Source organism: Lissotriton vulgaris, chromosome 1_1 (assembly GCF_964263255.1).
Source record: "Lissotriton vulgaris chromosome 1_1, aLisVul1.2, whole genome shotgun sequence".
Taxonomy (NCBI): Eukaryota; Metazoa; Chordata; class Amphibia; order Caudata; family Salamandridae; genus Lissotriton; species Lissotriton vulgaris.
This window is the reverse complement of record NC_141685.1, coordinates 418,064,049-418,208,227: the sequence shown is the minus strand read 5'-3', so window position 1 is coordinate 418,208,227 and position 144,179 is coordinate 418,064,049. Positions and strand designations below refer to the sequence as shown.

The window sequence follows — 144,179 nt, the reverse complement described above, 5'->3', positions numbered from 1 at the left end:
CCCATGAAATTCCTCCCTAATGCAAAGGAGTACAAAGTAGCACAATGCTCCTTGTTACTTTTTTTTTAAGTCACGCAAACACAATACAACATCTTTGTAAGTTTGGTCCATATTTATTTTAGTAAAATCAAAGGCCACACCTAACATTTAGCCCACATTTCAACATTGGGGCTGTTTCAATTTGGAAAAGACAAGCAGCATGGGTATTTGGCATGGTACAGAAGACTGCACACATTTGTGCTTGCTGGAAGCAATATTTGTGGTAATATCAGGCAAATAACCAATAAAAATGTCCCATTTTCATGAGCCTAAACACGCTCTCATGGTCCTGTGAATTAGAGCCATTTTTTCGTAGCCCACAGTTGCACCCCCCAAAGGAAAATATAGATGCTCATTAATATCCTCCAAGGGGGTTCAACTCGTATGACAGAAGGGCTGACCCCATACACTATTGTGCTTTTTTTGCAGTTTTTTGTGTGGTGCAAACTCGACCTGAATGTATTGGTACTCTTTACATCAGCACCAGTTACATTACACAAGCTCACAAAAACGATAATTTTTGGGGCCATTGACCTGTTTGTTTTCCCCTGGGAGGTGTGATCAGTTTTATGCATGTAGTGCAAACTGGACCCAAAGGCTTGGGTGCACTTGACCTGAACACCAATTACACTACAAAGGGTCACTTTCATTTTCTTAGCCATGGAGAATTATTTCCCCTGGGGAGTGATCACCCTCCCAGTGAAAATCAAACATTCCAATGGTCAAAGTATTACGTCATTAGAAAGACGGCCCAAATGCCAAAAGTGCCGACCCCCTCACAATCATAAGAATGGCATGTTTTCCCCTGGGTGGGTGATCGCGCCCTCCATGGGGGCGTGATCTTCTCTTCCAGGTGAATAGAAATCTGTACCAAAGTAAAGTATGCCTCCAAGGAGTTGGCCTTTGTACTGGGGGGGGGGACCCAAAACACTAAAATTCGCGGAATTTCTGCATGTGGATTATGGTGCATCCACAATACATGAGCAGAAATGTGATTGAGAACGGCATCACTGGAAAGAGGAAACTGCTCTTTTCAATGATGCTCCCCTCAAACTTGTGGAGGCATCCTGTACCCTGAAAAACCCACCAGTCACAGGAGCAGTGTACAGACCTGCTGTTCCTCCTCTTGGGTTGGGATTTGTGACATCAGTGCACCTTGAGGGCATGCAGATAGGTAGGGGTTGAAGTGGAAGAGATTCCACTTTGCCCCTACCCTGGAGAATTAAAAAAGGAAACCTCAGGTGCAAGCACTGGTGCTTTCATTTTAACGTTCTCAAGCGCCAGCCATCAGCCGCACTAGTGCAGGCATCTACCAGTAGCCCACGCCTGCACTCAATTGATTAAATATCTCACCTGACAGAATTTTAAGTCAATGGTTTTATTTCTATTGATTAGCCAATTATAAGGGATGCACTACAAGGCCCCATGTATGGACAATCCTCCGTATTGTGCAAAAATACCTTACAGATATTCTTGAAGTGAGCAGAATGGTATACACCATTTTATACCATGAACATATATATATTCCCTAAAAAAGCAAAGGTTAGAAAAAAGTTGGGCGTAGGTCTTGTAATAACATAAGACTAATGTGTTTTTTTAAAACCACTGAAATCACCAGTTAGACACAACTTAAGTATAACTTGCCCCCCCATAGATTTGAGATGTCATCAATGATGTTATCAATGATGTGATTTGATATTTTATGAGTGATGTCATATGTGAGGTCATAAGCTGTGCATCGTGAGGATGAATGCAAGCTATACTTTGGTTAGTTGCGTGTAACAGGTATTTTCAGTTTTTTAATATCACAAGAACTACTTATAACTTCACTTTAATCTTTTGGTTTTTTTCAGTTTATTGCTAAGTTATTTTTAATATAAGTTAAACTCTTAGGGCCTGATTAAAACCTTGGCGGTGCTGCGCCGGCTTTGCGTCCACCAGATCACAAGTTCGGCTTGTGTCTGTAGGGCTTTTTTTTCCGTTCCCATGGCGGTGCCCTGAAAATTGGCACCACAATGGGAATTCAAAAGCAGTTCCAGCACGGCAATGGACTGTGAAGTCCATGCTGTGCTGGAACTAGGGGTGCATGCAAACAGGGGGGCACATGTTGTGCCTCCCATAATTCATCCCCATAGCGGTGGAGGTGTGCGGGCCCTGTAGGGCCCCCTTTGTTTCTCCAACACCAGCCTTTTCATTGTGGGCTCACCTACTTCAATGACAGCACCAACACATCTACTAATCATTATACAAAATTTGACAAAAGAATTATTTAGAACAGTTACCACGTTCTCTAGCCTTAACCTTAGTAAGTCTATAACACCCAATTAATCCCTATATGACATATTAGCTGAATTATTTCAAGATGAAGTAGAGAAAGTGTACGGTGAATTTAACTCTAGCAATAATATCAATTCTGCTAGGCCAGGACCGAGCCTTTAAGCACCAGGAACAGTCAGTTTAGTGAGTTATCCCTCCTGAAGGAAGAAGAGGTGATTAAACTGATTGGAACCACAAAGTCAGCAACAACAACTGATCCTTGATCCCCCAAAATACAGGAGACAGCGTTTACAATGCTGGTAAAACCACACAGGTGAATAACAACGCGGACGTACATCGTACGCCTTGTTACCACGCATTGGATTACATCGCAAGTCGTTTAAACAACTTGCGCTAGGTGGCGTGCAAATCCAGGGAATGTGTTGGATTTTAAATCCAACACCTTCCCTGCTGTTGCGCTAACTGGTGTAGGAATAGTAATTTATACTATTCCTAAGTCTAGCGCGCCGTCTAGCACAAGTCGTTGGAATGACTTGCGATGTAATGCCATGCCTGGTAACAACGCTGACGATGTAACAACTGCGTTGTTACCTACTGCGTGGTAACACCACACGTTTTAACATGGCATATTCCCAAAATACCTCTCAAGATTGCAGGCACAGTATTAGTCCCTTTTACAAACTTACTAAATGGCATCATTCTTTCTAGACAATTTCCCAATAATTGCAAAAAGGCATCAATTCTTCCTCCTATATAAAAAACCCTCTCTCAATACCAATGAGGTATTAAGTTACAGTCCCGTCTTTTGTTTGCCTATGCTGGTGAAAATTCTAGAAAAACATCTCGATACTGAACTGTCAATCTTTTTAGATAAAACTGCAGTGCTGGAAGACACGCATTGTGGTTTTCGAAAAAACATAGAACGGAATCGGTATTGATCGCCACAAAACAATTAGATTGTTCGTTGACATAGGGGGGAAGGCTGCAGTGAGCCTTTTGGATCTATCTGCAGCCTTCGACACTGTGAGCCACACTGTTCTAAATAAGATTGGTATCGATGGGTCGACATTAGATCAGTTACGTTCCTTTCTTACAAATAGAGAACAGTCAGTCTCTCTTGGGGAATTTACATTCAAATCCTTTTCACTGCTCAGTGGTGTCCCTCAGACTTCCTCATTGAGCCCTATGCTCTTCAATGTTTATGTTGTTCCTCTAGCTAGGCTGATTAGCCCCTATTGTTTCTCGACAATTTCAGATGCAGATGACACACAGATTGTGGTGTTGATCTCAAGCGATGTTGATGACATTTCTAAATGTTTCAAAAGCTGCATGAGTGAAGTAGTAAAAAAGATCAGAGATAACTGTTTCAAATTTAGGGGGTCATTAGGATCGCGGACGGACTTGAGTCCGTCCGCGACCCCAGAGTAGGAGGGAATGTCCGCATGGGCTGTGGCGTTCCCTCCATGCAGATTAGAATGTGACCGCCAGGGTGGCAGTCACATCCTCTATGTTTAACATTGCGGCGGGTGCAGCTTCAAGCTGCACCCGCCGCAATGTTAAAAATGCATGCACCGCATTTACGTGCACAAAGCGGCAGGCACCGTGCGGTGCCTGCTGCTTTGTTCACGCAAATGCAGGGGGGTACCATAGGTACCCCCCATGTGCACCCCCCACCCACCCTTCACCCAGGGGGCCCGCAACGGGCCCCCGAAGTGAAGGTCCATATGCTTTTCCACGGCGGAAAAGCAGCCGCGGAAAAACATACATTTCACACCATCCTAATATGGCTGACAGTGTCTGATAGACACCGCCAGCCATGTTAAAGCTTTTCCAAAGGCTGCGGACGGATTTCAAGACCCACCGCCATCCTAATATGGCGGTGGGTCTTTCGAGGTTCGGCAGCGGTTTTCCCGCATCCTCCGGGCTGCCAGTGGCTTCCGCCGGCCCGGAGGTTGCGGGAAAACCGCTATCATAATCGGCCCCCAAATTCGGAGCAAAACCAAGGTTCTCCTGTTTGGGAAAGAGACCTCCTTCTAGAACACATCCTGGTGGCCCCAAAATCTGGCCCCCCTTCCATCTCTGGTTCTAAAAGTTAGGAACGTGGGAGTAACTTATGATACAAATCTCACATTTTCAGTTCAGATCAATAAGCTTATCTCCTCTTGCTTTCTCCTTTTAAGAACTCAAAGAAAGATCTCCCCATTCATTCCGTTCGAACATCACTAAATGGTTGTCACTGCACTGGTACCTTCCAGGTTAGATTACTGCTATGAAATTTATATGGGCATCCAACAACGATCCCTGAACAAACTACAAATCAGTCTTTCATACACTAGATGGGCTACATTGGCTTCCTGTCAGGAAGTGAGTAGCCTTCAAGGTACTCTGCATGGCTCACAAATCCATTCATAACACAGGTCCTGAGTACATTAGAAAGAAATTCAAATGGTACAAACTCAGGAGAGATCTTCGATCAGCTGCATACAGAACAGTGGTAATGCCCAAAATGAACAAAGCACTTTGGGGTGGCAGAAGCTTTGTTTCTTCTGCTGGTAAACACTGGATCAAACAACCCTGGTATCTCAAAACCCAGTCCAATCTTACAGGTTCCAGGAAAAAACTTAAAACTTGGCTCTTTTTCACCTTATTGCCCTATTAGTTTACAGCGGGATACTTTATCAGATGCTAGTGCCAAGATGCCTTTAAGCATTTGTGTGCTCTACCAACAATAGCAATAGCAATATCACACTCCTACAAGTGTGACAATTCAGACTATTCAAGGCCCACAAAGCTATAAGAATGGCTTGGGCAGCAGGTATTGGCCTAATCATTTTCAACATGTATTGAATTGATAAACAGCTGCTGTTCTGCTCATGTCTAAACTAGACAAGCAGTGCCACCATGTGGTGTACTGTCATAAGTGCTAGTGTTGAGAATTAAGTGCCGGTGTCGAGCACTAGAAACCACCGGCTCAGATTAAGCACTGTACACACAGCCCCAAAACCCAATAAAATACACAACCCAATCGGCATCTGTGATATATTTGTGCTTTGGTTTTAAGCGTTCAGTGGCTGAAATGCGTCAATCATTCATATCGCCTTGCATGTTTCTATGGAAGAACAGCCTCTAGAAGTGCAGAACATAATAGCCTATGGCATGAGGACAGTAAGTGTTTACATAGACCAGAGAGAACATATAGTTTGTGAGCTGTGAAAATATAGCAAGGCACTAAAGTACAGCTAACTGATATTTACAAAGTATTTAGATTTTTCAGTTACAGCATATAGATGGTAACTGCCATCTGGGGGGACAATTCACCCCAGAATTGTTCCTCTTCTTCCAAACAATCCCCACTCCTGTCCACCCTCCTTCCCATCATGTTTGTATGTCTAGAAACAAGAGGCTCCCTGATTTTTCTCTTGCAAACCTTTTTCTCAGAGGGTACACTGTTGGAAATCTGGAGTATTCCCCATCTGTTCCAGAGTTCTTTCGGTCTAGCCTGAGCCAATGCATGCGTTGCACTGCGAGACATTTAGTAGGGGCTTTCAAAAGTGGTACCACAAGCTGCTTTGGCTGGCTTAGCGCTTGCGTTCACGCGTGCAGCCGCCATATGGATTTCTGACTGTAGCAGGCCGTAGTGTGCGCGTGCACCTCTCGCGTACTTTTTTTTCAAGCATTAGCCATGAGTGCACACAACTCCAGCTTCTCCCCCTACCCCACCACATATCGTGGACCCTCACGCGCGCGGCCAATGCTTATTGTTTATTTAGAATTTTGGGTTCGAGTTTGTAGGAGGTAGCTTCATTTATATTTTGTAGGGTTTTTAGGTTTGAATGCTGAGAACGCAATGTTATTCTTAACAAGTTTCCGTTTTTCCTTGAAAGAAAACTAATTTAGCAGAGCGCAGGCTGCGAGTCCTGTCTCCATACCTTTCCCTTTCTAATCTGATCCAGGCATTCCATGAATACCTCCATTATGGAAGAAATGCAGACCGGCAAATTGCACCCAGACTAGTCAACTTGCTTTCCATTCTCAGGCATCTTTATTTTAAGAAGTCTAAACATCCTCACTGACCTCATTGGGCCCTTCCTTTACATCCCCTAGCAACACCACCACCACAAATCACCAAGGGGTATGTTTTTCTGTTACCTGTACCCTTTATGTGAGCAGAAATCAGCTGTGTAATGGCCATATGCGAAACATGTTTATATGTTTTAAGCTAGGCTGTCTCAACCCACTTTTTTTCACCTCAGCTCCCACCCCACTGCGTTTTTGCTTTCTCTTTCTCACTTGTTTACCAGCTCCTTTCGTCTCACTTTTTTTATTTATTCAAGACCTTGCACTGATAGATGCATAAATGATGCCAGGGAAACAACCAAAACAAGCTTTGGCATAGCCAATAGGTTTCGCCTTTGGGATCTTATAAGTGTTTAGCCATGCAACAGTTGATGTTGTTGCACCAAGGATATTGTGGTGCATAAGTAAATACTTATAAGGTCCCAAAAACGAGACCTATTGGCTGTGCCAATGATTGTTTCTAGAATGTTCTAAGCCCAAAAGCAGTGAATGTAACAAGGCTAACTATAGTTGCTTGCTAAATACTTCCTGGATTATCTTCTGCTGCTCTAGAAAGGGAAGCCAATATAGTATGCCTTGGACGACAGAGAAAAGCCTGTAATTTTCTTAAATTAAATTATTATTATTATTTGTATTATTTAACATTTTATAAAGCGCATAGCTGCCCCAGTGACGGGGCGTCCCAGCACTAACTAAGTAAGGGCTGAGAACACTCAAAGAAGAAAGAGCCTAAGCTGGAAAGAGCCAAGTCTTTAAAGCCTTTCGAAAAACCAGATGGTTCTGGAGTCCTCTAATGGGAGTTGGAAGAGAGTTCCAAAGGCGCTCCGCCTGAACTTTAAAGGAGCGACCGCCCGTTCTGGCTCTATGAAAACGGGGAGGACAAACCAAGCCCGCATTGGCCGATCGTAAAGGGCTGTTCGGTACATATTGAGCCAGCAGATCCACCAAAATCTGCGGTCCTTGACCAGTCAATATTTCATGGGCCACACATAAAGACTTAAACTGAATTATTTTCGCAATCGGTAGCCAGTGCAACTTAGGCAGAAGGTGTGTGACCGAACTAGATTTAGGCAGAGCAAACAGGGTGTTCGCTGCTGCATTCTGGATTCTCTGAAGGCGGACAATACAAGACTTGTTGGCGCCTAAATATAGGGAATTCCCATAGTCCAGCCTTGACAAAATTGTAGCCTGAAGAATGGTTTGGCGGACTTTTGGTGCAAAATAACCAAGTAGGGGCCTCATCCCTCTTAGGAGACCAAAACAAGATCCCGCCAGGACCTTAGTTTGCGCATCAAATGAAAGTTCACTGTCAATCCATAAGCCCAGATTTTTTACTGCCTTCTTTGGCTGGGGTGCGGGTTTAAGTTTGTCGGGCCAGCACTGTTTGGACCAAAGGGCACTATCTCTCCCCAGCACTAGAATTTCTGACTTGGCAGCATTCAGCTGTAAACAATTTGCTGCCATCCAGTCAGAGATAGCTATCAGGTCCTCTTTCAATTTAAAGAGACTGTCTTGGCAGTTCCTCGAGAACGCGATGACTAGCTGGGTGTCATCGGCATATGAAACCAATGACAACCCTCTGCCTTTTGCCAGCAAGGCTAGGGGCTGTACATAAATGTTAAAAAGTGCAGGGTTCAATATAGAGCCCTGGGGGACCCCATGTTTAATAGCATGTATCGGTGAATGATACGGTGGCACCACCACTTGAAAGGTTCTCCCTTCCAGGAAGAATTTAGACCGGGCCCAAGCCTGCTCCCGGACCCCCATTTCATATAGTCTGCCTAAAAAGATCTCATGGGAAACAGTGTCAAACGCTGCATTTAAATCCAAAAGAATTAAGGCCGGGGAGTTCCAAACATCTAGGACGCACAGAATGTTCTCAGTCACAGCTAACAACGCCAATTCGGTGCTGCGACGGGGGCGAAAGCCGTTTTGAGAGGGGTCGAGAGTTTTGGTGTGCTCTACAAATTCCGCCAGGACTGAGTTCACATATGCCTCAGTAACCTTAGCCAGAAAAGGAAGTTGGGAAATTGGATGGAAATTACTTGGGTCCGATGGCTCAAAGGAAGGCTTTTTTAGAAGTGGTATAACTTTTGCGTGCTTCCAAGTTGCCGTCAATAGTGCCGAAGACAGTGATAGATTCACCACATCCCTAATTACTGGGGAGATGGACTTGAGGACTTGTCGAAGCTGATCGGGTCTCAGAGGATCGGCTGGAGAACCCGATTTGATTTTGAGACATAAAGATTCAATTTCAGAGAGTGAAAGTGGGGGAAAAGAGCACAATGTTGGTTTAATGGGATTAGGTCTGTCAACCGGCAAGGACATTGGAGAGATATTCAAGAAGGCTTCGGGAGAGTTAATCTTAGGCAGGTTATCAAAGATAATCTCTACCTTACGCACAAAGAAATCTGCGAGTGCCTCACAATGAGTGTCAGAGGAGATCAGGGGTCAATTTTTTCGTTGGTGTGTTGCATGTTTTTAGCAGGGAAAAGATCATTTTAGGAGGGTTATTACTTTCCAGAATTTTAGTGGCAATATGATCCGCTCTAGCTTTCCGGATCAGTCTATGGTATGCATAAATAGATTTCCCATAGATGATTTTAGCATCAGTATCATAGTTACACCTCCATGATCATTCCTACTGTTTGCAGGCTTTCTTTGCTTCCACCAGAGATTCATTAAACCAAGGATTTGAAGGTCCAAGTATTTTCCGTGAACAACATTTCTCAGGGATAGAAATGTCTAAAGCCTGGGTCAGCCAGTCCTGAAAGAGAAAGTCAGCGGCCTTGATATTTGAGGTGAACACGAGTTTAGATTTTACCAACAGGTCAGAGAATTGACTAACGCCCCATTTGTGTAAAGGGCGCTTCATCACAGACGGTGACCGGTGAGGTACCAATTTCCCAGGCAGCTGAAGTGAGAAAGGGACTAGACAGTGGTCAGTCCAGGCCAGAGGTATCGAGGGTGAAACAGTTACAGCACCCAGGTTGGAAAAGATGGGATCCAACAAATGTCCTGCGGAGTACGTGCTCTCTGCCACATATTGCATGAGTTGGCAGGCCTCTAAAGTGACCAAAAAACCAGCAATCTCAGGCTTGTCACTCTCTTCTAAATGAAGGTTGAGATCGCCCAAAATAGTGAGGTTAGCAGCTTTACTCGCAAGTAGGGTAACTTTGTCCACTAAAGCTTCCCTCCATTTTTTGGGAGGTCGATATATAAGCAGCCCAGAGACCGTAAAGTTGTGATTAAGCCTGATTTGGAAAAAAGTGCTGTCAAACTCAGGGATCACCTCCTTCGCAAAACTACAGGAGAAAGACTCCTTCAAGATTAGCGCAATACCGCCACCTCGCTTAACGGGGCGGTTGATTTGATACATAATGTAACCTGGAGGAAGCGCCAACGAGGCCACTTCGCCTGAGTCCTAGTTTAATCAGGTCTCAGTTAAAAATAGGCCATCAGGTCGTTCCTCTGTTAACAGGTCACTGATCTCAGCATGATGTTTAGCAAGAGACCAGCAATTTAAACTGAGGAATCTAATATGGGTTGACTCTGAAGGTGGGGACCCACTTTTTTCCTCCTGGTAAACTAAGGAGCATTGGTCACACCAGAAAGATTTCACCTCAGGAGCCCAAAGATGCTTTGGACAGCTTAGGCAGTGAGTGTCCAAGGACAAAAGTTCAGAGCGAGTGTAAGACAATTTGTCCCCTAAATTTTGAGCAGACTGGCAGCAGCTGGCAGCTGCCCAGCACGGACAGGCGCAGACGCGCCCGGTGCATGAAATGCGGCTACCTGGATTTAACAAAAGCAAAGGTGCATCAATATTTAAAAAGCAAGTGTGCAGAATCCCTCATCAACAAGAAATCATTTAAAAGCAAGTTAAAGCAGGACTTTGAAAGCGCACAGCGCGAATGCTTAGCGGAGTGCGCATCCGCTCTCTGCTCGATTTTAAGTGACAGTAGGCAACAACTGACACCTCCTGCCACGTCTGATTGGCTTTTGGGCAGCCAATCAGCGCTCAACGCCGCTGAGACACGGAAATGTGGCTACCTCGATTTAAAAAAAGCAAATGTGCATCAATATTTAAAACGTAAGTGTGCAGAATCCCTCATCAACCAGACAATACAGAGGGACTGGTCACCAAAAACTACCTGGTGAAATGTCAACCCTCTTTGCGGCCTACTTCTCTTGGCCTGGACCCAGACCAGGAGCAATGGTTAAAAATTCTGAAGATTTTAATTGATTTGCATAGTAATTTGGTGCCACAGATTACTAAGGCATCCAGCTGTTGTGTTTGGCAATTGAAAATCCCTAGCAAAGTTCTGCTTTTCATTCCAGTGAATGTGGGCAAATAAGTGATTGCTACTCTTATGCAATCATGGTAAGATTACGCAAATTCCTGTTATCTGGGCTTACCTAAAAACAATTTAAAAAAGAAGTCCATTAGGAGATTACAACTGGTGCAAAATACCGCTGTATGTACTATTGCTGGTGCCTCCTCTAGGGAACATATCTCTCCAACCCCATCATGTGTTCACTGGCTGCCAACAAAGCAGAGGATTCTTTTCAGCTCCATGGTCATGGTCAATAGGTTGATCCATAATGACTCTGCTGCTCAGTACTTTACAACGAAACTTTTACAACGCAGTGCTTTTACAACGCAGGTTTTACAACGAAAACCATTACAACGCATTGCACTGAGGGCGCTCTAGGATAGGGAATAGTTTTAATTTACTATCCAACACCTTCCCTACTATCCACGGGTACTGGAGTTGGAATAGTAAATTAAACTATTCACTATCCAGCACATCAAAGCGCTATGCGTTGTAACAGCATGCGTTGTAAAAACTGCATTGTAACAGCATGCGTGGTAAAAGCATGCGTTGTAATGTCATACATCCGCTCCAGCATTTGTGCGCATTCTAAAACAAAATAAGATAATAATATCATGAAATATGATAGTCCTCATGCTTATCAAAGAATTCTTATGCCGCGTATTAACGTATGGTTTCTTGAAAGACCCGGACTATGGATTGATATTTAGATATAAATTAAAGAGCTGGACACATGGCAGCTGAGCTCTATCCCGAGAACAGCAGATTAATGATGGGCATTTGGAAGAGCTGGGGAATACAGATTAGTTAGCTCTGGTGCCTTAAAGTTTAGGAAAAAATAGAAACTTTTGGTCTAATGTCAGAAGTGCTTTTCTGCAGTAACCATATGTTCATGTCTACAAATGGCTGGATTTATGCTTGCTAGGTATTCATAAAAGGATACCTATTGGGTACAAATTACTTTACTTCAGCATATTTGTATGTTATGCCCAAAAACAACTGCATTGGAATTAATCCCACGCAAGAGTGGGGGGTGGCCCTATAAGGGTGTGGATTGCCTTGTGAGTTTAACTCGGACAAACTTGTGAGTTTGTGAGCATTCAATGTCTCTTTGCTGACCCTTTTGCACCTTGAAAATGATTGGAGATTTGCTTGTGCAAAGATCTTTAATATATTTACTTCTGTGGTGGTAGGAGGAAAAAAAATCCAAACCTCACAGCAGTTCAGGAGAATGGGTTTCTCTATATGAAACCAAATGTTCCCCATGGAGGAAAAAAGGAAAAGATTTGCAATTGCACATAGGCACTGACTTCCCAATTGTGAACATCTACTGTGTGTACAACTCCACATGTAGGAAAAGTGAAGTCCAGAAATGTCACGTTACAATCCCTGTAAAATTGCATTATATTGCTCTACAACATTTATATGCCGCTTAATACTCTTATGTGGGGCATTGAAGTGCTTGTATAAAAAGATAGCATGGTACACCGTGTAATGTGTGTGGTTGGTATTCTGTTGCTTTGTTGTGATCATATGTGAGAAGAGCTTACATGCCATGTGCGAGTACCACCAAGTTTCTGTTATTGTGTTATGGTTGCAGCAGTTAGCAGTATGATGGATGAAGAAGTGTGAGAGAGGGAGGTACACAGTTTATGGTTTTCAATAAGGTGCTGACTTTAAGAAGCTCTGCAGGTCCGTTGTGGTATTTTTATGACCACATTCCACTTAGCTGGATACAACTATGAGTTATCCATTCTGAGATACTTTGTTTTATGTTTATTGTGGCATGCATTGGAAAGAAACATGGTGGAAAGATAGCTGGCCAAGATTTTCTTGACATCATCCCATTTCGGATTGTCATTGTAAAATGTCAAGAAGCAGTCAGGGGGGAGATTTACTAAGCTTTTCCGCCATGCTTGCATCACAAATGTGACGTGCTTGCGTCACAAATGTGATGAAAAATGAGGCAAAATCTATTTTTTGTAATTTACTTTCCAGCACTAAACTGGAAATAATGTAAAAGTAAAGCGATGCTGCGCTTTGCTGTGCCTCGCGTTACTTTGCGCCATGGGGCGAACCAAGGGTGGTGCATGGGGGTTCCCATGCAACCACCCAAGGTTTCTCATGCTAAACCCAATTTACTAAAAACAGTAGATTGGGTTTAGCGTGAGGAAACTGTGCCCTTATCAAGTAAGTGCAAGGAAGGAGAAATGCTTTCAGTTCTCCTTCCTTTTCCGACTTTGCATGCGTGCTGCACTGTGCAGCACACATGCACAGTGGGAAAAGCTTTCCCTTGTGTCAAGCAAAGTATTTTGTACAGAAATGGCACCCTTCTTGTACAAAACCTATGCTGGATTCATACACACACCCTAGCGCTGTGGCGCTAAGGTGTGTGCATGGCGCACGGCAGCTGCAATCAGCACCGGCGCAAGGGAAAGGGGAGGAGAGAGCCATATCTTTGAAGATAAGGCGCTCCCCTGCTCCCTCCCTGTTGCACAACGCAGCGCAGCATCGCGGGGGGCTGTGCTGCGTGACTTTTTCGGACACCTCCCCCATAGCGTGTAGCTTGTCGGGACCTGCAATGGTGGACTAACTTAAAGTTCTCCGATTTCTGAAGTTATGTTCTGCATGTTCAGTTGGTGGAGGGAGGTTTATTGCTGTGGACTGGTACACTGCTGGGTGATGGACATAACCGATAGCAGTTTTGTCTTGTATGAGTATATGAGTGTTAGGTAGTATAAGGGACTTATTTTGCAACCTGTAAAAATGCCAATCGACTGGCCGGCCCCCTGCTGAGTGCTACGATAATAGTGAAGGCTAGGAGGATAATATATTGAATCGCAATGGCATTTATATAGCACTTACTACTCTATCAAGGTAATAAAGCACTTTACCTTGGGCTGCTTCGACACCCAAGGTTGGTGGGGTCTTTTCTACTGGTATTTAATGGCTTTTGGGATTAGCCTAGAGTTCTTTAGGAAACCATTCCATGCATGTGTTCCACTTTCCATGTGGTAGATTAAATGAATATGACTTAGGTGTGATCTTTTGAGGAGGAGGGGGTTGTAGGAATTCATGCAAATGTCTGACAGTATTAATAGGACATCGAGAGAGAAGGGGCGGGCTGACACAGCTGTCTTTGCATCCTATTGTGTAGTTTGGTGTAATATTAAAAAATTGTCTGCATCTGGTATTTCCACAGACAATAATTGGTGCATTGGACCCCTTCAGTTTTTGCGAAAATTAGAATGAAAACTAAGACAGAAAAGGAAGTTGTGCCTGTTAGGAACTTTTTATCCACTAGATGGGGCTGTTGATGCGTCAGAAAAAAATGTGCGAGACGCTTACAATTGAAGGACCGATGTGGCCAGGGCAGCTCTACGAAACATGGGTGCGGGTCAGAGCTTACTTTTTTACATTCTTTTTGGCTGATCTCTAATTGTTTGTGATTGGTTGATTCCTGGTGTGTTATCGAATGGTATACTGTGGTCTTCAGTCCACGTGCATTTAATCACACAGACAAACTGCACTATTAAACCGGTGTGAAATGTGAATATAATTATGACTTGGAGGTATAACGTTTATTCCTCCTGTAGAAATGTCCTAGCTACTCATTAAAGGTGGGTGAACCAACAAATTAACAGGGAGAGTCGAGCCAAGGGCCTGGCTCGGAACTTGGAGCCCTGAAAAGGTTTGCTATGTAAATCATACCAAACACATCAGTAAAATAGGATACAGTTTCTTCAAAACTCAACATTTCTTTAACATTTAGAATCGTTGACATTAAAACGTCATGTTATAATACTGCACTGAGAAGTACTTATTAAAAGTGATAGCTGCTAAACATGAATTATTAGTGAACCAGGAGGCAAGACAATTGTCGTGTAAAACCTGTACTTGCCCCAGATTATTACAGAGCATCATTATAGTCTATTAAAAAAACACAATAGGTTTCTGTACATCTGGTTTCTGAACTCACACTTTTGAAAAGTGCTTTCATGTGTGGTCATGAAGACACAAGTTATGTGGAAATAAAATGTTTGCCTAATATCGCATAAATTAAGCAGGGCAGGGAAGAAACGATTTATCCAGGTTTTCTGTTTTCACTTTGTGCAGATTACCTAGTAAATGGGCATCTATTTGTCTTTCCTTATGGTAAGGTTTTGCTTCTATCTCTATGCCTTTTTCTGCAGTATTGATAAAGCACAAATTACATTACACAAGCTCACATTCATTGTTTCCAGTCATGGGAGATATTTTTTGTTGTTGCAGATTTATATAGCACGAACTCGACCCGAGGGTATTGGAGCACTTTACATGAGCACCAGTTAGGTTACACAAGGACACTTTCATTTTTGGTAGGCACACGAAGATTAAGTGATTTGCCCACAATCACAGGATGCTGAGCCAACACCGAAGCTTGAACCTGGTTCCCCAGCACTAAAGTCAGCAGCTCTGGCCGTGAGGCCACATCCTCTCCCTTAAGATTAAGGACCATGTTTTATAAAAACTAATGCGGCGCAGCAAGTCACCTTGCTGCACTGAACTACAGGGAAAGGGCAGGAATGCACCGTATTATCACAATATGGCACATTTCTGCCTTTTCCCAGCCCTAGCACATAATGTGCTGCCTAGCGTCAATGCAGGCACCCTTGTACCATAGTGCAAGAGTGCCTGCGTTGCAAGCAGGATTGTTTTTGTGTAGGAAAGGGCACCTTCTGACACAAAAACAATCCCCTGTGGCATATTCCTCCTTCTATATGTGCTGCAGAAATACCGCAGACATAGAAAGAGGAAGTAACGAGGAGAAATGAAGGTATTTCTCCTCGTTACGCCTCACCTGGGAAGGCATAGCATTTTGATGCATTCCCAGGTCTACCAGTAATTGTAAATCTGGAAATATGTCAAAATCCATGGGGCAGAGTAACTCAATGAAGCGAGTTGCACAGCGTTGCGTTACTCAAGATTTATCAAGCCACTCTGGGCCAGGCAAGGAGGCCTAGAGTCGCTCGATAAATTGCATTTCAAGGGTTGATTCGCTTTTGCACCATGCAACATGGTGCAAAAGCAACGCAACCCTTGGTAAATATGGCCCATAGGGATTTACCCCGAATCCCAGGATGTTGAGTGGACTCTGAGACCCCAACTTGATTCTCCAATTCCAAAGTCAGCAGCTCTGCCCGTGAGACCACATTCTGAGTAAAGGGAGGCAGAAAGAAGCTACATGAAAGCTTGGCTCGATATTCGCTCGAGGTTCCAACAGGACCTTGAGTGGAGCCAGAGCCAGGCTACAAGCTCAGGCCTGGCTCGAGCTTTCAGTGGCTCGCCCACCGCTCCCACGCATCATGTCAAATTAATGTACTTTTTGGAGGTTATCAGTCCATATTAACACATTGTAACACAAACAGAATTTCCACACGGCTGCGAGCAGGGAATAACAAAAGCCACATTGTTTTATCAAGAAGAGCATTGAAGGGATCCCCATTGCAACTCATCTGCACGCGCTCTGGCCATGTGCTAATCATAGGAGGGTTTTGATGGGGTAACCTATTGCAGACCATCTGTGAATGTTTACCTTCCCTGTTAACGCAGGGCACATGTTCTCTTTACCAATGTGCTGCAGAGACATTTTCAATGCCCAATCTCTGAAGCCTCTGTCATTATAGTTGTAAATTGATGCCACCAGATGGACTTGACTTACCCCCAATCTGTGCACGTGACCTTGTGTTGACATTCCTCTGTTCTAACCTGCAGCTTGAGTATCACCAGAGGTACACTCGAGGAAAAGCCAATGAACTCAAAGTATCAAGGCAGACAACCCCTCAATCTGTTTTCTATGTTTTTTTTTTTTAAACATCTGTCATTGAAGATGCATCAGCAGTAGAGTCCGTGCAGTAGTTCTGTGCTGGATATATAAGTTTACAAGTAAAACCAACACGTTTTCGCTCACAGTTTGATGAATGGACCGTCAAAACACTTTTTTAGAAAAAGCACTTTGAATAGCACAAAGGAAGCAAGACATGCAAGACCACCCTACACACACATACACCCAAAACCTAAAATACACACCCCAATGGTCTATTTGTGCTTTCTGATTTGAAACATTTAGGGGCAAATTTAGCACTTTGTCACGCAGCACAGTGCAGCAGCTGGAAATACTGCGCTGCTTGAAAAGGAGAGATGAGGAGTGACACATTTACTGAAGTATGGCACTCTTCTCCCATTTACCCAGCTGAAATCAAATGAAAACATTTCTCCTTCCTTGCACCTACTTCAAAAGTTTGCAGTTTTCTGACGCTAAACCCTGTCTACTTTATTTAGTTAATGGGATTTAACATGAGAACCCTTGAGTGGTTGCATGGCAATGCCCATGCTCCAACCATGGTACGTCCCCTTGGCGCTAATAATGCCAAGCAGCGGTATGCGCTGCTTTGAGTTACTTTCACATTACTTGTTTAGCGCTGGAAAGTAAATGAGAAAAAAAGGTTTTGCTCCAATTTACAGCACTTTTGTGACGCAAACACAGTGAAAAATCTTGGTAAATCCCTCCCTCAGTGGCTGAACTATGGCGTTCTCTGGGCCATCCTCACAAAGTGCTGAGGAGAGGACCATGTGGGACAACACGGGTGGTTACACCCATATAAGATGATATATTGTTTGTGAGTGGTGAAAACAAAGCAGGGCCCAAGTTCATATGCACAAGCTATTTGGGGCATATTTGCGTACTTCCAAATTTTGTTTGCTTACGCTCTTGGGTCGGGGAATTCATTTGATTGCAAAGGAGGCCAGTGTTGTGAGTTAAGAGGGTGCCTATAACATACATGCCATTTTTGTAGAGCCGAAAAAGGGAGATTTTTAAAAAATCATCAGGGGATATAATTTTCACATTGACTTGTATTGAAGCGGGGACAATTTCAGATGGGAAGAAGCTAAATTAAAGCCAATTTTGGCATTAAGAATCTGTAATCTCCCACTAGAATCGGGTCCGTTTGCATGTACGGCATGATTGCTGACTTCAATAATCCAGCACTTTTCACTTACGCTGCGTGTTTTTCACAAGAACAGTCAGTTGCTGCTGGTACTCTGTTCAACGTTCCTGCAATGACTATGAGAAGAGCACATTAAAAACCCCATAAACATATGCTCTACAAAAATAGCTTAAGCATGGCTGGTCTCTTGCAGTGATAAAGCATTGCTAAATCCAAGCACCCAGACCCTTGTTGCGAATGTCTGTAGCTAGGCTTGATAGTTTCACCCCTTACCCTCCCCCTGAATTACTGTTATTGGAGGCAATGATTAATATGCAAAAGAGTGGGGTTTCCGTGTATTATGTGCTGAGGACTGAGGGTTCCCTTAGAAATGAGGAATTACCTGAAGATTCAATAATGGCGGTGTCAATTCTCCTGGTCACTCATCATGTTCCTCCCCCACCTCCTTTATTTCACCAAGAGACTGTACCTGCTTTTAGCAGATTGAGTCTGTTGGTGAATGACACTAGGAGCCCATTTTACTAACATTTTGCACAGCGTTTATGTCACAAAAGTGACAAAAACCAGGGCAAAATGCTTTTTAAGTAATTTACTTTCCAGTGCAATACTTGTTTTGCACTAGAAAGTAGTCTGAAAGTAATGCAAACCAGCACAAAGCATTGCTTTTTCATTATTTAGCATAAAGGGTGCATTCAATGTGTAATACAAGGGAGTTCTCGTGCATCCACTTATGGTTTTTGATGCAAATCCCTACCTGTCAAAAATCTGAGACAGGGTTTTGCATCAAAATATGATTCCACTTGTAACCAGGCATTAAAAGGAGAAATGTTTTCATTCCTCCTTTCCTTTACAACTGTGTTTGTGTGCTGCACTGTACAGCACACATACAAAGTAGGAAACGTTTTTTACATTGTCTATGCATAGTATTTTGTACTGGAAGGGAACCCTCTGCTTCTTTTTTCACACTTGCATAAAAATGTTGCAAATAGGCTGCAGCGTACCCAGAGCAGCAAAGACATTAAAACCGTAAAAAACGTGAGCAAAAGACCCGCCACTCTAAAAAAAAAAATACTTTTACAAACGTGTTAATTGCACCGTTAGACCTCAAGCGAAGTGTGACAAGAGTGTTAGTGGTGGAAAAAAAAACATATTATCCTGAGTAACATTTGGCAGGAAGTGCCTTGCATTTTTCTGATAAAGTTACTGCCTTCATTAGGACAACATTTTCTATTTCGCTTGCTTTCCCTGAGAACTGCTGTACAATCCAGTAATTTAAGCTGTCTGACTGCTGGTAGTTAAACTCTTAATCTCTAATAGTTGCTTGTTGTGCTGGCTGTTTGGTTCTGCCTGTTATCAACGAATGTATGATGTTACTACGCCATACATTACCATTCAGTAGGTTACAACGAGGACGATACATCGTCCGCATTGTTACCACGCATGGCTTTACATCGCAAGCCGTTTCTACGATTTGCACTAGATGGCGTGCTGGACTTAGGAATAGTATAAATTACTATTCCTACTCCAGTTATCCAAACCGCAGGGAATGTGTTGGATTTAAAATCCAGCACATTCCCTGATGTTGTGCGCCATCTATCATAAGTGGTAGAAAATACGTGCGATGTATCGCGTGCATGGTAACAACGCGGACGATGTAACGTCCGTGTTGTAACCTACCCGCGTGGTATTGACAGCCTTGTAAACGCTGTTTCCCGTTATGAACCGCTGTTTCTTACCAAATTGCAGACTCAAATGATCAGCAATAAAGTTTGTTTAGAAAAAAGAACAATGTCTTCCCAAGGCGTGGGAAGGGAGTAATAGTGCATGGGGGCATTATGCTCCTTCCTATGATACCTTCATGGCGCAACAATTTGTGATGTGACTTTGACTAGTCTTTTCTTTTTGAAAGCTGCTGCCAATGAGTAATAGAAGTCACAGATCTTCCTCCTGCTAATTGTGGTAGTATCCCAAACTTCCATGGCTCACGAATTACTAACATCTGTAAACATGTGTCTGTAGTATGCTATCCCGCCTCCAGAATGTGTGTGTATACTACAAATTGTATATGCCTAATGTTACACAACAGGTTTACTCCTCAATTTACTGATCTCAGAAAAGCTGTATCGGCTTTCATTTGTGACCCTAGGGTGGCATGCAACTCTGCAATGGATACCTAAACCAATCAAGATGTTTTAGCCACAGTCTTATCCTAGGTCTTGTTTTTGACACAGCCATATTTTGGTAAAGCTCAGGACCACTGTAAGTATGTGATGCTGCGGCCTTTTGCACATAATTGTGGATTTGCCTCATTTGCCACATAATCTGTGCCTAATTTGCAGATTTTACCAAAAACTAATTGTTTCTGGATCAAACAGTTCAAATGTTATAAAAACGTGGCAATGCTTGTTACTGTGAGGTGTAAGTCGCTTTGCAAACAACAACTATTTACCTTTCAGTGGCTTATTGCAGTTTGTGGATATTAAACTGGTACTAATGGGGTGAAAAATTAGCAAAGGCAATGCTGAAATTTGTAAAATTAAAAGAATGAAATGCTACTGGGTCAAATTGTGCCACATTATGCTGCATAATTTGCCTATTGTATGCATAATTTAGTTAACCGTGCCACATAATTTGGTCCTCAGTTGAATAATTCAAATGGCTCTGGTAAAGCTATATTGGGGATGCCACAACCAAGAGAATGCAATGTTTAATCCAAAAGGCAGCAAAGGTGGCCTGTTGCTGGATAGGAAGTTGGAAAGGTGTCTTTGTATGTGGCAGTAAAAGTATTTGCACCAATCTTGGTCTCTGCTTCATTGCTGTTGTGTTACAATCACTGATGTCAGTACAGAGGCCGCAAGTGCATTCCTCGCCAGCGCCTGGACGGGCCAACAAATCACCTCTGTTGCCGTAGAGATGAAAACCTCCAGCAGTTAAACCACAAAACAGGTGCCTGAACTTTGATCACTGTTCTGTGTGAAATGGATCCGGACTCCAAGCCAAGCGAAAGGGTTCAAAGGCGCAGCCTCTGTAACAAGACGAACAGGCCCATCAGACTGACAGCTATTTCCATACCCATGCACCGTGAACCAGGGCGCCCCTTGTAACCTTCTCCTGGGCTGTGTGATATGTTTGCCTGCATTAAATTCTGGCAGAATTGTGGTCACTCTGATCCACCTTGGGATTTGTGAAAATAAAAGGGCAGCAAGCTGTCCGCCAGGAGTAAAAACATTCCGCTGTTGATTCAAGTGCAGCGGCATTAAAAAGGCTAACATGAGCTGTTGAGTGAGATGTGGTTGCAGAGCGCGCTTTTGAAGCAAAGGTGTTCAGCAAACTCGGTGGGAGTTGCTGCAAAGGATTCCCAATCAGGCTGATCCCATAATTGGTAAGGTGATATCTTTCAAGACTACGCTTAAATGCTTAAAGAGCTCAAGCATGACCAGGCGTGTACGCTTAGGCGTTCACTGTTACCACTGGCATGCCCCATTCTTTCATATGTTACCATATCTTTGTCATATCAAAAAAACTTTAATGGGTGAAGGAGAAAAAGGAGGCTTTTAAAACATGTGCCAATAAATGAACAATGTGCAACATATCTTGGGTACAGTTTGCACATGTTAAGTTCCAGGGAGTTTTACATGTAAACGGAAGACAGAAAGCACAGCTTCTTTTTAAATACATACAAATACTTGTAAAAACAGAAGTTCAAAACAAACAAGTATCCGCTGGGCATTTTTATACTTTCCCTTACATCCCAAAGCATTCCTTCAATGTGTGTCCTGCTCTGTTACATGCTTGTAATGGTCCTTCTTACGCCCTTCACAAATGTTGATTTCTGTGCCTTTATTTGTGTGCCACCTTCTGGGAAGAGCTGGCCAGTTATTATTCAGTTCAAACGAACAGGGTAATTGATGTAGAACAGTTTCTTTCCACAGTGTTTGGAACCCAGGAGGGCTAGCACAGCCTTCCATCTTATGGCTGTTGACAGAACCCGTTATGTTATTCAATGATAATGGCGATTGATTACAGTTCTAATAACCTGGAACTATGTGGCAATATGTGGCAAAATGTATTATTAATCATATTCAAGATTGGGCCCACAAAATACGCTTCTGGTAAATAAATCTTGAAGATGACACGAGTAGGCAGGCTTTGTGGATTCTAGAAGGTCATATAATTGTTAGCATCCACTCTACAAATGAGCAGTGAAAAGCAACCCCCAGAGCTAGTTCGCCTCCTTATCAAAGATCTTACCCAGAATCAGTGCACAAGAGAAGGTGCGGTTAACCCATTACTCTCTGAGGTGATCCGCATTTTTTGTTTCACTAATTCCAGGGGAAAGCTCAGAATGATGTGATCACACGACAGAGATTGTGCCAGTCAAATGCTGGCATCTATGCCAAATGTTTACCAGTCACAGCGATGGTCTATTCTGTTTGAGCACCATCAGGGCAATCTATATCTCACAATCCAAAGATTAACCACAGAGGGTGAATTGAGAGTGTTTTACAATAGCATGGATCATGGAGAGATGTGTTGCTCGAGTTCTTCTTAAAATAAGGGCAACAGAAAAGCAAATTTTTAGCAGATTTAAAAAAAGGACTAACATTTTTTACTGACTTTCTTGGCTGATAGAACTCAAAAGAAAAAGGAAACTTCTCTTCTGTATCCTTAAGCATTGGCCTATGGGAGGGATGTATGACGTTACAACGCATGCTTTTACCAGGCATGCCTTTAAAACGCGGTTTTTACATCGCAAACCTTTACAACGCATAGCGCTTAGAGGTGCTGGATAGTGAAAAATTGTATTTTCTATTCCAACTCCAGTCCCCGTGGACACTAGGGAAGGTGTTGGATAGAAAATTAAACGTATTCCCTATCCTAGAGCGCCCCCCAGCGCAATGCATTGTAATGGTTTGCATTGTAATGCCTGCGTTGTAATGGTAGTGCGTTGTAAAAGTTTTGTTGTAAAGGTTGTTCACCCTATGGGAGTAACCTTGGACTGGACGCCATGCACACATAATCTGTGGTAACGTCACTGCAGCTCCAACAGAAGTATCTTCTTTGCTGCTCCGCTCAGGGCTTTAAGTGGGATGAAAAAACTGGGGGTCTCTCATAGGGGGGTGACCGGAGTAATTAAGGTGTGGCTTAAAAACACATAAGCTAAAAATCTGTGCTTAGCATAGGGCGCCGCTCAACTTGTATTTTACTGCTTGTGTCATTGTAACCAGATATATATTACAAAAAGTAACATTGCACCTACAACAGACTAGGACTATTGGTTTTTTCAATGATTGTGAGTTGCATAAGACAAATAAGCAACAACTGCAGCTTTGCTGTATATAACGTTGAAAATACTTCAGCTCTGAGATGGTGAGACTGTGAAAGAACTATAACGAGTCTCTTTGAAGTTACCTCAAAGGCAGTGAAGGGTGGCACTGCTGCAGAGGGAAGATTTATTTTTCACCCTGAGGGTGAGGGCAAAAACAGAGAGCTCGATGGGACCTGTCTCCCCGTCTGCTTTTTAGAACTGCTGGTGCTGAGCACCGACAAGACCCGGCCCACTTAAAGCCATGGCTCCCCTAGAGCTTATTTTTCCTGACACTAGAAGACAGCAGGGCCCCCTGACATAAGCAAGTTAAAGGACTGAAATGCTGGTGACACGCACTTTGCAAGTGAATTTAAATAATTTTTAATGTTATTTCAATGCCTTGTGGGTGGATTTTGATGTGTTTGTGTGCGCTTGTGTGCGCACGTGCATGTGTGTGTGTGTACGTGCATGTGTGTGTGTGTGCGTGTGTTTTAATGTCATTTCAATGCCTTGTGGGTGGATTTTGAAGTGTGTCTGTGCATGTGTGTGTGCATTGGTGTGTGTGTGTTCACGTGCATGCATGTGTGCACGTGTGTGTGTGTGGCGGGGGCATGCGTGTGTGTGTGTGCGTGCAAGCATGTGTGTGTGTGTGCGTCCATTTGCGTGGGTTGTATGTGTGTGTTATGATTTTTGTACAGTTTGGAATAGACATGCTCAGGCTTCCAACTCTGTAGAAAGCTTTTGCTTGATGCTGTAACAAGTCCTGATACTTTTGCAATAACAGCGGCACCAGTGCACCTCGATCAAGACCCATACTCAGGCCAAGGTGCATAGATGTGAGTGCACTTGGTGACGGACAGTGAAACTATTGACAGTTTCCACTTGGCTTGCACTAGTGTGTTCACATTTGCACATCGGTGCACACAGAGACTGAGGTATGCCCTCTACTGATGAGGGTTTAAGCACGAAAGGTCCTACTGGGTTGAAGGGCCTGCTAAGTGTCGAAGTTTTTCTTGCACAAACTTCCCGAAATGTATGCAGTCGTAACAGTTATTACCCATAGTTAACAAAGAATAGATTTCTGATATGGGATTGCATGTTAAAATTATGAATTTTGCATACTTTTATTGCTTTTTTGAGGAATGAAAGATTACTGTCGTCATTTCATTCCCAATATTGTCAAAATTAACTAAGGAGATGAGAGCACATCTATTTTCAGCAGCAACCTGCACCCACAAGAATGTATTTCGAGTTGCTTTTTAGAAATTAATCAAGGACAGAGACAAAGGGAAAGCGATACCCTGAAAATTATTGGTGGGCCAGTGATAGGGTTCTATGCGAGCAGGGTCATGGCGGCCCTGGGCAGGGAGCGTATGTAGGGGGCCCCGGAAGAGGGGGTCCGGGCGGGGTGGAGCGCGGAGGTCAGTGAAGAGGGGGGGTCAGGGTGTTTGGAAGTGGAACAGAGCCGGAGGCCGCCAAATCCCTGCCAGGGACCGCCACGCAAATATGTATCCATCCTCAGAGGATTATTATATTAAGGATATATATTGGCTTGGTGGCCCTGTGCAGGTGCACAGCTTGCACATACCTAAGGCCGCCCCTGATGCGAGCCTTTCTCTGTGTAATAATAAATAAACATTTGATATATATATTTAAGTCGTCCCTCACACACAGTCACATATGTGCGTCCCTTTTTGAGAAAGTATGTCAACTACCTTAAAGGAAAAAGAAGTCCAAAACAAGCTCTGGCGTGTCTGTGATTGTTGAACATCTTTGGGAAATGTCCACACATCACCATCTACTGGGGTGGAAGAGAACCAGAACAGAATACGTCTGCCTGCTCCTCTTCCAGTTTTATGAGGGGATATGCTGTTTTAACTTTGCCAATTTTTTTTGTACTGCAATGTTTGCATTACATTTTGGATGAAGAGTTTGTGCTTCTGTAACACTGAGGTGCAAATGTCAATTTCGAAATCGACTGTTTATTTCTTATAGACTTCCATTCTTGTCTGCAATGTAAGATGTTATCAAAAAGTTATATTAATGCCTCAACGCGCTGTTTCCTGTCACACTTACCTTTTGAGATACTTCATTAAATAACTGCCATGTATGTTATATAAAAATAGCTTTCCATTTGGATTACCGCAAAGCCTTGCAGTGCAACTTTCACTATTTGTATGAAAGTAATCTCTTTATCTTCTAAATGTTAAGCATTTATAAGTTTCGTTTCTTAAAAAATATGATTAATGGTCTGTCAAGCGCAGATTAACACGTTTCCTTGATGTTCCCTCCAAATATTCCTAGCTGGAATACGCAATTATTGTCAAAAACATTTTCAGAATTGTAACATGCCGTTCCTTTTCCACGTTTTAATTTTGGTCGAGGAAAGTAAATTATTCGGGGAAAACGAGAAAAGAAAAAAAAGTACAAATAACACTTAAAAATGTAAAGAACCGTTAGAAAAACACGAAGATGTAGCTCTGTAAAGTATTCACGTTAGAAGTTGAGCTCTCTCGACCCAACCCCCAGTGTAAAGACCGCGCACTCTCCCTTCGCCCTGGTCACTGCCCTCTGTCACCGCTAGGGGCGGCCTAACTCCGGAGCCAGCATTTCCCAAGTTTTGTAAAGAGGGACGAAATGTGGTCTTAATTATCATATGTAAAAGGCAGCCTCAGGAAGGGGGCTGGCTGTCCGCTGAAATCCCATCAGAGCCGAGTAACTTAAAGGGGGTGCAAGGAGTTTCCGAAATAAAAAGTGAAGCGTCCCGCTCGCTCGCGGAGTTTGTTGATGCCAGAGAGCGCCGGCGGGCAGGCTTTGTGCAGCAGAGAGCAGCGCTGCCACCCAGCCCACTCCACCCCCATTCATTTACCGACCAGCAGGGAAGGGGGCTGCAGACCCACACGCGCAGGACGCCCCCGGTTCGCACTTTGCACAACTTTTGCGGCTGCTTTCTCCGGTGCCAGAGACTTTGAAAGTTTGATCGGTGCCTCGCAGGCTCGCCCAGGGAGAGGGACTTTGTGCCCGGGACTGTTGTTACTTATAAACTCACCGCGTCCGAGGCCAAGGTCGGCGCCTCCAGGCGCGTGCACCGTGTGCGGGAGCGCATCCACCTACCTCCCGGCAACACCCCAACATGCAAAACTACAAGTACGACAAGGCGATGGTCCCCGACAGCAGGAACGGGGGCACCCCGGCGCTGAACAACAACAGCGGCAAGAAAAGCAGCAAGAAGGTGGTGCTCATCTGCCTGGACATCTTCTGCCTGATCATGGGTGAGTGAGTGCCGCTCCGGCCCCTCTTGCGCTTTGCAACTTTTCCCAGAGTTTTGCAGCTTCGCTCCTGCGCGCGCCCTCGCCTCCCAGAGGAACCCAACTAGTTGTTTCCCGGTGTGTTTTGTGCCACCGCCCCCATGCCCAGCCTAGCCTTGGAGGTGCATGCTTAGATGCAAGGCACCCCACTCTAGCCGCCTGTTGCTTTCGTGCACGTGCTGCCCCAGCCCCCAACATTAAATTGGACCTGTCAGAAACCCCCCCAAAACTCCCTTAGCCCTGTCAGAGACTACGCCCTGGAAGGCACTGTACACTGGTGTTATAATTCTGGTGGGCTTCGCCCGCGAGCGGCTGCTGGTAGTCGAGGGGCCGAGCCCCCGCAGCTGCCCCGCCGAGGATGCCGGGAGCGGGCGCTGCTGCTGCCGCCGCCGCTCCACAGAGGCGCTACAGTGAGCCCGGGCAGCACAGTGACGCTCTATCCGAGGCCGGCCGGCCGGCGGTCCCCGGTGGCCTGACATTCGGTGCCGGGCTCGGCTCTCCTCTCCTCTCCTCTCCCCTCACACACTGTAAACATAGTGTGCGAGGCGCTCCGTGCCTGTCCCTGCTGCCTGACAGGGCGTCGTGTAAAACAAACAGGGTTCACAGGGGGAACCAGCCCGTTTCAACCAGAAACAGATGTTCGAACGGGCCATCGCTAATTGGGTATTTTTCTGCTGTTTCTTTTAAGGAAGCTATGGCCCCACTAAATGCAGCGCGCATTTTTAATGCACCATGTTTTATTTACGAATAGTATAAAACTAATAAGCCGAGTTGTATATAATTGTGTGAGTGTGTTGGTATAATGCATACATGTACTGACACACATATTTATTTACACACACTCAGGCATTCAGTTGAAAAAAAGTCTTCTCAATGGGACGTGTCCAGAACAGAATAAAAAAAAGCTTTTTGTTTAATTACTGCCACTGAAAACATATTTGCAGTGTAAACGTCAGTGTTATGGAATACTTTCCCTGCATTGAAGGAACTGACAGTTTTTTCTAAGTGATTGTGATGCCAGGATCAGTGAGGCATCGGTAGGTCAGAAGTTGGTGTCTGCTAGGAGGGTACTACAAGTAGAAGGGGATATTAAGAGGTGACTAGAGTGGTTATGATGCGTAGGACCACAGACTGACTGCGAAAGAACATTTACTTAGAATCACTTTTATTAGATTCTTTTACTATTACATATGGTTCCAAAAATGGGTGCAGGAAATGGAGTTGTGCAAACATTTCCAAAGAGGATTTATTTTGTCCTGAAGAAGACTTGTGGTCCATACTCGTAGAGTATGCAGGTGCTGAAACAGGTCAACCTCTATCAACAGCATGAGTATAAAAAAGTGCATAGACGCGCAGAGTGCAGTTTGACACAATGTGCAACCCTCGCAGATAGAGTGCCGCCCCACACATGAAAAGTGCAGTCTCGCCCAGGCTAGCATCAGAGAAGCCCTGTGCTTCTGATGCTCCGAGTTTGAAGTGACAGGAACACGTTAAAGCTCTACAAAATAGCAAACATATTAATGCAGACACGGGCAGGGTGCGCCCTCGCACTCTTAAAGCACAGCCTTACACACGCAAAGTGCAGCCTCGCACAGGCTAGCATCAGAGGGGACTGACTGGTGGCTCAAACTCGCTGAGAATGAAATGGCCGGAACAGCGCCAATATAGAAAAATGCATAGGCGTGCAGAGTGCAGCTCCACACATCAAGTCCGCGCACGCAAAGTGCAGCCTCACACATGCAAAGTGCAGCCTCACACACGCAAAGTGCAGCCTCGCACAGGCTAGCATCAGAGGGGACTGCTGGCTCAAACTCACTGACAATGAAATGGCCGGAACAGCGCCAATATAGAAAAATGCATAGGCGTGCAGAGTGCAGCTTCACACATCAAGACCTCGCACGCAAAGTGCATCCTCACACATGCAAAGTGCATCCTCACACATGCAAAGTGCAGCCTCACACAGGTTAGCATCAGAGGGGACTGACTGGTGGCTCAAACTCACTGAGAATGAAATGGCCGGAACAGCGCCAATATAGAAAAATACATAGGCGTGCAGAGTGCAGCTTCACACATCAAGTCCTCGCATGCAAAGTGCATCCTCACACAGGTTAGCATCAGAGAGGACCGGCTGCTCAAACTCAGAGTATGAAATGGCTGGAACATGTCTGACTTCATAAAACAGCACAAATACAGAAATACATAGGCGACTTCAGCCTCACACGTGGAAAGTGCTGCTTCACACATGCAACGTGCAGCCTCACTCACATGCAAAGTGCAGCTTCACAAATGCAAAGTGCAGCCTCCCGCACACTAGCATTAGAGAGCTCCAGTGCCTCAGGGGAGTATTAAGTGAGTGGAACATATCTAGCCTTTTTTCAATAAAACAGAACAAATATGCAAATACATAGAAGTGCAGACTGCAGCCTCGCACATGCAAAGTACAGCCTCATACATGTAAAGTGCTGCCTCACACATGTAAAGTGCAGCCCCACACTTGATGGAAAGTGCAGCCCCACTCACGCAAAGGGCAGCACCCCTCACGCTGACTTTCGTGAGGGCTGCAGCTTCAGAAGCAGTTTGAAGTAGATAGACATATCAGACCTATTAAACAGCATACATATACCAATAAAAACACAGGCAGAGTGCAACACGCAGATCCCAGCCTCGCGCAGGCGAGCCTCAGAGGGGGCGGGCTGGACAGACTCTGAAGAGACTATTCTGTCAGGCCGCTACTAAACAGCACACACGTACTCATGCACGCACACAGAGAGTGGAACAGCTGGAAGGCATCGAGCATCTGTAAAACACCATAGATGGAGACGCACACAGACATGCAGAGTGCAGCCACACGCCCTTGCACCAGCCGACTGCACCCTGTGGGACGCAACGTGGGTGGCACGCAGCTAACAATTTGTCATTGAAGTCTTTATGCCGCAGTGTTTACATGGATAAGAGCAACAAAGATACCTCCTTGTGGGTTATATTTGAAGCAGAGCACATCTGCAGGCGGGGAGGTGGCGCGCGCTGACGCATGCACGTGTCTCCACAGGCCTCGCGCCTGGCCAGGCGTCCCCCGGGGGCACAGAGAGGGCCCGTGTTTACCCCGATTCACCGAGTATGTCAGACAGAGAGACACCTCTGATCGGCTTCACTGACAAGCAAACGTGTCAAGCCTTCTAAGGGCGCTGGCGTGCACTGCGGGCTGTGATAGGCGAAATGTGCGTGTGCATGAGATTGTGGCTAGGCGGAGTGTGCCTAGGAAAAGTGTGAGTGTCATCAAAATGTGTCCAGGCGAAGTGTGAGAGTGCATGAGACGGTGGGAGTGGGGGTGGTGGGGGTGCATGTGAGTGTGTCCAAGGGACGTGTCAGTGTGCATGAGATTGTGTCAGGAGAAGTGTGAGTGTGCCAAGGGGAAGAGTCAGTGTGCATAAGATTGTGTCTAGGCGGTATGTGCCTCAGAGAAGTGTGAGTGTACATCAAAATGTGTCCAGGCGACGTGTGAGAGTTCATGAGACTGTCTGGGTGGGGGGGGGGGGGGGGTGCACTGTGAGAGTGTCTAGGCGAAGTGTGAGTGCATGAGACTGTGAAGGTGGAGTGTGAGTGTGCACTGTGTGTAGGTGAAGTGTGCATCAGATTGTGTACAGACACAGTGTGAGTGTGCATTGTGTGTGTAGGTGAAGTGTGCATCAGATTGTGTACAGACACAGTGTGAGTGTGCATTGTGTGTGTAGGTGAAGTGTGCATCGGATTGTGTCTAGGCACAGTGTGAGTGTGCATTGTGTGTAGGTGAAGTGTGCATCAGATTGTGTACATATACAGCGTGAGTGTGCATTGTGTGTAGGTGAAGTGTGCATCAGATTGTGTTTAGGCACAGTGTGAGTGTGCATTGTGTGTAGGTGAAGTGTGCATCAGATTGTGTACATATACAGTGTGAGTGTGCATTGTGTGTGGGTGAAGTGTGCATCAGATTGTATCTAGGCACAGTGTGAGTGTGCATGCGAATGATTGTGTCTAGGCAGAGTATGAGTGCATCATCAGATTCTGTCCAGGAGGCGTGAGTGTGCGTGAGATTGTACCCAGGCGCCGTGTGAGTGCGCACGAGAGGCCCGCGCAGAGGTGCCCTGGAGACTGCTATCTGGAAGGAATGCAGCTGATTAAACCCAGGCTGTCCGGCCTCGCGGCGGAGCCGGGCCTGCTGCTGCGAGCGCCCCCCAACGCTGCAACCAAGGTGCACCCCTGCATCTGAAAGCGCCCTCGCGCTGAGAACAGCGTGCCCGCTTTGTTGTGATCGCGCATATGCACAGTGACCGGCACAAAAGCCCTGACGGGGGCTGATGTGCCAGTAGTCATCTTCCAACAGAATAGTGTGAAGCAGCCCTGGTGTGAAGGCGCGTGAAGAGAGGCGCCCCCACCCCCAACCCCACATTGTCAAGCATATCGACTCTTTCCACTTCAATTGTTTAGGGCCCATTGACTCGTTTTCTGAAACAAAGTTCATAGGTTTCGTAAAATGTGCAGATCAAACGTATACATCCGAAAACAGCCCCATGTGTGCCCATGTGTGAAAAGAGATATTGTCATGGACAGTACGGTTTCAAGTTTTGTGTGTAAACACGCCTGCTATTTAACCGACGCATCGGGGTTAGCATGGGCTGAAGGAAACATTCGCGCTCAAACAAATCGCATTTTCAGGAGCAGCAGGTGTTAAAGGACAGGCACCTCAAACACCGCGCGTTTGTTTAATTTGGATTTCCTTACAGTTTGTTGCGGTATGGAGTGAAATGGTGCTGCCACAATGTAGTCTGTTGCACGTAGTTGGGGGGCTGGGACCATAGAAATATCCAAGGAGGAATTATAAAAAAAATCCCTGGGATGCTTGCGAAGGCTCTCGAAACCCTCGGCCAGGAGTTTCTGTGCCGTTGCTGCCTGCCTGACCCTTGTATGGCGTCTCCCTGTTCAGCTTCTTGTTGTGTGCAGTCATTCAGTTTTCAAGATCTTCCATTGAGGCTTAATTGCGTTTTGGTCTTGGAAGCTGATACAGGATGGTATGGGGCTACGTTTCATGGTTCATAGGTTTATAGGGTGCCGGGTGCTAGACGAATGCACTAGTTTGCACATTGCACGTGCCAAGCTGTGCACGATATAGAAGGGCACAGCAGGTGAATGGAAGTTGGATTTACTGTGACCAAATTGGCAAAGGGGAGCCTTCAGGGAGGTGTGTGTGTGCATGCAGGTTCACATATGTGCTTCTCAGGGACTTTCGGTAGTACAGTAGTATGTTAGTGTGAGAAGATGTTTTGTGTGCATGTGTGCCCATCTTGCTTTGATACATATGCTGTGTATACATATGTAAGTATTTTTTTTGCAAATGTATTATTTTGTTGGTAATTGCATTCAGGTTCCCTTTTGAGGGTCCCTGCAGCAGATTCCAGCCAAAACAGGTGCATTGTGCATTGTTGGATGGAATACACATCCAGTTTGCTCTGTCACTTATTCCTTATGGTGCATTTTTGACTTTGGACTCATATGTGTCCCCTGTCATGTGACCATCAGTAAGGACAACAGAATATGCCGCCCATATTTCGACACGTTCGAAGGGTCAGTAATGTTGAAACCTTTCCTGCCAATGTTGGGCCTATCCCCCTTTATAAACTGAGCAAGAAGCATGCCAAGGGTGTGTCTTGCTGAGCTTCATAAGGGTCTTTTGCTGTTGGTCCAATCACTTTTTCTGTCCAGTGGCACTTGTATAGGATTAGTTTATTGTTAAGAGAGATCTTGCAAAAAGAATCTCACTCCCTTATGTTCCTGTGTTCAGATTTGTAAGAAGAATCAGAAATAAAGCTAGCCCATGTTATTAGCACGCCACAGCCAGCCATCATGTGATTAAACAGCAAAGAACATACTGAAACTTGAATGGCCACCCTTTCCATTTTAATGATAACTCTGAACATCCCAACATGTGTGCTACCCCGACAAACCAGGACATTTTGTAAATCCTACTCATGGCATAGAGGATAAAAAAGGTGAACGAAGAAAGGCAATGGTGGAGAATTCATTGGTTCTCCATTTCTACAGTGCCAGTAACAAGAATGTGAGTTCTTATTTACCCCCAGATTGTGAAATAAAACTTTATTTCCTGTTTGTTTTTATAACAAAAAGCTTATTCCACACATTCTCAAAGTTGAAGTAAGTTTTAAACGAAAAAGCATCTATTCTGGAGACTGCCTCTACAATAATCTGTAGCAGTCCTGCAATACCCTACAGCAATGCCTGAGGGATTTAACCACAGTATCAAGACACAAACACAAGTCGTGAGTGGGTGGATTTTCAGTGAGGTACTCCCCAATTTTAAGTAGAAGAGTTCAGACTAATCTCAACATATCTAAAGTCAGTATCCCTTCAAATGTGACTTTGTCAGCCAAAGTGCAGGTTAATCCCCATGCTGTACTTCATCATGATGAAATAGTGATACTTTGGCAGTAATGAGTTTAATTTTCATTATTTGGGTGCATCTCTCCTAAATGAATGCAAAGGAGCTGATTATAAATACAATCAGTATTAGGAAGACGACCTGAAATCCTGTCAAGGCATTAAATGTTTAAGTGTGGAAGCGAGGATATAGGGCCTTCAATGCCCATGCTTTAAAACTGTTGGTGCATCATAATTACACTTTGTTCTAATCATGTGGCCAGATTACTCATTTGCATCTAATTTCCACCATGTCCTTTCTTAATGCTGCACTTAATTGTCCCATCTGGAGACCAAATGGAACTTTAATACCACAGCAGGATATAAATTTAATTTAAAAATTCCAGAGTATCTAAGGCTATTGCAGAGGAGATTGGGAAACCACTCTGTAAGTCTGTTGCTTTTGTTCTGTTTTGATGCAGTCAATGTCTCATCTGGTCTCTATTACTGGGTTTAGAGACTTTAAGGGATTAAGGAAAGAGACATAATAATTTTCCAATCATTCTCATGTGGGAATGGGAGTAGCTCGGCTTTATTTTTCCTATCAAAGAGAGGCAGGTTTTGTATAATATTTAATAAATAAAATAGATGACGTTGGAAAAATTGGGCAACTCGTGAACTGTCAGCCATGCTTAATTTTAAATTACTACAACTCTAGTCATCAGTCTGCCTGGGGGCATCACATAGAGCATAACATGATGTCGAGGAGAAGTGATGAGGTAATGCAATGTATGCACAAATAGAAATTGCATCAGTAAGGCAAGTGCAGAATTAAAAATTCTGCTATTGAAGTTGTGAAATGTTCAAAACTATGTAACTTCCCACAACTGTGCCTCTTGCAAAAGTTACTGTGGGAGAGTCTTGCTTCCAAAATATTTTTATGTAGCACTTTCTCCCGCAAAATTGGCTTCTTTCATGATTGTTCATCAAACACTTAAAAAAGAAAAACCTGCCAAATATGTAAAGTTCCCCCCAAAATTGTCAGTTTCACTGAACCATAGTTGCAGTGCAGTTTCTTGAGGCCCTTGGGGAACTGTCTTAACTGCAGTGCCCAGGAGTGTGATATCAACAACTCAGGGAGAGAACAACAAACGAGTATGCGAATACACCAACACCTCATAGTCGGATCATGTGATGTTGTGATACTGAAGTGTTAAAAGACTGTACCTGAAGCTGGCTGAAGGTATTCATTTATTTAAATAATTGCACTTCGTCTTACACGTGCATATATTCTCCGTGTTGCATATGCCATGAAAGATCATATCAGGTGACTTGGCACACAATGCCCCACACTTTTCAGTGGTCTTCAGAGGCAGCAAAGGCAATCTTGGGCCGGATGAGATGTTTTTGAAATCAAGCCCATTGTATATTTGTGTTATATGTCAATGTAGCATACCACTATTTGTTGAGTGCCCCCTGCAACCTCAGGTTAGAAAGCTCTGAGCATAAACACGCTTTTATATTGCACGAGAGTGTGATTCAAGGAAGCATTTTGACTTGTAGTGATTCAGGGAGGGATTTTGATCTTTGATACAAGGAAGTATAGCTGGTCTGGGTCTATTTGATTCAGGGCCTTGTTTGACCTTCTGTGGTTCAAATGTGTACTTCGTGTATTTGCACGCAGACACACTGTTCTTGGTGCCATACAAAGCAACATTAAGGTAGTATCTTTGGCTGTCTAGTTGCCAGAGTCAGAAGGTATGAATTTTAGATGGCGCGCGCTATCTGCTCTGCAGAAGAAAACATGTGCCCCATGGAAAGATCAACACGTGGGGCTGATTGCTGGATTATCTGCAAATCCACCCCTTGCTGCATGCTCTCTTGAGCTCTTTGCTAATCTGAAGGGTTTCATTTCTGTCTGCCTTTGTGGTTGATGCCCGTTTGTGTCAGCTAATGGGAATGTAATCTGAAACGGAGATATGGGTCTTGGTGCAGAAACGCGTCAAGAGGAAGGTTCTTGTATCTTCAAATGCTGCTGTGCTTGAAGTGAGGGGCCTCAAACTTTTATGAAATGTGGCGACCGTAATCCAAGTAAATAGGACCTGCTTGGCCAATGAGCCAAGCCTACAGGATGCAGACTAAAACGTTTATAGTTTGACCTTTGAGGTGGCTAGAATCATACACACAGGACAGACTTTTCCATGCAATGCACCAAGGGTTGCGTCACACTATGGGTTATCACGTGAAGGCAATTGAGAAACCTAGCCACAAAAACGCCCAAATGTAGAAATGGCTGCTTTGGTAATCAGAAGCGCATTGTAAGTTGTGACGTCGTGCACGACGTGTGTCTGTCCTCATTGAAAAGATTCCCTTCATACTGTTGACGTTTATTCTTCCTGGGGGAACAAACGTGTACGGACGGGGGCAGAGAGTCGTTAAAAAGAAACTATTGTCTCCAGTGTTGTCACAGACAAGCTGCCTCTCTGTATCTACCTCCTGGCACAAAGCAGAGGTAATTGGAGAGTTCTGGGCCAGAGTTACTGTATCTCTCGTCTCTTGTGCGCGATAAAAGAGCGCCAAATCAAAGGCAGACAAATCCTTCGTCAGCAGGAGAATGTTTATCTTGTCAGAGGGGGGATGGGACTGGAGGGAGAGGAGCGTTCATCTGAAGAGCTTAGGCACTTTTCTGCTTTGTTTGGCCTTTGGGAATTAGCTGCTGCGTCCATTTTGTAATTGTGGAATTCTGTGGCATTGCAGCACTTCTGTGTGGGATTAAAACAGTTGTAATTCCGTGGAAGAATTAGTTCAAGGCACTAACCCTTTCTCTATTCTGAGCTTGGCCTACAGTGGGATGGGCAGAGGCACTCGCATGGGGAAATAGTATTGTCTGCCTATAGTCTGCGTTGTGCATGTGTAGGAAGAGAATGCACAAGCGGGGATCCCAGCATGCTTGCTCAACATTCCATGCAAGAAACAAGTTTTTTCCCTTTTGGAAATTCTGGATGTTCATTTTCTAATAGTTTCAACTAGATAAAGCTAGTAGCACCACTTTTATGATAGCTGGATCTTGAAAATTGCGGTCAATTTTGTGTAACATGTATTTGTTATGTTTAACTGATAGAACCCCCCTTGTTTTGTCGAGTAGACTTATGTACTGGGTTGTTCAAAAACTTACAAGGCACAGTTATTGAACTGGGATTTCCAATTGACATAATTTGTCCCACTTACCCATAAGGCACTAGTTGTGAGGGGAGGAACGCATCTTTCTTAATATCTTATATATACGCCCTGAATACATTCAGTGTATGGCCTATGACCACCTCAGTGAGGCCATTGGTATACATCAATCATCACGAAATAAACTCTGGTGTTCTGGTCTCTTGTACCATGTTGATGGTGGGGGTGGGATTGGCAGGGAAGAGAGCCTGGAAGCAATGTTGTCTTTTTTTGTTGATTCAAAGGATATTCTTTCTCTCACTCCTTGGAAATCATCCATGGTTACCCTGAACCATTCAGCCTTATCAGTAAAATGTCTTGATCACCTCTGTCCAAATACAGAAGGCATTGTGGTTGGCATCAAAGAGGCCCAGTACTTCATAAATGCAAACACAAACCTACATAAATCACCTTGAAATAGCCACTTCCACTCACCCCAGAGAAAAATTCCAGTGTTGATTATGCATTTCTTTAAGCGGTAATTATTTTATTTTTTAGTAGAGTTACCTAGAAAAAGGCTTTCTACTTATATTGTTTGTTACATTTCATTTTAAAAGCCATTTGTATCTCTACAGATACTCCAAAGTCATCTTGCCTTGGGCAGCACTTCAACATATACTTGGATCCTAAAAATTCCTTGAGTAAACACAGCTCAAGGTTTATTGACTATTGACGCGTCTTAAACGAAGCCCCAATCAATCCACATTTGTGTGTTATGTGCAGCACTCCTCTAATATGGGTAGAGGTCCACCTAGAGAACCCGGTGTGAAGCACAGACCTCTGTTCTTTTGGGGATAGGCTAAAGCTGAACAATGTGACATGTGGCTAATCAGTAGACTCTCCCAAACCACCTAGAGGACCTTCCTCTGTAGAAAAACGTGGCAAGTCACTGTGAGGTGAAATGCATCCGCAGATAGTTTATTATCCAAGACTCCGACATCGGTGGTCTTCCAGTACAAGATAGAGGCAAAAACTTCAACGAAAACCAAAAAATACACGGGACAGTCACTGGGAAATAATAGCAGTGGGATGTTTGTGGCAATGCAAAAAATCCTGTGGCTAAGCAGTGCCTGTGGTGGGCTAGTAAATCTAAGTATGGGTCTTGCACAGGCATCCCTTCTCTATAGTCAGATTCTATACTTGAAACTTAGTACAGTTTCTTCATAGGTTTAACATATGAAACAAATAGACTAATTTCACGATATAAACCAATCTCAAATATTCAGCTTATTTTGGTAAAAGATTGGATTAATGTGTCTGCCCGGTGAATAAAGTTAACACAAATGTTTGCTTTCCTGCTTTGCTGCAGCAAAGAACCTTTGAAAAACATCTGGACCTATTTTACAGGGTTACTGATGAGGGGGGAGACGGGCTGGAGGAACGGTGGGGATTAAAAGAAATACCTTGCCTCCTTATGATGCCAGACCAAATATAACTTTCAAACTTACCAGTATGCCAACCACCATGAAACTGCCGGTCATTTCTAAACTGACTTTCATCTTTCAAGTTAGTAGGCAGAGTCCTGTGTCTCTTTCCAGTTTTTGCCTCAAAATTTATCACTGTTTTTCCTTAATTTAGTGTTAACAAGTTGACATTAAACAGGAAACATACTGTATTGCGTTAGGTGTGATGCAGGCCTACTGGCAAAGATTAAGCACGGAATGCAAAACTAATAAAGTGTTACATTTTACCTTATGCTTTGACTGTATTATGTTGTGTTACTTATTTTGGTAAAGCGCATGCTCGTCAATTTCTTGGCCTCTTAGCACTTTAGGTCAGAGTATGTGTCTGCGGTTCTGCCTTTACTTTGCTAAGCTATAACAATATGCTAAAGATGAACAAAATCACAATTGATGTGTGGTTTTTGTCATGTGATAAAACAAAAATGTGCAGACTGGAAAAGGCTCTAAACTTTACAAATAATGGGATTCCTGTCCTTGTTAATAGCATTTCATTCTATCACTTTAAGCTTTTCCGGGCAATTGCAGAATGCATACACACTGATGCAAATCGGTCATGTGAGAGAATAGGCCAGCCCAAACTGCATCAACTGTTGAGAATTGTGAAGTTTATGAACTTCTAAAAACTGTGTGGTACTCTCTGAATTCTCTACACCATGGCCTCTTGTGTTTTCCATCTTGCTTTCAATTAAGCATTCCTATATTTGGAGCAGATTTCATTGGTTTTCGGAATCAACCTTCTATTGCTCAGATTATGTGTACAAATGTGCCACAGAAATGAACTACATGAAGAGGCAATCAGGTGTCATACTGTGTAATAAACTAACTCCTCACTGGGCTGACAATGTTTCCAGAGCATCCTCAGAAGACCTACATCAGTTGTCGGCAAAGATCGTCCCTTCCCTAAGCATTACCCAACCGCGGCTGGTGCAGGTAAGAGTGGTGGTGGGGGGATTCCACTGACGACCACGAGGGAAAATTAAATACATAAATAATTTTCCCTCGTCGTCATCTGTCGAAATCCTCCCCACCCGGCCTCACCACTCTTACCTGCATGGGCCGCAGCTGGCATTACCCATGGGCAGATTAAAAGTAATGGGTTCAGTGTCATGTATTTAGACAGTACCAAACGAGGAGATGTCTAGAAATCCTCAGATTAACCCCAGCCATTTATTGTTTTCAGAGAAAATTTAGTGTAGCTAAAGATTCTTGCACAGTCTCTAAGATGGACCTCAGCAATTCTTTGGAAATCCTCTTCGCATCTTCGCATCTCAAGATTGCTCCAAGCAGATTCAGGTCTCCTCCAGGGTAGCTCCCTGTAAATGGTGGTTGAGCACAATTCCAAGAAGCTTACTGTACTTACTCAATTAGTAGGATATCTGTGGTGTAATAGGCAGCTGTAGTCATTCAGCCATCTAAAAGATAGACAAGCATGTCAGTTTATTGCCTTTGAATTTCTGACGAAGATATAAGATGCACTTCTTTTAGACTTTTCTCTTTAATGCGTTTTTCTGCCAAATCTGATGGTGAAAAGATATGTGAATCTACATGGACCTTTAAAAGTTTTTGCATGTGATCTGAAACTTTTATTTGTCTGTTGGCTGTGTGGCCATATAGAAACATGACATAAACTATACTTGTTACTTTGGGCTTTTGAGCAAACACGAGCACTTAAAAGCTCTGAGAAATTAGGTACTGCTAGAAACATTCAAAATCTACTCATAATGTAAAAATAAATTTTAATTTCATTGTGACAAAGTCATCTTGTCATCTTTGATAATACAGAAAGCACATTTCCAAAAAGAAGTTGAGATCACTCAGCTCCGTTAGCATGGTACGTGCAGTCATACAAGCATATTATTTGTTGGATAGTGGATGTTTTTTTTAATTTTCGAGGTTAGTTCCCACTTAAGAAACTTGTATACTAGGCACGGATTTACATGGAAATAAACTATAAATGACTTTCACTTCATGATGCCTTACATACTCAAAATTCTTGTTTATGTTTCCCTCCAGCGTGGGCAGAACCACATACTTATGCCAAGAATGTTTTGTTGTTGTTGCTTGCATGATTCCAGGAGACTTATCTAAGCAACAATTCAATTTCAAACAACATGACATTTATCCCGGTGAATTCTGCATGAATAGGAATATACATGTGCTTTGCACGCTTAGATATCTAGCGTTTTTTATCTTTTCACATTTTCTTCATTACATATATTGTTCTTATTTTGGCACAGCTGATGAATAGTGGCCTGCCTACTTCAGGAGTCTTGTGTTCACGGTTCAAGCATAAGAGAACCTAGGAAATGAACGTGCTCGTGCTTTACATGACTGTAATGCATTAAGTGCCTGACGAAGGGAACACAAGCTTTGATAGGCACTATGCAACCTGAGCCATTTGTCCATCTGACTTCTCCATTCCATGATCTGTGTGTACCTCTTCCTGCTTCAACAAATCATCACTTCTTGTTCCCAGGGGAGTCCTGTGCATCTGGAATTGATGGAACAGCCCAGCAGGGTAGCTGTTCTTTGCCTTTGAGGATGGTGATGGAGTTCTGTGTAATCAGTTTTTTTGTGGTTAGGTGCACTAATTCCTTATGTCTTGTCCTCGGTAAAACTAGATGGCCTCATTATGAGGTTCTTGTTATCTCCCCAGCAACACTACCCCCTGGAGTTACCCGTATCGGGAGCATACTGCAGGTCTGTGGAGTTACCACAGGTCCTGTCATTCCTCTCTGGCTGGTAACGCCTGTACCTGGCCAAAACAGGATTACAACACCCCCCCCCCCAAATGAGGTGAAAAGTCTTGAAAACTGTCTTTGCCTTTGTGTGTTTGCATCATTCCACCATTGGTAAATCCGGCTGCACGCTAGCCACAACAGTATCTGGGAAGCAGATGGCAACAATGTGCCAGAAGGACACGTTTGTGTGGCCTATCATTGGACTAACATTCTGTTCTTCAAAGTGATATGGATGTGGTAGTGCTTTAACCGCATGCGCGCTAGCGGTTTTCCCGCTGAGCGCTGTGATTTTAAAAATCCCGCGTTACGTGACTAGGTCAACTCGTCACACGCACAGCGCAGGTAACGCCCATGACGAGCTGACCTTGTCACACGCATCTCATCGAAGGGGTTAAGAATGGTGTGTTATATACCTTGCAGAAAAGACTGTTGCATGTGTAATTCACAGATGTTTATGATCCTTCGGATGGTCTTTCAAACATGTCAACTGGCACATATCGTCCATTAGTTAATCATTGTTAAGGGAAAGAGATTTTGGATACTACGTATTGTCCCTGCTTATTGGCTTGTCAGGGGATGTATCAGGCTATTGTCAATGACCTCTCAACAGCAGCCAGACAGCACCACTGACTTCAGTTAATTTGTGTGTAACCTAAAGGGATAGTGAAAACAGCAGGGTGAAATCAGTTATGGGTGCTGATTTATCCTAAAAGACAGGTTGAGACAGATATCTTGATATCTAATCAGTCACTGAGTCTGTTGCTCTGCAACAATTAATCTATGCTTACTACTTAAACAAACCTTTGTACTCCAGAGGGTTTGCACCATGAATCATAAAACTGAACACTGATGCTTCTGCAACTCACAGAATGCCAACAGGCGCATCGCGGTAAATCATCAGCTTGATTATGAAATATTTGACCTCATGAAGATTGACACTTTAATAAGCTCTCTTTCGGAGACATTCAGTCTAGAGAATAGTGTAGCACTCCTCGATTGTACAGACATCAGTGATTGTCCCCCTGCTTAAAGGTGAAGTGAGGTACACCTTTGTTATGCAGATAAAGGCCTAATCAATATGGGCTCTTCCTGTTTCCTACATCTACTTCAGTTGCAGCTGGATGACAATACTTGCTTTCAGTGCCCTCAGGTAACGTTCGCCATCTAACCTCCTTTAGATCTCATATGCAATAGATAAACCACCATCCTTTTAGTCCATTGTCTTCTAAATGTTTTGAAGGGTTGCTTGGCTATTTGGCCGTTCAGTAGACACTTGGGAACTAGAGCGAATAGTCCCTTGATCATAGCAATAGACCCAGTTTTTCAATTTTCAAGGGTGCAGTGATTGGCCGTTGAAGGGTTTAAACACAGTTTGATCCACTGCCAATCTTATTTCAGCAAATTCTTTAAATCTGTTGGTCCTTCGTCGGTGTTAAACTCTCTTGATGTCTTTAACATTTCCAGACGCCCTCAGCTGGGAATTTAAGTTGTGTGTCGGATCACGGCGCCTTGCGTACATGGCAGAGGATCTCCTTTGATTCATGGTCAGAGTGAGTTTTTGCCTATTGCCATGTTGGAGTTTACAGTGGCTTTCATACCACAGAGAAAAGTTGAGAATGTGGCCACTGACTATTATTTGTCATTCTCATGGGGTGTGAGACCAGGGACACTACTTACTTCTTCCTGTTCAGCAGATTTTCACGGTCACGGTGGTACTGCAACTCAGTGTTTAATCTGAAGTGTAATCGCAGTATAATTGAGACACATTTGTGTCTTCTTTCAGGCACAGCTTGCATAGAATTCCTTATTTGGCTCAACTGAAATTCAAATAGTTGCACCGCCTTAGCAATAAATATTGCAATTTAGAGGCGCTTGAGCTTTGCCAAAGAAAAGCCTGTCCTTGTGCTGTAGCCAATGTCTGGAACATAAACTACATCTTTGCCAGAGTCTTAATATCTAATTGCCAATCACAGTGGATGGCCAAGGGCCAGTGGGCAATCTTGGCCCCTCATGATCTCAAGTCATTGTTTACCACTTTTGTCTTGGACTGTTCACACTACAGGAACACCCAATATGTAGAGCACCAACTTGGAATGGTGGGTAAACCACATGCAAGTTATGTCTACAGTCAGGCATTTCATGGGTTTCCACATTTTGTGCAGTGACTCCCATTGAGCGTCTGATTTCCATTAAAGTCAGTCTTAGTGGCTCAAAAACCTCTGCCTTGAAATAAACCTTGGTATACCCTGACTTCTTTCAATCTTTGTATGGATATGATGTCCTGTGGGTTCTTCATCCAGTCTTGGTCTCTTGGGCTTTCTCAAATACTTTTCCAAACTTTTTAACTTTCATCCTCTACAGATGATGGCTTCGACTGCATCCTGTACAGGGCTCACTTCTTCCTCTTCTGTTTTTTGTGATTGTTTTTTAAAAGTTGTACATAGTCATCAGTTGTCTTTTTAAGTATTTGATACGTTCTACAGTGGCATGACTATCACTCTTTAAAATACAGCTATGGAGATCATGCGCAGTAATACGAGTATTCATGTTTGAAATATTCAGTGTACCAAACTGGATTACTAGAGATGCCATGATGACCATTCAGCACTTCTGGATTTTTGGGCAATTTAGAAACAATCTATTGATTATTTGAATTTCTAATGTTTTGGGACTGCATTGGTTACTATAGCAATGGCAACATCAAGGTAAGGGTTATATTTGCTTAACTCCTTGGTGCCAAACTTAATGTACACGCTCACCTTCAAATTCATAAACTATGTATGTATTCTTTTCTTAGGAGGTAGTAAAATGTTTACAAAAATCAACAACTGTATTGATAACAGCATCACAGACAGTTAATTTGCACATCATATTGTTATGCAAAGCATAAGAAACTTCACTTTGAAACAAACTCTATGAGAAACGTAAGTGACGGTGGGAGGGGCAGATGTGGGGGGGGAAGCAGTGGAGCAAAGATGGAATTCAGGAGGCTAGATAATGGATTTCATTAGCAGGCAGACTGGCTTTATCAGTAATCTGAGATACAGAGCTGGGCTTTGTGGGGCTTTCCATCATAAGATCTTTCTCCAAAAGCCACTACTGTAACTCCATTTGAAATGAGACTCTGCTATCATTTCCTGTAGAGCTGGTGAAAGATCATCAGAAGGGCCAGAAAACTACGAAAATGTAATAGCAATGTGAATTACTACTGAAAATAGCAGGCCTTACTGATAATAAGTAACAATACAAAGTGTTCTTTTTTTCAAAGTCTTCAAAGATCTCATTCCTGTTTTACATCACAGAAAAATTGATCGAGGGCACATTTTTTTTGTTTTTACTAACGTTGTTTTTTTTCAAGATGTTGTTCAATTTGATGGGTCAACAACAGACGCCGTTTTTCATGCCTCCTTCGTGTATACCTCATCCAAAAAGCGGCAAGGAACAAAGTGGAATTTAAACAAAGTACAAAATATGCTGCTTACCCTTCTTGATCTAATTGGGCACAATTAGAAAAAAAGCACAGCGTACAATGCTGTGCATTTTAGCTCTTCTGTGAATGCCTGCTCCAAGGCCAATTCATGCCTTGCAGAAGCGACAACAGGAGCAAGTGCCAGTGGTTTTTTTTTTCCCACCACTGCTTTTCAAAAGTCTTCACAATAGTTTCTGAATGGGTGCTGTGTCCATGGCAACAGGACAAGAACCAAGAGGCATTCCTTCTAGAACAGATGGTCCAAACTGCACACTACTTTTAAGCAGTCACAAAGGAACCTGAATGCGATTTATTCCTTACAATTGATGGGCCGAAATGGACACCATGGTTCAAAATATAGAAAGCGATTTTCCGCATTTTCGTTTCTCACGATTGCCCACGAAGGCGGTTGGCAGATTCCGCCACCAAAAAGGATAGCTCCTCGCGTTGTTGTTTTTGTGTTGAAGTGAAACGCTACACTGGCCAAATGCCGTGCACAACTTTAAAAACAAGCCTGCACATGTGCTTTTCATTGACTCTACCTTAAAAATGCTGAAAAATGCAGTTTACTGTTGACGCGTCTTAGGCACCAAATGCGCGTCCTTGCTTGCTGCTCGTGTAAGCCACCCACAATTGAGTGGAAAACCAGGGTAACAGAACCCATTGAGAGGAGAGGGCATGCAATGTGAAAAGGGTTCAGTGCACCTCTCTCCTATTGTTCGCCCCCTATTCAGTGGGTAATTGAAGAGTCGGCTGATTAGCATGTTAGCAAGCTTCCCAAGCATGAGCCTGCATCTCAATTCCTTGGTTGTTTGTTTGGTTGGTAGGTCTCACATAGATCCAACTCCCCGCTTCTGTAAACCAAGCTGCCATTCGCCCAAGCTTTGCAGTTAGATTTACAGATGGGCTGTGCCGCGGTGTCAACTGACGTTTGGGGAGGGTCCCACTTGGCACAGCGCCCTCCGCCTGGTGTAAAGGAATGATTTTAAATTCCACCAGGCAATGCAGTCACTGGAATGTCTAAGCCTGCAGACAAAGGACCAGATGGTTGCAAGTACGCCTGGGCGCGTTTTGACCATCGTTATGTGTTGCCTGTGATCTCCGCTGGGCCTGTTTACTAGAGTTACCAGGTCAATTAGGATTAGAAGGTACTCAGAAAATCTGAGAACCCACCAGGGACCTCAGCTGTGAAAACTGCTGAAATCCATAGGTGGGACGTAGGCTTGGAATGGGTGCACCTAATTAAACACCCAGTTATTCTCCATTCCTATGTGGGTCTTAAAGGTCCAGCTTGTAATGTTTTGTTTTTTTTGGGACCGAGTGAGATACTGTGCCAGCCGGTAACAATATCTCCTGACCCATTAACTAGCCATTCGCAATAGAAGTCTTAATATTGCTTTATACCAAGATAAACCATCTTTTATAGTATTAGTAAGACAGTTCAGTCATGTGGAAAGCAATGTCACTTAAAAAACAAAGAATGGTGTGGTGGGGCTTGCCAGAGCACCCATTAGTACCTGCCAGGTTTGATGTAGTAGAAAGTTATTTTGGAAGTGGAGTCGAGGGAAGTCAAGCCCAGCCCTGGTTATTCGTGACTCGGTGGCTTGCATTGTGTGAGTTTGGTTTAGCTGTTTTTTGTGTATAATTTGGCATTTTAGAGCCACCGTTCACTTGGTCCCCTTAAAGATATGTGCAATCAGGTGAGTGTTTTAAAGTAGTCAGCAGAACTTCAGCAGTGCCCCCTTTTTGAATTTCTTGCCTAATCTAAATGGAAGCATCAATGGTGTTTGCGCTCTACGATTGAGTCCACGCCTAGAGTAGATTGTGCTTGGACATTGGATTTTACCCCATAAAATCCCTCCAGGAGCAACATGGAGGAATTTCTGCCAGGGGTTTACTCCTTGCTTTGACTTTCAAATATTGGTAGTGGGCAAAATTTCTGGCTTTTTTTTTGCGTGATTAAATTGCAACCATCAGTTATTTCCCATTCCGCACTGAAAAACTCAAAATTAGGTCGATACACAGTCTTGGGTGGAATAATGACTGTGCGAAACCTCTCAAAATGAGAACCAATGCAGTTTCCAGATCTGTTGCTGTAAAATGAATGACCTGCAAACGTGAAGTCGCGACAGTGAAGTGGCGGTGGGGCCACGGGCTATATACTACGGGCAAGGAAAATTGGCCCCAGCACCATGATTTGGTAATACCAAAAGACAGCATTATATGCTCTTTGCCCTGCTAGGCCTGGGTGCCACTGCACCTGATGCACTTTTGGCAGGTCCCTGGGCCAATGGAGTGTCTTTTCTGATAGAGAGAAGAGAAGCCTTTTGCACCTCTCTCTCAGCTTCTGCCAACTTCCCTAATGCCCTGCGTTTCCCAGGCTTTGCAGTGCAGGCCATGTACATCCCTCCGAGCTGATTGGCTGGACCGCTGTTAATCTTCGGTAGCCGCACAAACCAGCCCCTTCTGTGAGCATTTAATGAATGCGGGTCTCTTTGTAGCCTCTTGACAATGTCAACCCTTTCTTCTCCTCCTCGGCGCTTTTTGTCTTACTTGAAAAAGCGCTCGCTGCGGGTCTACGTGCCTCCGCACCACGGCTTTGTGGGCAGCTTGAGGCCACGAACCTGCTGGCGAGGCCCCGGCGCTGCCAAGGCACCAAGCGTGCACGCGCATCGGGGGTTCAAGTTCAGGATACCGGGATCTGGGCAGCGAGGCTGCGGTATAAACAAAGGGGCTTTTCAGCGTGGCTGCCCGGGCTCGGCTTTCGGCCGCCGGAGCGCTCTAGCGGAATGTGCAAGCACGCCATATTTATGGGAAGCGCAGAAAAGTGTAACTTGCATATTTTTGTTTGAAGCACCACGCAGCGTGGCCAGGGTAAGTTTTCTCTGCTAAGGAACTAATCGAAGCCGTCGGATTGGTCTAGCCTCCTGCGTGGTGTTTGAGTCAGACGCACAGCCCACATTGCATTTATCAGATGGTATGTATGCAGGGTGCGCACCTCTCACATCCAGGAGCAATTAGCCTGGACTTTTTATGGCTCCACAGACTGCATCTTTTTTTCCCCTGCGCAGGGTTGAATGTGTCCAAAGACCTGCAGGTGAACGAACTCGTTTTTTCCCCTGCCCACTCCCTGTGGAGTGGCACAACCCCCACACTTGTGTATCCACAATAGCACTCTGCACACACAATGCCACCGCGCGGTGGCAGCCACAGAACGCAAGGAGCACACATTTGGAGAAAGAAATGTTTGCGGAGCGTGCCTTTCTCTGCATTTTATAAACAATGTTGCTGGTAAGCACAAAACGGATTCGTGCCTGGACACGGCCTGCGCCCTTTCAAATGCATTGAAAAGTTGCTAAAACAGTAAACCGTGTAGGCCTGCTGACATCTGCAAACACCTCCATTGTAAACCGGGCAGTTAGGCCACAATGGCATTCAAGCTATGGATTCAAGTCCCAAACGGGAGTCTGATGGCAAACCCTACAGTTAGCACAAACCTCGACCATGCAGGTCATACATGAACGTAAACATGCAGTAATATGCTTGGACAGAGTCTGTCGGAAAGTCATCACACACCAGTCTAACGGTGGATGCTGGACTTGGCGATCCTCTGATTTAAGGCACAATATGACGGAAGCACTAACAGGCTTTAGACGGATCTGGCATTGCTGATGTGTGGGCTGTTTCTGTGGAAGTTCTTGAATTTGTAATTATATGCACTTTGTAAATTATACTCTTTCTAAACTTGAAAGATAAAGCAATATGGTAATTTTGTTAGAGGATGTGTTGATGAGTGGTATAATATGGTGGTGGGCTTGCTGTACATTCACCTGCATGCTTCATAATTTTCTTGAGAGGGGTGGTCTGAAAGCAGCAAAGTAGACTTCTTTGGAGATGACTACCTGTGAAAAGTGAATTCAATGAACAATCATAATTAGATTTTAGAGTCCCCAGAGTTTCAAAGCCTCAAAACAAGGACAATAATGGGCAACGTATGTTTCCCTTTTAAAAACAGAATTTGATAAGGTTTTTTAAATAAAAGCTGCAATTCTTAGTAAATTGTCTATGGGAGTTCAAATAAAAGCAATTCACCAATGATATCTGGATTGACCTAAAGGTCTTTTTGTAACAGACAGTTTGCTCAATAGACTAACAGTGTATGATGCAGCACACATTTACAAATGTAAATCACTGAAACAATACATATTTCATCTCCAGACAATCAGTAGGCTCATTATGTGCCGATATAAACTCAGTTTTGCCTGCTGTGATTAGATATAAGTTGTTGTCTAGATTGCCGTCGGGCATTTCCCTACACCTCCATATGTTTTCCCATGTGCACAGTGAATATGAGAAGCCACATACTTTGTGTTAGGGTTTCTGGCTTAGATGTATTGTGTTTGCTGCTGTGAGTGCTGCCTTGTTAGTGGATATTTTCTATGATTAATAAAGGATCAAGGTTTCAAGCTGGATCTCCTGCAGCACAGTGCTGTTTCCCCGCTTGCCTGTACAGTGTCTAAATTACAAATATCTTTTTTTTTTAGTTCAATATGTTTATTAAGATTTTAAAAGGATAAAAACAGTTATGTACAGTTCATAATGATACCGATAGGAAAAATAAGGAAAAAATCCACAGGTGCATCAGAGTATGTCATTAATAACAGAGAAATTGTCACAACTTATACTTCTTAAAAGTAAAATAAAAGTCAGGGAACAGAGTGGCAGTAGTGAATCAGAGGAACTCATAAATGGCATCATTATATACAAAATAGAAAAAGGAAGGAGACAGAGAAAAGGGAACAGAACAGGAGAAAGGAAAGAAAGAAGAAGAAAGAAGAAAGAGAATTACAAATATCTTTGAAACTTTTGGACATTAAGGTGCTATTTATATATTGGCTGTAGCTAGAGAGCCTGACAGCGATGTAATCAATAACCAGATAATGGCTTTATGTTGAATATGTAGCAGCATTTAAGCACACATCCTCACTACCCTCACTCTTCTTAGTGTCGGCGGACATTTAACAAAGGCATTCCGCTGGATCTTCTTCCCGTCAGCACTGGTTTCTGGAGACACTAATCAGTTTTAGATAGAGAGGGTTATCATTCTCCATTCTCTCCTCATATCTCTCTTGGGCTTCAGCTGATGGTTGGGATGCACATGTCCTCTTCGCAAGGAAGACAGCTACTAACACATGGATACAATGGCTGAACTTCTATAAAGGTTTTCAGATTAGGCCCAGGGAATAAGCCAGGGGAGACAATGGCAGCGCAACCTGTCAACACCCTGTTATCATGCGTTATAGCTACTAACATCTCTCCCTGCCGAGGTTCTCGTCTATAAATGATTACATGGTGCCAGTTCAAGTTGTTGTATAATAGCTAGGACCTTTAAGTGGTAGATCTATCTGTGTGTGTGTGTATATATGTATATATATATATATGTATATGTGTGTGTGTGTGTGTGTGTGTGTGTATATATATATTTAATCTGTGCAACTTCTATCGTTGGGACTTCAAGCTAGCTAATGGGCTTTTATGAGGCAAATCTTGACAAAAGATCATTCATAAACCGCATGGCGTGACGTGGGTAACAACAGTCATTACGCCTGAGTGCATTTCCAACTAGGAGTTTAGTTACAAAATTAATTTTACAGGCATAACATTGACCATAACATGATTTTAAATTTGAGGTATGGCTGGTAGTAATTTCCTTCATTTGCCAAGGAATTTTTCAGATAGAATTTTAAAATAAGGTAAAATACAACTATTTTGAAATACCTGTAACATAGAGTGAGCATTATTATCCTAACAGTTTAATCCTACAATTATTGATGTCTTGGCAGAAAGAACAAACTGAAAACTATGTTGTCCCTATTCATAGATGGGTGCCCTTGGGATCATGTTAAGATCTATTGGAGTTCGTAGTTACTGAGCTTTATTAAATTATGCTGACGCTTAGAGATGGAACTGGTATTATTCGGCTAGTGAAAAGACATGCCACCTCTTAAAATATACTCTTTTGCCAGTATCATTCAGTTTCACCTTTTCCACATTCTGGTCTGATAGGTTCTAGCTTGATTCACAAACATCTTTTGTTTGAATGTATCTTACTCTTGGTAACTCAGGAGTATGTCACACCTTAGCTGAGTTTAATACAGACCAACTCACAGGAAAAGCTTTTAGCTTTGAGCTCCCAGTGAGACATTTCTATAGATCCTAATATTGTTATAGATTCATCAGAAATATTGCAAAACAGAGCATGGGACCTCTGCATGAAGACTACAAATCTCTTCTTTTTGAAGCCACATTTCAATTATTCAGATGATCTTGATCAAAAAAGTATATTTCCAGTTACACTGGAAGTTTTTTTTGTGCTGGGCATATCTAGTTGTTTCAACTACTAACAACCCAGCAAGGCTTTTTATGTCTCCACAGTGAAAGAGCATGAACAAAATGATCCTGCTTTGAATCACGTGCCTACTTGCTAATTCCTAAAATCCACCTGCTTATTACTGTGCAGTAGGGACATGTAAAAAATAACACTCTTAAATAATTGAATGACTAAACCTTCCCGAGGTTAATAAAAGCCCATTAATATGCATTGTTTTTAATTAGCATCTCAAGATCTAATTATACCAGAGACTAGATTAAGCTGACACAATTTTAAGACAGAGTGGTGTGATAGCATCTACAACCTTAGTTACACAATCACTTAATTTAGTTTCTCCTTTCACATAACAAGAAGATGGCTGTTACTAATAGCCTATGCTTTGAGTTACTCTTTCTTTAGGAGACACGTTTGCTCAAAAAGGTTGGAAGCCATAAAACTCATAATTTCCCAGGTATATGCTGTTCCCACCATTATCCCTCCTTAGGATTACTCTCAGGAGCAGGGTCTGTGCATTTAGGGTTAGGTAAAATGTCAGTTCCACACATTTTTTGCTGAGTTCCCCAGGACCAATCTGGTTGTTTGGGGGCTTTTCACATCGTAAATGCACAGTTGATGCCACTTTTTCTGAACTTAATGTATGTTTAGTGTGGGAAATAATTGTGAATGTATGTTTTAACAGTTTCAAAATTACCTAAATACTCCTTCCATGGGAAAACTATTTACCACGTTTTTTGTAAAGCTTTACAAGCGTAAAATCCATTGATTTAGGAAATTTTCTACTATTGTGAGTGGAATGTATGGCTAGAAAATTCAGCAAACCCGTATGCTGTGAACACGATTTATAATTCAAAATTTAGATTCAACTTTTTCTTCGCATTGGTGAAGAATATGAAAAAAATCGTAATCTTACCAATAGATGTTACAATTATCCAAGAGCAATTAAAAAGTTTGTTTTCAGGCATACAATCAACTGACTCACTGCTAAGAAAGGACACCATTTGTTGTATATCTATAGGAGTACTTACCAATAGACAGTTACAGCACTACGTAGTCACTGCATTTAACACAGTGGATGTGGGCTTTAAGGCATGCCTCTATTCCTCTGTATTTACAACTGAATTCTGAACAAGTGTTACAACAGTTCTTTTCAGATTTACATTCCCCCAAAAAAAGTGTTCAGATAAATGTTGTCCAGTAAACCGAAAAATGTGGGAAAACTGAGAAGTAGTGACCGAAATTATGGACATCAACACCAGAAAGTTTGGCCAGCCAAACCAGGAAGTGTTGATGGCTGTACCAAGAAGAAAAGGAATTATGCATTGTATTTCCGGCGCAGAAAGCAGCCTCCTTTCGAACATTGAACTTTATTGAAGTTTTAAATAAACCCAGGAACTGATAAAGGAAAAGTAAATATAGAGCAGGTGCATAAAACAATGTGGAAAACGTATGAAAACAATTCACATGTTTCTTTATTTGCTCATGACTAAGCTCATCATTCCATTACAATCAAACATACTGCATCCACGATCTGGCAGTAAAAGTATTTTTACAATCCCTTAGTGTCAGTCAAATGGAATTTCAGATGTTACAGTACTGCTGTTTAATCTTCGAACATCTATTGAAAACACTGTCATGTCATACTGTCTAATGTGAATTCAAAAAAATTCTGTCTTACTGGTGATGTCCTGGACTGGACTGACACCTTTTCAGTATCACGGGCAACCATGGAATCCTCAACTGACCCGCATTGACCGTAGTTGAGGGAGATGGATCCTATTACTGTACATGTATGCAATTGGAACACTTCCCACACAATAATTTGTTGATCTCTAAGGGCTATTGAACAGTATACCGAGCTCAATAATTTTCACCTACAAAAATATCTCATCCACAACATTGTCTACTGCTGTTTTATACCAGGTGAAGTATATATTAATATTGTTACCTCCATATCTGATTGCAGTGTATGTACCTTGCAAGCTGCGGATTGGTTGATGTAGTGGATGCAATATTTTTGTATTGTGATATAACACGTGTGGTATTACACATCCGATGTAATAGGAGAGTAACAGCCTGAGGAGTCCGTGAGAGGTTAGCAAGTGTGTTGTTAACAATTCAGTCAGAGTTTTTCTGTGCTTCTTTAAGATGAGTTGACGTCCTCTGCTATAAATGCATTGGATGCTTGTTGTTGTGTCTGTTGCTTTTGGAAAACCTTAAAAACTCCAGACACTTCTACTTCTTCAACAGGAAACTGTAGTTCTAAGGTGGCTAACTTTCAAATGTACAGCAACAATAATGATAAAAACACAGGAGTCATTCCTCTCCTGTATAATTGTCTATTGTCTGTGAGCCCCGCCTGTTGTGGATATGACAGCACTTTCAATAGCTGTTCGAAGATTAAACATCAGTACTGTAACTTCTGAAATATGTAGACCAGCCTAGCCGGCTTTGTTCCTTCTTGTTCAGTCATGTTTCAGTGCCTTACCCTGCATTTAACACATGAATCTATGATTCAGTGGAACATCTGTATAACCATGCGGATCTTCCCTCGTCCATCGATGTTTAGTGATGCCATGCACCATTATGACTTTTTCTACAGTATAGCATATATTTCTAATTACCAATGAGGACCTACATTGTTATGACTCATTCATGTACCAACAGAGCGATGGGGTAGGAAGATGGATCCCGTAGAATTCCACATGAAACTCTTGACCTGTATACCTGTAACGTTCCACCTTCTCACTCGTATTTTCTTTTGCTATGTCAATGACTACATGCAGAAATTTCTAGACATCTCTGTAGAAGATCCAATACCAACAGAAGTGAGTGTGTCTAGGTTTAAGTTCGAGGTTCGGACGCTAGGATTCTCTACCAAGCATTCCAGTACACGCTTGAATTGTTCATCCAATCTTCTTGAAATACAGATATTCTTGAAAACAATTCCAGTTCCTAGACATTTTAGCACACCTATATATTTGGCAGAAAAGTGATAAATAATATAGACTAATCATCAGAACTAAACGTTTTGAAAACTCTGAGTACATGCTGCTATAAGTGCCTTATAAAGTCAAAGTCATTGTCCCTTACTGAGGTTTCATGTGGGAATACCTATCCAAAAGTTATGAACATCGATAAACTCCACCTAGAGAAACCAGACTGTTAGTATCAAAAACCAAGACAATCCACAAACATAGAAGTATGACAACAATTTTGCATCGGCCGAGGGGCACAGAACAACATGGTTGATAGCACTCCCCAACCAGAAAATGTAGACAGTGAGGCACTAAGAGTAACAAAATGCAACTTTTACTCACATTATACATTAGCATCGGTGCTACTTAAATTGCTATATAATAAGGACTGGTAACTTACCTTGCACTAGAATACATGAAAACTTGCCTTCCTCTGTGTTTTGTTGTACCTCTCTCTAAAAACGGGAGGTACGGTAAATGTATTGAAATTTACCATGACAGATGGTACAAGTCCACGACTAGACTAAAGGGAGGTCTAGTATACCTAACTCTACTGATAGCTTAATTTTCAAATTCTGTAATGACTTACATTTTAATCATATCTATGGTGATAGGATAGGTCTGCGTAGGCAAGAGACCACCACCACTAGTTTTAAAAAAAATGAAAATTTCAACTCTCTTAGTCAATTTTTCCAAAATGGAAAGAAGAACTACAATAAGCCATCTGACATTCCCAAAAATAGTATTTGTCTGAATTATTGATTCATTTCAGAACTCCAGCTGCTATGGAGCAAATCATCATGGTCATGGTGCCCAGATGTGCTTCAGTGTGTGGTGAGCCTCAGGCTTGCTCGCTCAGCATCTGTGACCTTTGAGGCATTAATGCCAGCTAAGAAATTAACCATGCCACAATGCCTGATTGAAATCTTTCCTGCCTGTCATATGCCAGCATTAGCACACAACTCATTATTTTTATAATAAATCATGCCTAGTATCCATTATGGTTCCACCCCTGCTTAGCAAAGCCCTCTCTGAAGTTACCCTAGCTGTGTTCATACCTTCAGCATTTCCAGATGGAGCTTGTTGAGAAATTCATAACAAGGAACAGGCGAGCAGCTCTGTGATTTATTTAGATCCATAATTGAGAAGCTAAGTAAGAGCTTTGGGGAAGATCAAACATTTAGTACACATGCTAAATAAAAAGAAATTTAGTAATAAAAAGGATCATGTTGATTTACCAGTGTGTACCTCTTGCCGACTGAATAAAAAGAAAATATGAATGTTGGCAAAGCCGCTTCTTTGATCTGTGTTTAAGTGAGTGGCCTGTATGTTTCATCCATTTGATCACAGCGCAACACGTGTTGCCACTTGGCAGCATGCATGGAGCAAGACTCAAACTTGAAAAAGTGTGAAAAAGCTTCATTCCCAGTTCCTCGCAAGAGTGCTGTAATGCCCCTTAATTCGGCAATCCTTCAAAAATGAGCAAGAAGTCTCATCAAAAGATTTAAAAAGGCAAGAAAAATACTCTAAAAAAAAACAGTGAACTTTGTATTTGGTCACTTTTCTGGGCTTCAGACTCGTGAATGGTTTCAGTGCTTGTATTTTGTTACAGAATTGCATGCTGGCCTTATTTTTGCAGGTGGCTGCTGGCAGTTCCAGGGCCAGGATCCATGTTTATAATGGGAATATTGTGAGGGCTAGCAAAAATGCAGGGGTGGAAACCTTTAAGTATTCTTAGTCCTAGGATATGGTAAAAAAAACAATTAAAGCAATCTTAGGTGAGAGCTAAGCGTGGTACAGAAGCTAAACACTATATTGCTTTTTACGTCTCCTGGCCCATGAAGATATTCTGCGATAGGAACTGGAAGGATAGTTTGGAGTATGTGAATGTCCACGAGGAATTTTGTGTTTCTAGTGTTTCATTACACACCCAAACAAACCACATATAGACTCAGGTTGCTCATGTGTATATATTTCATTAAATATATTGCACCATCCCAACTCCCCACCCACGAGTAAATGTAATTCTAACAAATGTTTTCGCCTTTAAAAACAACAAAAAAAATATGACTGACCTAAAGTAGCAGTTCAACCTCAAGGTGTGAATCATGGCTAGACTTTGACATTTGTTTTATGTGTTGTAAGAGAAACCAAGGGCAACCCAATAGCCAGTTACCTGGGTGCTATAGCAACAGGAGAGAATACAGTGGTTTCTTCATGGCCACTAACACTAAGGGGTCGATTACGATGCTGTCTGGAAAGGCTCTGTATGAGATTCGATATCTCAGAACCCAATTCGGAACCCTTGATTCTGATCGAATCATACACATTTCCCAACAACTGATTACGATGCCCAGAAACCATTCGGGCTGTCCAAATAGGTTCCGAACAGCAATTGGACAGACTGAGTCATCTGGAGCCAATACGTACAATCCTATGGACACGATTTTTGAACTACTGATTGCGATGAGCGATTTGGACAGCCGTTCCGATTCGGTTTGCCTGACACAAAACGGCTGTCGGAATCTGACTTCAGGGGCCTGTAGCAGGACCCCCTTCACCCTGAGGCCTCTGGTTAGGGCCTGTGAAGATACCCATGGTACCCCTCTTTGCAGCCATGCACAGTGTGACAGGCACCATGTGTGCCTGCCACAGGATGAAAGGTTTTCCCCACCCATCCCTTTTTTCATTGGGAGCCTGTGTTCTCGTTCGGAACACAGGCTCCCATTGAAGTCAATGCGAGTCTGAATGAATGATGTTGGGAAGCCTCATAATCAGTTGGTTGGACTTGCACAACCCGATTCGTTCGGAAACGCTAATATGTAAGGCTCTTGAAAATCCCTTCTTATTACTGAATATATAGGCATGGTTAAGTTCCTATTCATCAACAATCATTAATTTCGGGGCTTTCCCAAATTTTCATGACTGCGTGCCCATGATAATCATGGAATTCCTTTTAGCCAGTGCTAGACCAAATCACAACCCGAGTAAGGTGGAGAATGTAGATCATCCATCACATTCTCTACATTTTGTGCATTGCTCCTCCCAGCATGCACATAGGATGGGTTTAGGGAGGTGGCTAGGACGGTCTCCTAATGAACCCTTTTGGAAAGATCCGGTCGCAGACCCCCACCTCTTCCCCTGGGGACAGGAAGATGTCACCTCCCTCAGACTCCTTGGGCATACCCTTGCTCAGAACCAGGCAGCAGAACTTGCACCATGCAGCCTATCGTTGCTCCAGGGGCCTCTTCGCTCCACCCACAAGAAGGACCTGAATGTCCATACCTGGGTTAGTGCAGCCAGGGACTGCACTCAGCCTTGTGGGAACACTCAGGCCCCCATCAAGGACCGAGAGGGGCTCCAAGTCTATTAAGATGCTCAGGGATCAGATATGTGCATGCGCACACTCTAATGCCATGTACACCTGCACATCCCCCCGGAGCGGTGTATTTCATGCCGTCACCTGGGCATGTTTTGCAGCAACAACAATAACCTTCCATTTATCTTTGCACCAGGGCAGGGTTCTACTAGTGTGCGCGGCACAGACGATAAGTGTGTCCTGTTGTGAACATTTGTGTGTTCACGTTTACTACTCAAGTGCTGAGGGATGCGAACTGCCCCTGCGCCTCTGCATTCTTCCATGCTGGAGAAGCTTGCAACGACTTGCTTTGACAAATGGCTTCGTGGGTTACAGCAGACACCAGCCTCTCGGTGCTCTGAACACAACCACACACCAACAGGAAATCATTACACTCCGCCTCGGGGGGCAGCGCCTCCCCTTGGCCTGCGTCTGCCATGTAGTCATGCGGACGGGCAAATATTGACTTTTGCAATATCAGGTGGACGCTTCTAAGAACTTTCCGCATTAGACTGCAGCGGACGCTTTCCTGCCTGGAAGCTGTTCCTTCTCGGGAAATAAAGGCGCTGCCAATAAAAAACGCTTTCACTCCTGAGGTTTTCGTCTCTGGACCGCATTGTGAACTTTGTTCCCGGGCTTAAAACTGAAACTGTTATTGCGGTTTCAGAGCAGTGTAACAGAGTTGAAAGATACAGTTAAACTGTTTGTGTAAGGACACGAGGAATGTTTTGATGAAACTGAATGAGTGCCAACGTTTGGCTCTGTACACACTGCCCTACGTTTGTTGTGTTGCCGTTGAAAACTGCTGATGGTGCTTTTCTGAAGGGAGGGGTTTCCCATCTCTGCTTTATTCGCTCTGCTGTTCCAGCCTCTCCATAAATTCTCAACAGCAGCTTGGCGCCATCATTGCCTTGCTACACGCTCAACAATCTAGGAGCTGCTGCCATATTGACAACACCCTGGGTGTGCAACCTGCCAGATGTGAGGTGTGCCACCACCCCGCCCCCGGTTTATTCCACCACAAATCAATAAGGTATGCCATTCCATTATGAGTGTTGGACAATTCCAGAGGAATCTGATGTATGCCTTTCATCCGCACATGCTGGCGTAGGCGGAGTGGTACAGAGTGGGAAACATTGGCAGGGTGATTTATCTTTCATAGACAGCGCAAAACGTGATGGATTAAATGTGTACATAAATCTTAGCCACTGTTGCCACATTCCATTCCATTGTTTTAGGTAATCTGGTCCTTTACAAACAAGTACCAGATTTACTCAAATTAGCATTGGCCCCATTTGCTTTGGCACAATGAGTTTAGGACTTACCCCTCCTGCTTAGAGAGATTCTCATAACACAAAACGTGAAGGGTGGACTCTATACATATATCTTAGCCACTGTTAATACTCTGGGCCACATTCCATTCCATTGGTTTTGGGTAATTTATGCTTTACTCAAATTAGCATTGGCCCCACCACAGGGCTATGCTAATAACACAACAAATGATGGAGGGAATGACTGCGCTAATTACTCTGTGCTATATTTATTTCTATCCTTTTTAGCCCGTCAGTGCCATTGCAGGTAGGGATCAACCAAATGCAGTTCTCTTTCATTTGTTGTGTTGTATACATTACAATAAATACTAAAAGAAATGATTTAAGTGAGAAATATCCAAATGCACACATCAGCTGAACTCATTATGGATCATGGGGCTATATGTGGGCTGCCAGATTTGAATCCCTGGTATGGGCTGTTAAGTGCTGTGATTCAAGCTAAGGTGAACTTGACTCATACATTTAGGGCCTTATTTAGAGTTTGGGTGCTGGGATACTCCAAAGGTGTCAGATGTACCGCTCACCATATTACAAGAGCATTAGAGATTAATGCCTTTGTGATACAGAGAATATCTGCCATGCTTTAGTGGAGTTTCCCAAGTGCCAAACTCTAAATAAGGCCCTTGTCTTTAAAAGGATGAAGACCAACAGGGCATCGGTATCATGTGCATTGCTGCATGGCTGCAGAATACCTCCTCAATGGGATCCAATTGAAAGTGTTTCACAAATCAAGAACCCACTATAAAATAATTAACATCACTTATTCCGTTGTAGGGCATTTTAATTAGGTGTATGGCAAACATTAAGTATATGAGAGAAGGCTCCAAAAAATAGGCACAAGTGAAACAGAAAAAAAAGCCTTTGGGTGGAGAACAATCTCACCAACCCTTGAGAAAAGCGTAGCTGGCCCATCCTGTTCAATCAATCCTTAGATCTCTTATCTTCTTGCCAGGCGTATCTTTAATATGTGCTTGTGATCTTTCTCTTTATATAGTCTGTAGTAATACTGTCCATCTCTGGCACCCCTTTGTTCTGTAAATCACTGCACATTTTTAAATGAAGCTCAGTGTTCACAACTGATCTGTGTCATCTGTAGAGAGGACTAAGTGATTCTCAGATTCTGTACAAGTGACTTTACATTGTGTTCACAAAAAATAGGATTTTACAAGTTTGCCTGAAAAAGTACCCTAGCGTCTATACGGAGTTGAAGGAAGCCCGAAGGCATACACTGTTATTTTTTAGTTCCATTGTGAAGGAAGAGCTACCCTACCAACTGGGCTCCCAACCAAACAGATCCACTCCTGCACGTAGTCGTGAGTCCCTGGCTCCAGAGAATGTAGCACAAAACAGTATTTTCATTAAAACTCACTATACAGGGACGGGCTCTGTTCCTTCTTAGGCCTCATAAAGAGGTCCCCAGACATATTCCATGTATCTCCAAAGCTCTGCAATTGCCAATACCTCAGGCATCAGCGCCTCCATCCCGACAAGGTTATGTTTGAGACCTTACGTTTCAAATTAGGAACAGGGGATTAGCTTTACATTGGTAATTCTGATCTTGGGTCATATCCAGCACTTTACCTGCAGATCGGGGTAGACTACCCAGCTCCTCAGAGGTACTGCTGACTTTCTAGTCCTGATTCAGCAGGTAACTGGCCATATCCGGATTACCAGGGAACATGTTAAGCGACCCCATGAGCAGAGAACAGTCATGTCTTTGGAGTGGTGCTTGCTTTGCTCATTTTTCTAGCTCAAAGGCAGAGCTACACATTATTTCAATGATGTTTCATTTAAACACCATGTCTTAGCTGTAATGGAAAACTAAGTTAAGTGACGGATCCTCGAGTTTTCCAAGTAGGATCAGAACACATGTATTTTGTGGTTTAACCACTGCAAAGGGGGTGCATTGACCTGCGGCAAATAGTGAATCCCCTGGGTATAATGGCTTAGCGGGCTGTGTTACGAAGAAATTACTTCCTCGTCAGTGGCTTTAAGAGTGGGTGGCCAGGGCATTATTTCTTAAAGCCTAGTAAAGTATTCGCATCCTGACAAAGATTGAAAATCCCACATTCCTCGGTGTGTTTAACTTTGTTAACATGTAGATGTTTCAATTGAATAGAATTGGATACCTGAAAGAAAGACTGGTTTGTCTTTTATGTTCCACTTCTCCCCTTCCCAAGAAAATATCTACCTGTTCTAGTAAAAACAACATTTGTTTTCACAAAAGTGAGATATATTTTGGTGAGAGAAGGTCTAGATTCACACTCTTGTGTTCGGGAGAGTATTTTAACACTCAGATGTTCTCATTGCTTGTGATATTTTGCTGATTAACGACAGTCTCTCATCCATGTTTCTCTGCTACATTAATCCAGAGAGAGGTGATGGCAATGCACTAGCATCAAAACCTGAGCAGACCTTGGCGGTCAAAGGTGTGACTCCTTCTGGAGTAGACTCAGCTTTTCATCATTTCAAGTTTGTTAAACTCAGGACCTATTTGCAGCAGAAAATTATAGTGATAAAGATATGATATTGACATCTTTGGGTGAAAAACCATATAATAATGTGATCCTCGTGGAATTATATTCACTTTTATATGGAGAGTCCTTACGTTTCATTCTTAACATATATGCATTCTATCATTCCAAGCCATAGGGTTGGTGTAAATAGGGACTAGGAGATTTTTGAGTTTGGACAATGAATAGAGGAAGAATGTAAGATGTTATTCAGGTAAATATGTATCTACTGCAGTAAAGCCTCGATACTATGTGGTGGGTCAGAATAATGGTTCTTGCAGAAGATAGTCAAATTGCATTGATTTAAAGAAAATAGGGTTATCACCCTTGGGACCTGGCTAGGGCTCTCCCGTTGTCTAGCGTGGGGCAGATAATTTTACGCTTTTCCAGAGGGGGGCTGCATTTTCAGCTGCTGTCCTTCCTTAATCCCATCACTTGAGTCCCATCGGCCTGGGCGAGTTTATGGCTCACACAAGTTACAATGTCATCAGGCGGGCTGCAATGACATCATCATGGACGTGAAGAAGCATCCAATACAGCTCCCTTTGGGTTGGGTTTGTTTAGAGCAGGAACCATTCATATTCCATTAAATGACACACTCTTTCAAGCAACCAGGGAAATATACCATAATAATGTATTATTACCACCAGGGTAAAAATTATTGGCAATAAATACCATGAGAGAAAAAATATAGATTTATCTGTATACTCTTCAACATGTTCCTTTCACATTTAAAATAAATCATGCTTTAAGCGCATTTTCACAAGTTGTTAATACATACTGGCTGTATTCATGGAGAATCCTAGAATTTAGGAGAAAGCCTTAATTTAATGTTTGAGTAGTGACTACACATTTTTTATTATCTTGGCCTCGGCCTGGTATGTTCTGTAACCAGTTCAGTTTTTATATGTTTATGATACTTTGGCACCAAATGTCATTCCTAGGCCGCTCCAGAGAGCATTGGACAAGCGAGAGCGCGTGGTTTTTAAGCTGTGTGCTCGTTGCTAGGACTATATTTAGTTTCACATCATTCCCATGTCAAGGCAGAGAACCTGAGGTTATGGTTTCACTATAAAAAAGGCGCCATTGAATTGAAAATATCCTCTGCACACCACAAACCCAGGCTAGAGAAAACACAACCAAAACAAGCCCATCTGTGTGTGTTTACTGTTTTGTTTGCTTAAAAGAAAGGAAACCACACACAGTGCACGTATTATGACCATGGTGTTCTATTGTCTGGAAAACACTGAACATAACAAGTGATGTACATTCTCTTGCATCAAGTCAAAAAAGTGGAATCCTAATACTAAATGAAAAGAGCAGCATGTTCTCAGAGCATTCTTAGCTTGCAGCTGTATTAGATTATTTGAACGCCATGTGGCCTGCAGATATGTCATGCGAAAACTATTAGAAGAGCTAGAGAAATAGCAGTGGCCACGTAAGTGTACTCTGCATGGTCGCCGGGATGAGGTGGAATTTAGGGAATAAGTAGAGTGTGATGTGGGATCAAATCAGGCCCTATCGGCTTTGAGAAGAGATTCTATTACAGTACCAAGGGTTCTATCCCAAATATTGACATCAGAATCTAGCTGTCTCCCAGTAGAGTTTTTAAAGCCAAGAGTACAGGATTTAAAATTATATCAGTAGCGGAATATGGGTGAGAGGAATCCACTGGAAAAAAATTGTTTGTTGTGATGTGATTAAAAAAGATGATCATGCATTGACTTGTTTACTGCCATGCTATAAATGGAGTCTCTATTATGATTAAATTACATGAATCCCAAGAAGGGTTTCTCACTATCACTGCCAGTTTTATTCATCTGAAAACTTGTGAAGTCCTTCCTATGTTTTTCAAAGCAGAGCAGCTATAAAAGGTTTTTAATTGATAAATGAGGATTTTTCAGGCTGCAGGTGGACTCAAATTCCACCAATTAAAAAACATAAAGTTAATATGATCTTTTAGAAGAGAACAAGTGACCACGTTTGGTGACAACACTTAAAGCTATGGCAGTGGTAATAGAGGTAAAATACTAATTTTCATGATCAGAAAACATAGAGGGAATATTCCACTCTTATCTCGCCCATTGCTGCTTTTAGGAGCAATCCTATGCTCTCTGCTAGTTGCACCATACATACATTCTTGCATATTCCATGTCTTAGAACCACCACTGTTATTACTTAGTTCAACCATATGGAACCATGGATGTATACAATGAGAGCACATATATGTTAGCTATCCACGAGGGCATGCAGCTCTTTAACAAACAGATTTAAATTGGTAAGAAATAGAAAGAGGTATTGTTGGTCAATCCTGTTGAATCTTTAGTCATTCCTGTCAAAAAAGTTCTTTATAAAAGTTGGTCTGTGTAAAAAAATAAAGATGCTTGTACTCTACTAATGTAGGTGAATTAACACTATGTCTCAGTAATAAATTAAAGTTTTGGGGCAAGCGATTTTTGTTGAACTCACAACACATGGTCAGGAAGAAAAACTTCTCCCATCATTCCCGTAACCTATTTTCTGATGGAGAGTTGAAATTGGAAACAAGTCGGACAAGGAACATAGAAGAACGGTCTTAAAAGCCAATGCAATGTTTTAGAACCAAGATGCACAGAGTTCATATTTCTGCTTGCTTTATTGGTAATATTGCTTTTAAAATTATATTGTAAATAAATGTTTTCCCAAACCTATTTTCAGAATGTTTGAGCTGTACTCCATTGGTCACTGCTGGATCTGGAGGAATTGGGAAGTGACCAAAGTCCACATGCCCACACAAAACTCCCATTCCTCCTTCACAGGGAGGACATATTCACTAATCTGCCAGCCACCTAAAAACGGCCTCAGACACCACTGAAAAAGTCCTAAGATTCTGGTTTCATGGGTGGAAGAGGGCTTCCTGAGTGATGCCCCCACAGGCAATTCTTAAAATAATCTTTGCAGTATTGTTGGATGGGTGATGTGCCAACATGTCAGGTGGCAGGTAAGATGCAACGTAACATGGGTTATTTTTTTTCCCCTCAAGTACTCGATACAGGCTCAAAAGCAAATACACTTCTATAATAGTTGATGTCTTGAATCAATTGATACTTTTGCAAAAATACACTAAAAAATCAGTATACCATTTTAAAAAACAAAAACTGAACAGTCATTCTCAAAAGTAATTTTATTTGTTTAATAAAATATTACAGAGTGCAGTTTTAAAAATGTTGATGCACGCCTTGAGTGTTGAATGCAGTTGTCCAGTAGCCACCGGGCAGGCTCCATTTCCACACATGCTGTTGGCTTGAATTATGCCCACCAAATATTGCCTGGTTTCATCATGCAGGATAGTAACACTCATGCTCTGCACTTTGTTTACACAGTCACTCTCCCTGCAGCAGTGATGAACACCACTTCTTATGTCAAGCCCTACAAGCGGGGCTTTTACTGCAGTGATGAGTCCATCCAGTACCCCCTATTGAAAAGCACTGTACCTACCCCCGTGCTGTTTGCAGTAGGAGTTCTGCTGACGTTCATATCTGTAAGTTACCAATCTGTGGCACAGAAGACTATGCTGGGACCCTGCAAAACATACACAATGTTGCCTAAATTCATTGCTATCAATATGTTTTGCTCAATTCGCCTTTGATCAAACGATGAGCCAATGTGGGTATTAATATGACTGTAGAGCAAGACTTAAACAGACAACGACAGAAACTGTGTATGGGTATTGCATTGTCCCAGTGGGTCTGTGCTGCATGTCGTTCATGTGTGTCCATGTTACTGATGTGTTTTTGTGTCTCTCTTGCTCTTTCGCTAGCTGGCCTGCCCTTCCTGGTTATTGAGACTAGCACAATCCGGCCGTACAGACGGGGCTTTTACTGCAATGATGAAAGTATCAAGTACCCATCCAAACCAGGAGAGACCATTAATGATGCTGTGCTCTGTGCCGCTGGCATTCTCATTGCCATTCTTGCTGTAAGTCTGCGATCATACAATCCAAGTGCTCCATCCTTTCTTGCATCTTGCATCGCTTTCCTCTGGCGGGCGCTACATTCAGCACGTACAAACATGGCCGCTTGGCTAACCACTCACTGACTAGATCTGGAAATGAAAAAAAGCCGAATCTAGGAATCTCGGCTTCTTCTATTAAATAGTTATGCTGTAATCAGGCAAATTGGATTTAATTACCCCGTCTGCCATTGAAATGTGCAGACCATAAATATTATACTCCCAAGATTACATGTGGCAAGAAGAGTAGCATCCCAAACTCAGAAACCTGCAATCCTTTGGAGATTGTATACCCCACCATCATACACACCTCCATCAAATCTGGCTAAATACTGATGGCACACCTTCTAAGATAAGGTAAACATAGGAAAAAACAAAAAACAAAACCTAGCTTCCACTTTCTGAACCAGATATATTCTGGATCTGTCTTAATAAATAAAGGTTTGGCAGAAATTACATCTGCTTATTTCACATGGATTCGTGCTGGATGTAGTTGGTGCTCATTGTTCTTCCTTCTGTCTAAAAACTGTTAATTTGGGGCAAATTGGCTGGTGCTGCTTCGCATGCTTTTGCTGTCCGGTAGTCTGTTACTGTTGTCAAATGTTGCTTTCTTAATATATGCAAGTACAAATGCAAACAGAGTTTATAAACATGTTTTTTTATTATTTGTAATTAAATGTTGTGTTAACTGAATCAAGTATTCCAACGTTTGAGCAATGTAAGTTCTTATCTAATTAGCGGTCTTAATTAACTTTATTACAATTTGAAGAAAGCTAATCTAGCATGAAGAGAAACTGAGCTCTGTATGTCAAGTGGGACTTTACATATTAGCGTTTCACGTAGAAATTATATTTCACAAATATGCAGCTGCTTTATATTTATGAATGCTCGCAGTTTTACATGCAGGGGGTGTGCGATTTTCCCAATATCAAAGATCAAGTGCCAGAAGGGGGATTAGAACCCGGGTCCCCAGGTTGAAAGCTTCACCACGAGACTAATTGAGACGATAAGAGTTTAAAGAGAGTCATAAACACAGCCTCTTTCACATAATCTGCCCGCATATTCCCTTCACTCACAGTCTGCTTCTAATTACTGACAGTGATTGATAAACAGGAGTGTTGGGTTTCAATCAGGAAACACGTGGAGCAAAAACAACAATCAACCAAACGAGTTGATCAATCTGTTGTCAAACTAGAAACATTAGACTGATGTATTGTCTGGGTTCAGGGAGGGGCCCGATAAAGAGCTATCTGGGCGGTGTGTGGAATACCAGGGGGTTTCTAATACTGAAGGCAAACTGTAAAATATATATATATATATATGCTGGTGTGCAAACAAACTCCAGCGGCTGTGTGAAAATGATACCGCAGGCCAAAATATGTCTTTCTGACTGCTCCAATCCCTCATCTTTTAACACGTGACTGAACAAAGGTCAGGTGACCGGGAAAAGCAAGGTAATAGGACATCTTTTCATTTAATCACAGACGAAAATTCATCCCTGCGAAATGCTCAGAATGTGTTTTGAGTAAATGTATAGAAAAACATCATGTGTGAACTGAGGCAAAGAAACAGTGAGATCGCTCAGGTGTTAATAACTTTTCAATAATGTTAAGGGAATTGTTCTGAGGGACCTTTGCTTCAGAAGGATTTGACAAGTCATTATTCTAAAATACATGCAAAAATGAAGAAAAAAACAGACTCTGGTTTAATACACACTTCATTTTACAAGCAGTGTCATGTACCCTCTTGCAACCTTTGAATTATGCACCCCTTGGCCCTGTCATATCCGAGTTCAGTTGAGAAACAGCAGTGAGATGTAACCATACACATTATGTTGTCTGCATTCATTTCTATGTCCATTTTGTATTCCTTTGTGCATTCATAGAAACACTACAAAAAAAAGTAGGAACGCAGGGGCACCATAGGTCCAAATGCATGAAGCTGGCTGAATTTTCAAGGCGGGCGACTGACCACTTGGCCATTGACCTTCTTTCTGTAGTTTTCTTGCCTCTCTCCATCCCACAACTTTCAACTCTGACAGATTCAAACTCCACTGAAGCTGTAGGTTCTCACCAAAGTGTTTTACCACTGTGTAGGGTTCAAACAGTAACCTTATGAAATCACCAGTGTTCCGCCCATATATTGGACATATTGAATAGTCATCACTATTGCGTTCGTTGGATTGCTTGAACTCAAATTATGGTCGAAATAAGAGGCTCATTAGTTAATCCATCCTCTACTTTGAAATCCCTTAAATATTCACATTTTATTCCTATGCTGGATGGTTTGGGGCCAATTCACAAAGATGCATAAGAGTATACTACTGTACATATGCCAAAACGCCTTTGTGAATAGGCACCAATGTGCTTCAAATACCAAAAACATTTCAAGTTGTAAATTATAAATTCCGAAAACAAAGTTAAGTGTTAAGCATTAATCACAAACATTCTGGGCGCAGAAGCGTTGCAGATATCTCTGCAAAAGAACCCACATTTTAAAAACCATACCTCTACTGTGTGGCTATGTCCTGGGGTGTAGGTGAAAGTCTGGGCCAACTCTCCAGTTCTATTGCTCAAGGTTCTGATGGTAGAGTCAGTCCTGCACCCGAACAGTAAGGAGCCAAAGCTGAACCTCCAAAGCAGATAAATATGTAACAAGTTATGTGAGGCATCAATTCTTTAGATGCAATGTCTTAGTCACTTTCTGCATTTAATGACATAGCTCCACAGTGGATTTGAAATGATGCAGAGACATAGAGCAACGATTCCAAACTTGTAGAAATAAATACTGATGTAGCCCATCAGGAGAGCAACACCAAGAGGCTTTTATATCGAAGAGTTTCACTCATTCTGTGTCTATGTGTAAATACACTGATACATAAGGCTCCACATTCTCTCTATACTCCACAACCTCACCAGCTTGGCAACTTCACTACATCATCACGTCTCTATATCATATGAGCTATTAACTAATTGACCACTTACCATGCCATATCTACCTACTGGTGTGCTGATCCATTTTCAGTTAATGGCCCCCTTAGCATGGTACATAGTCCAGACTGTTGTCTCCTGAATGGGACATGGTGCCAAGCTCCATTTCTGTTTTGATATTAGGTAAACTTTTGTTTAGAAACGTCTCAAAATTGCACTAAAGACTATTCAACATGTAGAAGATTAATATGGAAAGAAGAAAGTAGATTTTAACCGAAATTGGTTTTGTTTATGAATCATCATGATATAATATCAGATGAAATCGACCATACTTGCGCGTGGTATATTGTGCTTACCTTTTTCATTTGTTGACTTTTCGTGTAAGTGACATACCTACAATTACCAGAAAGGCTTCTTTGTAAAGTTCACCTCATTGGAACATTGTTGATTCAAAAGTACCTTTGAATCTGGTTCCTCAATGGATTTATGGGTCTGCTTCTGTACACCTAACAATGGAAAATGAGGCAGCTGGTGGCAATAACTTAATGCTTCCCAGGTGGTCAACACCTCTCCTAATCATGAGGCAAGTGAAATGCAGGTGTGCACCCCTGCCCCATTTCCTCTACCACACATCTGGTTAAAGGGTTTACAGCAGAATAAGAGGTGTGGGTGGCACAGAGAGAATAATTGCAAGGCAGTGGCTGAGATTAAGATTCTTGTCACCAACAATTATTTCACCACCTGCTGCTACACAAACCCAACATGACACAAACTCCTCACTAAAGTTGCTGACTTCAAGCCTTTAGTGAAGCAAAAAGATGCCTAAAACGTTTGTCTACAATAAAAATATTCAGATTTAATGTGTTTCCTTCTTCACACACCTGGGTGTAGATTCATGGGTCTGGTTTACAAGTGAAATTGCCCTTAAAATGCAAATGATCCACAAAACCATGCCCTGTGCCTTAAAATCAGGTGCACGTGTCTAATAAGTGCAAAAAGCTCAACTTGCTGGTAGCCCACACTGCTGCAAGACAGCTGGCGCAGAACAGTGCCCTGGTCCTACCCGCCACAAAAACTTCATATATTCCTCCTAGACATTCACAATTAAACGGAGCTCTAAATCCTTTATGTGGCTCCTGAAAGGCTTTTATGTCACTTGTTAAATAATAACACCTTATAAACCGCCTCTTTGGGGTTCGCAAAGTGATAAAGCGTCCCTCCCCGCTAAGTCTAATTGCAAGATGTATTCCGTGTGGTACTTTCCATCTGCAGCTCCAAGTTGTGAAAGAAGGAGGGGGCAGTATGCTGCCTTCTAGCGTGGCTCATTGGGGCGTGTCACGATTTGAATGGAGTTTAACCATATGCAATAAAAAGGGGGTCTTTTTCCTTTTATTGCATGGGTACAAAAACATTTAGTTAATGAATAGAATCCGAAACCTGCAAGGCTATGGCCAAACGTGAGGTGACAACATCTGATTTAACCATCACCTCTTCTGCAGAGGTGAGACATTTGGACTTCATTCCATGCCCTGAACTTTATTGAAAGTTAAAATTCCGGGAACCTTTCTTATAACTAGAAGCTCAGCTCTCCCAAATTCAGCACTTGCCTTCAAGTGAAGAAAGAGGTCCATAGCTCCATCTCTGTATGTCACAAAAGTCAGATGCAATCCTTTGCTGAACTCGGTGTGGCCCATGCATAGGTGAAACTGAGTATTGCATAGATGCTTTATCAAATTGCCAAAAGTATTAGGACCTTTAGCAATGTTTCCACTTGTAATCCGGTTCTCAGCAAACGGCACAGGGCATACCAAAGCTTTCGTGGAGATTAACCAATCTTGAACACTGTGTCCTCTGGAGGGATGCACTGACCTCAGCAGAAACACTATCTGGGGCCAGATGTACAACACTTTTTTGCGGCTGCAAAACACTCGCAGTTTACCGCCTACTTCAAGTAGATGTTAAACCACTCGCACACAAGATGGGGTTCCCAGGGGACCCCTTCCCTTTTGTGAATGGGTGCGTAAATATTTTTTAAGGGCAGGCAGTGGTCCCAGAGACCACTGCCTGCCCTTAAAAAACGAAACTGAAAAGTTTCATATTTCTTTTTTAAATGAAGAAAAGCGGGCTGCATTTGAAAAAAAGAAAAACTGCTTTATTTAAAAGCTGTCACAGACATGATGGTCACTATCCCTAGGAGGTCTAGCCATTCCCAATGGGGTCGCAAATTGCGACATCCTCATTAATATTCATGAGGCATGCAATATGCCACACCATTGGGAATCGCAAACCGTGTCTGAAACACTGTTGTATATTAAGTTTTGTGAGTCACAATGTTGCGCAATTTGCGACTCACTAAACTTAAAGGTCGTACATCTGGCCCCTGGATTGCACCACTGTTCTGGCTCTCAAAAGGGATGGCCTATTCATAGTTTGCAGATATGCATCGGGTGTCTTGATACTTTACGGTATAAATAGTAGAGGATCACACACTTCTGCCGAATGATGGTTCTAAAGCAGGGAGCCATTAAATAAGCCTCATAAAATTCTGCCTCTAGCAGCTAAGCTGTCTGCCCATATAACTTAGCACCACCATGGGTGAAATCTGTGTGACTGCTCACCAGTAGGTTAATGCTTGTCAGATTGATGGCACTTACATCAGAAAATGCTAACCCTAATGCTTTAGCGTGAAAATTACCTTGCAAAGCCTGAGGCATCAGAGTCGCAAATCTTTTTGAATGCCACATTTGCCACTTGACTGAAGTGTGTGGTAATTGATAAGTCTCTGTATCCTCATGTGTCTTGATTCCCAAATCTATGGAAAACATTAAAGGAGTATAGATCCATTTAGTTTCTAGTTAAGTCATACTGCAACATGTATTCACCTTTATAAATGTCAGCACGAATCACACTTCCTCTGGTCACTACAATAAGGTATACAAATATCACCAGGCCAATTATTTGTACATAAAGTATTTTCTCTATACATTGTCTGCTATATAAAGCATTGTCGGAGTGTCCAGTGTTGGTCCACACATTCTGAGTTATTCTAGATATTAAGGATAACTTTTGTAAGTTCTCCCTTTTACTGTAGGTAAATGTATCCATTTTGATAGCCTTCCATACACTAACATTGACCTGGCCTTGTTTGTCGCCACGGGCAAGAAAAACCCAAGCGCTTTGGCTTTGGAAAGATTCCTTGGTTTATTTGAAAAATAATCTTAATGGGCGGGTAAAGAGAAAAGTGAGTAGATTAGCCTCATGTTATCATTTTCACCTTTGTGTCTGGTCTATGTAGCAGTAGATGCAGGAGGGCGGACATGTTTTCATTTATTATTCGCACGCTAGAGGAAATGAAGAAAGGACTGTGGTAAGCGGGTGCTTTGGGCCGCTGCTGTTGAGGTGCAGCTGTAATAATGGCATTTCCAGGTCTTGGTAATGGAGCCCACATAATTGGAACAGTAAGCGTTTTTGGGACACTGCTTTTTCCATTGAACACTTTGCACTAAGGGTCCCTTTTTTGTGAAACACTTAAATGGCTCTGCATAAATAAAACACTGGAAGCAATTATCTGACTCTGCTGCAGGCAATGCAGGAAGATATTGCTTCCTTATGTATCCACCAACTTTCAGAACCAGTGTCTGAAAACAATCTAGGTCATAATAAAAATTTACGTTTTCCATAAAATCATAGCATTTTACAAAATATTTAAATTCGCCATCATCAAGAATCTTTTTTCATGGGTGTAACCATTGCACTATCTAAAAACAACATTACGAACATACATTAATTTCAAAAATATAATTAAGATAGAATGAAATTGTCGCTGATGTATGATTAAAATTAATACAGATTACAAAATGGAGTAAAACTACTGCTACTGATATAATATTGTAGGTGCTTCCAAATTCTTGTCAACCAGCTATACACAAAAAACAGGCATTGCTACATTGGCAGTATTTATTTTAATTACCCTCAATAATAATAGCTCAACAATATTAGTAGAAAGAGGAATTACTACCCATCACAAATGTATGATCGAGTGGTACTTAAGTACCTTTACATTTGAACTTTTCCACACTTATGCCTCTATTAAGCCTGCAGGGGGAGCCGTGGTCTGTGCAGACAACAGCGGTGGGGCTACGTGAGGGGCTATTTCGAGGGACGATGCCAAGGGAAAATGAATTATTTATTTAATCCCCCCCCCCCCCGCATCGTCCTTCGAAATCCTCCCTCAAGCAGCCCCACCACCCTACCGCTGTTACCTGCACAGACTGCGGCGGCGCCGGGGCTAAGATTCTGGACAACAATGTATGATCCGGTGTATTTCTACCTGATATTTTCAGTTCCAGAGGCACCAGACCCAGTTTTACAAGGTGCAGCTCTACACCTGGAAAATACAAAGATGGAAAAAGGGCAGGGACTGAGGGTAGAGACGGAGCCTGACCCCACCCACACCTACAGCACTACGGACGAAGCAGAAACTGTCCCCGTAGAGAGGCCTCAACCTTTTCAGCCCCATGGCGCTCTGATCTCGGCTTTCTACCAACAGTCCCTGAATGGCATTGGGCCCTCCGGCCATATTTACTACCTGTAGAGAGCAGGTGGATAGCAGTGACTTGGCACATTACAATCGCACAAATGCCATCACAAGCTCACCGACATATATCATATTTTGTGCGTCTATAACAATTGCTGATTACAAATTTGTAAAGCTTAATATATTTCCATTCTAATGCAACCCTGTTTTTTTTAGGGTTCAAAAGATAAAAGACTTGTGGTCAAAGTTTTGTGCATGTGCTAGTGCAATACAGTAGTGGCAGTATAGTTGCCATTTTAATTGCCCAAATGTTCAATGCTAAATTCTGTTGCATCTCACAAGTGCCAGAGGGGACAGGTATCTAGCTAGATAAAGGGCTTTGCAAAGGAACAGACTATGTTATAGAGTGGTTGACCTTGGATTGGAACTTAGGGTCAGATGTACTAACATTAGGAATATCAATTTCTTAATTGCGATTATCTTTAAATTGCAATTAGTCAATCTCTCTTCCTAATGTTTGAAACTGTTCATTTTAAAAGAGCGATTCCTTGTGAATTTTAATGAGGTAGTACGCAATATGCAACCCGACGGGAATCGCAGCCATCACTGGATGGTGGCCTGCTGCAGTCAGCAGAGCACCTTGTCTGTGATTGCTTTTTAATAAATCCATCTTTTTTTTCATTTAAATGCAGCCCTTTTCCTTAAAGAAAAACAGGATGCATTTTTTTAAAAAACGTGAAACGTTTAAGTTTCTTTTAGTTACGTGTAGGAAGGGGTCCGTGGGACCACTGCTTGCAATCAAAAATATTTAGTTTAGCATTCTGAAAGGGGAAGGGGTACTTAGATGACCTCTTCCCATTTGTGAATGGGTACCCACTACAAGTTTGTAGTTGATAATAGAGTAAAGTTTTGTGATCAGAATTCGATCGCAAAACATTAATACATACTATTCCAATTCGCTATTTGAAAGGGAGGCCCCTTCCAAACCCCGAATCAGTATTTGGAAGCAAACGAAAATTGCAAATTGGTCGCAATTTGCCATTTGTACACTAGAAAAATCTTTTTTGCAGTTGCAAATGACCCAATTCTGTGAATGAGGCCACTCATAGCCTAAAAAAAAACTTTGTACCTATGCCCGTTGGTCCTCAAGTGTACGTTGGTAGCACTCCAGCCCTTAAACGGTATCTTCTTTCTGCTTGTTATATCCTCATCATGGTTTTGCGATAAATCTCTCCATAATGTATAAGATATTACAATTGAAGCTAAATATTATTTATTGGGAGGTTATTTGTGGGAAGGTGTTGTACTGTAGGCTGGACATGAGGATGGACTAATGCTATTGTGACTGTTTATGTGAACTACTGCTGTTGGTCATAGCACTTGTGTAAATATCACACTTTCTCTTTCGCTCAGATCATCACTGGTGAGTTCTACCGGATCCACTACTTGAAGGAGCGGACCCACTCCTTCATCCAGAATCCATACATCGCAGCTCTCTACAAGCAGGTTGGCTGCTTCATTTTTGGGTGCTCCATCAGCCAGTCCTTCACAGACATTGCCAAAGTGTCCGTCGGCCGCCTGCGCCCGCACTTCCTAGCGGTCTGTAATCCAGATTTCAATCAGATTAACTGCACTTTAGGATACATCGAGGACTATGAATGCAGAGAGATGGAAAGCAAAGTTATGGAAGCACGGTAAGAACAATTTCCCCAAGAGACAGCAAATTTTCATGCCACTCAGCAAATTAACTTACCGTGCACGCAACAGTGTTCAGTTAACTGGGTCTGTGATCCAGTAGACTTGGTCTTTCTCTAAGGGAATTCTTGAATCTTGCCAAGCACCGCTTTTTGTCCCCTCACCATAGTCTGGCATACAATCCCACCATTCACTGTTCATTGATATGTAAATTTAGTCAGAGGCACCCATCAATGGCTGTGTTTTTTTGTTAATGGAGCTGGACAGTTTCAGCCAAGAGGCTCATTAATATATGTGTTGCATAATTTCCAGACAAAGCTTCTCAAGAACACGCTGTCTTGTGTGCCCGCCAGGGAATCTAGGTCATTGGATGAATGTGGGCTAACGGTCCCTGTCTTTAAACGGGTACTGGGGAGGGCTTTGTGATTGCAGGATCAGATCAGTGTTATCCTTCTCCTAAGTAAATCTTCCTAAACCTTATCAGTAGGCAGCCCTGGGTGCAGGTTCTTTGTTTGATGCTACATTGCTGCATTTTCTTCTCTTATTAGGGGATTTTGCCTACAGCGATTAAAATAAGCATTTGCAAAGCCCGTAGGTGTTGCTTTAATGTACCAGTGCATGCGAACACATGCATCCACAAAGCGGGATATATGGGTTGCATTCACAATAGCTGTTGATCACTTTAAAGTCTGTCCGGTTGGTTTTTCCATTGTCGTGGGGAAAGAAAACAATGAAATGACTGCTTTCTGTTTAGAATACATACAGGAGATAAGAACTTGAATGTGACAAATAGTGTTACTATTGAATTTACTTTTTAGATAGATGTAAAATAGGCCCTCAGGCATTCCAATAGAAACTCTTCCAGAAAGGTGTAACAGCACAAAAATAGGCAATACCAGTAGGTAAGAGCGTAATACTGCTTTAACCCCGTCCATGCTGATGACGGCCCCAGCCGTCATGCATCACGGTGGGCGTGTGCTGATGACGGCTGGGGGCCGTCATGACCACGCCCGCGATCGGAATGTGCCGCACAGGTGCAGAATTCCAGCCGCGGCGGAGGGGTAAAGTCGAGACAAAAACCATGGATGCAATGTCAGAGCAGACCGAAAAATATATAGATTTCCTGTTTAGGATGAATTGACGGTCAGCACAAAACTTGATGGCAGCGCAAATGACATTCACTGAAAAGTAAACTGCGCTTCTGTATGTGCGAAGCACTATCACACATTTCAATCCACCAGGTCCTATTACACTATGGTTTGTGTGGCCTGGGGATGCAAAGGGGTTGAAAGCCTTGTACTGATCAACAGGCTCGTTTTTGCAATGTTAACAAGTAACCCGCGGCGGCCGGCACAGGTAAGCGTGGTGGGGTGGGTAAGTGTGGGAGGAGGGAAGTTGACTGACGATGAAATAGGTAAAATTAAATAAATAAAAAAAACAAATTTCTTCGTCAGTTGACTTCCTCCCCCGCCCCACTCCACTCCACCGTGCTTACCTGCACCGGCAGCGAATGCAAGTAACCAGATATAGTTCTTCACCAGTTACCAGTGTTGCATGCGGGTTCACAGAGCAGACATCCTAGAAGCACCACACTTTATGTAATGGCAATGCAAGGTATACAATTGAGGAGCACCCTGGCTCCCTGGATGCTGTTTCACTCGCCTCTTAGCCACTGGTCTCAATTAAAAGATAGTTCTTGCAAGACTCCCGGAGCTCCTTCAGTCTTTAAATTATTAAGTAAATAAGCTTTGCTCTGAAGGTTGCAGAATTGAGAACTCCTATCTGCCAGCCAGACCGATTTAAATCTTGAAAGCTGTTCACCACCTTCTTCCCAAGATCACTTTTAAAGGGTGATTTGTACTGGGCGCTCGCTTGGTGTATTTTCACAGTTGCTTATTGTGCTTTTCCGTGACAACACTTGTTGGTATTACAGCTATGTAGAAAGTACATGCTTTGATTTATGTCTTGTTGAGGCACATCTATCTTCATTACAGTAGACATTGTGTAGCCCTGAAAAGAGAAATTCTTATATTTAGCCAAATCATCAGTTATACGTCTGCAGTTTTTAGCTGTGCTTGTGCGCATCTGTGTAACGGTGGGTGGAGCAGGGTTAGCCATTGCGGGGACATGATAAAATGTGACTTCCGCTCATGATGATTCATCCGCTGGCACATCAGTAGCAGCCATGTTCTGCCACTGCACCTCCTGTTCAGGAGTGATTTCTAAGTGACTCTTGACCTCTGCTCCCAAGCCCAGATTCACTGTGACCTTGAGCCCTGTCCTTGACCTGTAGTCTTCCGGCTGATTTCCTCTTCCACATCCTCCATGACAGCATAGCTCATTGTTACACATGCAAACTTCCCTCCTCCCCCTTTGTATCTGTGGCTTGCATTCCTGCAGATGTGTTCTTTATGAAACTTCATCCTCGGCCATATCTTTCTGCTGTGACCCATCTTTTATTCATAAGGTCACCCTGTTCGTTGATCCACGACTTTCAGAAATATGATGTTCTCCACTCTTAGCACCTCCCTGTGTGAACATTGACAGATGTACTCAGAAGTTTTGTTTCAGGCCCCTTTTGGTGATACTATGTGGAGCTTTTTAGCTCGTTAATCAAACTCCGTGGGGCATATTATCAACGGCATGCGTTGAATATCGCAAATCGCGCTTAGCACAAATTTTATTATCGCCGCCTATCGCTGGTTTACATCGCCGTGTTAGTGGTGTATTAGCAATGCTTAGCTCACAGGCAATGTACAAACCAGCGATTGACGGCGATAATCATCATTAGGATGTGAAATCAAGCGATGATTTCACAGCGCTAATGAAAAGCTTGTTAATATGGGAGTGTGGACTTAACCTGTCAATCCACCTCCCATACTAAACATGCTTAAGTCAGTTTTTACCAGACGTTAGGATCCGGCGATAACCGCGGTTAGCGGGACTTTTAATATCGCTTTGCAAGACGGGGCCGCCTTGTTAATACAGCGCTGTTGTGGTAACGCCCTCTTTCATGTTGTATTTTTGAGGGAACGCCTACTTTGCATCTCATTAGCGATGTTTGTCGCTGGCATGAGATGCGTTACAAAATCGGCTGCTGACATTAAAAGGGCGATAAAAATATTTCTGCTTTAGCAGCAAAAAATGCCCCTAAAGCGGCAATACTTCCCTTGATAATATGCCCCCAAATTATTTCAACCCCCCTTTCAATGTCTGCATCCACAACGACTCACGCCACAAGCCACCCTTGAAGCATTGAAGATGATTCTATAGTATTAAATACCTTTTGAGCTTCCAGTTTGTACAATAGCAGAAGCTATCTCAGCCCAACTCAGGTTTACACAGTCACTCCTTGATCCTGCTGATATCGGAGCATGCAATCATCTGGTCATGCACATCAACAGGCGCATTAACTCTATAGCCTTTTACACAGCACCTCTTAGCATCTGTTGTGACTGTTAACCCACCTGAGCAGACGTGGCCCAGTAGTGCTGTCACTAAATTGAAAATTTTGCCTATGAGTGAAAGAGTAAAGAATAATGCCTAAAGTGCATTCAACTTATTTTTTATATATGGGAAGTGGTGATGGTACTTTGAAAAAAATTGCTGAAGCCAATTTTCTTTACAGAAAAATTGATGTCCATTTATTTTTTACCACTAAATCCAGGAAAACAGCAAAAATTCAACTTCTAGAAATTATTTCCAATTCTTTACTGAAAATAACTGGTATTCTCTAAATAACCACTCCCCCGTTTATTTGTAATTAACTGCTATATTATGCTGCCATTGTATCTTGTCTGTATAGCATAAGGACTAAAAGCAAAATATTGACAACCTGTGGTTTCTTCTTTTTGTCACAGAAAGTCCTTCTTTTCCGGACATGCATCCTTCTCCATGTACACCATGCTTTATTTGGTGGTAAGTGTTTTACTGTTTCACAAGTGATTCTCATTTGTCTGTAAATCACTGATTTTAGAATTTAAAAACAAATGATGTATTAATGGGGTTACTGGCCTGCTCCAAAGACCATAATGGGATCTCCATGTGAAGAGGTGGCCCAGTGTAAATCAATCTTACAGATTGCCCTGTTCGCATTGAGAAGGGAGGGGGTTGATGCCGCTTCGTTTAGATGTAGGGAGGATCTTACATTAATAGGGAGAGATGAGATTGGAGGAAAAGGTGAGGATAGAATAGAGACATTTTTGTATGCTAACAGGACATGAGGGAAATGCTGCGCCAAGTAATTCAGAAGTAAAAATACCACATGGAAGCAGGACTGTAGAAGGTAAAGAAGGGTATCCTGGCATTAGTGGTGATTCTGGAAGGTAGTGGCTTGGCAATAGTGGTGAAAAGGATGACACTGTACTCATTAAGAAGGAGGTAGGAGAAATGTGGAATTTCTGGATATTTTGAAAGGAATACCCTTGCAGCATAACTCAAAATATGGGACCCCCTACAGAATGTAATGAAGGGTCCCTGGCACTCCCATACCTCACAGATATTCATAGACTTTGGATTGAAAAGGGGCGGCCCACTGAAGGGTGGGGCAACCCCTGTGCCCAGGGACCTATGTTATGCCCCTGGAAGTACCCCACTGTTGATGACAAAAGTGTAAGGAGTACCCTGGCATTAATGTAGATCGTGGAGTGAATACTTGGACAGTGATAGGAATGCGGGAACACATAACCTGCCAATCATGGGAAAGGGTGGGGGGGAGTAACCCAGACATTAATGCAAATTGACTAAAAGGAGAAGGTAGAAGGAGAACCCCCTCATTAATGGAGGTGATGCATGCAGTGATCTGGCAATAATGCAGAAGCTAAAATTAGTATCCGGGCATTAACTGAAGAAGATGTTTGGAGTACACTAGAGTTAATGGAGGCTGTCACAGGAATACCCAGCGACTGTAAAAGGTGAAAGGCGTACTGTAGCATTAAAGGAGAATGTGGAAAGAGGTCACTTGTGCTCCTGGAGAAAAAAGGGAAAAAGAAAGAAAAACTGCAAATTTGGGAGAGTAGTTTGGTGGATTAGATAAAGGAACACGAACAGTGGCATTTTATCATGAAAATTCAGTTGCAATGAATGTGAAAGACATATATACAAAGTAACTTTACGCATTTGACAAACTTTCAGTGTTTGCAGAGTGGCTTAACCGGGCCGGAAGAATTGTAATAACATTTGTGCTGTTTCACTATCTAAATGCAGGTTGTGTGCTGTTCATTAACGAAAAACACTACTTCCCTTTCCTACAAGGGCTGTCCCCAAAGAGCACATAAAGGTTTTTCTATTTATAGATTCTTTGAGGCGGCAGCTTTAATTAAAACATCAAGGTTAACGATCCCTTTGGGAGTTAAACCATTCATTATGCCATAGCTGATTTTGTGAGGTTTCACAGAATTCAGGCCCTTAACAGATGATTTGCTAAACTTAAAGGAATAATGTTATTGTAAAGTTTTACTAATGATGCTTGTAAATCTGTTGCCCATGAGTGAAAGAGTTAAAGAATCTGCACTAGATCAAATGCTTTTTTTGCCCCGATAGACTTTTATGTAAGGTTTCAGGAAACCATGCAAACTTGTAGGTAGATTCAAACATGCAGCTGCTGCGGCAGCGCTCAGTGGAAGGGCGGGTCGTCTGAGCTCCCTTCACCTGCAAACGTCTTTTCAAACGCCCTTTGCACAGTGATCATTTTAGTTAAATTACCCCATATAAAAAATTCTTTAAACTATTTATGACTTCAAATATTTTTTATACAACTGGTAATCATCTAAGTTAAATAATACCCTTATAAAAAAAATGTTTGAAACAATTGCGACACAGGGCAATCATTCTTAGATCTATGATATTGAGGAGATATGGCTTTGTGATGAAGATGATGCAAATCACCTTTATGAAATATTGCAATTACACAAATGAATTATTTGTTCCATAGCGGTGGTGTTGAATGGTACCATATGTTTTTTCTTCCTCAGTTTTACACCACAAATTACAGTATACACACTAAGGCATTGTGTGTTAGTCTGTAACTGAATGCTGTTTGAGTGGTATCACTGGCTTTCCAAGTGACAATACCGCTTCAATGTGACCATAGAGGACCTCAATTCAGGGATTTGGGGTATTTCCGCGATCATTTCTACCCTGTTCCTCACCGCGCCTCTAGTTCCATCATTCAGCCTGGCTAGTTCCAGAGCAATACCTCTACAGGGATTGATCACGCTTCCACAAACTATGGATAGTCTGAGAGCCTTGGGCCTATAATGTGCACATGTCCCTGCATGATCATCACCTTTGTCTGTGTGACCAGTACATGGGTATGTGAGCCACTGCCTCCATCCTCTCTTACCTTCCCATGACACCACCCGCCCAACATGATCAACTTGTCCATGCTTTCTAGTCTTGATTGGGTAGGAAACTATCACAAATGGAGCAGTAAGTCCTCAGAACCCAGGGACGTATTTGAGGTGTTTTTCGATCCCTGAGAGGGCAATTGTATGACGTTTTGCAGCCCTACTAGATATCACTTCAAATATTCCCTGCTGCCTTCGATGAGAGAAATTAAACAGGATAATTGATAATCTGCCATCCTCAACATCATAACATATATGCTTCTCTGTCATAGGATATGCCTCACCTTTTAATAAAGTTTCCAAGGACAATGGGAACCAAATTACTAAATTATCCAACACTGAATACAGCTGAGGTCTTAGTCAGCCAATGGCAAACCTTTTGGTGGTTTATCCAGAGGTGGCATTTACGGCCCGCTGAGAGTCAGAAATGTGCCTAAGGCGTTAAGAATATCTGTTTTTGGAGTCTCTAGTCTCCTGTGGAGAATAGATACTGGGACATTTAGTGCAACGCCCCCTTCCACAGATAACAACAAGGAGCTGATGGGCAGGCTCCTGTGGCACTGTTCCCAGTGGAATCATTTAGGAGTCTCTGTACTTTAAAAATGAAACCTAGAAACACAGTGGTATATTGAGTGGACATCATATTACTAAAGGCAGTGACCTAAGCAAAATGAGAAGCACACAATTTTGTTGGCAGCAACCTGTAAAAGGTAAATTGCAACGTGAAATCTCTAGCACTTCTAAGTCATGTGAGAATTCCTGATCTTATTTTATGTTCTGGCACAGGGATTCTGATAAAGATATCCATCTTACTGGTATAGGACTTTAAGCCAGTATTATTTCACCTGCAATCGGTTTATGTTTTCTGTGGCACAAACGTGTTCCTGTTTTGTATTCAGTGCTTCTCCTGGGTACATTATTTTCTGACAAAGCACATACATGTATCTGCTGATGCCAATTGCATGTATTTTGGACACTGTAGCAAACCTTAATTAATTAATTTTTAAAGTACCTTTTTTTCTGAAACATATCTAAAACTAAAATGGAACTTAAAATGCTTCAAGTGGTTGTTTTCTGTCTGTGTTTTGATAGTGCAGCTATCAAACAGGCCTATTGCTTACAGTATACTTAAAATGTGCATTGGGTCTACCTCTTTGCACCTTTGCCCTTCTATTTCCAGCCTCTTACAGACACTGGCTGGAGACCATGTCCATTACATCTTGGCTCACCTCCGTGGAGTATTCCTCTCTCAAGCAATGCTATTGGCTGCTTGGGTGTATCCTTCTGATCCACTCGAATACTTTCATTGAACTGTATGAGGGACTACTTTACAACTTTAGCCATCTGTGCCCCCTCCTGCTGGCTCACTCTCATGTGTCTACCATCTTATGTGGTAATGTGACATATGTTAGATTACATTCAGACCTATTGGCTTCAACAATGTTTGTTTTACAAGTTGCATTGGTCCAACCCACTTCAATAACCGATTCCTCCCATCCTGGAAAAAGGTAAAGTTTGCTCTCTGCACTTCTTATGTTAGATGGCTTTTTGACTCTTTTTTTGATTTGAAGAAAATATGCCAGGGATATAAAATAGAGCATGAAATTCTGACTAGTGCAGAGAAGTCAACAGTCTAAGCAAACTGGTTTCTACTTCTATAGTCGTGGACTATTTAATGTTCAAGTGAATGGGGACTTTCACAAAAAATATTATGATGTTCAGTATTGAACGCAGTACTTTTAGTAAATCAGCCACATGTCAAAAAATTAAGCAAACATTTTATCTAACAAGGACAAGTCTGTATGTACTGCAGTCATGTGGAACAATCGTTATATGGAATGGATACATTTTTTTGCAAACAGGCCCTCCTTGACCTGCGTGGGAAATTGATGCTATCAAAAGGATGCCTTTCACATTAGTCATCACCTGTAAAATGACATGCTGAACAAAACTTAAAAAAGTACAAATGACTTACCTAGGCAGCAACCCCCCTTCTTTGAAAAGATTCAGATATATGTCAGCTAAAGAGGAGAGTGTGCAATTCTGCAGATTCTACGTTGAGTATTTGTGATAGATTGTAATTAAAGGCATGTTTCATCCTGCCTTTTTTAGTGCAGAGTAGGGCTAAACAGCTGGGTTTGGATTCGCCGGACCTGAGCGCTGCTCCTGGCTGCTGTATTTCACCATTCAGCATTGTGTGACCCCAGACAAATGACTTCATCTGTCTGTGCCTTGAGTCGTATAGGGGTCCACATGTAAATATGAGTTATGCAGGGGGGGAAGCAGCATTCTTCCTAGTCTTTCTTCCATGATTGAAAGCTTCCGCCCTCTCTTTCTTTCATGTTCTGCTTTCAGCAGTGGTTCTCAACCAGCCCCCATAGTGGTGTTCTGTGGACCACAACTAACATTTAAGATTCCCCCGCCACAATGAAAATGTCGTCTCTGTAGCTCCCCGTGATCCTAGGAGCTCTATCCCTGCTATATCAGCTTCCTAAAATAAAATAAATATGTCTGATTGAATGTGAGCTTAATGTTCGGTCTTCGGGAATTTTCCCACCCCTCTGCTGCTATCACTGGCACGGTTCAGTGTCTGAGGCCTGTCTGCCCTCCACCCACAACCAGCATTTTAAGGCCGCCTCTAAGTCGTTTTGGTTGGAGTTAATGCCTCTTGTGGTTGGCGCTCTGTATTTTCCTCCGTGATGGCAAAAAAGTCACTACTGGAACTTATACGTCTGAAATTGAAAAAAAATTGCTGCGCTAAGTTTAAATGCCCCAGAGCTCTGTTAAAATGTGGAGACCGTTTGCACTTTTGCTGGGAACGGCTGCCTACGTGATTGTGATGGTCACATGGGACGGGGCAAGAACTTCAGAAATTGGAGCTGCAATTTTTCTGTAAGTGCCAACAGATATGAAAATGGAGAACAGATGTAGCCCAGGACAGGAATTGGTTGCTGGGAGCATTGACCTTGTGTACATGCGCAAAGTTGTTGGGTGCGTTGCACATGTTCGTCTACTTGAAGTAAATATAAAGCCTGCTTCCCGAAATCCGCATCCAACACCATGTCATTACCAACACACTGCAGAGCTAAAATGTTATGTTTGTGGAGGTTCAGGCGACCATTTCTCAGACTTCAGGGCCTAAGATTCAGTAGGCGGCATGGTGCAAGGCATTTTTGCCACCTTAGGTTGTGATACTTTGACCTCATGTCTCTCCCCCGCCAGTAGGGTGTCCCCTCCAGCTAGGTCATTACTGAAACAATTTCCAGTCCATACATTTTTGGAGTTGAAATCTTGTTTTGCATCCATTACGCTAATTAGACTGACACCTGAAATCAATGATTTGTAGGCAAAAAGTTCAGGACTGGAAGCGGTGTCCTTGGCCTGGAGTGGGGTGGTCTCCCTACCAACCACCTCCAGTATGGGCATCACCTTTGATGCTAGCATCACAAAGCTGCCCCTCCCCTTGCCGTGCACTCCCTAGTTAGCTGCTTAGCCTTTCCTCACCCAAGGACCAGCCATAAATTACTGTTTTCTTTCCTAAAATGAGGGTAACAATAAACATAGTAACTAGCAATATCGACGTTTGTGCAAGGCAAAATGCAGTCTGAGTTAATTCGGTCGAGTTCAAACATAGATTCATGAATCAGAGAAATTTGACCTCTATCTTTGATTTGAAACCACAGCTGTAAATTCTTGTGTGTGAGACATCTTGTTCCATCAAGTCTTTTAGCCAGGTCAGTATAGGGGTCTATTTATTTCATGTTAGAGGCACGGCCACCTTCCTGAATTAACCTTCTCCACCAGGTCCACATTTTTGTTCCAGAGTGATTGGGTATTTTAGCTGGGAGAATGTAAAACAAGCATTGGCAAGACCAATAAACCTGGCATTAGCTGCCAACCTTTTGGCTTTGCTGATGCATATTTTAATTTGTAAGGGTTTTTGTAAAACTTTATTGGAGAAGGGGTTGCCACGCCCCTGCCCATATGTGTATGTAAAAAAGCAACCTAGCTGCAAGTAAAAATATCCTTTGTACTTAAAATCACACATTGCCAAAGTGCTCCTTTGCATTTAAGAAAACAACTTGGATGTTCTCCTTGTGAAAAGAAAGATTGCTGTCAGTTACAGAGAAGGTATTGGGCAGACTGAGTACCTCAAACTATCAACTGTAGTGGGTTGAAGAAATGTGTGAGTGACTCAACAACAGACCAAAGGTTGAAGAATGCTGATTATAAGTGATGTTTTAAGTATATAATTTTAGTAAAATGAAAAAGGTCTTGGCTAATGTCAGACCTAAAAGAGTGCTAACAAATATCAAGTTTTTAGCAAACAAAATTTGAAGTCCACATTTCTAATTAGTTACTGCATATATAGAAACTGGTAAGACAATTTTATCCTCATAATATGTCTTCGTCATGTGAATACTGAAACATCGAAGACAACATCTTAAATGGAGAATTGAAAACTGCAAGTGATTCAGGGTGGTCAAACTTGGCAGCATTTCTATGCAGGTTTCTTCTTAGTTCCAATAAGAGGAGAGCAGTCTTTACTTGTTTAGAGGCATTAACAAAGAAACAATCACTGTGATCTCCCTCATGCCCTCAGAGCTTTTTTATCAAGTGTTTTAACTCTGGGATGAAGGCACAAACAGCAGGTGAGGATTGCAAACCTTAAACGAAACGCCCACAGGCCTTTTGCTTCATTGGGTCTAAGCAAGGAAAGCTTCTTAGAATGCTAAATAAAAACTAAAAACATGTTTGGACAACGAACACCGATATAGTTGACTGACTTTACTTCAACTTATATTGTGTGAGGCTGACAACCTCCCTCACCTTTGAAAAGAGAACTAAATGTACACATTCCTAAAAATGATGTTGGTTGGCTATGAGTGAAATCTTTTTTAGTGTTAGTAGATTTGTAGTGGCTCCATCAAGATAAAAAGCTTTGCTCATTGCTCCTTTTTTGTAGTTTGGCAATTTCAGTTTTGAGTGCCATAAGGTAACATTAAAATTCCTTTTTCTTCTTTGTATTTTAACCACTTCTTAAATCGCTGGACTTCCATCAAGATAAAACGCCTATCCAATTGCCAATCACAGGAGCTTCCTGCTGCAACAGAGAGTAGCAGTGTGAACTAAGGGTTCAATCATTATGAAAAGGGCTTTGTCGTTCCCAACATTTTCATATATTTCTTGCACTTTTGGTGGCAACGTCATGTTTAAAAAGTTACACTACTTAGCTAATAGTTTGGCCTGGTCTGCTGTGCACAGAACACGGTGACCTGGTCTGCACAGGAAATTGTGACCTGGTCTGCTGTGCAATGGATACGGTGACCTGGTCTGCTGCGCACAGCATATGGTGATGGTAACCTGGTCTCCTCTGCACAGGATATGGTGACCTGGTGTATTGTACACAGGATAAGGTGATGGTGACCTGGTTTGCTGTGCACAGGATACGGTTCCGTGGTCTATCCTCTTCTATTCTGCCTGCGTGATACCTGTTTTTGTACATAAAAATTCCTAGTTTCTGCCGAGCTCTGCCCCACCCACATCTGCCCATCATCCCACTATACAGCCCCAACACGCACGCGCACACACACACTCACACACTCTCTCTCTCCTTGTGTGTGATGCTACGCGTGTCCCTACATCATTAATGAAAAATCTGCCTGTTTAACCCAGTTAATTAAAAACTCGTCAGTTGATCGGCGATGGCTCCCCTGTCTGCCTCTGGCCCTGTAGTCATTAACCATCTGCTAATACAATTTCCTCTCACACGAAAAGGGATCAGCGCGACTGTAACATGCTTTGGCATTCTCCAGCAGACCAGATTAGTTACGTGCCACGCTGGGCTGATTGCAATCTCAATTGTTCTGCGGTGGAGGCCTGCAGGACAGCCAGGCCTGCAGCCTTATCACCCGCCTAAACTCGGAGCTCATGTAAACAAGCTCGGAGACGGGCAGAAATCCGATGTTAGACCAGCTCTTTACTGAAATCCCAGTCAAATAGGACCTAAAAACGTGCTCAGCATCAAACATGAATTGTATAACAAACCACAGACGGTAAATGTTACACTTCACAGCTGTCGTTCCAGATACGCCAGCTTTTTTAATTTAACTTGAAAAATGAGTGCGTGACATGAGGAACCTGCTATTAAGGTGAATGCAGATTAGAAAAGAACTGGGCACCCTGGACGCCTGTGTGCTATCTGTGCAATCTATCTGATCAGCTAATCATCTTTTTAATACCATGCTATTTTATATCACAAATTGCAGAATGTGTATAATGTCTTTGAATAGCACTAATAATCTATAAATCACAGGAGTCACTACCAAGTAGATAATTTAAGAATACTTCTAGTTCCATAGATCATTTTGACTATTTTTAGGTTTGACACATAATGGTGCTTGCAGAAGTCTTAGCAAATGCTGTGTTTTATAAATGCTCTAAAGGGCTTTGGTCCAGTCTCCTTCAGAGATTAGATAGGTTGACTTAGGAACCTTCAGCCACTGGCTCGAGACATTGTCAATCTCAATTTAGATTAGCCCTTCTAAATAGTTTAGTATCACCTTCTTCAATTGGATGTTAGGTGAAAGCTTCCACCTCTTTTGAGGGACTATGCGAGGGACATCTTTTCTGAATTCCCATGGTGTGTATTATCCCACCATCTAGTGGTTGGGTTTTGCTGTTCCTATTGTTTTTTTCTTTTGGGCGTCAACCAGTAGGTGGACATAGTCATCCCCGTATGATATCAGACATATGTGCGCTGACAATGTCCCAGTGTCACCATCTGCAGATTCTTTTTTTCCACCTTTGGATTTGAAAGCATGTTTCAGAGCTCCAGGTCACAAGTCATCTTAAATTCGAGAACGATGCTAAAGAAGTGAGGAAAACACAAAAAAAATAACAAAAAAACTTTGAAGTCCAGAGTGGAATTCGAGAAGAACCAGAAAACACCAGGAAATATTGAAGTACAGGACAACAATACTGAAGCTTTTGACAAAAAGTAATAGGTTGATTGCTGCCCTTGTGGAAGCAATGCATGTCCGATAGGACAATCCATTCAATTCATGACAATACTTAAACTACAGTTGGTTGGCTTTGCTCATGATAAATCACCATCAATGCACATTATGAGGACATGAAAATCACACATCTTTACAACCACAATGCATTAGAAAGCTAGTAAGGTAAATCTGCCAGCAGAAATGTCTTCTGAACTCTTCAGAGACTGATCAAATGTGCACATTGAGTTGGGATTTAGTAACACCTGTGCATACAGCCCTGCAAATGTGCAAGACTATAACAACAATTGCCTTTATTATACATTATAGTAAGTGGGCGCAATAACTGCCTTTTGTAATTTATCAGAGAAAGTAGGACAACATTGTGATTTCTGCAGAAAATATGACCCTGGGCAATTAGGGGTGTCACAATTCACAGGTTTCAGACTTCCAGACTCCCACTCTAGATGTCAATGTAAAAAAACATTATAGCAAACCTGCACCCACCTGTGGATGAGGCCATGATTTACTCACAGTGATTGGACCTGCACTGCTTCATGTAGCCTCCCATCAAAAGGCAGGCGTAAAGTCGATCTACTCAGCCTTAGGTGTGTCCTTTGCATGGTGCATACCTGTGGCAAATGCAACCCCAGGGTCCTCCTTTAAGGAAGAGACATTCTTCCATCGTAGAGTCTCAGAGTCTCAATGCATAAAAACACCCTCACTCACAACTCTCAGAGGATGCTAGCAACCGACTAACCACCTCCTAATCTGTCCACCCTGGGGGTTTTCATAATGTATACCTCCTTCTGACTGGTCGACATATTCTTCTCTCCTGAGTTGTGATTTGATCTACTGCTTGATAATTGGTAAATACACAGGGGCTGATTCACAGAACTAACTCAAGACAAAATACTAAACTTACTACTTTTGGTATCCACAGAAGTTAGGATTCTGTCTTAAGACAGACTTAAGACAGAATCCTAACTTAAGTCTGTCTTAAGTCTGTCTTAAGACAAAATCCTAACTTCTGTGAATACCAAAAGTAGTAAGTTTAGGATTTTGTCTTAAGTTGGTTCTGTGAATCGGGCCCACGGTCCCAACAGAGTAGTCAGATCCCCAATTCAAACAGTCATCTCTCACATCAAAGTGATGCCTTTGCAAGGAAAATGGTGTGTGTGTGTGTATATTTATTTGCAAAGGAGACTGTTTCTTTTGGAATGTGACCGGCTGTGTGCTTGTGATATTGAAGACCGTACTGTCAGAAATCTACCCTCGGCCACAGTATACGCAGAACTTTGATTCACAGGGGTCTATTTGACCTCATATTGGGACAGTGTCTATTAATTGCATAACATGCTGAAGTAGACAAGCACTCCATGCACTAACCAATGCTTTTTTTCGGAGAGGGAGTGCTATTAAAATGATACCTGAATAACGTAAACAATGGCCTTTCTATATTGGCATTGCCAACGTACTAGACCACCTGGGAACTTGTACTATAGAGCTCTCGCAAGTCCAAAATGGGTTTGAAAAATATATATACCTGGGTTTTTGGGCACCACCATCTCCAATGCTGGGTAGACTTTATGTCTGTGGCTCCTCAGCTTAGATTACCAGCACCGTACCATCAAGCGTGAATCAGTGTGATAACATACTTTGCGCACACCATGAAATACCCTCTTACAATATGCTGCTGTAAAGTCACAGTGGCTGTGATGTCCCGGATGAACTCGCCGCACTGAGGCCATTTTGTTTAAGCATAGCTGCGGATCTTAGACTTGGGTCCAGAAAGCCGGCTACTGAAAGTCATGGGCTCTTAAAATGGCGGTCTACGCGAGCTCGTATGGTTCTTTTGAAACACACTTTTAAATCTGTCAAGGGCTTTAAAAGAAGGACGCATGGATGTTACTTTTAATTAATGGTTTTACAAAATGTGATGTGTGCGAGGGTTCCAGATAGGAAGATGTGTGCGTCTTATTCCATTGTGTTTCTTATTTCAGGCCTCATGTTCAGCTGCTCACCCCCAGGTCATCAGAAGAGTAGCTAATTCCTGTGCTGTGAATAGGGGAAACGTGTGCTTAATAGACTGATATCTTAAGGTTACTGTACATAAAAAGGTTATTTGGCAAGTGCGGTTCATTGTAAAAGACTCTGCGATCCGACTTTGTCTTTTTAGAGACATTCTGCCATTCCCATGAACAAAGCCTGCTATCCTTAGAGGCAGCAGGGACAGGAAGGAATGTCTGACCTATAGCCACGTCCCAGCCTGTCCGGACCTGCCCCACTTCCTTCCTCGCCCTCAGGAAGGTAGCTGTCTGCTCGGAGTGCACAGCCACACCCATGCGCGCTCCTGGGCTGCCGTCCTTCGACAGGCTTTGATTTGTGGGCAGAAGGCTTCAGTCTTCCTGCTGCCCCTTCCAGTCTGCCTCGCCGGTTCCCACAGGAATCCAGCAAGAGAGGGCGGTGCCGCAGCTACAGCGGAAGCAAGAAAGTGATAACTGCTAGTGGACAATGCGCCTTTGACGTCATTCACGAGCCTCCAATTCCTGAGCTGGGATTTATCGTTTCTCATGAGTGGCAGGTGTCAATCCTTTGCCCACCCCTTTCCTCAGTGATGTCACTGCAACCTATCTTTTTTCTAAAATCATCACTGCGGTTTTGTATTAATAGTGTGAAAATATATGGTTTATGAAATGGAACGCTTGCATTTTTAAGAAACGTCAGTGTGAAAGTACTGCCTTCTTCACAAGTAGTAACCAGGCATCTCTATTAATGTCTCTCACCTCCTCTTTCCACAGCTGTATCTGCAGGCCAGATTTACCTGGAGAGGTGCCCGCCTGCTGCGTCCTCTTCTGCAGTTTACCCTGCTGATGCTGGCATTTTACACAGGGCTGTCCCGTGTGTCCGACCACAAGCACCACCCCACCGATGTGCTCGCCGGATTCGTACAAGGAGCCATGGTGGCTTATTGCATAGTAAGTATCCGCTCACTTTTCTTTACCAATGTATTGGCTTCTGGAATTAGCATTTGGAGGAGTAACAGATGAGCTGCTAAGAGAAGTGCATAAAGAGGTGTTCATCGTACCATGGCTTGTTATGTGGCCACAGGCCTCGCCACACAGTTAGAGCACAGCGAGCATCTGTCCGCAAGGATATTTGTTTGCATCTGCTCTTCACGACAGGTAAAAACTGAAATTATGCTTTTTCATTTAAGCATGGCGTTTAGTAAGATGGTGGCTTGGCAATGGATCTTCTTTGACTAAGAGCCAGCCTGGGCACACAACCAGTAGGGTCCCGCTAGCCAGGAGAAGAGGCGGCAGAAATCTGCGTATGCCATTTTCTCGTGTTGGTTGCACTATTAGTAAGAAAGAAGCATAGTCTGTCTCTCTGAAGCATGCATATGCCAGCCACTGTTATTTGTCGAGCAAGGGTGTAGGTTCTTCGACATTCAGCAGCAAATTATTTGTTGAACTCTGAAGATTATTTTGAAGATGATTGATTATATGGCAAATACAGCCATTCCATAATAAATTGGAAAACACCACAGCCGCAAAATCGCATAGTTCCAATGGCCCTGACGATACGACGTTCGCCAACCATGTGAGGACTAATAATGCCGATACATTGAAGAATAACAAGTGCTGTCACATACCCTATAAACAACAGCCAATACAACTATGGCGACATGTGTGTTGAGGCGTGAACAGACCTCATCAGTACTTAATGCACCACACCCAGCTTTTCCCATGTAAGGCAAACTACAAGCACAACACTCTCCAATCAAACATGCAGGCACCCCTGAAACTGGAAAGACCAAATTAAAATGTACAGCTGTGGTAATAATCATCGCTCATCAGATTTGCTCCAGTCTAAGTGCATAAGATAAGAATAGAGCCCAGCTGCAAAAATATCTTCAAAAGATGCCATCAACAATAGCCTGAAATAGATTTACAATTTTATGACGTGATGGGGGCCCACTCTTATGCATCAATTGCGCATATCAATGCTTATATAGTACGGTTTATAATATGATTACAACCCCAAAATCAAATGAGATCCACTGCTTCCTCATTTCAGAAAAATCTTTAATATTCTTTTTTCTCAAATCCTATTGAAGAACAAGCCAATGCATTCATTCGCTCAATACATTTTGTAAATTCTTTAAGGCAAACTAATAATATTCCCTTCAAGGGTAATACATGGTACACGTTCAAGTAAAAGTCAGTCAAATGTGGAATACTTAGCAGTATTAATGTTATTTCTGTTATATTAGTTAAAACTAATTAAAGTTTCATAATAGGCACTGAATCATGCTCGGATAACCCTATTTCTTGAATTCGCCACCTACGTGTTATACACGACGAGGAGGGCTGCCAGAGTCACTATTACGAAACGTTTATGCATCTGAATTGCACTCTTTATGATTCTTGTGTCATGCAGCACAGGACACTGCACTCCCTTTTATTGATTCCCCCATGAAAATATTTAACCACAGGACCCTTCAGCCTCCTCTGTCTGTCTTCTAGTGATGAGGGAGTTGTGTTCAGGTTGAGTACCGTCTCATTCTCTTAGGCACAATCACCATTAATAATGTCTAGCTGGTATTCATTTGCTTTGTGGGGTTGTATCACCCTTGACCCATGCCATGGGTGCTTATCTACTAAGCAGTGCACTGGCTGTAGCCAAGTATTAATGTGTTACCTTCATTAACCCCAGGGTTCTATTGTTCAGTGCCAAAGGCATGTGCCACAGTGCTGAGCCTTCTGGCGTAAGAATCATTATTCTTGCCGGAAAAGGTGCGGTACCTCAAGAGTTCCCTTTGAAATAACTAGGCAAGTTCTCAGACGTTTTTCTGTAAGCAGACCTAAAATATTCCTCGGTGGCCGAAAATGCTGTCACTGAAAAGCGTCATGAACATGTCTTGAAGGATGTCTGGATGGAAAGATTCAGCAGAAATAGCAAGTGGTGAGAATCTTGATATCGTCTTTTTAGATCGGGCCTACAGGGGGCTTCAGCTATTTCTTTAGCCTCATTTTTCAAAAAAAGTGATAACATTATATATAGCTGTATATACATAGAGGGACTTTTTGGTCTGCTCTCCTCAACTTCCCACAGCAGCCTACATCTACGGGCATTGACTCAGTCCTCTTCGGACATAATTTCTGTTTACTTCAAGTGGTGGCGTTTTTTTTCTCGTGCACATCCTCCCAGGAAATAGTCTACTTCAACGCGAGGGCTGGTTGGCCAATCTCTGCTCTAATTAGAGCAAAACACTGTGCCAGGGGTTGCTTTTATTCATTTCAGGTTGGCTTGAGTTGGTATTTTACCAAATTAAAGCTGTAATACTGTGCCTTGAGTGATGAATAGCTTTTGTCATTTTACAGCTCGGCAAGGACAGCACTGTGTTAGTCCTATGCTTAAAGACTTTGCTGTAGAAATGGCAAAAGACTTTGTCCTTTTCTATCTCGGCGTGGATGGCACTGTGCTAATCCTATGCTGAAAGACTTTGATAGAAAAACAGACATTTGAGGTGAGCAGATCTAGAGTGTGGCTGGTATTGAGAGTGCTCTAACAGGAGCTGCTTTCCACCTAAACTTGAGAACTACCCAGAGGAGTTTTCTCCTTCTTTTTTGCATAATTTATGCATCACTCTATGCCTGAAAGGGTTTTGTTTTTATATATATAGTTATTTTAATACATTTAGAAATAGGTATTTTTATGTGCTTTTTCTGCAAACATATGAATGCCATCTTTAGTCATTTCTATACTCTTATATTTTATTGCTTTTATACGTTTAATGCCTATTGGATATGATTGCTAAAAAAGAAATATAAATAACAAGCTTGCCTTGGCCAACCCTGTTGGCTTTACCAATGCTTGTTTCGTGGGCTTTCTTTTGTACTGCTGTGCTAGGTAGGTCTACACTAAACATGTCGTTTTCAGAAAGAGGAAAGCATAAGTTTAACAGGTTTACACAGACTTCCTCCTGTTTCGCTGCTGCTTTTGTTAAAGCCCAAAGGAAAGGAATGAGTTTCCAATCGCAGCACATGAACGTGTCTTACAATTACCATTAGCCAGACTCGGACTTAACTTCGTTTTTAAAGGAGCAAAAGGCTAGCCAACTTGTTCTAACCAAATGCCTGACATGTGCCAGCAAGTCTGGTCCTGTGGCTATGGCAGTGTGAGAAGCGAAAGTGTTTCCAAGCCTTATTTGGAGCGATCTTTGGAAAGTCAAGACTGGCTCGTGTTTTGTATATAATTATTTGGCAGCATTGTGGCTCATTGCTTAGTAACATTACGGCTTTCGTCATTGTCATCTGCCTGACAGAGAAGATGTAAGGCTTGAATTTTTTCCTTCATTTAACCTTTTATCAAGACTAGAGGGAGGTATATGATACTACACCCCCTCACTATGTCAGAGAGATGGATTCTGGAAAACCCGCTTCCTGGAATTCAGTTGAGTAAATAAATCTGTATGTGTTTCCCCATCTTTTGCATCACACACATTACGTCACTGGAACGTGCAGGCAAATCAATTTGTATTTGGAAATTCTGAATACATGTTTGGTCCTGCTAGCATGGTTTAGTCAGGATAATCCGTTGATTACAGTTGATGAACACAGACAATTTAAGAAAATAAGGGGCATATGTGCAAGCTAGTGATGGATCTTAATGCCGAGCTCCACCACTTCTGAAACGCAGGGCTGCACTGTATTTACAACAATAAGGTGCAGCCCTGCATTTCACCCTGCGCTTGTGCTAAATTTAGCTGTCTAGCGCCAATGCAGGCACCCTTGCACCATTGAGCAGGGTAAGATTGTGCATGTGCAGGAAGGTGTTCTTTCTTGACCATAAGCAATCACCAATAAAGTATTTCTCCTTGTTTCCCCTGGTTAGGACCAGGTTTTCCCTGGTCTTAATTTTGGCACTGCCCCATATTTACACAACACTTGTAAATATGGGGCAGCATCAACATCAATGGATGTTGCAGCACAACGCCCACTGCAACACCCATTGCCCAGCCCTTTCATGCTTAAGTATAGCGTGAAAAGCGCCTAATTTCCAAGGCAGCTTTAAGAGGCTTAACTCTGCCCTGTAAACAAGGCTTTTACTTTATCGCCAACACAAAATAAACAAAAATTACGTTACGGTGGTGATAGGGACTTGTAAATATGCCCCTAGATTTCTTAAATGTGTGTTCCTTGTGCCAGACCTTCTTTGTTACTAGAGTTAAAACTAGGTTGAATCAGGCTTTCATGGGTATTTTTCTGTGAGCAAAAGCATATTCCCGCCTGACTCGAGAAGAAAAAAAAATAATGATAATGGGAACCGTTGACATTCATGGCTTGAAGCGGAGTTTATAAACAGCGACACTGGAGTTAAGGATGCTTGTGCAGACGTTTCTACGTTTCCTGTTCACTGACAGCTCCAAATCGGATGCTGCCGTTGTTGACCCTGTGGCGGATGGCATGTTGTGGACGGAGGTGGGAAGGGACAGAGAAGTGTGTTGCCAGTAGGGTGCTGTCCCATGATGAAATAAACCTGCCTAGGAAACAGCTGCATGGGAATTTCATAAACATTCATTGTTTGCCCTCTTATCTCAGTCCACACTCTGGCTCTATGCTATAATTAGTCTGGCCAGCATTTTGTGTTGGAACTCAGATTATACTGTACATGGCTTGGCACCAAAGGCATAACGTAACCTTTCCTGGTGTAATGATTTTAGGGCGAGCACACTGTTGTTCTTGCTTAGAACAACACTTTGCCAAAGGAGCTGGGCGTAAGATTGTTCCGAATACTACTTGCAACATAAATAGAGACCAGTGAGAAAACTAATGGGAGTGTAATGCCTAAGAGTGCACTAGTTGTATGTGGAAATGAGGGTGACCATTCACAGACACACCTTCCAGTCCTGATTTTTTCACCTACAAATCATCATTGGTGTGTCGATCTGATTTGGTCAGTGGAAGCAAACAAAGACTACAACACCCAGAATGCCTTAGGCTGGGACGTAAACGCCACAAACGAAAAACTGGGTCTGTAATGTCTTGGTGTGATGTAGTCACACTGGTGAAAATAAACGTGACCTAACTTGTTTCCAATATGTGTGAAACAAATAACTCATAACACTAGAATGCATATGTCAGGCGCACCAATAATAATATGTAGTGCTTCCATCTGTCTAAGTCTACTCCTAGGTGCCCCAATGTATGAAAACCTTTTTCATGGCAGGTCCCTATATCTCCTTGTGACTCAGTTCCTTCCTATACCAGACAGACAGCATGTATAAGGTAAACTTGGTTTACCAATAATCCAGGAACACCGCATGCATTGACAACGCGGTCGCTATGACCTCGTTGTAACAACGCATACTATTACTCCCCAAGCTGGAAAACGACTTGTGGAGTGGTCAGGAGGTGTTGGATTTAAAACGCAACACCTTCCCTAATATTGCACAGACTGGAGTTGGAACAGTAAATTATACTATTCCAACATCAGGCGCCCCCTCCTTCTCTCCCCCCCCAGAGCAAGTTGTTGTTCTGACATGCGGAGTAATGTTATGCATTGTTACAACGCCGTCATTGTAACGACCACATTGTAATTGCATGCATTGTAATTGCATTTGGATAAGGTGGCATATTCCTTGAATACTTATGCAATATTTCTTGTAATTTATTTTCATTGGGATGTTTATAACACAACCATTAAAAGTCAAATTACCATAGTCTTTTCTATACAACCTTTAATAATATTCTTGCTTCATTGTAATTGTCCCACGTCTACTGAAATATGCTTGAGAGAGATTGGTTCTGATTCATAATCATTTCTAGAGCGTAGTCTCTTCATCCTTTACAGGAGGGCAGAAACAGGTATTTACCCTTGCAGATTTCAAGATGAAATTCTGAGTGGCAGTCGAGTTGAGAAGTCATTGTACCAACTCCCTTTTGCATCTTACCACGTGGAACCATTAATCTGACTGCCCACTTACATAAAGCGCTATATACATCTCGCTATCTTAACACAACAAATCATGTTGAATCCTGTTAGTTTTGGTTGCCACCATGTGTTTAAGTGGCCCGAATATATTGAAGATAATTATGTACAAATGTTATGTGCGTATACACATATGTCATGCACACGTGCACACACCGTCCCCTAGCAGATTCTGAGAGCCAATGAAAGGCGGTGGATGAAATTAAATACCAGAGGAGCTCAGGTCCCTACATTTGGTAGAATCAACAGAAGGGGGATGATGAGATGTGAGGTGTGGGGTAAGATTGTCACTGTGAAAGGAGCTCTAGCAGAAGAGTAGCAGTAGTCAGTCTGTGATTCTTTGCTTAGAAAAAAGAAGAAAACAAAGATATTATCAACCTGCTGTGGAATAAAAATGAAGTGCCTGAGGTAATCAAGTAGTGAGATCATATGTGAGTCAGGAGAAGAGCCAGAACATTGTGCAAAAAAGCAGATGTACAACAGAAGAAGGTAATTGTAGCTGAAGGACTCAGTCAGTCCAGCCTTCATTCCAAAGTGAGGTCCCACCCACAAAAAGAATGCTGGGCAACATGTAGAACTATTCTAGCCAAGAGTAGTGGTCCGAAAGGCAAAGCAGTAGAAATGAAGAACATATTTCCATGCGAAACAGAGAGCAAAACTGTGGTAATCAAGAGCGGGTGTTCGGCTCCCACCACTTCAGCGAGGGAGTCTAGGGCAGAATAGGTTGAAAACAAACCTTCATGATATTGAGTCAGTCTGAAATGGACGGCCTTGATCTGCATTAGCCCTTCCTGCTTTACTGTTTACGTGCTGTATTACCCCAGATGTAGATCATGGCAGATGTGTACATGCAATGCATGTATACAAATAGAACTGTAATCTATTTCAGAAATGTATGGCTCTGTGGTCCGTAAATATAAGTCATGCTGCACATATGTTACCAATGTCAACCAAGGGCCCGGAGGCTGTGTATCCATACTTGGTAAGGTATGCCTTTGTGGCGACGAGGTTACCTTGTGTCAGTGAGCGGCCCTGTGCTTGATCCCTGGATGTCAACACTTACAGGAAGGAACTCTTAAATAAGTAAATGCAAACAGACCGCACTTGAAAGTCCCACTCAAGTGAGTGCTCCAGGAGACCTTCAGTTCCAGGAACAAACTATTGCCTTAGGCTTCTACGGTCCTTTCCCACTTGTTAATGTTAATGTTAAAATAGTTTTATATAGCGCAAAGCTACTCCGGAGAGTGTCATGATGCTTTAATAGAAACTAAGAAACAGACATCGGGGGCGAAAAGCGACCGAGCATAGGACCTACTGGACAAAGAGCCAGGACTTTAGCTCCCTCCTGAAACCCAGTAGACTCACATTGAGTCTCATGGACACTGGCAGGGCGTTCCAGAGCTTGGGAGCCTCTCATTCTCATTTATGTTGCACATAATAAGAAGGAAAGGGGAACAATATCAAGACAGCCAGGGTGTCTCTGCAGGTTTGTCTCATTTGAGTGTGAAGAAACTTGCCCAAGAACCAGATTAAAGGAAGCAACAATGTGCAATCCAAAAGACCACAAAGAACTTCCAGATGACATGTGAGCATTAAGGTTTCTTCAGACCTGCAGCTGCGAGGCCATACTAGTGCCAATGTGTAGGCTTTACAACCGTAAATAACATTAAATAAGAAAATATAAGATTACATAACACATAACCTCAGCCACCACTAGATCCTCTGTAGTACTATAGGCATAACTTCAATATGTGAGATTGCTGGCCGGAAGTTACTCTCATATATAAACCTTCCCTAAAGTATAGGGATGAGCACATGTATGTAAATGTTCAGGTTTTCAAGCAAGGCGTTAGCAAGATGCCTTTTACTCCCTGTGTTGGCAAGTAAGTGACCAGAGACAGGGGAAATGTATGTATGCAACATGTGAATCTAATGCACGGGATCATGTAATTAGGCAGTTGCTTTCTCACACCCAGCACTCCTCGTGACTAATCTGCTCATAGACTGCTGGTGAGCTGCTGTTCTGCTGCACAGTGTCAGCAGCAGTTAGCAAGCAGGTTGAATAAATGTAGATATCATGAGCTGGAAACTGGCTCATTGAAACAGGTATTCTAAATAACTAAAATGTTATTATTTCACCAAAAAGTTGTTATGCTTTTATTTGATTTAGAAATATATATTTAGTCAAAGATAGGCGGCTTGGTGACTTGTCAACTTTTGGACCAGGAAACTTGAATTCTAGCCTTGGCTTTGACAACTGCCATAACCGGATTGTCGAGGGAAAACACCCTCTGTACAATAACCAGATGAATAAAACGCGTCAGATATGCTGGTAACACAGAAAGGAAATGCTCCTTGGTAGGAGTAACCTTTTACAAAACAATCAAATCACAATTTCACATAAAACTTGTTTAAACTCCTACGGGAAAGACAATTGGACAAAGTAAGTTTTACATAAAATAACAGACATAATATCAACCCATCTCCAAGAGGATAGGCACGTAGGTTCCATAGACTAAGTGTTGCAATCAAGAATGCCCGATCTCCCAAGGAGGATTGTGTACATTTGTAAAATAAAGGAAGGAACTGAAGGAAGTTCTCACCTTTGGAAGGTCACTCGTGTGTGCAGATACAGCCCCTCACCATCTTGGAGATGCTTGTAGATCTCAAAGACTGTCCATGAACTCTGATGCTCACAGGAGTCGTTTTCAAATGGCAGATACGAGAGTGAGTTCAGAAAGCAAGACACTCGGTTCAGTGTTCTTGACCATGTTTTCTGCACACATGAACATCTTAGATACCAGGACAATCATTTATTAATATAAAGTCATAGTTCATTGACCCAAGGTACTGATCTGAAAGAAGGAGTTCACCATAAGATGTTAATAACCCGACTCACCCATGGCACCCGTTTGCCTTTGTTGCAAGGAGTGGATGGAGACGATAACCACGAGAATGTGTTCTTGAATAGTGAAGTTACAGGTCTTAGATTTGGAATTGATCTTTGTAGGTCATTCCAATGATCTGCTTTTATCTGTCTATCATCTCAGACCTATTGTGGACAATACTAGTATTTAAAGTGGGTCAGCCCAGTTCTTACCATTCGTTGGCTTTCTTTTCAATCACATTTGCTTGCTTCTTATTTGATGGCTTCCCTCCCTCTTCTTGTTTGTCTCTCCTTGGGAGCACAAAGTCTTTTCCATGCTTTTGATTGGATGACTTTGACCTTTTTGCTGCTTGCATTCAGGAAACAGTTTTTTCTTTTGCTTTGATCACTCCATCCGAGTGTGTGTATGATTCCTTATGTCGCACACAGTCGCCCTCATCCTCCTCGACCTCTCTGCAGCATTCGATACAGTCTGCCACAGCACCCTTCTACAACGCCTCAATAACATCGGAATCCAAGGAAAAGCACTTGAATGGATCACCTCGTTCCTCACCGGAAGAACCCAGAGAGTCCGCCTTCCTCCATTCAAGTCCGAGACCTCTGAAGTCATCTGCGGCGTACCTCAAGGATCATCACTCAGTCCCACCCTCTTCAACGTATACATGAGCCCCCTCGCGACCATCGCACGCCAACACAACCTCAACATCATCTCTTACGCGGATGACACCCAACTGATCCTTTCTCTCACCAATGACCCCAGCACCGCCAAAACTAACCTACACGAAGGAATGAAAGAAGTTGCCGAATGGATGAAACAAAGCCGTCTGAAACTGAACTCAGACAAAACAGAAGTCCTCATCCTAGGCACATCCCCCTCTGCTTGGGACGACTCCTGGTGGCCGGAAGCCCTCGGAAAAGCACCCATCCCGACAGACCACGCACGGAACCTTGGCGTCATCCTGGATTCTTCACTCTCAATGAACAGACAAGTCAACGCCGTATCCTCTTCCTGCTTCAACATTCTTCGCATGCTCAGAAAAACATTTCGCTGGATCCCCTCCGAAACAAGGAAAACAGTCACCCACGCCCTGGTCACGAGCCGACTGGACTACGGAAACACCCTCTACGCAGGTACCACCGCTAAACTCCAAAAGAAACTCCAACGAATCCAAAACGCCTCAGCCAGGCTCATATTAGACATCCCACGCAACGAACACATCTCTGGTCACCTTAAAGACCTCCACTGGCTACCCGTCAATAAGAGGATCACTTTCCGACTGCTCACCCACGCACACAAATCACTCTACGACATCGGACCAGATTGCCTCAACTCTCGACTGTCCTTCTACACCCCCTCCCGCCAACTACGTTCTTCCAACCAAGCCCTCGCCACTGTACCTCGCATCAACAAGACCACCATGGGTGGCAGATCCTTTTCATACCTGGCTGCTAAAACATGGAACTCACTCCCCGCCTACCTTCGCCTCACCCAGAACCACCTAGCGTTCAGAAAGCAGCTTAAAACGTGGATATTTGACAAATAATCCTCCTCCCCTTCCTAAGTGCCTTGAAACCCTCTGGGTATGTAGAGCGCTATACAAATTTTATGACTTGACTTGACTTGACTTGACTTACTATCTCACTCATGCTGCTCTCCCTCACAACCGCTGTGGTCTCTGTGTTGTCTCCCCTAACCTCCCAGTTTGTCTGTTGCACCCGCGGCCCTTCCAATCCGGCTATGTTTTCTCTCTGTTTTTTATATTTTGCACCCCACCCTCATCCTCCATTGCTAGCACCACTGTTGCACTACATAATTGTCAGCACTTAAATCTCCTGAGCCCATTTGCCACTCTACCGTTGTTCGCCATCAACATGTCGCCATTTTCTGGGGGGGAGGGTCCAGCAGCTCTATTTTGCTAAATGGACTGCTCCTTTGCAATGAAAATACAAAAGATGAACAGCGGCAGCTTTTTATTTCTCTCCTCATAAAATGAATATGCAAAGCCAGTTAGTCTGCATTGGCAGCCAAAAGAAAGACCAATGTTTGTTAGATTAGTAAATAAAAGTATTGTTTGACAATCACCTACTGTTCTGTAGCACTCATTACCGACCCCGTAATTCTACACCAATACGTATCCTTAATTCTAAACGTTCTTATGGAAATCAGTAGGACAACAGGAAGTCCATTGCAAAGCAATCTTCTAAAATATCGTTTTCTGCAGAGCTGTCTTCTTCCAGAGCGAATATCCGCAGCCAGTGGATGTGTGTAGAATGTTAGTATGAGTGGCTGATGTCATAGAGTGTTGGATGCGTGGGTGAATGTCAGTTGAGTGTAGGGTTGAGCAGCAAAGAGGCTGCTCCTGTTGGGGTTCGTTCATTGTACCTTACTTCTTACCTAATAAACTACTTGACGATACTACTTAGATCCGGTCTTTCATCCGTTACAACACTAGTTGTACACCTATGTTATTTACATGTTGTCTTCTTGTGACTTTCATTGTAGTGTTGTTAGTGTGCTTATTTCTTGCTTCTTCTTTTCTGTTGTTGTTAAAGGGGGAAGACGTGTGGTATCTGCTTCTAGCTTGCTGCTCAGTCAGTGGATGTGGGTAGAATGTTAGTATGAGTGGCTGATGTCATAGAGTGTTGGATGCGTGGGTGAATGTCAGTTGAGTGTAGGGCTGAGCAGCAAGGACCCTGCTCCTGTTGGGGTTCGTTCATTGTACCTTACTTCTTACCTAATAAACTACTTAAAGATACTACTTTGATCCGGTCTTTCCTCCGTTACAACATGTAATATACGGGGCTTAGGCAAAAAACAAAGGTTTCCCAAAGGAATCGTTTCCAGCAGAGCTGCGTGCGACTTTTCTCCCCAGCATGTATTCGTCTCCGACAGATTTCTCCTAATTTTTCTCACAAGAAAAACTAAATAGTCACCACTGTGGTCATGGAAATCTTACACAATACGTGAAGTAACAAGCTCGTCCTCCATTTCCCGGAAGCGACCAGATAACCTTTGACCTTTGTGAAGTCATGCTGCTGCGTCACTCACACCGCCCATTGTGTCTGCGGGATGACTGCCCTGTAAGCATCACGTGGCATGTGGCAGCGCCATTTCCCAGAAGGACTGAAAATGCGCTAAGGCCCACTCTGAGCCCATTATTAAGCCAATAATGGCTTCTGAGTCCAGCAGTATACCTGATATCATTTCCAAAAAATGCCAAGATCCATGCCCCAGTGCCTGTAGTGGCAACCGCAGTTAAACACAAGTCACTTTGTGTGCCACGCTGTTGAATTGACGTGTGAAGGGCATTTATTTATTGTAGGCTCAAGAGAGTAATAAAACCCTGAAGTTGATTTCATGCCTGCAGAAGGAAAAACATTTAATGCACATTAATTGGTGTACATGTACAGAGTGTCATTTCATTTCGGTAGTAACACTGATTGAAGTTTTTTTTGTAGAGTAAAGCATTTAGTGCTGAATGGTGGTTGTGTGTGTGTCTGGAGGTGCTTGCGAAAACTTCCTCATTCATTTTTTTTTAATTGCAACATACAGTGGATTCCCTTTCTCTTGCCACTTCCAGGATTATTATCAGAAAATCCGAGATTAAGGCTATCGCGAGGACACAGCATCAATACAGAGCAGTGACCACGGTGTAAAGACACAATAGTGGGAAGAAAGCTTTGTCTGCCAAAGCATGGGCGAAAGAAACCTATCAGGTTTTTGCCAACTGAGTCGTTCCAATGCAAACAAGCATTGGCAGAGACAATATGTCTTGCTTTTTGCACCTACTGGCTTTGCCTATGGTTTTGGCCATGCTGCACATTGACGCTGAACAACATGGCTAATAAACAGGGGGAAAAACCTAGGAAGCTGGTTTCATCATTTTGTGGCAGGTCCACTAACCATGATTGGTGGGTGGAAAGACAGCAGGTGTGGTAAGCAGGAGGGTGCACACTCAGAGGGTTGGGAAGCAACATAAGAGTGGGGGAAGCAGGTGGAGACAGCGCAACGCTCAACATGGAATTAAAGCACACAAGAGCGGCTCGAAGGGTGGAACTCTATAAAAGTGAAGGCAAATGTAACAGCGACTCGATGGATAAAGTTGTGCAAAATGACATTTTTAGAATGTTATGAAAAGAAATGAACTGAGAGAAGCAGGCAAACATGCTGCATATTAAAAACACATGCACTCTCATAGAATGCTTTAAAAAAAGTGTTTACATTGTTTAAAATATGATAGTGTTACCTTTCAGAATTTAAATGTGCATGGAGGAGTATAGGAAAGCACCTGGATGAAATGGTTTAAAACTGATAGTACACAAAAGACTAAATGGAAGGGTGAATCAGTATAAAACTGTAAACACACTGAGAGTGTCTAGAAGGAAAAAGGTCTTGAAAGTAGAGCTTGTTATGAAAAGAAATGTGCTGGGAGAAGTGGAAAATGCAGAGAATATGGGAAACACATGCACTCTGATGGAGTGCTAGTAGAAAATGAAAAATTATGTTCCAGAAATGCAGACACTTGTGGATGGATAAAAAGAGTAAATCGGAGAAATAGTAAACAATCTATGTCCATGGGATGAACAAAGACTAGATGGGTGGGCTACAACAAATACAACCATTGAATAGAAAGTAAGAAAATAAGAGTGACAAAACAAAATTCCAATTGGAAACAAAGGGCCGATCTTCTTTCCAGGTCAGCTATCAACATGTCCTAATAAGTCTATAATGGCCAGATAACTGCTCTGTCTGGCAGACTTCGAACAACAAGGATTGCTTTGTCTATAGACTGCATTGATGAGATTAAGAATCACGGGATGCAAGCCCTTCCCTCTATCTCTCCACTATCATTTTTCAATCCAAATAACAAACTCACATGTCCACCGCTCAAACTGATTTAATATCTCCCAACACTAATCATTTTTGGGTTTCGGAAAAGCATGTTCCTTGCCGAAAAAGCGCTTCAACACCACGGCAGAGGTAGTAAACGCTATACAAAGGCAATTACAATTAAAATGTATAGCGCGGAGCAGAGCAGCAATCAAAGCTTCTAAGATATGGTGCTGCTGCTCTCTTCTCCAGTGCTGGCTCTTTTTCAGGCTGCCTAGTGTCAAACACACACGTTTGTACCTTTGTGTAAAGGTATATGCATCATGTGTAGCATGTTTTGTATAGCAAGTAAACACTTCCAGTACAAAATACTATGCTTAGACATACTGTAAAACTTTTCCCACACTGTCTGTGTGCTGTACAGTTCACCATACAGACAGTGTGTAAAATGTTAGAAGAAATAACAACATTTATTCTTGTTAGTGTTTGCCTTGAAGAGGAAATATTTTTGGCTGAAAACCCTGTCTACCTTTGTTAGTAAATGGGGTTTGTCTAAAAAAACATACAGGCAACATGCAAACACCCATTTAACTGTCACCTATGGATGCCCCCTTGAAGGAAAGTAACGCAAAGTGATGTTTGCATTACTTTTAAACCTACTTACCAGCACAACAAAAAGTTTTGGGCTGTAAAGTAAATACTTTATCAACACCGTGCACCAGTTTGCTTAACCTTTTGTGATTTTTTTAGGCACAAAGTGTTGATAAATATACCCTAAATGTCTGATTAAAGAGTATTTTTCAGATGTATCCTATTTTTGTAAAATACGGTTGATGCCTTCTAGTTGAGGTAGAAGGATACACCCAAAGAGACAACAGAAAGCAAGCAAGACTAAAATAGTCCGGCGGGCTCATGCAAGATGTTATTGACATTGTCTCAAGCCAGTGGCTAAATTTTCCTGAGTCCAATATGTCAACAGCTGAAGGTGTTGGAACCAAAATGCAGCAATGTATGTATAGAAAACTAAATGTTCACCATAAATAGCTCAAGTGCCGTACAGGTCAAACCTAAACAAGCACCTAATTCAGCATGGAAAAAAAATATATCGCTGTTTTTGTAGAACTGCTCGATGGGCGCTTGATGCAGGTAGACAGAACTGTGAAGTGAGCAGGGGTTCTGGTTGAACAGTACCAGAAGCTATGTATAGTAACAGAAGAGCACAGAACTACATTTCTAGCCCTAACCTAGGGGCAGGCAGGATTTTTTTTCCCAGTGATGTGTAAGAGCCCTCAAATGTCCCTAAACTTCAGTGGCTCCAAAGGGGGATGTGGGTGCATGAGCAGTATCAGGGTTGAAATTAGCCGCCCCCGCCACTACACCCATTAGGTTTATTAAATTGTTTGGTGCACGCCTGCTTCTTCAATATGCAAGGATTCCAAAGCCAAAACATTGAGTTCAGAAGCTGCAGTTGTGGGCTGAGGCTCCCCCTTGCCACAGTTTCTGATTGTGAAAAAGGACACAAAGAACATTGTCAGCAGGATGACCACCTTCCTCCAGGCGATTCCAGTTCTGGACTCTTATGTGATATCCTAGTGCATTCAATCAATCAATCAATCATGGCACTTGTATAGCGCGCTACTCACCCGGAAGGGTCTCAAGGCGCTTGGGGAAAGGGTTCGCTACTGCTCCAACAGCCAGGTCTTCAGTTGCTTCCTGAAGGAGAGGTGGTCCTGGGTCAGCCGGAGGTGGATGGGGAGGGAGTTCCATGTCTTGGCCGCCAGGTAGGAGAAGGATCTGACTCCGGCGGTGGCTCTTCGGATGCGTGGTACGGCGGCAAGGTCGAGGCTAGCAGACCGTAGCTGGCGGGTGGGTGTGTGGAAGGTAAGGCAGTCGTTGAGGTACTTGGGGCCCAGGTCGTAGAGAGACTTGTGTGCGTGGGTGAGGAGCCTGTTCGTGATCCTCTTGTTGACGGGGAGCCAGTGCAGGTCCCTCAGGTGGCCGGAGATGTGGTTGCGTCGGGGGATGTCCAGGATGAGTCGGGCGGAGGCGTTCTGGATGCGTTGGAGTCTTTTCTGTAGCTTGGCTGTGGTTCCGGCGTAGAGGGTGTTTCCGTAGTCTAGTCGGCTGGTGACGAAGGCCTGGGTGACCGTCTTCCTGGTTTCGGTTGGGATCCATCGGAAGATCTTGCGGAGCATGCGGAGGGTGTGAAAGCATGAAGAGGAGACGGCGTTGACTTGTCTGGTCATCGAGAGGGAGGAGTCCAGGATGAATCCCAGGTTGCGTGCGTGGTCTGTAGGCTTGGGGGTGGTGCCCAGGGCTGGGGGCCACCAGGAGTCGTCCCAGGCGGAGGGTGATGGTCCCAGGATGAGGACTTCCGTCTTGTCTGAGTTCAGTTTCAGGCGGCTGTTCTTCATCGACTCTGCAACGTCTTTCATCCCTTCGTGGAGGCTGGTTCTGGCAGTGTCGGGGTCTCTGGTGAGGGAGAGGATCAGCTGGGTGTCGTCGGCGTAGGAGATGATATTGAGGTTGTGTTGGCGTGCGATGGTGGCGAGAGGTCTCATGTAGACGTTGAAGAGGGTGGGGCTGAGTGATGATCCTTGTGGTATGCCGCAGATGACTTCAGTGGCTTCGGATCGAAACGGGGGGAGGCGGACTCTCTGTGTTCCAGCGAGGAACGAGATGATCCACTTCAGTGCCTTCTCTTGGATGCTGGTGTTGTTGAGGCGTTGGACTAGGGTGCGGTGGCAGACAGTGTCGAATGCTGCGGAGAGGTCCAGGAGGATAAGTGCCGCTGTTTCCCCGTTGTCGAGCAGGGCTCGGATGTCGTCGGTGGCTGCAATGAGGGCGGTCGCGGTGCTTTGGTTGGCTCTGAAACCGGACTGCGAGGGGTCGAGGGATCCATTTGTCTTGAGGAAGGCGGCAAGTTGTCTGTTGGCGATCTTCTCTATGACTTTGGCAGGAAAAGGGAGGAGCGAGATGGGGCGGAGGTTTTTGAGGTCGGTGGGGTCCGCTGTTGGTTTCTTCAGTAGGGCGCTGAGCTCGGTGTGCTTCCAGCTCTCCGGGAAGGTGGCGGTGTCGAAGGAGGTGTTGATGATGTCTCGGAGTTGGGGTGCCATGGTGGAGTCTGCCTTGTTGAAGACGTGGTGGGGGCAGGGGTCAGTCGGGGATCGGGAGTGGATGGTGTTCATCGCACGGGCTGTGTCTTCAGTGGTCACCGTGGTCCAGGTGCGAAGGGTGGCGGAGGGTGGCGGTGGGGTGCGTTGATTCGACGGTTGGGTGCGTGGATGGTGCGTTCTGGGCGTTCAAGCCTTGTTTTGCTAACACTTGAAAACAGTAACTTGTAGGTGAAAATTTCAGGACTGTAAACATTGCCGAATTGACCTGGAGTTAGGTGGGCACTCCAGTTTTGCAGGGCGCTGTGCCTCCTCATATACTGGCCATGTTATTGTGAATCTGATTTAAGCGTGAGTTGAAAAAAATAAGATTAAAAGGAAAATTTAGAAAAGAAAGTGAGTTTATGGGAGAGGTGACGCTTTGCCTGGCAAAACATTCTAATAGACAGAGGACAACAATACCCCATTGGAAAAATCCCCGTATAATTTGGGAACTAATGAAAAACCTGGATGCTGTGCAAAATGAATGACACAATCACGCATAGATTTGCCAGCGGACTGACCGACTTCTTTCATTTAATAAAACTGTCAAGCCCTCGGGGTTCATTCACTCTCTCAAGTAATTTCTTTGTAATGCTTAGCATTTAAAATAGAACAAAAACTTAAGGTTAATCCATCTTCTTTAAGAATCACCTTTGAAACAGAGCACCATTTCTGTTTATTGAAATTCATGCGAGGCCTCCACCCTGTGAAAAATTGAAAAGAAATTAAATTCTGAAATGGAAATGAAATCCCCACATAGTTAGTGTTTCACATTCCAGGCCCTGCGCTGTCAAGAGTTCCCTGGGTGGGGCGCACCGCGCACCTCCTGCAGGAAATCGGCCAAGTCCAAACCAACAACAACCCCGGGGGCGGGTCGGCATTGTGTAGAAAGGGCTATTGTTCAGGCGCACGTAAATAGCTTTCAAACCCTTTAAGGTCGTGTTTTACGCCCCGCAATGTTTGCGTAACCTTTAGTCCCAGTGGAACAGGGGCACCCGCCGAGCAGAAGCAGCCCATCCTATTACTGACAGAAATATGATAAAATCGCGCATTAAAGTTGCGATTTGAACCCACTAGCGAACGCTGCCTTCCACCCCGTGTATCCCTCTTCTCTTGGCAATAAGAGAGTTCTGGGTGGGTGTGCTAAAAGTTGTGTGCTTTTCCTTGTCAATTGACATTTATTTTGCCGGCTTGTATCTTGCCTCAGTGAACGGAGGACCCCTTGCTGAGATTTTTGTCTAACACTAGGACCATTTCAATTGGGGGTGCCCGGTGCCGAGATCTTTATTCCCCAGGCCCCGCGCTTCTTCAGGGCTCCGCCCTCTTTTTGTGAAACATTTGGCAGAGTTTGAAGCCAGCCTGTCTTGTGTAATCATGGCAGCTGTCTCTACTGAAGCCGCTAGATGGCGACACATTTTGGAGGTGCCTCTAATATCTTTCCCTTTGGATAAGTGTTTTTAAACTCCGAAAACGGTGCATTTGAACTGCAGGCCTGGTGTGATGTCATTGGCACTTCAAGAATGTCTGCCATGTTTGAGGGAGTGAGTGAATGAATGCCCCTTCTGCAAAAAATCTGTATCCCACCTACAAATCATATGTATGCATCCATTTGACTGGGCTGCTTCGGCCTTTATGTTTGAAACTGCTCGACAGTTTTTTTTCTAAAAGATCTGTGTCTCCTAGGCCTTCTGCCTTTCAATAAAATGAGGGAGTGAATGAATGTATGATCCCTCTCCGAAGACCGGTGTGTAACATGGAGATCTCAGATTTACATCTAATAAGCATAATTTGAGGCATTTCACTCAACAAGCATAATACAAAATGCTAGAAATTATGCAGAAACATAGCGGTGTAGCGGAAATTGTGCACGCCCAGACCTATACTTTACATATATATAACCCTGCATTTAGAGAATAGAGCATATCTTGAGGCATATCCATTGTTCATTCCTTAAACTGAGAGGGCCTCATTTATGAGGCTGTGCGTCACTTTTACGTCGCCGATGCGTCACTTTTTGTGACACACCAGTGGCATAAAAAATGCTAATTGTTGCGCCATATTTACAAATTGACGCATCTAAGTAGATGCGTCACTTTGTAATCCCCTGCGCCACATTATACCTGCGCCAGGTATAATTTATGCAAGGGGGCGTTTTGTCGCAAGAAAGGGTCATGGAAGTGACGCAGTGAAATCTATAAGATTTCACTGCGCCATTTCTTGGCCGCTAATACGTCAAAATCTTACGCCTGCATCATGGCAGGCGTAAGACTGATGCAGGCACTAACAACATGGGACTGTCCCATGTGAAATTACACATTGCTGGAGTTGCGTCATTTTTGTGACACACTCCAGCAATGCGTCACTTTTGCGCCTACAGATACGTCAGAAATACTGACGTATCTGTAACTCCTTGCAACATGATGCGTCATATTATAAATATGACGCATCAATCATGACGCAAGGAGGGCGCATTGAGAAGTGACGCATCCCTGCTTTCACGCAGCGATGCGTCATTTCTCATAAATGAGGCCCAGAGATTGCTCCAGAGCCATGCCTGATCTCTTCCCTGCGGATCCTTCCATCCTTCCCTTAGAGATAAGGGACAGGGCATTCATTGCTCAGCAGCTGTGACTACACCCTCACCCAAGCCCCCGTCTGGGTGGGTAGGATGTGCCTTTATTTCCCCATTAACATGCCCTTTTACCACGAGCTGATGTGTAAGTTATATTGGTCACGAATGACGCACAGGTCTGGCTTGTTTGGTCTATAAAGGCTTGCTTTAGTGTGTCGGGGTTTCTTAGAGCTTGTAAATGTATCTGGGTGTGCTGTATTGCCGCCCCCCACCCGTCGCTTCGGGTTGATGGACGCTGCCCTTTTAACATCCGGCAGTTTGTGTCACCGCGGTATACCGGAAGAGGCGGCTGCATATCTCTTCCTTCCATTTGTTCTCACGGGCCGGTCAGCATGACTAAAGCAGGATTTTATAACCTTGGCGGTCATCGTCAAGGAGAGAAAGACAGTCTGCCAGGGCTAATTATACCAGGGCCCTTTGTTTAGAAGTTTTTGTCTCCACCGTCGTCAGAAGCGGCGCTGCAAGAATTACAGTGATTGGTATATTTCAGGAATGCATTGTATTGTAATTTAGCATTTATATAGTGCTCACTACCCCAATGTGGGCTGTGAGGCGCTTTACTACATGGCTAGCAAGTATGTGTTAAAGGACACAGAATGGTATCATTCCAGTGGCCCTCAATGCACCTTATCTATTTACGTATTGAGTTTTACATAAAACCAAATTTCCCACCCTATTCCCCCAACTTTAGAGGTCTAATCTCTTTAGTAAGTTGCATTTTGTGGTGGGTGCACCTGGTAGAGGGGAAAAAGTGACCTATAGGATACTAATATTGGTGCATGTGCACCGTAAAGCTTTTTCAAGTTGACTGAAGGAGAATATTTAGTAGTGAGGCAGGTGGGGCCGGAGTTAGTGAATTTCACGATCAGGTAATGCTGTGGGCCTTTGTTACATAACTCCATTTATTGCATCTAAAATTCTCCTGGGATGTAAAAATCCGGCGTGTAATTTATTTATGGAGCACTACTTAGAACATTGCAATGTTGGGAGCTCCACTGAAGACGATGAAGTGGTCAGAACTGATAATGGCCGGCATACGCCTTCTGCTCCAAAATTCCAGTGTTTGTCATTCTGTTTCTCTCTGTATAATTTAGAGCATACTGCCTTCAGTGGGTCGAATGCTATGATAGCCTTTTAGCGCTTTTGCCCCAGGCTATATCGGGTGTTAAAGGCCCTCTCCTTCCCTGTGGCTCAGGCCTATAACTTGCATATGGGGCCTTCAACAACCAGTATAGCCCTCAACAGCTGGCTATAAGGATATATTTTGGTATAAAAACAGTGCTCAAAATAACACGTTCAATTTTCTTGATGTAGTTTAGCAGGAACTAAATAGACTTGGCTGGTGTTTGTTTCAAATCTACACAAAAAGGCACTATGTGGCAGAGTAGCATGTGCACAGTTGTACAGCCAGGAGGGTTTGAATGTAGCCACTCTTTTCTCCATGGAATGTCTTCCAATTTCCTTATTTCCAAAAGTAAAATAAACATTCTAGCACATCGTAACACACAATACACGAACCATAGGAATCGCCAAGAATAATAGGTGCTACGTAGCTTGCTCTTCGGTACCCCTGGGACTGCCATTCAAGCCCCTGGTCTCAAGGTTTATGCACACTGGAAGAGGAACAGAAAGAAAGCTGGGCTTAAGGTGCCCAGTTTAATTTCTGTAGTCCCCACTACACCCCCCATAATATTACCCAAACGACTCTTCTACCCACAGTGCACGACGAACTCAAGGTTTCAGATTCTAGGTCTTCAAAATGTTCAATAAGTAAAACTAATTAAGAATATATACCCCATCCATATGAAACTGGCCCCAGGTCCACATTCCTCAGGCCATTGAAGATCCTTTGCATTTTCTCCAGTGGCACAGTTCATATCAGGAGTAATTTGTTGGCAAATCATTGTGTTTGCACATGATCAAAGTGATAAAGAAATGGCACACTAGTACTATATTTTTTTCCTTGTAGTTTAGTTTGTACGATAAGGCTCAATTAGCTGTGTCAATTTATAAAAGCATTTAATTTTGTTGGGAGAATGTTGGGTAATAAATGTGCTTTAATGAAACATCTTTAATTCATTTACAGGTCTTTTATGTGTCGGACCTCTTCAAGCCCAAGGCAAAGACCTCCCTGCCTCCTCCAATCAAGAGGGACAACCTTACACCTGTGGACATCATTGAGCGAAATAACCACCACAACATGGTGTAACATGCACAGGACCTGCTTGCGAAAGGACTGCTGAAGGCAACTGCTGGTTGCCCTCAAATCTCATCAGACAGTAGAATGTAGGGAGAGACCTCTCTTTTACCCACACGAGTGACGTCTGCCACGAGGCCTTCAGCTCACAACTATGCAGGACATGGGTGGCCATCATTTTCAACTAAAAAAAAAAATACAAATGGAGCCAGAGTTCAGGACGTGCAATTAGATGTCAAGTGCTCATGTTATAGTGACCACTGCATTTGATATGCCATAAAGAGCTGTGAACTTTTATAGAGAGCAAGTCGTCTGTCTATGCGGGACCAATTCTTTGCAGTCAGCAGGCTGAAACTAAAATATAGCACTATGTAGAAACGATGTAGCACTGAATTGGTTGTTGGGATTTGCTCTCTGGAGTCACCTCTCTCTTCCACTGTTCTGTCTGTGGCTCAAATGCATACTGTGACGCTGGTTCGGAATGAAGTTCACCCACTAAGCGCTATCCAAGCCATCTCTTCATCATGCACGGCAGAAGAAGCTTCTAATGTGACTTTGGCTTTCTTGGCGATGAACCTAACACCCAAGCCTTTCCACTTCTATGGGCGTGTCTGATTGTAAGAGAATCCTGCTAATCATTCAAGTGTAAATGAACAACTCCAACCTATGGTGAGTTGAAGAAAGGCATAAGAGAAGACCTCTAGAATTGACAACATGCAGCAGTGTTTTGCGTGCCATTGGTTCCAACCTCAGGATTTCACTCTTTGTGAAATTATTGTGGTCTGTCTTGCTAAATCTGTTAGCACTATGAATTTGGGATTGACTCCCATTGAACATTGATCCTGTCGTTCAGAGCTCGTGCCGCTGGGCGGTACGGCTGAACCAGGCCATCAATCCTAGTTTGTCCATTCACCATATTATGTAGTTTTGAGCCCTTAAATCATAGCAAACATTGAATTAGTTCAAATAGGACAATGTCCAAACTTTCTGCTGAAAGGGGAAGTTAATGAAACTGCAAATGTACAATGTTAGAACATCCATAAAATATTTTTATAGGGCAAACATGGAAAAAGGGATCATATAAACCCTGATAGATTGGCCATTTGCACATTAGAACAGAATCCGTCCTATCATTTCAATTATAGCAAGCTATGGTTTTATATATATATTATATATATATAAATAATGTACAAAACATAAAAATTAACTATGTAAAATATTATTTCTGAAATAATGTAATAATGTTTAGATATATCCACTATGAATATAAACCGTGTCTTGACCTGTGTAATTTACATTGTGCTGCTTAAAAAAGCATTGATCTAATTTTTTATAGTCGACTAAAAAATTGTAGTTCTATGGTAGTCATTTTTTTATTAAAAATAACTACAACTAGAAACAATTGTATAAAAATCATATTAAATTGTCAGTATTTTTGTAATGTTTCCTTTTGTAAAGAAAAGACTATTATTCTCAGACTTTTGTAGAATACAAATTAAAGTTTGTATTGGCAAAACTATTAGTGTGTGAGTTGCTTTTTGTACACAACTGTTAGTGAGTGAGTTGTTTTTTGTACACGTAGCAGCGGGGTGTGCGCTGAAACACAAATTCACTGATGTTAATGCTGTAGTGGTAAAAGTAATCTCCTGTACTGTACCTAGCGCCTGTGGTGTCAGAAGACTTTGTGCCCTATGTCAGTGAATTGCAAACTTTCAAGCCCATGACTTATTGCCAGTACATACTTCCTCATTGAATGAATGGACAATACAACAGAAAACGCATTTGACCCACATATTTCAGTGCTCACACAATAGTGAATTATGCTTGAATGATCTTGTGATTCTCATGAACTTCTTTTAATCATTTCTTCCTGCCCAAGGATAATGGCAGTACAAACCCACCTAAACGTGTTGAATCCACCACCACTGCTTGGCTTCACTAATTTCATCGACTGTGCTATGATAGCTAAAACTGTGCTTACATATCAATCTGTTCGCAGAGCTGAACCACACACATGTCATTAATGCATTCAGCTGGAAACTATTTTTCTGGCTTTTTCTTATAGGTTATGTTACACACCACTAGCAATGTTCTTCTGAGTGAATAGTATTATCTCAGAGTGAAAGTGCATTTAGTGTTCAGTCTCTGCGAATTTGAGAATAAAATGCACTTATGCATTGCAAATCTTACCCCTCTGCCTCCTGCCCACCTTTGTAGTCAGGAATAGAGTGCACCTCATGCCAGGTAACCTTTGTCTTCACTGATAAGATTGCAGCAAGCAGGCTGCCAGATGACGGGAAAGGTTAATAATTGATTCAGAAGACAAGATCCGCACCTTCAAACAAGAGGTGAAATGCTCTGCGACTAAAAGGCTGCGAGAAAGCAGGTCTACCCCTGATAAGGTTCATCCCATCCAATGCACAAGCAACGTCCTTGGGTCCAGGGAAATCATAGAACATAAAAGCATTCAAAGGAGCATTTACAGTTGGGTAAAGGCCGATCAGATTATTTCAATGATCCACGCAACTTAACTTTCACCTGGCGTGTTCCCCATCTAGTGTCTGCAAATCCTTTCGCAATGTCTTAATACTTTCTTTTAGAAAGTCCTGGTCGAGCGGTCATGACACAAGCTTGTCATCTTTTACAACCTCATGAGATAGCTTGAATGATAATCAGCTCTACCATCGGTAGGTAATCAGCTCTTCAATATCTGCTCACTGGTGGTAACTGGTCCCCATTGTGAAGTCCTTTTGACCTGTATTTCTTATGCTTTACGTTTTTATTGAGTATATGGTGCTGAAGAATATGCTAGTACCTTTTGTTACTTTTCATAATTAAGACACTTTTCGTTTGAGATTTGTAAGAAGAACAACAGAGGCCAGAATGCCAAAAGTGGACCCCTTTGGGCTTAGCCATCACTATACCAAACCTCTACATGATGCTAGGTGGGCCAGAATCTGCAGTCTCAATGCTCCCGGTACCCTATGCTAAACGCCTACCCCCAGCAAGCTACACCAGAGGCTCTGCTCTGAGGTGCCAATGGGCAAAGAATTGTCTACACAGGCATGCTGCCCAAGGAGAGGGAAGGGTACTGTTCGAGAAAGGCATTTTGGAGAACGGCAGGATCATCAATGCCTCAGGTCCATAGCAGTACAGGAAATGCCACCATCTAGCAGAACAACAACAAAACTATGTGCCTCATTACACTATTACAGCCTCAGATGATACTTATGAACTATCACCCAGAGACGCCGGCTTAGCAAAGCATACTCATGCTCAGACTGCGGTGCCCTCTCCTACTTAGAAAGTACCTTCTTCAGGATTTGAATTGCACTCCTATCTGCATACTGTACTTCAAAGGAGGCATATTTTCTTATCACCCCTTAAACCTGCTGAACGTAGCAAAGGTCCCCTGGGGACGCTAGTCATGCACTTAGGAGTGCATGCCAGAGGGACCACCAGGCAGAGGGACCACAGATTAGGGAGTCAAAGCCTGGCACGCGACACAGAGCTAGCTAAAAGTGGGGCTGCTGCAGAGGTGGGTAAAAGGGTGTGAGTTCTCCTCAGTGAAGTCTCTTCCCATTGCAGCCTAGGATGGCATAGTTGTGTGTAAACAAATGTGCATTGACAGGTCAGAGATCTGTGTGGTAATGGTCTTCCTTTGTGCTTGTGCAGTTCAATGCAAAAGTGGCCCTACTCTAGAACTCTTCGGCATTTTAGGGTGGGACAATTTAATCACAAATAAGTTAAGGTTAGTCATGTCTAAACATATACGAAGACAAGATGGTTATATTTTAGGCCTCTTGGGTACACGCTACTTACCAGGCCAACGAGAAGTCAGGACCCAAAATGTGCGACAGACCTCCTATTGCCTAACTACTTGATGCTTGTCTTCATCTGCTCCTCTGACCTTCCCCTCTGTCATTACCAAAAGTCTTTAGTCCCCACATTTGCTTCTTGTGTGCCAAGCAGGTCTCAGCAGGAGATGAATGCTTAGTGTGCTTTGCTGAATAGTCAAGAATGGCTGCACGGCTCCCACATGGCATGGGGTCCACTTGAGACTTAATTGGGTCCATTTTCTTTTTATGAAATCCTGTTTTCAAAAGCAATCTCATTTCACCTAGCCCATTGCAATTGAATTCGAGAAGAGAATAGTGACTAATCTGTATTTCTAAGAACAACAAGCTTTGGCAAAGCCATTGCCTCTCGCCTATGAGAGCTATTGACTTTGTCAACGTTTTTTACTCCTGTTGAATAGCAGCATTGCTGCTGGGAACCAATACTAAGCTAGGGAAAATGCTCTACAGCGAGGAAAGTCATAGTGCTTTTTCCCCTAACTTATCCGTGTTGCACTGTAACCGCACTGCTCTGCAACATGGCTAAAATCATTGACAAAGCCAATAGCTCCTGTGAGCGAGAGCTACTGGCTTTGCCAATGATTGTTACATCAGAAGCAGAGAGGTGGTATTTAGCCGGTGAAGAGTAAAAGAGTCATCATATCTACTAGAGGCAATTAAGTTGTCCCATTAAGTGTTTATTTTATTTATTTATTTTGAAAGTTTTCTATAGCGCGAACAAGATCTTTGCAGATAACAGAGCGCTTTACATAGGCAAGGTAGGTCATCAATGCAAGTAATACATATAGGAGTGAGTATGAGCAGTCGGGTAAGGTCGATAATATACAGGTATAGGTATATATATAGGTATAGGATAATACAAGTAAATACATATGTGCAAATGGATCAAGCACGAATACAGATCGACGCAGAGTCTTAAAAGATCAAAAGTGGTGGTTCAAGTGTATTTAGCCATGAGGATAGCTTTAACTTCTTTCTTAAAAAGAAAAGTGGAGGGGATGAGTCTGGTTTCAGGAGGGAGTGCGTTCCAGATCCTAGGCGCCATTCCTGAGAAGGAACGTTTGTAAGTTCTTTCCTTCCGGAATCTTCGAGGTTTCAGCAGAAGATTCTTTGTGCTTCTGGTGGATCTCGAGCCGCCTGAAATTGTCAGCTTCTGCGTGAGGTAGCCCGGTGAGTTCAGGTGGATAGCCTTGTATGTCAAGCAGGCAATTTTCAGCTGTATTCTGGCTTCAAACGGCAGCCAGTTCAGGGATTTAAAGTCAGGGGAGATATGTGAATGTTTTTTTGATCCAGTGATGAGTCTCACTGCCGCGTTTAGTGAGGCTCTCAAGGGTGCAGTTGTAGTTAGGGGGAGGCCGCAGAGGGCGATGCTGCCGTAGTCTAAGCAAGGGATGATTAGCGCTTGTACTGCAGTTTGGAAGTCTTTGGCTGGGAGGAAGGGTTTAAGTCTCCTCAAGGTATTTATTTGGAAGTTCGCTCCCTTAGTTGCCTTGCTGATATGCTACTGCATGTTGAGATTGGTGTCTAGTGTTATGCCTAAAGATTTTGCTGAGTCCACGATGGTCGGTTGGACATTGAGTGCAGTTAGGTGCTTAAGCCAAGTTTGAGTGGTAGAGATTTTCGCGGGAGGTGAGATCTGAGTCTGCTGTGCATTCTTCACAGTTAGCAGTGGACTCTCGCATTCTAATAATCCTTGTCCAAATGAATCTACTAATAATAATGGCCTATTTGCAGCTGTGTCTCTCACAACAAGCTAAAAACCAGACGAATTGAAAATATTTTTTTTTTAAAAAGGGATTGTGTCGCAGACTGGCAGCGACCGATGCAGCAAGCATTGGCTAAAGGGGTTGGGAGGCGGAAATTGCCCTCAAATGTTGAGTCCAAATGCAATTTCTTAGAGAGGAAGCTGTGTTCTGTTGCTGCATTGGTAAACCAGAAACAAAGGTACTAAAAGGGGTAAGCATGTACCATAATGGCCAGAGCAGCCACCTTTGGAACTGGGTTACCAGGTTGGAGTCCCAGCGTCGGCTCAACATCCTGTGATCCTGGGCAAATCTCTTCATATCTGTGCTTATAGGGGAAAAAAATAAATGCCATATAACTGTTCAGTCATGTTCAGAACCTCAGTACCTTCTGGTCCAGTCCAGGCTATATAAAACTGCAATAATCAGCACTGAACAAAGACATAAAGGAGCAGAGGCAACAAGCACTGGCAAAAGGGAAGGGGAAATTGCCACCAAACGTTGAGTACAAGTGCATTTCGAAGATAAAAGTTCCCGAATCACACCACGAACAGTGAATGGACAGCAAAAACCACCCTAATCAGAATAAATAAATCAATAGTTGGGATATGCTCACACTTGAAAGAGGAGGAAGTGGCATGCAAGCGCTGGCCATTTTGGAACCCTCAAAGAAGTGTGACACTTAAGCCAATGAATGGCAAGCAATGGGTGGGTTCCAAGCCCCTTATACAGGCAGATACCTCTTGCAAGCGAGAGACCATGTAATAGTGCATGCACTCTCACAGGTGAGAGCTAAGAATGACCATAAGCCTTAGGACTGCACAGAAACACCTGCACCCACGCAAACAGGACCCAGTATTCCAAAGAAAAGTAGATAAAAATTAAGTGAGAAATGGTATTGTGTTGTGTGAACGTTAAGCAGATGTTCTAGGATAGCTTTGGCTCTTTTCTGCAAAGATGGTGAAAAGAATCACCTTACTGCTTCCCAAAAAAACAAATGAAGCAGAATGTGTTGGAAAATGTATGTATTACCATCGGTTTTAACTCCTTCCCTGCTCATGATGGAACCACGCCGTCATGAGCCACGGTAGCCGTGTGCTCATGACGGGGTGGTTCCGTCATGCTGTGGCCGCTCTGCCCACATGGCACCGATTCCCCACCTGTGCGGGCAAATTAGTGAGCGGGCAGGGCTGTGACAGTACCATGCCATAATGAGCACACGCCGCCCGTAGCTCATGATGGCGTGGTTCCGACACGAGCATGGCGGCACCGCGCTCACCCCCCACCCCCTCAGCGCATCTGCGGAATTCACGCCGCGGCCAAGGGGTTAAGGAGATAATGCATTATGTATCATAAAATATCATTCTAGAATTGAAAAAGACATCCATAAGAACTACTGCTTTAAGCTGATAATGTAACCCTCCATGAAATGCCATGCTACAGCCAATGGCTGCAGACGAATGCTCAATGCCTCTTATTAAATATCGTATGATATGTAGTATGTTGTGCACCTCTATTTGTATAAACTGCATAAACAGCAATTAGCTCAACCATGTCCACGTTGTTTTCAGAATAGTGCTAGGTTCTGTGTCACACTAGGTTGCTGGCCATCATGTTTTATCAGTATCGCAGCCAACGCGTAGACACACTTCTGATGGATATGTCTAACCACATATTTCTCCCATTTTCGAATAATCCCAAGGCGCCACACTGGATCTTGAAGCTTTTCACAGCAGTACTCCCGCATTCCAATAGGTGCCGTTGTGCGGCTCCTATTTAACTTCATTCTAGTCCAGTTGTGATGGATTAGAGTTGATATAGACGCTGCCCCTGCATGTTGACATCAGTTTATTTTTTTCTCTTTCCATGCCTACAGATACAGAGCCCAAAAAGTAATCAGAGGTTCCACAGTACAGATCCATGGATTGGGACCTTTTTAGATGGGAAAAGAGGAGGGAGGGTAGTGAGGAATTTGAACCTAAAGTATCCACCAGAAAGACCATTACAGAAGGTTAGTAACTTGTGCTTCTGATTGATGAATCTAACCAGAGATTCCTCACATTGCGAGTAGACACCAAACCAGTGCTTCCCAAAGTGGAGGGTCTGTGGAATGGGCTTCAACTAAAAAGGTTCTGCAGGACCGAACAGGTGACATGTCCTTACCATCAGACCTGGCTGTCAAGGCAGTTGTGCTTTGTGAACATATGTACAGATGCTCACATTGCAGAAAGAGAATTGCCCAGAACAGGTACTCTGCATGCTAACACAATGGTAGTAGTCATGGCCCTGGTGGAATGAGCCCTCAAGCCTTCTAGGGGCTGCTTCTTGGCCAATGTGAAGCAGATCTTATAATGCAAAGGACTTTTCTAACTGAACACAGTTATTTTCTTCCCTTTCTTTGAAATAGAGAACCCCAGAAACAGATGATCCTCTTTAGGGTGATCAATGTGAAAGCTCAAAGCTCTATCGGGGTCCAACGAGGGGTGATCAATGTGAAAGCTGAAAGTTCAAGTCTCTCGAGGGGTGAGGAGGAGCACAGGACATTGGGAGGGTGATGTATTGCCCAAGGTGAAAGGGAGTTATGACTTGTATAACTTGGATGCCCTTGTAGGCAACACCACTTTGGAAAACATTGTGGTGTTAGATGGTTGCACCATGAGAGCCTAAAGCTCACTCATGTGATGGGCTGAAGTAAACTCGATGAGGAAATTGTTTCAGTGAAAAGGGGACGCAATGAACAACTGTACATTGCCATGAAGGGAGAACATATGAAGAAAGACAGGACCAAATTGAGAATCTGCTTTGGCATCACAAAAGGTTTTGGGGGAAAGATATGTGTCAAACCTTTCAAAATCCTCATCAAAAATGGGGAATTAAACAAGTACACCTGGTCCAACAAACACAAAAAGGCTGAAAGGGCCCACAGGAAACCTTTAATTGTGTCCAAAGCAAGTCGTGCTGGGCCAATCACAAAACAAACAATAAATATCAGAAACTTTAGCATGCAACTTATCTGAGTTGTGGACTCCACACCAGGCCACAATCTTGTCCAAGCATCCTGCATAAATGGATTTTGCAGATGGGTACCATGCAGCAAGGATAACATCCAAGACCCTGGAGGTAAATGCAGTCAACTGCCGCCGCTAAATCTCTATGTCGAGGTGTAGAATACTCAAGCTGCTGTGACAAAAGATCTTCCCAAAGTGAAAGTGTGAATGGGGCACAGATGCTCATGCTCAGAGGCAGGTACCGCACCCTCTTGGTCCAAGTCAGAGACACTAGAATGACTTGGGACGTGCTGTTTCTGATCTTTTTTGGCACTTGAATAAGGACAGGTAGCGGTGAAAAGGCATACAGGAGCTCCATGCTCCACTCTAGCCGGAATGCATCTCCGAAAGAGCCTTCTTGGGAACTGCAGCACATAAAAGCTCTGACGCTGTATGTTTTCGGGGCTGACGAAAAAACCAAATCTTGGTTTTCAACATTGTTGTAAGATTCCTTGCGCTGCCTCAGAATGAAGTTGCCATTCGTGATTGGCAGGTGCTATCCGCTGAGGTCATCCGCAATGGTGTTCAAAAATCCCATCAGGTTTTTCATAACGTGGGATATACCCTGATGGAGCCTCTTGTCACAGGAGCAGTAACCAATCTCTTCCTGCTTGTTCCAGTACCACCTGGTGGCGGTATTGGGTGAGATCCTGCACCAGTCTCCCTTTGATGAACAGCAAAAAGGCATTCAGCATCACGTGGATGGCCCGCAACTCCAACAGATTGATGTGAAGTGGACTTTCTGCCGGAGGCCAGAGTCCACCTCTTCCAGATAACCTAACCAACCCTGTAGTGATGCATTTTTCACCTCCTTCAACCCTGCATGTGGAACGGAGAGGGGTTTGCCAATTTAAATGCATTCTAACAGCCACCACTACATATATTTGCAGTCTCCCCAAATCCTAGACGAAATCCATAAGGTTCTCCTTTTGCTGAGCCCATGGAGACAGATCTCACTACAGAGCCTGCATGTGCCATTTGGCACAGCCAACAAACAGGATGCAGGAGGCCAATTTTCTACTAAGGTTTGCAGCCACTCCCACTCCCACTTAGATGTAGGAATGAGACTGAAACATCTGTATCATAGTCTGAATGCCCTGGACTCAATAAACTGGAAGGAAGGCTTCGAACAGCACCATATCCAGGATGGCTCCCATGAAGGAGTCAGTTGTAACTTCAGCATGTTGATCATGAACACCAGAGATGTAAGAACCTTTGTCGTGATCTGGTGGTTGTTTACAACTTACAGAGGTGAGCCTGCATTCAACAGCCTGTCATCAAAGTAGGGTAAAACTGCTACGACCACCGCCATCCATTTGTGATCACCCAAGGGGCACAGATATAGCCAAATCGGAGCATGGCAAATTAGAAGGGCTGTAGGCCTTTCCTCAACTACAGGTAACATCTTTGGCAATGCAGAATGGGTGCATGAAAATATGCACCTTGCAGACCCAAGGCTACCATCCAATCACCTGGCTCCAGGGCAGACAGGAACTAGCCAATGTGAGCATGCAAAATGTATCTTTCCACAGGATGCCATTCAAAGGGCGAAGGCCTCCATTATTCATCGGCACCAGAGAATATTGGGAATAATATCCAGTCCCTATTTCCAAGGCCAGTAACCTCTCTATGACTCCTCTGGACAAGATAGCCTGCACTTCCTGCAGTAAGACTGCCAGGTAGTCCTACGAAAGTTGCTCTAATGTAGGCAGAAAATGAGGTGAGTCGAGGAATAGAAGGGCAATGCCCCATTGGACAATTTCAATTTGGAGACTGCCTGATGCAGTCTGTCACCACCCTTGAAGAAATGGATGCATCTGGATCCCTACAGAGTGTTTGTAGGACCCTAAGGGAAAGTTACAGCGGTTTTGAGGATGGGGGCTGAGGATCGATGTTCCTGCAGACCAGCACACGGTCTGCTTGATCATTTATTTATTATTATTTATTAGGAAGTTTTATATAGCGCTAGCCCGACCCGGGGGTATCGGAGCACTGTACAGCAGTCATACTACATAAGACCAAACATACAAGAACAGTAAATACAGTGAAAGTATCAATACAAGTGTCAAAAATAGCGAGACAGTATCAGGCATGAATGATGAGTTTCAGCGGGTTAAATAACCAGGGTCGATGAAGACTAGTAATGCTTTCGGCGGGTGTCATAATCTAGAGTCAAACACCCATCCAGGGAGTAATGTCATCGGGGCTTCTGCTTTGGCCGTGTGACCGGGTAGAACCCTGGACCCACGTGCTCTGTGTGCCACAGGTGCAGGTCTTCATGGTGAGGGCAATGTGTGTGGGGGTCGGGGGGAGAGGTGGCTGTACGTGATGTTTTCTTCAATAACTCCCAGACATGGTTTCTCTTCCCTCCAGCCAGCCTCTTCAGGCCCCTGGAAATACTGCCTGGACTGCTGGATGCTGTTGACTTTTTTTTTGTAACAAACTTTATTGAGACCTGGATGCTGTTGACTTAATAGTCAACAAGCTGTATACCTCATCTGCCGTCCTGTCTCATGTGTGGTTTCCCTGTAGCGTGGTCCGATCTGGGCAGCCAAGTGCACAATTTAAAAGAATAAGTTAGCCTGCCTTCAGCTGTCATCTGCCCCCCCCCCTTATCAGCACCTACAGCAGTGTGACTCTGCCAGAAGCACTATAAAACGTCCTGCAATGCTGCACTCGGAGTCGGGATCATGATCTTCAAGGGCAGTACACAACAGTTTACATCCCCTGGACCCTCAGCATGGTCCCACTGGGAGCTGATGGGGCTCAGTCCCTGATTAGAACCTAGAGGGATATCCGCTCTCCACCACAGATATGGGCGCTCATTGTACCCCAGCAGCCCCCACCTTCCTCCTGAGGTGTCCACAACCGGCCCCTGCGTCCAGGTCCTGTCCTTTCTCACAGCGCTCTACATGTAATACCAGAGCTCTGGAGCTCGAGGCCTCCAAAGCTGCCCCCCCCCCCCACTTGGAACTGTGGGTGGGGCTCGACAGCACCAGATTAGTCACCGGATAAGGGAGTGCACATTAACCGCACGCGCTGGTGATTTATAGCACTCGGACATCACACACTGCATTGGTTTGTGCTTTGACTTGCGAGATGCACACTAAATGAGGAAAATTGGTAACCTGCGTGGTTATGTAGAACACAGTATATTTTCCAGAGTTTCTCTGCACTTTACATAGCTTGCACTAGAAGTCCTATTTCCCACATTCCTTGCACTCATTGTATGACCCTTAGTGGCATAAAATTCCGTATTGCCCAAATCAGGGCATAATCTTTTGATCAAGTTTAGAGGTTTGTACATCGCTCTCTACAACAGACACATTAACCCACTGACCTTTGTTACTGGGAAGGAAACCTGAGATCTGCAAATAATACACTCATCTTTGCAGCAGGTGCCTTAGTCTGGCGAACTATCTGGAAAGAGTTTGAATGAACGGCATGCAGCTCATACACAGATCTGAGCAGCAGGAGCATTAATCCACTCATCTCTTCAGCAAGTACTTTAACCCATTGAACTACCTCTTCTGGAGAGGGAACGAGGAGACAGATAACTGGCAGTGGCGGTTATTCCCTGAGGGCGTCTTCTAATTTCCCTCTAAATAAATAATAATAGTAAGAATAGTCTCTTGAGGCAGTCCAGTCTTCTGCTGCTCAGTGAGATAGGTGACCAGGGGAGCCTGAATATCCTTTGTTATGGATCAATAAGACATCAGCTCCTAAAAGTTGCTCCTGGCTGGCAGAATGCTTCATCTCAGTCAGTGTTTAAATAGTGGGGCATGGCTCTTGCCATAGTGAATAGCGACCATGCACTTGGCAAATAAGAGCAAGATGGTGGTCAGCCTTCAGGCCCTTGAGGGTGCATCCTTCACATCACTAACTGATATGATATTCAATTCTATGTGTAAAAACTAGGCATTTTACTCGGCTGGGCCATCTTGAATGCCACTTTATCTCACGCAGGCACTGGCTCAGTAGACAGATCCAACCTATTTATGCAACATTATTAAAATTAATTGTGGTTTATTGCAATTTAGAATGGTTTATTCATGAGACCTTGGAACTGATGATAGTTTGAGGTGAGGCAGTGGCCTGTTTCTGTTTAGCCCAGTGGCTTCCGAAAGTCTTGAAAATGCACCATTTGCCAACTCATTTTTCAAATTTTTCTCCGGGGAGAACCCCCCGTACCCTCCGTAGATGGTTCACACTTGCTCGCTGCGCTCACTCGCTGCGGTGTGCTCCACCAATTATTTTACGTCACACCACTTTCAAATGTCACCAGCCGCCACTGACAATACTCTTTCGTAACATTCGCCAATGCTCACATTTTAGCCTACACAGGAGCACCTAAAACTCTGACCCTAAAAAAGTTCAAATGTGGTAAATTCCATCATTTTCCGTGATTTCTGAGTTTTCAAACCCGCTTTGTGAATGGAAATGCCACCGTTTCTGAGTCTGCAGATCAAGAATAAGCATTTCTGTGCATGAGGTAAATGTTTTGCTTATAAAACCTGAACTTTGCTAAATCATTTGTGAATTGGACTATATCAAAGATGTGGCCACTTATAAACCGAAAGTCACGTTTAGAGAGTAAAAGTCCCCTTACAGAGAAAAAGCTTCTGGAAGCAGATAACATATACCATCAACTTGCAGTCAAAGGAGCACATACACACCTAAATACTTGAAACAGAATTCCTCTTGTGTGCCAGGTGTTTAGCTCAAGAGGCCGTTATTTACTTTTTTGGAAACATATTCACTTTGGCTGCACACCAAAGAAAAGTTACACTAGTAGATTTGAAGTAATGTGTAATGGCATGCGTGTGACTGCCACATTTCCAGCGCACCCATAGACAAACGTCACCATTAAAAGGAGTCCTGATGTCATTAATGGGAGGCCCCACCTGTCACCTCTAGCTGCACACTTACCCAGCGCACACGTCAGAGGTTGCTTTTGGAGTGCGGCAGTAAGTCACTGCATAAGGGAGCTTGCCACATCTGTCAGCAGCTGTGTGACGATGCAACTCGTATGCTACAAGACAAGGCCTGAAACCTGTCTTGACCTCGAACATTTATACAGAGCTACTAGACGGGAAATAATTATGTTTTTTTAAAATCCTGGAAATATCCAGAGAGTCACCTTTTTGCGCTGAGACTTTACGTTGCTGAATAGGAAGGAGCCGATTCACAAAAGTACCGAGTTAGGTAAGTAAACTGCGTAAGGCATACAGTACCATTCATTATTCATGTGCGCAGATTGAGACTTTTCGGGGACTCTTGTGTATTCCATGGCAACTCATGCCTACAGTATATATGTTGGAATGTAGTCATGTGTGTGTATATCATTCACATACAATGTGGACTTCTGTCTATTTCCATAAACACGCTTGTGAGCCATGCACGTGTTGCACACGTGTAGGATTAGGAAGAGGGAGCCATTATAAATGATTGTAACTTCATTGTTTTTATTGTAAAATGTTAGGAACAGTGGCGATTTCCGTTTCTGCTTAGTCTGAACAAAGGTGTGACTGGGACTCTTCTTCTCACTCTCTAAGACCAGACCCGTGTGCCTATAAATTAGGTCTTATTTGCAGGCTATTCTTTTTGTGACTGTCTGAAGTTATGCTTCTAGTGGGAAACTGATTCACACTGAATTTCTCTTCCCTGTCCTTAACAGGTGTGCGAGGAATATCCCTGACAACAGTGTAAAATGTATTTTGCCCGTGGTTTTTCACCTCGACATAAGTATACTATATGCAGCTTGCAGTAACACTACTAGGCCCGTTGCCACGCGTTGCTGGGGTCGCTATAAGGCAACTGTCAGACCATGCCTTTTTATTATACCAGCCTTGTCTCCCACAAATCCGTGGGAGCAACCGATTTTGCAAACCAATCAGAATTTTTGATTGCTTTATGTTTGCATAATTTTCATACTATACAAACATAATACTGCTGCGGATCATGCATAATGCCTGTATGCCAACATCATGGCTACTGACATGCATGAGTGATTACACCTGAAATAAAACCTGTGTGAACTGCCAACTTAAAGTAAACGATTAGGCCAAAGTTGACTTTCTAAAAGTTAGGCGTAAATTACCCATCAGAATTCTTGTTCTATTTTTTATTTTATTTTGTGCGGTATTGCGCTAGGCCTACGCTGGAAGGTGGTATTTGATTAATGCAAAATTTGGACATAATGGGGAATTAGTGATTGAATAAGAACCTACTAGAATTTCATTGCTGTAAATATCGCTCTACGATTGTGCGACTGTAAGAGTTTTTGTCAAGAATGCCTCTGAAGTAAGGCTAATTTGCTCTGACCCCATCTATCACATTACTGTGTAAACACACTGTGCAGATTTTACACAACTGCCCCAAACTTGCATTCCTTCTCTCCCAGGGGCAGCCTGTAAGAGCAGTTACTGAATGAGATGGCAGCCTTCATCTTTTTATTTAGCGAACAGAAGTTTACACTTAAAAGCCATGTTTCTCTTCCATGCTTGACTAACAAAAATGTTAACACTTTATAAAAAAAAGTAAAGCAAACCTTCACAGCAGTTCCAATAAATGGCTGTATTCACAGATGAAAGCTATTAACTGAAAAGGGTGGAGTTCAATATCCTGAGAGATATTTTGGGTTCATTGTGAAGTCGTGTGTATATTTAGATCTTAAGGATTTTTCGTCAGTAGGTAAAGTTAGTACCATATAATGTACATTGTACTTCCCCTGTTCACGTGCAAAATTCAGAAAAAATTAACAATGGAAATTCTCATACTATTTATTTCATGAACACTTCTTAGCGACCTGCATCATTAATAAGCACTGTCCGATTATAAAATGTATAATATACCAATAGTGTATTAGGTATAACTAATGAAGTCAAAATGAAACAATAATTCTGCCACTGAGCTGATAAATAGCTAATCACTGAAGTGAAGTTGCAATGTTTGAAAAAACTTTTCAGGACATTATTAGGGTATTAAAATTACAGAAATGTAGCTAATTTTTAGAATGAGGATAACTGTACTGTATGCAATATATATATGCATATATCACATAACAAAAAATGTGTATCTGCTATATCAACGACCACTACATGGACATTAGGTAAATGTGGAGTTGAGAACATTAAACATATAATTTCCCCGATGACGCGATAGCTGTTGTAATGTATGCGCTATTTTGTAGAGCGATATTGTTGATCTTGATATAGTGACCCACGGCCAGTTTTGGAGCTGAGTCAAGAAACTTGAGATCTGGTTGGTTGGCCTAGAGGAGAGTTCCTGCTTAAGAAAGTTACCTTAAAATTAATTTCTTATTACGTAAAGAAAAAGATTAGTAATGGGTTGTTGTCGATCGGTGTTGCTGGATTTGCCTGGACTTGGGCACAAAAACAATGGGTCTGCAAGGCACAGTGACGGCCGGTGCAGTCGACAGACGACAATGAGGGGAATTTAAATTAAAAAAAAGAAAACCGGAGGAGCTACTCGACTAACCAAGATGGCCGCGTAGACCCTCGGCTCAGCCGAACTCTGTCTGTCTAACATCCTGCAAGATATCCTGCCCCCGAGCCCAGAAAGCGGCACTGGAGGCTGACTCCGAGGTCCGGGGGCCGCCGAATGGAGTTGCGTTGCCTGTTTTGAATCCGGGCCTGCGGAGCGGTGAGTCCGGGAACTGGAGAAAATGAGCTGCCCGCGCCCAAAGTGAACAACAGCAGCGGCCCAACCCGGAAGTCATCGGTTGGGTCCGCAGTAGAAACAGACTTTTCGGGCATGAGCGCAGCGCTCAATACCAGTGCGATCGCGAGGCAGTCTTGGCCCGCCCCTCCTCTACCCTATTGATTTGCGGGCGCCCAGAGGTTTTGGGGGCCCGGGACCCGATGTCGTACCTCGAGCAGGTTGAAGCTGCCGTAGTGGATCCGGAGTACGGCTGAGGGGTGAGTGTGGACTGGGGCTTGCAGTGGGGCCCCTTTCCTTACCCTCCTCCCCCTCCTCCACGCGAATCTTCCTCACATCATCAGTGTGGCTGGCAGTGGGGAGTGGATGAGACTTGGAGACGGGTCCCGTGATTCCCGAGTGTTGGGCCCCCGCGACTACAAGTGGACACAGACTCTGGGCATTAATTATTTGGGTGACTTGGCTGCCCGTCTGGTGTGTTGGGAGCAGCGCACCGGATATTCTGGATTTGCCCTGTGAGGGGGCCCGTAGTGAGACTCCGGAGGAGCGGGGCAGTAGGAACAAGTAGTATCCGGCTTGACTGAGTGACGGATGGAGTGGTTGCCCCCACCCTCCCGGATGAGAGACCAGGCCTGTGATCTAGTTTGCAGGCAAACGAGCCTAAGCACTGGGGAGCAGTATTACTCGCTAGGGAGGGCTTGAGGGAAGCACTGCACTGGTTATCGCTCAGGTGTGAGATGGCGTCCAAGATAGACGGTGAGAAACACTCCTCCAGGGGTCAAAGGGCCCGAAACAAGTGCAGTCCAATAAGTTGGACCAATACACCTTGCCTAAAGGCACGTCAACTGGGGTGGAATCTCCGGCGACAGTTTCTGGCATACTCCCCGACACGGAGGGAGAAATTACTCTACATGATGTCATGGGAGCCATAGATGGAGTGAAATCCTCCCTGGGACAGCAAATGGTGACGCTGGATGCCAAACTGGACACAGTGTCTATTGAAGTAAACTTAATCTGACCTTACTAAAGTCAAGGAGAAGGTCAAGTCGCTTGACATTAAGATGTCCAGCCTGGTGGATGATGTGGCCCAGCTTTAGCAGGACATACGTGTGCTCAATGCCTCACATGAGCTGGCGGAACGCAAGCTGGATGATGATGAAAGTAGGGCCCGCCGAAACAACGTTCGTATCCTGGGTGTACCCTAGAGGTCAGAGGGGTCCGCCCCCGATTTATTTGTGGAGGACCTCATCCTCAAACTTCTCAAGCCTAAAAGCGTCAGCAATTTTTTTACCGTTGAAGGCGCACATAGAGTTCCTGGGGGGAGGCCGAGACCTGGGGCCCCGCCATGCCATATGATTGCAAGAGTCTTAAATTTTAGGACAGAGATATTATCCTGCAAACGGCAAGAGTTGGAGGCCCCATCCAGTTTGAAAACGCCACCCTTTTCTTTTTTCCTGATTTCACACAGGCGGTACAGAAACAGCATCGTAACTTTCTTGCAGTTAAGAAGAAGTTGAGGGACAGAGGTTTGAAATATGCTATGATGTTTCCTGCACGATTGAGGATGGAGGTACGTGGGCAGGTCTGTTTTTCTGATAATCCGGATGTGGTGGCTGACTATCTTGACATTCTCCCTCGCGATGGAGCCGAATCGCCGGGCCAGTCGGAGGCGGAGGCAGCACTGGAACGTGAATGAGACTTCCTGTAGTCCCTTCGGTGTACTTTAAACCTTGTGCGGTATTGGGGACTGTGTGAACTCTTGGCGGCTGCGTGGCCTTCTGGAAGTTTGATGCAAAATGACTAGGGGCTCGGGGGGGCTGGTTGTATTCGGGGTTCGGGGTGGGGGTGGTGGAGCGAGATCCTCTTCCAGTTTTTCTTTCTTTGAAGTGTTAGGGGCGACAGGCACTCTGCAGTTTTCAGCAGGCAGTTTTGAGCCCAATGGGCAGGGCAGCAGGGAGGGAGGAATATGGGGGGAAATGTTTGATTTTTATGTTCAGAAGTTTGTAGGTTACATCAGCACTATATATTGGTTTAATAGACCACATGTAAGAGTTTGCGGGCAGTACCGGGTAGACGATGAGGGGTAGTGAAATAATAGTATTGAGTTGGGACGTTAACGGGTTGGGGGATAAAATCAAACGGAGTGTGGTTCTTCAATTTCTCAAGAGGCACGCGCCAGACGTGGTTATGCTTCAGGAGACCCATTTAGTCGGTAACTCATGTAAAGCATTGCACAGAATGGGATACAAATTGATCGTGCACTCAGGGTTTACATAGGGTTCCAGAGGGGTAGGGGTTCTGGTTCGTAAGACATTTCTTCTGGCAGTTACTTCCACTTGGGAAAACGGGAGGGGCAGATAATTGGAGTCACAGGCATTTGGGAGGGTCAGCACATAACCTTCTTTTCCATTTATGTCCCTCCAGGGCTACAGGGAATGACCTTAGCGGATTTGGGGTCGGTCCTCCTTACGCTCCCTGAGGGTCTTTTACTCTTGGGAGGAGACTTTAATGCAGTCGTCTCTGGGTTGATGGCCAGACACCCCCCTCGAGAAAAGGGGCGGGTGGTGCGATGGCTTCCTGACTTCATAGAAGAAATGGGCCTGGTAGACTGCTGGAGACTGCTCCCCCATGATCGTACGCAATTCACTTTCCACTCGGGGCACATAATAGTCTATAGAGACTGGACTACTGTTTGCTGATCAGATTGCCCTGGCTATCCGCTCCCTAAACTCCGGCAAGGTGTTAGGCCCCAATGGGCTCCCCATAGAACAGTATAAGCTTAAGCCAGATCATCTTGCACCTCCCTTAAGGAGATGTTCTTGGAGTCCAGAGAAAGAGGGGCTCTTCCAGAGACCAGAGGGTTGCATCAATAGTTGTTATACATATAAGGATTTTTTTTTTTTTTAGTAGTAACAAGGGAACCCAAAAAGGTACCTAGGGACCATGGGCAAACTATCTTTTTGAGAAAACAACGGTCCTTAGGATAAACAGCATGAACAATAAAATGAAATATAGACTGGAATCAGTACTATATCAAACAATTTCAGTACCCAGCCGGGCCTGAAAAGCTTTATTCAAATATATGCATGGATAAGCGAGACCACCAGGGGGGGGTCAAATTCACTATCTGATAGGGTACAAGCCTGCACCTATCCAGAAATCACTCAAAAGAGGTTCAAGAGTGAGAGATAGAAAAATAGAAAAAGAAAAAGACAAGAAATATCAGGCAAGAGGAACGTGGGAGCCAACTGTCCCTTGCATTTTACATCAATTTTAAGCAAGTTCGGACAAACAATTACTGTAATAGAATAATCACAATGGCAAAAATTACAGAATTGCAAAAAATGTCGACGGCGTTTCGATCCCTGGCTCCTAGTGAACTGGGATCATCATCAGGACTTTGTGTTAAGTTGCCTGTTTTGCTATTGAAGCGCCTGTTCAGAGTTGGAAAATAAGAGAAGACAAGAAAGAAAAATTCTTATTTAAAAATGACACATCTGTCAGACAGTGTACACAGAATTCCACATGTTATTCTATCACAACCTGTCAAAGTATCCACAAGTTGATTATACACACCTGTTCTCACTAACATTTCATATTGTACCATCCCCATTTTCTGGACGAGTGCACATGCGGTACTTGTGATGATAAACGCCACAGTTTGGAAGATGTTAAACAAAGGTGTATATCGACAATATCATGCTGGTTGCTATAGTACTGATGAAGATTTCACAAGTGCTTGAACTTTCTAAGAAAATCGGGTGTAACTTATATAAGTGAGGTGGTGAGTGATCATGCAGATCATTTGAAAGAAACGGCGAAACAGTCTAAGTGCCTATTTCAAAATACATGGTGACATGGTGACTCAAAGTGAATCAAGGCTGGTATGAAAAGCCGCGCCGTGAGTAACAAGCAGGGGGACCAACCTGTCAAGTGCTGTTGCACTACGAGAGTCAAGGGTGGGGGTGAATTGGCGCTGGTAGATTTGAGGACGATTCCTATAGATGAGGGAAGTTGGGTTAATATGTACCCGTGCGTCATGCAGCTCAAGTTATTTCGAGGGGAGTGCATAATTACCTCTGAAAATTGGTGGAGTCGGGACCTCAGGCTAATGGCTGTAGGTCACTTCACTTGGTTGATGAATGTTAATAATCCAATGGAATTCTGTGTACACTGTCTGACAGATGTGTCGTTTTTAAATAAGAATTTTCCTTACTTGTCTTCTCTTATTTTACAACTCTGAACAGGCGCTTCAATAGCAAAACAGGCAACTTAACACAAAGTCCTGATGATGATCCCAGTTCACTAGGAGCCAGGGATCGAAACGCCATCGACATTTTTAGCAATTCTGTAATTTTTGCCATTGTGATTATTCTATTACAGTAATTGTTTGTCCGAACTTGCTTAAAATTGATGTAAAATGCAAGGGACAGTTGGCTCCCACGTTCTTCTTGCCTGATATTTCTTGTCTTTTTCATTTTCTATTTTTCTATCTCTCACTCTTGAACCTCTTTTGAGTGATTTCTGGATAGGTGCAGGCTTGTACCCTATCAGATAGTGAATTTGACCCCCCCTGGAGGTCTCGCTTATCCATGCATATATTTGAATAAAGCATTTCAGGCCCGGCTGGGTACTGAAATTGTTTGATATAGTACTGATTCCAGTCTATATTTCATTTTATTGTTCATGCTGTTTATCCTAAGGACCGTTGTTTTCTCAAAAAAATACATATAAGGATGGCAAGATTAAAACTGACTGTGCCTCGTGTAGACCTATTTCTTTGCTCAATGCTGAGCCCACAATTGTGGCCAAATATTTGGCAAACAGACTGATCAAGGTTATCGCGGATTTAGTACACCGCGACCAATCGGGCTTTATGGTACATGGAAACACAGCTTTATATTTACGTAGACTACACAGGGTTTTGACCAGAGCTCATACATTGCAGGAACCAGCTATAATTGCTCACTTGATGCAACAATGGCATTTGACACGATTGAATGGCCTTATTTGTGGGCGGTATTGGCTAAGTTTGGGTTTGGGCCCGGATTCATTGACTGGAGACGAGACGTCTGCTGTATTCGGAGCCACTTGCACAAGTGGTAGTGAATAATAGAGTCTTGGATTCCTTTGTGTTGGGGCGGGGTACCCGACAGGGCTGCCCACTGTCCCCTCTTCTTTCCTCTCTGGCTATAGAGCCCCTGGCCGCTTGGATACATTGGGAGCCTTTGATTAGGGGTTTGCGATGGTCCCCTGGGTGGGAGAACCGCATATTTTTACATGCAGATGACATTTTTTCTTTATTTGGCCTCTCCCCGTAAGTCTCTTATCGTGGTTTTTTATGTCCTGGCCTCCTTCGAGAGAAATTCTGGACTTTCGCTTAATTGGAAGAAATCTGTGTTGTTTGTATTGCAGGGTGAACCCCCAGTACCTCCTAGAAATTGCCCATGCAATTTAGTCTAGAAGGGTTTAAGCACCTGGGAATTTTTGTGTCCCTGGATTCTTCAGTTAGATATTCTCATAATCTTCTTACCCCTCTTCGTCGGCTTAGGAGTGATGTCTCAAACTGGAAGAAGCTTTCTCTTTCATTATTGGGCAGAGAGGCCCTCTTCAAAAGGATGGCTCTCCCACGTTTTATTGATGCTCTGCAAAATACTTTGGATGTGGTACCACCAAGTTATTTCTGTGAAATTGAGAGCCTACAGCGGAGTCTGTTGTGGGAGGGCAGGCCCCGCATTGCATTGCATAAATTGACTCTTTCTTGGTACAACGGTGGCATTTCCCTCCCGGATATCAGAAGATATTATTGGGCAACCCATTTGGAGGCAATTAATCACTGCACATATGGCCGGATGGATGATCCTGGCTATGCCATGGTTAAATGGCTTCTTCCCGGTAACAACTATAACAGAGCCCTATATTCTCGTCCGAACAAGGTGCCATTAACAGGTCCCACTAAACACTCCGTGCATATCTGGCATGTGGCCACGGGTTCATTTGGTTGGAGGAATAGATTGACTATGGCTACCTCGCTGTGGGACTCCAAACAGCTTGGTAAGCTGTGGAAGACAAGTGGGAACTTATAGGCATATCCATGGTCAAAGATGTCTGGGGGAAGGGTAAGATTAAATCGCTTGAAGAAATGCAGATTGAAAATAAACTTGCACACTCTGAGTACTTCCGAATGTTGTCCCTGAGGATTCCCCCTCCGTGAAGTTCCGATGTAATTTTGAATTTTGTATAGCCGGTTACCCCTCGATGTATGCTCGGCTGCAGTGATTGACCCTCTGTAATGTACATTTTCTGCTGATGTCTGTTTCAATAAAAAAAAAAAAGAAAACCACTTACCTTGCGTTTGCCGCATCGAGCACAATGTAAGTGGTTTTCTTTTTTACATTTTTTATTTTCCCTTGTCTTTGTCTGTCAGTTCCTAACCTCCCCTGCCCCACTGCTTTGGCCTGCACCAGTCGTCACTGGCTAGTCAGCTTTCCTAATGGACATCATGGTGTCGACCTAAGAAGCTTTTATGCCAGAGAAACGTTTTGGACCGGTACCTTTTGATGAAAATGGCTGATGAATGCGTTGCGGTTGGCTATAGGGTAATTAGAACTTTAACGGAACTGAAAGAGCCCTCTACACGTACTTGTGATATTCATGAATAACTTCGATGAACCCAACACACAAAAGGTAATCACTCAGGGTAGCATTCCAAACCATTGTTCTTTTGCCCACCAAGCCACCTCAGATTAGACCATGTCATATGAATGTCAGTCTTTATCCTGCTCCATTAGAACAATCCAACCCCCAACTGCTAACACTGGTCCTCCCCCAAACTGGTATGCAAGTAATCCAAGACAGGTTTCACCCTGGTTTTGGCTAACAGAATGGTGTTTTGAAACATGAATTCCGAACACAGCGTTATTTTGTACAGAATTGAAATATACGGTATTGGAATAGTTGCTGCACAGATAGAGCCTATACCGCGTGATGACTTGATATATGATCAATAAGGCAAGAATTGTGGACAATCCATTGAGTGTATAAGCCATGTGGAAACTCGTGGTTTATAGGCGAAACACGTTGCCTACATAGTTTTATGTCATGAAGAAAATTTGAACAGAAATAAAGAAATTCATTTTTTTTTTTTTTTGGGAAAACCTTTATTGGTAGTTCAAAGTACACCGCTATTCAGCCGTACATCCCGGAGGCTAGGCAGCATTATAAAAGCAACATAGAGGTGTGCACAAAACAGTAAAAGGAGCAGTCAGGTTTAATTTTATATTATAGAAGTGAACCTAAGGAACAAGGTGAGAACCGAAAAGGAACAAGAATAAGAAAGGAAGAGGGGGAAGGGGGAAAAAAAAGGGGGAAAGATGGCAAGGCAAAAGAGAATAGAAGAGCGGTAAAGCATATATCCAGAGGGACGAGCGGGAACATCAGCACCATGAAATAAACATATCAATAAGAGCATACATTTGTGGGGGGAGAAAGAAACAGGATCATATCACGTGAAACATGGGTGGAGGGAATAGCTAAGGTGAGAGACGAACCTCCAGCCGGACTACCTCCGGGGGCACACAAATATCGCCTCTATACGCGTTCCAGGCTCCCCAGACCATCCCCCACATCCTGGGCCTACCCCGGGCTAAGTAGACAGTTTTCTCCCGGAGCATGCACCAATCCATGTTGGTTTTCCAAAGACTCACAGAGGGGGGGGTCGGAGCACCCCATTTCTGAGCAATGTCCCTCTTGGCCACCATGTTCCCTAGCGTAACCCAGCGGGTTTGAGCATTGTTGTAGTCAGTCGGACCCCACACATTCAACAAGCAGCGTCTAGCTTCCGCAGGCAAATCAACACCAGTCACATCACGCATAACCGCATGCACCCGTTCCCAGTAGGAGGCAATGACCTGGCACTCCCAAATGGTATGCATAAAGGTGGCCAGCGCACCACATCCTCTCCTACAAAGGCCATCCCGGGAAAGTCCCATATGAATCAACCTGGGGCCAGTGACGTACACCCTGTGAAGCACTTTCAGCTGAACCAAACGCAGTCTGGCCGAAATTGCTACTTCCTTGGGGAAGGATACCGCAGACTGCCAGTCCTCATCATCCATCTCAACACCATCATTTATCCACTGATCTCGCACTTTCATCAGCAGGTCCGTCCGGACATTGATTAGTTTTTTGTAGGTCAGGGAAATGGCGCTGTCCGGCATATGGCCGTCCAGCACCCTGTCCTCCAGCGGGGACGACTCGGGAACCGTTTCACCAACAGGCAGGGTGGACGTAAGGGCATGCCTCAACTGCGCATATCTAAAGTATTCCGTGGCCCCCAGTTGGAATTCGGCCTGTAGTGCCTCAAACGATTTCATTTCCCCTCTGGCCATCACATCCGCCACCTTGGAAATGCCGATGAGATCCCACCGATCAAACCCTTTTGAGTGCCACAACCTCCCCAGCAAGTCAGAATCGTAAAGGGGAGTAGCCATGGTGAGCCTGTCTTTCCACCCCAGTGCCTTTGTAACGGCCCTCCATAGATGCACCGCGGTCCTGGTGGGACCAGTCAAGTTTCGGTCCAGAGATCTAGAGTACAGCGCTCTGTAGTACATCCCGTCATTCATGAGCCAGCGATCCATGGCGTATCCAGGGCTTACCGCTGGACCGTAAAAGCCATGATTAAGAGCCGCCATTTGGGAGGCCCAGTAGTACCGGCGGACATCGGGCAGGGCAATACCGCCGTCATACCACCGAATGGTCAACTTAACTACGGCAATACGCGGCCTACCTTCCCACAAAAGGGCACGCTGCAAACCTTCAATCTCCCTGAAGTATGTGGAAGGGACTGGGTCCTGCGTATTTTGAAGCGCATACAAGAATCTCGGTAGGGACATCATTTTAAACAATGCCGCTCGGCCCAACAGGGACAGCGGCAATCATTTCCAACCCTCCACGTCACGCCGAAGGCGCGCTAGAGGAGGGAGCAAGTTGTTGGCGTAACGTGCCCGGGCATCCGTTGAAATATAGATACCCAGGTACTTGAAGCCCTGCTGCGAGACCTGTATCGCACAGCCCCTAGGGAGACGTGGAGTGTCTCCGCGAAGCACATATAGGTAGGACTTGGACCAGTTAATAACCAGGCCCGAGTATCCACCAAAGGTACCCAGTGCGTCGAACACAACAATCAATGACCGACAGGGGGAGGTAAGGTAAAGCAGAATATCGTCCGCGTACAGCGAAACGCGGTCTTCAAATCCCGGTGACCACCTGATCCCACAAATATCAGGGTGAGTGCGGATCCAGGCAGCAAGCGGCTCAAGCGCAAGGGCAAAGAGGAGTGGTACAATGGACAGCCCTGTCTAGTACCCCTCCGCAAGGCAAAGGAAGCAGACATGCGGCCATTGACCGTTATGTTGGCCAACGGGGAGGAATAGAGAAGCCGGACCCAACTGACGAAGTCAGGGCCAAACCCAAACTTAGACAGCACCGCCCAGAGGTAGTTCCATTCAAGAGAATCAAACGCCATCGTCGCGTCCAGTGAAGCCAGGACAGTTGGCTCGCGGAGCATGTGCGCCCGCGCCATGACAGCGTGAAGCCTTCTAAGATTAAGGGCAGTATTGCGGTGAGGTATGAAGCCCGACTGGTCTGGATGGACCAAGTCTGCAATCACACCCACGAGCCGATTGGCCAGCAACTTAGCCAGGATCTTGGGCTCGGCATTCAGCAAAGAAATAGGGCGGTATGATCTACAAAGGTCTCTAGGCTTCCCCTCCTTATGAATGACCACAATGGTGGCCAGGCGTTGATCCAGTGGGAGTTCACCAACCTCCCAGGCTTCCAAGAACATACTCCTCAGGGGCACTGCGATGGTATCCGCTTTGATCTTGTACAGCTCCACCGGGAGACCATTGGGGCCGGGGGCCTTACCGGAGCGCAGGGACCGTATTGCTAACGCCACCTCATCCGCCGTTATGCCCCGGTCCATGTCGTTACGCTCAGTATCCGACAGGCAAGGAAGCTCAACCCTCTCCAAAAAAGAGGCCGAGTCCGATTCAGTCAGGGCGGAGACTGAGGTGTAAACCGTCTCAAAGTAGTCGGCAAAGGCCAAGGCGATAGCGTTGGGGTCAGTGACAACCAGTCCGTCGTCACCCAAAATCTCAGGTACCACACGGGAAGCCAACTCTTTCTTATCTAACCAGGCAAGGAGCTTGCCCGCCTTGTCCCCGGCATCGTAAATCCGCCCTTGCTGTTCCCTGCCCATCGCCTTGGCAGCATCAGTGGCAGTGGCTTTATACTCCGACTGCTTCAGGGGGAGCACGTGTAACAGTTCAGGTGTCGGTCCCAATGCCAACTGGGAGTTCAAACCTGAAATTTCCGACTCCAACCGCACCATGTCTTCATCTCTTCGCCTGCGCACCTCGGCTATCAAGGAGAAAGCCTCTCCTCTCAGGACAGTCTTAAAGGCCTCCCAGAGGGAAAGGGCCGACGTTACCGTACCTGTGTTCTCAGTGAAGTATAGGTCGATAGCTTTAGCAAGGATGTCTCGAGTCCTGGGGTTGCGGAAGTACCAAGGATTGACCGGCGCCACCCTAGTCGCCACCGCAATGCCAAAGTCAAAGGATACCCAAACTGGAGAGTGATCCGATATACCTCTGGCCATAAGGCGGGCCCCAGAGACGGTCGATGCCTGAACCGCCGGAGTCAAGATGTAATCAATTCTAGAAAGGCTGCCGGTTGCACCCGAATGAAAAGTGTACTGCCGCTGAGCAGGATGGAAAAGCCGCCAACAGTCGATAAGGCCCATAGTGCTCATGAAGTCCGGGAGCCATGATTGTGAACAGCGCAGATCTCTGGACGGAAAACGGTCAAGGGTATCCGAAACCACAGAGTTAAAATCCCCACCCAGTATCAGCAAACCCTCCGGGAGGCCCAAAATGGCGCCCCGAGATCTTGAAAGGTAGTCGTCTGCAAGCCTTGGGGGACATAAACAGAAACCAAAACCAGGGTGCGTCCCTCCCATCTGCTCACCACAGCAACATAGCGGCCCCTATCATCAATCACTTTGAACTCCACCTCCAGGGGAAGAGACATGCGCACCATTATCCCAACCCCCCGGGATCCCGAAGAGAATCCGGAATGGGCCACCATTTTGAACCCCTTTCTGTTCAGGGCCTGGCAAGTATTGCCGACGAGATGGGTCTCTTGCAGGAGGATAACATCGGGCACACAACGTTTAAACATTTGCAACACAACACCACGTTTAATGCGATCCCCCAACCCATTCACATTCCAACTAAGCACATTTAAAGTCTTACCCCCCATCGTCACAGATGCCCCGTCCCACCCCCCCCCGAAAGCAGCCACTGCGGCGTTGTAATCAAAACAATAATAGCCTCGCCATGAGAAAGGAAAGAGAGGAAAAGCAAAAGAAGAACACACAAACCAACCACCCCCCACCCTGCACCCCTGCATTAGACTAAAAGCCCCCCCAACTAGCAGTGTGCCTGTCGCCCCGTATAAACTAACCTACAAAAAGCCCCCAGAGGAGAAAGGAGACATCCTATCACCCCCCGTTACCCTCCAAAGTTGAGAAAACAGGAGAAATAGAAAAAGAAAACAAAAGTCAGTGAATGATGGCATCCGCAGAGCCCTCTGCAGAAAGAAGACCAACGCGGTGAAGTTTATTCCTGGGAACCTGGACCGCCCGTCGCCTCTTCCGACAGATCCTCAGGAGTAGTCCGACGCTGAGGCAAAGTGTCCAGCCAGTCCCCAGCAGCATCCGGCAAGTCAAAGAACAGCGTCCGAGCGCCATGCTCTATTCGAAGTTTCGCTGGATAAAGCATGGAGTATCTCAGCCCCATCTCTCTCAGTCTCCGTTTGACTCCCATGAAACTTTGTCGGCGCTTCTGTACAGCCTGGGTAAAGTCGGGGAAAAAATTCACGTCAGCATTCTGAAATTTCAGCGTAGCCGTAGTGAGAGTCTTGATTATTATGAACTGAAGGATTTCTAGCTCAATCTCTGAATTTGATTTGTCTGGAACTTTACTTACCCAGAGAGTGTTGTCATTACGTGCAATTATGACTTGTCTGGAAAGGAATTTACACAAGAATAAGGCTTATTGTTGGTTGCATTGTTTCTCCTCTCTCTTGTAATATATGCTGTGCTTTCTTGTATATAGTCATTGTAATTACTAACAGTGAACAATGTCTGGTTATGACTATCTGTAGGTTTAGGGTCCAAAAAGACATGACATTTGAATGAGAACGATATGTGTTTGCACTTAAAATTGATGTTTGCATTTTAATTGTGTACACTGTTGTCTTCTAGAATATGAATTGATTTCATTTTGAGAGGATGGTCTGTTTCAAAATTATGTATTTGTAATCAAATGAATTAACGGACAGATAGAGTGTTTATAAATACAGCTTTTTCTATCTTCACAACAGTTATAAAATCTCTCTCTTCCTGTCAGGACTTCTTTCTGTCAAATGAAGTAAAGCTACTTTCTAAGGACCCAATTACAAGTTGCTTGTTTACCAGGCATAGTTTGTAAAAGGTCCTTGATTCCCGTTTTCAGGTGGCATACACAAGATCTGCACAATGCAGTTAATGGTTTTGGGCCCGAGACAGGATTAACACGAAGGTTACAGAATTACAGGACCCCTTCTGGTCTGGTTTGTCCTGATTTCAGACTGGTTACCGCACAGAAATTCCTCAGAGGGATTTTTGTGCAGAAACAGAAGAGAAGTTATTAGGTGCTACTCTGCACATCGTCAACTTTAAATGTGGTTGGGTGGTTGGTGTCCCACATGGAGATACCACTACTCATAATAGGCACTGTTCTCCCTCTCCCGGTGAGAACTAAAGTATTTTACATTACCTTCATTTCCATGATTTAAAGAATTGATTGCACCAAGCATAAAGACACTATGGTGACTTTACCCTAATTAGTTAATAAATCTAATAATATATATCCTGCAAAAAGTGGTGTAAGAAAGACATAAGCATTAGGGATATGATTAGGATGTGCATTATGTTAAACAGCTAATTATAAAGTAGATAACAATTAATGGGAGAAACCCATACAGTTTAGACTTTGAAGAATAACTACTTCCTCCTAGGCTTTTATAAACTATCTAATTGAAAAGTGTAACATTATCTTCCAAACAGCCTTCCAAAAGTTGCTGGTGCTTTTGTGTGACTGGGTAGGTAAAATTAGAAGGTAGAATTCACAGTCAAAATTTGTGGGCCAAGATAGATCAACATTCCACTTCCTCAGCAGGCCTCATTTACCAGGTCTTCTTGTGCAGGTATGCTGATCTCACTCATGTGATTGCAATAGCGGCGGGGGTTGATATCAAACATTCACCATCTTTGTTTGAAAAAACACAATCCAATTAAAAATAAAGGAAGGAGTTAGAAAGTTATACATTCAAAAGCAAACTATCTTTGGTTAACACAAAAAAATCTTTGTGTCACAGAATGTATTGATTGTGAATTATAAAAATAGGTTTCAAATAGAGGTTTTGATAAAAAAAACCTGAACAAAAAATAAGAACACAAGTCTTTCTGTCACAAAGGGGAAACCTTAAATATGTCAGGCCACCAACATACTTTCACCTGTTGACAAATTCCCCAATTTAAAGTTCACAAAAAAACTTGCATCAGGATTGAGCTTGACAAATTAAAAAAAACATGTTAACTAAGCTTTTACCAGCTTCATATATGTGCAAATAACAGGTAATGATTTGTTTGTTAAACAGTTGTCAATATCTATTTCAAAACCTTTGCTCTCACGTACAACCTGAAAAAATGCGTAATGGCACTTTAAGATTAAACCAAGCTCAATTTTAAGTCTTGAATTTAAATAGACTATCTTATCTCAAGGTAGGCCTTCCAGAGTTGAGATCCTGCCCTTTCAAGATATTAACAGCGGCTAGAATATGTACTGCAATAGCATACAAGGCGATAGCTAGAATCATAGTGGGGCAATGTCTCACTAGAGAGAGAGATAATGTCTCTCTTCCCTAAAGCTTTAGAAAATTGAAGTAAACCCAATCGTACAGAGTTGACTTTCAGCGACCATAATTTCATAAGTTAACTATGATAAATTCTTAGAAAGTCTTACTCTTAAATATGGGTAACTCCTTAGAACCACTGGCAAGAGGCCATTAGCCTTCAGGCTCCAATAGTCACCATTTTATTTCTCATTTACCGCCAAATTGTGGGCACTGGTGTAGCTATCCAATGCGGCTTTTTATGGTTGCATGCCTTCTGCTGTGAAGCTGTGTATATTAATGTGGATAACCCTTTTAATCTTAGTTCAGAAGAAAGGATTCAACGTTTTTACAAATTCTATAAAGTCTGATATACATTATGATCATATTAATAGGGCCGGGACACAGCCTTGTTCGAGGTCCTTTGGGGATTTTGGCCATTAATTCACACTGGTCCCAATGATAATCTGCAACAATTGTCAGAATGTACATTTGCTATGGCTTGAAGTAATTGACGAGGAAAGTTCAAAGTGTTTAGCTGTTGTAATAAACTTGAATGATCAACACAGCAGATGCACAATTAAAGGCAATAACTGAAAGATACATGTGTCATATGCTGCATTCGAACATACTTTTCATATAAAAGTTTTAAGGATAAGATACTTTTGATCATTGAGCACAAGGCTCTAAACCGAACATGCTCAATTGGTAATTTTTTTTGACACATGTGTTTTACTGGTTTAAAATCATTTTGGCAAAACATCTTCTTGGTCACATCCAACAGGGGGATGGGACGATAATTTATTGGGTCAGTCCTGACACCCGTTAAGATAGGATGACATATGACTGATTTATCAATATTCAGAACTGAGTTTGTGCACTCAATACAGTACAACAAAAAATGTTGATGCCTCAATTTATCCCAAATAAGAGGGACAACTTTAAGTTCTGTAACCTGAATGCCATCTGGGCCTTGGACTAGAGAGCTAATCATGCCTTTTATAATTTTTGCAATCATGTTTCTCCTTCATTTGGTAAGGATTAAAGAAATCGACTAATTACTGTTTAAACCACAGAGGTTGAAATAATTTTGATTCCTTATACAAATTAGCACACATGATTTCCAGGCTGTATCGTCTAAAGAGGTGGGCTTCTTAGGAACAGCATTACCCCAAATCCTTGTGACAATATTCAATAGATAGCGAATATTACTATCTACTGATAGATTCTGCAGTGTATGCATACATTCAAAACACATAGCTAATCATTTCCCTGTAATGTTTGGGGTTGATAGACTTTTAAAAAGTAGACAAATGGGAAAGTTGTATTTGGGAGCATTCCTGCAGCAATTGCTTGTGTGCTACATGCCTGGAATGGCATCTGTCATTACCCTTAACCCATATAGGTCTGGTACCCTAGCGCTCTTGAAAAATAGGAAAATAAATATTTGGATCACCATCCTCAGTACCCAGCTGCAGTGTAGAAGTGAAATGGGAACTTTTTCAAACATTCTCATGTAAAACAAAAGAACAAATTAGATTTTTTGTACACTGTCCTGAAGTTGATGTGTTTTAGCTTAGGCAAAGTGCATTCAAGACAAACTTCACTGGGTACTTTCCACAATTTATGTTTTGTGATCTTAAAATTACAATATTCTACTGAGTAATTTTCACCATCAACAGATACAACTTTAAGGCCCTGAATTTGAGATGGTCACTGTATTTCAAACTCTGTGGAAACCCCAGTTTGCGAATTACAGTTTGGGCGGTATTCACTACACTCAGTAATTACCAGATGTGTTAAATTCCTAACACCTTTCACTACATTTTGACAGGTCAATCTGCTGGAATTTAACAGGATACAATTGTATAGTATTTACAAAAAACTTACATGCTATTCCCCAAAAATCAGAAAAGGTGCTATTCATCTCACCCGATAATTTCCAGACTCACGGTGTTGAAATTAATCATGTGCTAGTAACGGCACAAAATCCTCCAACAAATTTGGAAACAGGGCCTATGTCTATAATAAACAAAGAAGGTAAAAAAGTGTGCTTGAATCATGGCAAAATGTTGCTGTAAATTCTTGCCTAGTGGTATGTAAATTCCATGGCACTGAAAAAGTTAAAATAGGGCTTTCCTTTAAAAAAAAAAAATAATTTTTAATGGCCAAAATATAAGCCAAAGTTATGAAAACAATGAACTCACTGAGTGATAGAGTTTTTTTTGTCAAATGACGAGTTGGAAAAATCCCTGCCATTCCAGAAGGAAGATATAGATGCCTTCAAGAAAGCAATTACAAGCTGGCTTATGGAGGATAGCAATGTTTATGCCCACCTCTGTAGAATAAACAGACAGGACACCATGAACCTAACAGATGATCTAAAGGTAGCCAAATTGAATTGGTGATGCTCGGAATAGAAATGGCGCATTACTTACTCTTCTAACCTTAGAATAAGCTAT

At 43.4% G+C, this 144,179-nt stretch overlaps 1 protein-coding gene across 2 annotated transcripts; it reads left to right on the top strand.

The window, feature by feature from the left end:
• Positions 1-25,630: 25,630 nt before the first annotated feature.
• Positions 25,631-112,912, top strand: PLPP3 (phospholipid phosphatase 3). 2 transcript variants are annotated; one of them, XM_086952723.1, is made up of 6 exons: positions 25,631-26,296; positions 63,560-63,717; positions 73,068-73,348; positions 77,210-77,267; positions 89,496-89,672; positions 111,283-112,912. In XM_086952723.1, the coding sequence occupies exons 1-6, from the start codon at positions 26,158-26,160 to the stop codon at positions 111,403-111,405; spliced, it is 936 nt and encodes a 311-aa protein (XP_086808849.1). In that variant the 5' UTR covers positions 25,631-26,157; the 3' UTR covers positions 111,406-112,912. The 2 variants fall into 2 exon arrangements, with proteins under 2 accessions (XP_086808849.1, XP_086808846.1); XM_086952720.1 differs by lacking the exon at positions 63,560-63,717 and adding an exon at positions 63,997-64,154 and having other exon boundaries at positions 25,672-26,296.
• The last annotated feature ends 31,267 nt before the right edge of the window (positions 112,913-144,179 follow it).

Bases quoted from the DNA above. Each gene is read 5' to 3' on its own strand.
- PLPP3 (XM_086952723.1), top strand. From the start codon at position 26,158: ATGCAAAACTACAAGTACGACAAGGCGATGGTCCCCGACAGCAGGAAC. The intron at 26,297-63,559 runs GTGAGTGAGTGC...TTGTTTACACAG, and splicing joins CATCTTCTGCCTGATCATGG to TCACTCTCCCTGCAGCAGTG. The intron at 63,718-73,067 runs GTAAGTTACCAA...TCTTTCGCTCAG, and splicing joins TTCTGCTGACGTTCATATCT to ATCATCACTGGTGAGTTCTA.